The sequence below is a fragment of the Callospermophilus lateralis genome, unplaced genomic scaffold (assembly GCF_048772815.1).
Source record: "Callospermophilus lateralis isolate mCalLat2 unplaced genomic scaffold, mCalLat2.hap1 Scaffold_309, whole genome shotgun sequence".
Classification (NCBI taxonomy): Eukaryota; Metazoa; Chordata; class Mammalia; order Rodentia; family Sciuridae; genus Callospermophilus; species Callospermophilus lateralis.
Window position 1 is genome coordinate 458,351 of NW_027513711.1, and position 130,396 is coordinate 588,746.

The following is a 130,396-nucleotide window of genomic DNA, read 5'->3' on the forward strand; positions in this document are numbered from 1 at the left end:
TTCTTCAGATTCTAAGGCATTAGTTCCCTAAGAAGTTCCCTTTATTTCTTAAGAAGAAAATAAAGAGATGACATAGGCTGAGGGGGATCTGAGCAGATGGTGTGCAAGATACCCTACCTGGGTTAGATATTTTGATAAAAGAATACTTCCTGGGCAAGGCAAACCAATTCATTGTGGAGCAAGTGGAAAGAATTGCACAACTGATGCTTCTGAAGATTCAGAATTTATTATGCATTTTTCTAAAATCAACCTCAGTATGTGTGAAATCTATCTCAGTATGGCTTCTCAAAACAAGAAAACTTGTCTAGTCTGAAAAGAAAAGAAAGCTAAAATGAGAGGTACAGCCAATATTAGGGGAACAAAAATTCATAGTACAAGGTTAACTTCCTAGAAGTTTTCAGAGACTCTTGAGTCTTGCTGAAGCATTGGAGGGGTTGCACAGGGAAATTGTACTCTAAAATATGTGCTGTGGATACATCTTCCTTATGTACATTTGGCCACCTGAGTTCACTAGCACCTAAAGAAAGCACTTTGTGTGCACACAGCTGTCTACCTCCAGGTGACCTATCTCTCTTTGTCTGGAAGCTTGTCCAGAGCCCTGGATAGGCTAGAGGGGGTGTAGTTAATATGCCAGGGCAACTCCTGACTGATGGGAGATGGGACTCCAAAAATAAATGTGCAGCCTCCCCAGCCTCCAGGGCACTTTTGTTAGTCATATTTTCATCACTGTGATTGGAATAACTGGAAATAACAACTTAGAAAAGGAAAAGTTTATTTTGGCTCATGGTTTCAGAGGATTCAGTTCATGGTTCATTGACCCCATTGCTCTGGGCTTGAGGTAGGCAGAACATCATGGTGGAAAGGCAGAGCGCAAAAAAGCTACTCAGATAATGGTGGTTAGGAAACAGGTGGGCGGGGGGCAGAAAAAGGAGAATTTTAAAAAAAGAAAGAGGAGGAAGAGGAAGGGGAGAAGGAGGAGGAGGAGCTGCTGCTGCTGATGGGGGAACAAGGTATTATCCCCAAGGATATGCTCCCAATGACCCACCTTCTCCAGCCATGCCCCACCAGTCTACCTGCAAGTAGCACCCACCATAATAGTTCTTTTAAAGTATAAATCCATCAAATGATCAAATGAATTATTCCACTGATTAGGTTACTCCTCTCCTAATCTAATAATTTCAATTACTGCATTACATAGGAATTTTGGGGGGGCCCCTCATATCCAAACCATAATAAGCCTGGTTTACATCGTATCTCAGAAGATCCCTATAGGATGAACTCCCAGTTGCCCACAGCCATGAACTGTTCATTAATGGGTTCTTTGTCAGTTTTCTCCCATTCTTGTATCACTTTCTCCTTTTCTTCACTTGTGCTTCTTGAGCCCACTTCCCAAATAATCTACCAAATGATCTATTCTCTCATGCTAGAGCATTGCCATGCTGAGAAGGTCCTATCTTAGGAGGTGCATGGAAGAAGCAGCGTTCGTCACTAGGCCTGCTTGGCCATAGACTTCAGAAGTTTTAGAAAACAGCTGCAGTGCAGAAGTTGGGTGGTAGTAACAAGGGCAATGGGAGCAATCAGTGTCCAGAGAACAAAAACAAACAACTCAATGTCTAGAGGGAGTTTCCACTTCCTGCAGGTTTAGAGGAACAAATAGGGTAAAAGCAGCCACTGAAATGATGATGTTCTGAACTGTTGCAAACTGGAGAAGGGGACTGTCACTGTGCCTATATTGTGCAACTAGGCAACAATCTCTATGTTTGTCTGGGAAATTAAATGAGACACACAGATGAAGTTTTCCTTACACATTTGATAAAACATATTGCTGTAATGTACCTTTTAATAGGTGTCCATCTCAATGTATTTTATTGCGTCTGAAAAACTCACAGAGACTATGAGGCAGAGTTCAAGACATAGCCAGCAGACACTCTCAAATCCTCCCTTGTATGGAGAACTGCTTGGGATGTGACTGAACAGAATAAAATTCAGGATATATTTGAATTTTTTTGTACTTGACTTTTGGGACTAACTCACAAGGGCAATCCCTTAGGTTTTAATTTCTTTGAATTTATTTTGAGTTGTAAAAGGATAAACTCTGTTGCTTAATCCTTGTTAGTCTGCTTTCTCCCTGCAAATGTCCTAAGGAATTATATTAAAGTTGAGAAATCTTATACTGGCATTTTTACTACTGGAACATTCATAAATTTTATTCTTGCACTATCCCAAGGTGACTTGAATTCATTATATCACCTCTTGTTGCCTACATCGGCTATCATGTTGTGACATAATACAAATGCAAAATTGAAACTTATAATTCCAGTTTTCAATTCCAATTCCAATTCCTTGACCCTAGATGAAAAATTGAGCTTTGAATTTGAAGGCACAAAAATAAAAATAAAAATAAAACTCTGTGATTGTGAAACACAACAAAAAGCCTGCTAGCCAAGTGTTTTAGTCAGCCTTTTGGTTACTGTAACCAAAAAATCTGACAAGAACAATTTTAGAGGAGGAAAAGTTGATTTGGGCATACATGGTTTCAGATTTCAGAGATCTTGGGCCATTCCTTGGGACTGGAGGTGGGTCAGAACATCATGGCAGAAGAATGTGGTGGAGGGAAGTGTCTCACACGATGACCAGAAAACAGAGAGAGAGAGAAAGAGAGAGAGAGAAAGAGAGAGAGAGAAAGAGAGTGAGAGAGAGAGAGAGAGAGAGAGAGAGAGAGAGAGAGAGAGATTCCACTCACCAGACACAAAATATATACACCAAACTCACACTCCCAGTGCCCATCTCCTCCAGCCACACTCTACCTACCTTCAGCCACCACTCAGGTAATCCCATCAGGGGATTAACTCTCTAATGGGGTTAAGGCTCTCATAACCCAATCACTTCTCCTTTCAATGTACTTGCATGGTCTTACACATGAGTTTTGGGGGCACACCTCACATCCAAACCATACACTCAGATTATACGGTGGCTTTTTAAAAGAATTAAGAAAAACTGGAACAATTTGTGAGTATTGTGTCCTATTGAGCAGAGTAGACACACTGTCTTAGGAATGTGGCATCATACAAGTTAGGGACAGATTGAGGGAAAATTACAATTGTTAAAACTCTAGGATTTTCAGATTTTTATAGATATTTCCATATAATCAAGAAATGTGCACCATCATGTTTTGTAATTCAGTACCTCACATCTGTAAGTAACTAAAAGATAGGACAAGAGAAAAATTATTTTGGGGATACTGGTGGGATGGAAACACAAGGAGAGAGAACAGCTCTGTAACTGTAACATCTGTGGGTATTTTTTTTCTCTTAACCTATTGGATTTGATCTTTAGGCTAATGATCAATCAAGGGCAGGACTTTTCTTTTAGAAGGAATCTGCATTCTATCAGGGCTAACAGCATGAACCTTTAGAAGCCAACTTCACCAAAACAAATACTACATTTTTTCAATTACTTTCTATGACTATTAGCAAGCAGTTTATATTTTTCCTCCCAGGAAGCCATGAGATAGAATAGATAGAAACCAAAAAGTGAGTTTCAAGCTGACAAAGTAGTGCCCCAACTCAGAGACGTATGTTCCAGAACTAAGGAGCTGAGTATTTCTCTAAGAAAGCACCAAGTGCCATCCGAATGCTTGGGGATATGCTGATCTACCTACCCTGTAACTATTTAAATAACTCGTTAGGTAGACTAGGAATTCTTTAGCATGAAATACTTTTGGTTAAATTCATCTGTCCCATCAAAAGCCATGAAATTCAGACCAACATTGATTCATTAGTTGTAAACATGCCCCCATACATTAGTTTTAAACATGCCCCTTGAACTACAATGGAGTTATGTCCCAAGAAACCCACTGTGAATTGGAAAATCTGAAGTTTAAAGTGCATTTAATACACCCAACCAACATCACGGTGTAGCAGCATGGTATGCCAGAGACTATTGATGGTTTACTCTCAAAAATGGCTGAGTGAGATGCATGGCTTGCTGTCTCAGAACAGCAATGAGAGAATAACATATTGTGAGCTCATGAAAAGATCAAAACTCAACATTCCAGGTACAGTTTCTACTGAAGATCTATCACTTCCACTCCACTGTAAAATTGAAAAACCATAAGTGAAACCATTGTAAGTCGGGGACTATCTGTATAATTTTGTCTCAATCATAAAAATCTAGAAATAAAGGTAATGGAAACAAAGAACAGTTGAATAGGCATTGGCAAGCATGATACACCTCTTCCAGATCCCCATGGAGGCAGAAGGCCTGGGGTGGCTGCCAACAGCAGGAGTTTACAGTGGATGGACCCAAGTGTCACTCAGCCTAAATCATCCTTTTGCTGGTTACCCAATAGGCCAAACTGGCAGCTTCTCCTGAATATTCTTTTGCTCCAGGTATCTGCAAACTATGAGTCTAGAGTACTATTATTATAGTAGTAGTATATTTGTAGTTTATAAACGTTTGAGGCTATACTTTTCTTTCTTCTGGGATTCTTCATGGTTTCTTCTCCTTTAGGTTTTGGCACTTAATGCATATGATATTCATTATATGTATTATAATAAGCTTGGTTCAAACCCTAAATATACATCTTGTGAAAAACTAAAAGGCATCCCCTAGATTTCTAGGAACAACTAACATGGTCATTGCCATAGTTATCTTGTTTTTAAACTACTACTTCTAAAAAAGTACTACAAATAATAAATGGCACTGTTACAAACCTTGTTAACTCTCATTGAACTCAAAACTTTTGAGTTTACACACTACAGTACTCACAGAAGATCTCTGAAGGCATAGCTGACTTTACCTTTATTCTGTACATATGACCTAGACTGATATTGCTGCAAAATACATAATTTGAAATTGAATATTAAACACTATCCTTTTTGTTTTGTACCTCAAATAAGTCAGTCTTGAGCCATATCCAAAACAAACACTACATTTTTCTTGCTCCCCTTTATATTTTAGCCTCTGTATTTGTTTTCTTTCTCAAGGTCCCATTCATTTCTATGAAGACCTAATGCATTTTGATTTTCCTAGTTTTCTGCTAATTATTGCCCTCTAGTGGTGGTAAATAAACATCTACCTTACAAAAACTCCATTGTTAGCTTTTAAGGTTTTAAGATTAGTTTCTTTCTTTTCTTTTCTTTTCTTTTTTAACTTCATTAGCAATAGACTGAAGTAATTTTCAGCACAATTTTATGATTACTTCATTTAGAAACTCATCTAAATTCTTGAGGAGAATGTTAAGAATTTTTACATATTATGCAAAACCATGGATTTTCTGAAAAGAAATCATTGATCAATGAATAATATCAAATAAGTGTATTTTCCAATATATTGATTAACTTGGACAAATTTCATAGTAGTTTACCCTGCTTTTGTGTAATAGAAGAAATAATTTAAATCAGAAAGTTTAAAGGAGCCATTCTGAGTTATTTTATTTATTTTGTTTTGTTTCATTTAATGGTATTGAAAACTGACTTTAATAACCTATTTGTAAAATTCTGTGAGCCAAAATAATATCTTCCATTCACAGTGATAAGATATCAGCTAAATACTTATACAAACACAAGTATGTGATTTAAAAATGTCTCTAAAAAAAGCTGTTAAATGCCACTCCTGCTATACATCTCAGGAGGGGTTCCCTGCCTGAGAGCAATCTAGGGAGTGCTCATTTCTTGAAGCAGAGTATGGACTTGACTTTTCCCCCTCTGTTCTCCAAAATAATCAACAGTATCAAATATGTCCAGCTAAGGTACATTATTGTAATGACCTTAACCTAACTAAGTAACTCCTAAGTAACTCCATTTTTAAAATAAACCTGCAGTTCCACAAGACATAGCCTACAGAGTCCTCCAATAGGAATCAGGCATAGCCTGATTAAGACAAGTCACTTTCCACAATCCTCATAAAACTCAGAGTGAAGTTACTGTCATTTGCCTTTGCCCTGATGAGAGTTAGAGATGAGAGATCAGGGTGGAAACCACCAAATCAGACATCCTGACCTGAGAATGTAAGATGTCACTAAGAAAACCAACAGCTGATAGGGACTTAAGGGGTGAGCAGAAGCCCCCAAATTTAATATAAATGATGGAACAAATGTAGGACATTCAGCCAGCCAACACTTATGCCCACATGCCTGATAACCTGATGAGGACCTGGACAGACATCCCATCTCTTCTCATCATCTGCTTGATCCTCTGCATCATCCTCACTACTCTCAAACTCTACAGACACATCTTGACCTTGATGAGAAAGGCGACTTCTCCATAGGACCTTCTCCTCAACTGGCCTTCAGCTCTACCCCTGGAGAGACCTCCATCAATTCCAGACCTGATCACTGCAGTCTGAGTGAGTGTGCATCTGCTGGACTTCAACCCTAAGATTTTAGACTCTAGACCTGGCACTTAAGCCTAGCATGCAGAAGGAATGTCTTTCATGAGCCTGTCATGATTAGGTGTGTTGCAGTGCTTAGAATTAACTTAGAATTGTTCGTTTTGAATTGATTGTGTCTATTGCAGTGCCCAGCATGAAGGATTGTCATTTTCTTAAGAACCTATAAAGTGAAATTGTATTGAGTGATTTGAGTGAATAAAGTATTGAAAAAGGCAGAAGCACATGGACATTCTTTATTTCTCCCCTGGACTCCATATGTTGCACCTTTGTCCATCACGACAATTTTAGGGACTGGCATTCAGGGCAAGCCCAGGGATGGAATATGGACACTGGTGTGATTCACAGAGATAATGGAAGAGTTCTAGTTTTGACATAGAAAGTAGGGAGAGAAGAGCAGAGGGTCAAGAAGAATTTTTGAGCAGTCCTTAATGCTTTGATTCTATGCCTTTACTAGAAGTTAAATGTCTATATCTTCTGGAATTAGGTCAGTAGAAGTTTGACTTTGCTTATATATAATTTATATAACTTATATATTGCTTTCTCTGTAACCACTTGTATATAACTAATAGACAATATATAATTAACTGATAATTGCTTTCTATGAATATAAAAATTCAAACAAAAAATCCTCCACATAATAATTAGCTGGAATAATAGCCAAACCCTGTTTTTAAGGTTATTTACACACCCTCCTCCAAAGCACCTATGTTTGAAACCCAAGAAGAGTACTATTGTCCAGAAGTAGCATTTAGTTTGTCTTTTGTTATGGTTTGGAAGTGAGGTATCCCCCAAAAGCTCATGTGTTAAGCAATGCAAGAATATTCAGAGGCGAAATGATTGGATTATGAGAACCTTAACCCCTTCAGTGGTTTAATCCCCTGATAGGTATTAACTGAGTGGTAACTGAAGGCAAGCAAGGTGTGACCAGAAGAGGTGGGTCACTAGAGGCATGCCTTTGGGGTATATATTTGGTGAGCTGAACTGAGTCCCTCTCTGCTTCCTGGTCATCCTATAGCTGCTTCCCTCCACCACACTCTTCTGCCATGATGTTCTGCTTTACCTAAAGCCCAGAGGAATGGAGCTGGCTGTCTATGGACTGAGACCTGTAAAGCTATGAGCCCCCAAATAAACTTTTCCTCCTCTAAATTTGTTCTTTTCAGATCTTTTAATCATGGCAACAAAAAAGCTGACTAAAACACATTTACAGTGCTAATGATTGGAATTATTTCTGTAGGTTTCCTTTGACATCTGCTAAGAAATATTGATGATTTTGTGCAATGATTCTATATTCATAACTGCTATTTGTCTTCCCCCCCCCCAAAATGCAGGAATTCAGTACTAAAACACTTTAAAAATATGTTTTTCTTTTTTCTATTTCTCATTGCAAAAATAATTTTTGTAAGGTATTTTAGGCATTGTTATATTCAAGGTTGAAAAGGGCATGACAAGTCAAAATATTAACCTTAACTTTATGGAGAAGAATGTAGAATTAAATGATCTATTTATTGAGCACTTGAAAGAACTAAACCTGTTCCTACCTCCTAGCATGCAATCTGGGATACAAGGACAGTGGCCTCATGTTTATAAGAGGAATTTTAACTCACTCTTCCTGCTATGTCACTTTGTAGCACTCTATCCCTTACAATCTTAATAAACTAGTACAATAATGGGTAAGCAATAGGTATATTTGTCTTCTCAAAATCACATTTTTTCCCATAGGACAAGAAATATTCAGGTTCACCCTTGGCTAGGTAAGTTGAATTTGAGGATTATATCAATTATCTGACTCAATGCATAAACATAGGCACAAAGATTTGGAAAACTGAGAGTACTCATATTATACTCTCATGTTAATATTGAAAACTACTAAACTATGCTGTAGTGTTAAGTGTCAAGTGTTTATATTGAGAGAATGCCTGTCTATTTTCCATGCACCTTCTCATGATTGCAGATAGCACTCTTGAAATAAATGTGATGTATTAACATTGTTTCATAGTTCAGAGGAAAAAATGATATATACAAAGCATATGCAGGTATATAGAATAATCTTAATTACTTTAACCTCAACTTGTGAAAAAGCTATAAATTCCCACTTCGCATATGAAATGGCATAATTTTCATTGGTCCACAATTCTGTATTAAATATGGATTGGACATAGATTTCAGACATTTGTTTTTTGAAGAAATATTAGATGTTCTATTACATATGGAATTAAAAACAACTAGCATAAGGCAATTTCTGAAAATTTTCTAAGTAAAAATAAAATTCAACTTAAATTCATGTTATTGCAATCCAATAATTTTTCATTGCACATTTACGTATTCAATATTAATAAACAAAACTGTTTCAGGTTAGCAGTAAGAGGAATCCATACTGTTTACTTGATTGGAAGGTACTAGATCTCCTTCAGAAAATACAGTGACAGAACAGATGAGCTTTCTTTCAGGATATAAGGTGGCCATAAAGAGAAAATATTGGCATAAATGTGATTTTTAAAAATAAGCTTTCTTTTTCTATTTTAAATTAATTGTCTCCTAGCATGTATTTAAATATTTTTACTGGTAAAAAAAATAACACAAATGACATAAAATATCAGTAATCTAAATGTTTTGGGGGGTCATTTGAAAACAAAATCAATGTTTTGTATGGTATCTTTCCCCATCTGCTTGCTTTGATTTCCTTTTTTTTGCATCTCATGAATAAAAAGTATTTAGTTAATGACCTCCCATCCTTTTAAGAAAATGACTATAATAAATTTGCCTCACTCAGCCTCTAAGATAATCAATGGTAGAAATGGAAGAAAATAAAATTTACAACAGCCGCAGTGGTAAACTTTTCTGAATCTGAGAAAATGCTCTATAAACTGCAGGCTGATGGAAATAAGAAACCAATCAGTTCAGCTGTAGAAAGCAATAAGCTGTCCCCTTATGATCCTTTGCTCTTGTCTTCCTGTTTTAGGATTTCAAAATCTTTATCAACTTGACAGCCATTCTTCTATTTCTTAGATTCAACTTCATCATATCAGCATCTACATGTCAACTCAACATCTTCTATATTGAGTTAGAGACCGTTTGTGTTCATCAGCTTTCCATTACTATAACAAATAGCTGGGATGGTCAACTTTCAAATACACATTGTTTATTTTGGCTATCAATTTTAGAGGCTCCAGTCCACGATCAGTTGGGTCTTTTGTTTTTAAGGCGGTGATGAAACAGTACATCGTGACAGAAGATTGTGGCAACACAAAGGGGCTCCCTCTTGGCTAAGAAGCAAAAGAGAGAAAGGGAACAGAGCCTGGGAGTCTCACTTCCCTTTCAAGGACAATCCTCTGGTGACCTAATGACCTCTCACTAGGCCATAGTGCTTGAAGTTTCTATTACCTCTGAGTAGTGCCAACTGCAGACCATGATTCTAACACATGGGCCTTGGGAGGACTTTTGAGTGATAAGAATTTAGGTGTAGCATCTATATTCCCATAAAACAAGTGGGAGAGAGCCAGAGGGCACTGGGGGAAAAATGTTAGCTTACTTTTTTTTAAAATTAAGATGTAATGACTATAAATTGAGTATTAGAAACAGCGGTGGGGTCAGACCACCAGTCATGGTGCACAGTGGGATTTTTACAGATTCATATGCGCTTTTCACTCAGAATGTTAAAAACTCCAGTGGTATAGAGGGTAAATGAAGAAAGGGCACCTCTTGTCACTGTAGGACCCAAATTGAGAAACTTCTTCTAGTTAATGAAGGAGCACATGAAATCAGCACACACTCCTGCCAGTATTCATGTTCAAGAAAAGAATAGGACCTGCACTCAGGGTGGTACATAATGGTTATAACCATTTCTTATTCCATGTGATTTGCTGAGCACTGAAGTCTGGGGAGAATTCTCCTCATTTCGTAATGAGGGACTTTTAATAGAGAGAATATTAAAATGCATGATAAAGAAACAAAATCATCATGAAGTTTCAGAGAAGTGAAGACTCTCAAAATTTTATATTGTAATAAACATTTATGACCATTTTTTACTATTCTTTTCAGAACACAAGATGTTTCAGCATTAATTAAAAATGGGCAGAAGACCACAAGGAAGGAACAAGTTCCGATGAAAATGTGTAAGGTGTGGTAAGTAGAGAGATGGACAAATAAAGTGATTTTATGTATTCTATAAGTTAAAATAAAAACATAACTTGGAAGAAGAGTGGAGAACATTTCAGGAAAAATCAATGAGAATAAATTCACACCTTAAAGATTCTATAAATGAGAAAACATGAACACCTTGAATATATGTCCAGATTTTTAAAATTGGAATTATAAAGCAAGAACTTCTAAAAATATAAAGTAGAGGTTTGCTTGCAGAGAATAAAAGAATGTTCATACTGGCTTCAGAAATCATCTTTGCAAAAATTTTTCCAGATATATTCATGGGCAAATTGTTTTTCACCAGTAACAGTTAATTTATTTTTTTTTAAACTAAAAGCTTTCAGTTACATAACTAATACATAAATTCTAGTTCTTTTCAAACCTTTAAAAATTTTTAAAAATTACAAAAATATCAAAGTACAGAAGAAAAATAACAGGTTTTTAAAAATATTCTCTAATCTCTTCATAACTCATTTGAACAAAAATAGCCACTTTCAAATAATTTCCTACAAGCAACAAAAGAACTCATCGTTCTAAATCCATTAACTTCTCCAAATGCATGTCATTATATAATTCATTAGCAATCAGCAATTTGCACAAAGGTATCTAGTATGGCATTATCTACAAAAGTAAAAAACTACTCGAATTTCTGACAGCAATGTTCTGAAGCAATTTTATGAAACGTGTATGTCTTTAACCTGCATCATCTCAAAGTTTAAAACATGATCATTTCAACTCTAAACATCTCTATCTTGGTCTTGCCTATGAATATTAATGGAAAAACAGGTGTCAGTGCATAAAGAGTGAGTTTTTAGAAATTGAAATAAGAAGAGGTTGTAGTTTTTATTAATGTGGAAAGATCTATGATGGCAATGGAAATGAATGTATGAGAAAGGTCAAGAGCTTGGCTCCTTGGAGAAGTATTTAGGGACTAAGGTACCAGTGATTTGTACTAATCATTTAGTACATGGGTATACATGGGTATACCATGGGTATACCATGGTAAATGGGTAGACATTTACATCACAGAAGTTTTTTAGAAGAGTGCTAAAAAAGAAACTGGCAGTGAGCCAGAGTTATATTCAAGACAAAAGAACTATGAAAAAACACAATACAATGAAGGCATAGCTGGTGATATATTACAATGTCAGAAAGAAGTGGGTAGGATATGAGAATGTTGATGTTGAACCAAGAGGCAACTACCTGTCTTTAGGTAGAAGGGTGAGGAGGGTGCAAGAGAAAATTGCTACCCCTTGAGAGTGCTACAAGGCAACCAGTGTCCTCAGGAGAAAATATGGATTCAGTTATACTAGGAAGGTAAAGGAACAAATTTAGAATATGAGGCATCTAGCTGTAAAATGACTGTGACTTCCAGAAACAGAGTGAGAAGATCTAGAAATTAAGAAAGGAGTAAAGATCAGAGTAGACATGTTCTCATGCCTCATGGTGCCCAGTCTGAGAAATGAGGGATAATCTGTTGTGCTTTAGGAATATTTGCAGCAAATTAAGGTAATACCATATAAAGTTGATATTAAGGGTCTCAAAGGAAATAGGGAACAACTTTGAGTACAAGAGCTAGAGGAGGCATAGATGCCAGAATAAGGGACAGCTTGTCAATACATAGATGGCTGGCCCTTTGGTTGAGACCTCCAAACAATCTATTCTATGGAGGAAGGGTTGAGTTCTCAAACTTCCACTTCTTCTTTAATAGTTTTAGGAACTCTTTGGGAACCTTGTGCGGCTTATATATTTAGAATTGGAAAGCCCAAGAGAGCTAGGCCGGATCCCTGAAACAGGGACTATGAATAAATGGGGAGAGAAGACATGGTCCTCCTGAATACAACAAAAGAAAATAAAATGTGTTTCACCATTTAGTGAAATAAAACGTGTTTTGTAAATCTTGACCAGAGAAGATCAAACCAGGTTTGAAAATTTCTAGAACATGTGGCTTGTGATAGGCAGCGTATATGCATGAGGGAAGACGACCAAGAGAGAGCCACACACAGAGCCAACTTGGAGAGAAAACCAAAAGTCAATGAGAAGTAGAATATGCAAATTCTTAGAGCAGCTTTAATGTAAATCATTTCCTATGCCTTTTTTAGACAAGGTTTTAAACATATCTGTTTATGGATGTAGCATATGATCAAATGGGCTTTTTTTTAATGTTTAAAATTAAATGAGAGGTTAAAACTTTAAAATTTACTTCTAGAGATTAAAGCTACATTATTTTATTCACTCTCTAACCATAAGGAGAAACATGTGCCCATGTAGATCTAAAACTCCCAGTGAACAGATATATTTCAAAAAGATTAAAGGCTTGTCGATTTGCAGAAATTCATTTAAATTTTTCAGGGAGCACATGGAAAATTATTTGAGTTGGTTAATGGAACATGACAAATCAATTCCATCTTTTCCATCTCACTGGCATATAAAAGCAAACAAAACCAAACTGATTTCATGAAAATTCTGAAAATTGTGATGGGCAGACATATAACATTGGTAAGGTTTAGAAGAGGATGAAAAGAAATTCTTTCCCCTCCCTCATCTACCTGAGTTCTGAAGATAAGAGAAATAGAACAGATGGAGGCCAAAATATAACAATTGCACTTGGGAAAACTTGGGAGAAAAACGAGGTTGAGATCAAATGGTTTCAAATGGTTTCTAATTATTGGACTCCAAAGTTTAAAATGCTTACTAACCCAGTAAAGATAGTGCTGGAAAGATCCTTGGTATTAGGAACAGAGAATACCTGACATGTGGAACCAAATCACCCCCAGAAGACCAAGGGAAAGAGAAGTGGGCTTTTTTTTTTCAACATAAAACACAGTCCCAACAGCCAGGGTTTGGGTTGTTCTACTTTAAAAACTTATTTAATTTTTATATTATAGTGTAGTCAATTATCCAAAACTTAGCAACTAGAAATAACATTTTGTTATATCTTGCAACACCTGCTCCCTTTGGTGCTGACTGGGGTCATGTGGGTGACATTCAATTGGTAGGATGATTAAAGGGTTCAAAATAGATTCACTCACATGCCTGACCTTAGCAGAAACTGTTGGAAAGTTGTGTTCATTATGACCTTTCCTCCCTCCATGCAGTCTCAAGGTTTCTGCACATGATTTATTCAGCAAGGTAATTGGAGTTCTCACATTGAGAATCAAGACTGTAAAGGCAAGAATTCCAAGACCCAGAAAATGCAAATGCTAGTCTCTTAAGGGATAGGACCAGAGATGGGCACAATATTGCTTTGATTCTACTCTGTTTGCCAAAGCAGTCAGAAGGCCATGCAGGTGCAAGGGGAGAAGTCATAGAATAGTGTAGATATGGTCTGTTTCCCAAAGTTTCATGTATGGAAAGCTTAGTCCTCAGTGTGGCGACATGACATCAAGGTGTAGAACTTATAAGAAGTAGGGCCTCATGGAAGGTAATTAGGTCATGAGTCCTTGATCCTCATTAATGTATTAATGCTTTTTGTCAGGTGGGTTAGGTCTCATTGACTGAACTAGTTCCTAAGGAATGAGTTATTATAAGGGATTGTGGCTCCATCCTTGAATCTCTTTCCCATATGGTAGCTCACTAGCTTTAACCTCTCCTGCCATTCTGATATCACCTGATCACCTACCATTAGGCCCTACCAGAGCTGAGAAGATAGCTGGCACCATTCTCCTGAAGCTCTACAACTATGAGCTAATTAAAACTTACCTTTATAATTTACCTGGCTTCAGGTATTTTTTTTGTATCAATAAATATGGATTAAGGTAATGCATATATGTCATTACTCCATGAGAGGAATGTAAAAAAAAAAAACAACTTATGGCCATCTTTACAAGGTCATAATTTGCCCACTGACCACACACAAAACACATTCACAACTTCTGTTCTTTGAAGTTCTCATTGCCTTATTGTTAGGTATGATGTGTAAATGCCACTAGGACTGGAATTTACAAATTTTTTTTTAAATTGAGAAATAGTCTGTGGGAAAACATTAAATTTACTTTTTATAAGAGCTATTAGGTAAACAATGAGAGTGAGAAAAAAAGGACAATTTAATAATTCACTATCCCTTTTTATTTATTTTTAATAATATATGCAAATAAGTTTTTCAAAACTATTTATCCTGTTTTATCCTTTTCACCTGATTAAAATACACTCAAAACTAGTATGGCTGATAGAAGTGTAAATTACTTTGTCACAAGAGGGCAGAATTTTCAAATGTATTAAAAATAAATGCCAGTGCTTCAAATAATTCTGAAGCTAGGTTAGCTTACATTAGAAATGAGAAAAAAAGAAAACCAAAGCAAAATTAACCCTTCAAAGTAATTATTTTGACAGGCTACTTTTAAATTATTGATAAGTGGATTTTGAATTTAAAATATTTTACATCAATAAAGTAAAATAAGCAGAAAACCAATTTTTAATCACAATAAAATTTTATTATTTTAAATGTTTTATGAAAATGCAAAATTCTGTGGAAATAGTATATTAGATTGTGAATCTAGAATAAGGAAAATGATGTAAAATTGTTTTAAAGCAAAGTAGTTCAATGAAATAGAATAAAAGATACAGAAAAATAAATTAGAACTTCTTATATAATAAAAGAGTCATTTTAATTATTTGGAGAATAAACAAGGCTAGATCCTTAACTTATGCCACACAATAATATTAATTCTAGGTAGATAATACATTTAAATGTTAAGATGAGAATTTGTGAATATTCACATAATAATTTAAAAGTTTCCTGAGTCTCTCACACAAGTCATTCATCAAGATGGAGGCAATGGTGACTTGGGCACATATTGCAAATTCTCCAGTTTGTTTGCAGTTACCTTTGCAAAACTGAAGGCAAAAGACAAAGAATCTATATTTTCAAGAATTATAAATGCCAATCATTACTGTTCCTTCCATATAAGTTCTTCTTAAAAATAATTAAGAAAACTATGAACATTCAACAGAAAAAAGTAGACAAAGAATACAATTCACCCAGACAAGGAAATTACCAATAAGCAAGAAAAAAGATTCCACATTCTTTCCTCAGAAATTTCATTTATAATAAAGTATATGAAAATTTAAACAACAACAAAATGGTTTTTTTTATTAGACTGGTGATTGGGAAATACTAAAGAAGCTAAATTTCTAGTGAGAGTTCTGTTGGAAAATGAGCTGTTTCATAAACAGCTGGTAGAAATCTAGTGCAAATATTCTCACTGTTCTGATTTTGTAGTAATCAGGACAGGCTAAACATGTGCTGTATTAGAACCATGCATTTGTCCTCAGACCTAGTTTATTCTTTAGATCTGGTTTTATAAATGCTGGTGATAAACCCTATCTGATTTATTATATGATGTTTTAGTGTGGCCACACAATGGCTATGATTGTAAGTTATCTTTGATCTACCTTAAGAAAAATAACAGAACAGCTAGTGTAATAACTTGCAAATAATCAGGCTAAGTTGCAGACTTATCTAAAGAACATGTAACCAAAATAGGGAAATTTTGCTACTACCAGTTGCCAGTACATGTATTGTAAAATTAGTGTTTTTATTTTGTAGGTGATTCTGATATCATTAGAAGCATGCCAAAACAGACTGGTAAAAAGTAAAACATGGAAAAATTTTCTTTGATAAAGCTTGGCAGAAATTGTTAAAAGAAAAGAAAAGAAAAGAAAAGAAAAAGAAAGAAAAGAATAGAAATCTAAATTACCACTCTTTTTCTGAAGAGAAAACCAGGACAAAGAATATTAAGCAACATACCATAAGTGACAGATAAGAAGTAATAGAAATCAGATTTTACTACAGAGATTGCTACCAGATGATCTATTATCTTTACTTTTTAAAAATGGGATTTAGGGATATATTATTTAGAATCTAAATCAAAGGCTTAAGCCATAATAGAGAATTAATGTAAAACTGCTGATTTTAGGAAAAATTTTGAACCAGGGTCTCGAATGCCTTATTGCTTTCTATGGTTTCTGCTTTCTCTCCATAATATATTTAGCTACCCACCATATCTAAATAGATATGTATAAACAGATATCTACATAATTTACATGTAAATTCATTCTGTAAAGAGCTTCAAGTATTTCACTTATCCACAACATGAAAAATACAGCTACTGAGAATGACTAAATCTGCATTTACTGTTTTTTTTTTTTTTAGAAGAATCAACCATTATTAGCCCTACTTGGACTGGTGCTAATTCTGTTACTGTTGGTCAAAAACAAGAGATGGCAGGAAAGATTGATTGGCTGGGATTCGGTCATGTACATTTAGTTCCTTCAAACATATGTAATCTAAGGAAGCTGTGCCATTATTAATAGTTAATATACTGTAGAATATGTTGAGGAGGATTGGTATTTATTTATTTATTTTTGTAGTACAAGGGTTGCCACTTTTTAATTTTTATTTTGAGATGGGGTCTCCCTAAACTGCCAACGTTTTCCTTCAACTAGAGATCCTCCTGTATCAGCCTCTTGAATGTCTAGGATTACAAGACATTATGCCTGACAGGAATTGGTTTTTAAGTGAGATTATTCAATGTGAGGCAATCCAAGGAAAGCATGCAGACATAATCAGGTTTCTGAATTTCAGAATTAAGGACCAGGTGCTGAACTATGCTGAATTCAATGATTCTACAATGTAAGGGCTTTTGAAAGCCAAGCTCTCTAGCCAACAACTCTGCCTTATATTGTATTTTTCTTTCAAGCTTCAATAAAGTCATGCTTCAATTTCAGATTTGTTTAAGCAAGAGACATAAAGCTTTAACTGGGCAAAACAAATAAGTGAATTGTTTTAAAGTAGTTAAGAATATGGCATTTCATTTTTTACTCATCTTAATAGGAAGTAGTTTTTTTAATTTAAAAATTTATTTAAATTCTGTTTGTTTTGTTTTTTGCTACTGATATCTGTCTTCTTAAAAAAAACCCCACTGCATTAGTTCTTTGCAAATATCTTGTCTATATTTTCTAAATAGTGCATACAATATGGAGAAAATACAACTGAATCTTGTGGAAATGTGGATCTGAAATAGAATGATTAGGCTATCAAAGAATAAAAAAGTAATTTTATCATATATAGCTGTTTCACACAGAATATTGTATGAAACCTCCATTTAACTTACCCAAATTTAATAGATTCGAAATTTGGACTAAATTACTGTACAGTCTTTGCATCGAGCCACATCTTTAGAAACGTTATGTTCAGATTTATACCAAGGAAGAATGATGATAAAATCAATTCCAAAAAATAGGTAATCATGATAATGGTTCAGCATATTTCCATTCAAAAGCACTGTCCCAGAATTGCAGACCCTGAAAGCAAATCTTTAGCACCAAACATATGGTATTATACTGAGGCACTGGAACAAGTTCCATGAGACTTATATTCTGACTCTTCTCTTTAGAAAAAGGCATGTGTCTTTGGACAAATGAACTTGGGCTTCCTCTTCTCTGTGGTATCATTCTGGAGACTAATGTCTGCCACATAATAGCCTGAATAGGTAGTAATTATGGTGATTATTAACCTTTTTCCGGGTCAGTCCTTTTGCTTCATTCTTTCATTCATCTATTCAGCTATTTATTAGTATCTACTCCTGACATTGGATAATGAACATTTCTGGTGATAAACAAAGAAAATTTGATTAATGTTCTTTTCCTATTATTGCTTAGTTCTTTGAAACAGTTCAGTGAATTTATTGCCAGTGTTCCTCAGAAAAGTACACTATGATATCCGGCACAAATTCTTTCATCTGGTTCCCAACTACTTCTGTGGTACAGTGTATCAGAATGATTGTCAAAATTATACTTTGATGGGGAAGGAGAGGGGTAGAAGCTGTTGTTTAGGTAACTGGGGGGTTTGTGGGAGGAAAGTGGTGAAGGGTATCAGTCCGTCAGAAATGTAGACCTAAGATTCCGTCACCTGTAGCTGCTTCTCCATTTTCATGTACAACACACAGTCTGATCTTCTGAGCTTTTATTTATTATATAAATATTATATATAATATAGTTAAAATATTTTTACACCTTTATGACTTACAAATAACAATTTGATACATGTATATGAGGTATAAGGATCAAATAAGAGTAATGAAAATTTTCATCTCATTAAATATTAATTATTTCTGTGGGTTGCAAACATTCTTATTGTTCTAGTTATTTTAAAGTCTATCAAAAATTGCTGTAACCAATCATTACCCTCCTTGGCTATAGAAAACCAGATATAATTACTTTTCTTTGAACTTTAGTGACTCTTATCTAATGTCTTCCCCCTCCTTCTCACTCTATTCCACTCTATCATTCTATGAGAGACATTTTAGTTTTTTTTAAGTGGGTTTAAACTCATGGTGTTTGTCTTTGTCTAGCTTATTTTATTTAACACAATGACCTCCAGTTCCATCCATGTTGCTATAAATGACAGGATTCAGCCTTTCTATGACTGAAAACATTCCATTGCATTTATTTGCCCCATGTGTCTTCTCCATTCATCTACTGATATATACCCTGATTGATTCTGGATCTTGACTATTGTAACTAGAACTACAAAGAATGTTTGGAATACAGGTATTTCTGATCTGATAATTTAGTTTTCTTTTTTAACATTCTTACTATGGAGATACCAATATTTTTATTTTCTGAATATGGTATTTATCTTAATCACTTTTACTACTGTGCATTTATTTTGAGGATGGAAGTTGGAGCAAATTACTCATTGATTTGTACTAAAATATCTTGTGACAGGGTCCTGACCTTTGCCACCATCTAGAAATGGACTTTTAAACACAATTAATTTTTTAAAAACTAAAATTATTATTTTAAGAATTTCTAGTTAATAGAACACACTTTTTTTTAGACCAAAGTATTGTATAGGTATTTGGATTTTTTTTTAAAGTACAGTACTTGTCTGGACTTAAAGGCTTGGGTTAGTTGAAGCAAAATGCCTTATCATAATAAATGTTGCTTAAGAGTTACTAAATTTTTACCAATTAGTAATTTTTTTTTCAAAATATAATGCCAGATTCTTTATATAAACAGGAAAGTTTATTTGTTATTAAAGGACCCAAAACACATCAAAATGGTATAAGGATTTTATTAAACCGAAAACATCTGAACAAACAGAAGCCACAGGAAGAAACTTTATCTCAATTTCCCTTTCCTGACATCCAAAACCACCCAAACTTACAGCTTCCATAAATCCCCCACTGAGGGAGGTTCCTGTTCAACTTTTAGACTGATCTCTATTACTGGATGTGAATAATCAGCTGCTATAGTTCATCCATTAGAGGAGTTCCTGGCCAGGAAGAAGGCTGCCAATCAGCACTGGTATGAAAAATTGTGTAAGTGAGCCCAGCAGCACTTCCAGACTTTCCCCCTGAAGCCCTTAACACCCTTTCCTTTGTTAAGTGGGTAGACAAGCACTTGCACCTGGCTGTTTGGGAAGCCACTCCTCACAGAGTACTGCACCTGTGTGAATTAAACTTTTATCCTGTATGACTGCTAATTTTTGTACCTTGACAGAGTCACCAGGTCAAACATAATTCTGAGTGTTTCTGTGGAGGTGTCTGAGATGAGCTTAACATTTTAGTTAATTGATTGAGTAGAGCAGATTGCTCTCCATAATGTGAGTAGGCCTCTTGCAGTCAGTTGGAGGCCTGAATGGAAAGAACTAATCCTGCCTGAAATATTAATTTTTCTGCTTGGCTGCCTTTATGCTGAAACAACAGTATCTTCAGGCCTTCGGACTAGAGCTACATTATTGACTTTCCTGGTTCTCAGGTCTTCAGACTGAGATCTCTTTTGACTGCCCTGAGTTTCTAGCTGGTCTATTGACAATCTTGAGACTCGTCAGTATTCATGATTGTGTGAGCTAACTCCTTATTATAACTCTCTTTACCCATAAAAGTGCACACTGATTCTCTGAAGAACTCTGATAAATCCTGCTAATCTATCTATTTATTGTCAATCAAATTGTGGACCCTGACCACCCAGAAGTGATTTAGCAGGGAAATATTTTCCCTCCAAATGTTTTGAGAACAAGGAAAGTTGTCAAAGTATGGTCAGGACTTCCTGCTTATTCTGGAGGCTGCAGATGAAATCTAGGGAACTCTGATAAAACTGAAAAAGCTAAGCTTTCTCACAGGTCATTCTGCTGGGTCTCTGCTCAGAATCTGGTGGAGCAAGGTAAAAACAATCTTTACTTGCCCTTTACAAAAGAGGAATTTCCAAAATTTAGATTTACAATTTTTTTATTGTTATTGTTTAGAACAAGTTCTTTGACTGTTCTGACTTGGTTTGATTAGTACTTCAGAGGCTTCCAAGAGATAGCCACTGTATCCATTTGTCTCTCTCTTGTGCTATTGTTCTGTCTTATACTAAGTGTACTTTGTTATAAAAAATGAGAATCAAAGGGTAAAACACAGTCAAAGGTACTATATGTATATTGTTTTAGTTGGCCTCACAGACACATTATCTAGAGGGAAAATACAGACCTATCCCATCAGTAGCCCCCAAACCTCTTTCTTGAGATGAAATTGAAGAACTGGTTTAATTATAGATTTCCTTTTACAACAGGGTGTTCTTATTCTCACCTTTTCACCCCACACTACTTCAGTCTTTTCAGTGAAGAAATAAAGGACATTGGATTCAGGAGGAAGTCAAATCTATTAATTTGTGCAAAAAGTATGAACCATAAACTCTTTCATGATCCCTCACTACTCCATGGTCTTTGCCATGGCCCTTACTTCAATCCAGCTCTCATTCCTCTTCAGTGATGGAGATCCCCAGTCTATTCCACATGATTGCCTTACATCTATAGAAGTGTGCTCAAAGCTGAAAAAATTATTCTCTCAGATACTTCCTTAGACTTAACCCTCTTCTTCAATATCCCTTGCAAATGAAATTTTTAGGGAAACACAATCTGCTGGCTGATTCATGGATCAACTTGTTTGGACCAAGAAACACCAAGATTGCTGCTAAAACATTATTTCTTAGTGTTGGTGAGACTGTTTCTAAAAGAAATAGCATTTTAATTGGTAGTCTGACAGAAGAAGATCGTCTTTGCTGATAGGGGTGAACATCATCCAATTTGTTGAGGGCCCGAATAGTATAAAAGGGTTGAAGAATGAATTTGCACCCTGTATAAATTAAGACATTCATATTCCCTGCTCACAGACACTGGAACTCTGGGTTTTCAGGCCTATGGACTTGAATTGGGATTGACACAACTGCATCCCCCACCCCCAACACACATTCATACACCATTTTCAAGCCTTTGGACTGGGACTTAGACTTAGATCCTTATCTCTCCTGGTTCTTGGGCCTTTAGACAGACTGAATTATACTGTTGGTTTCTTGGTTCTCCAGCTTGCAGATGGCAGATGATGGTGTCTCCGGCCTCTATAAACTTGAAAGCCAATTCCTATAATAAACACCTCTCTCTCTCTCTCTCTCTCTCTCTCTCTCTCTCTCTCTCACACACACACACACACACACACACACACTCACACACACACTTATACAGACATGGACTAAGTAACATATCCATCAGCAGTGAACCATATATAAGGCAACAGTCCCATAGGATTACAATGGAACTGAAAAATTTCTATTGCCTGCTGACATTGCAGCCATTGTAACATCATTGAGCAGACACACATGATGTATTACTTGTGTAAACAGACCTTCTGCCTTCCAATTGTATAAAGGCATAGCACACGACAATTATATACAATATAAAATATGTGTTAATGATAACAACGAGGTCACTGTCTTATGTATTCATTATTCTATGTTTTTATTGTTATTTTAGAGTGTACTTCCTCTATTTAAAGAAAATAGTTAACTGTATCTAACCTCAGGCAGGTCCTTTAGAAGGTATTCTAGAAGTCATTGCTATTATAAGAGGTGATAGCTTCATGCATGTAATCATCTCTGAAAACCTCCCATTGGTAGAAGAGATAGAGGTAGAAAGCAGTAATAGTGATGATCCTAACCCTGTGTCTGCCTAGGCTAATTCATATCTCAGTTTATAAACCAAAAAAAAAAATTAAAGCTTATTGAATATGACAAAAGAATATTTTTGTAAAGACGTGCATTGTTTTGTTTCATTACAAAAGTCAAAATTTGTAAGTTTAAAAAAGTAAAATATTTTGATAAACTAAGTTTAATTTATTTAGCATTAAAGAAAATTATTTAATACATTTACTGTAACTTCAATGTACATGGTTAACAAAGTCTACAGTAGTGTGATGGTTTGGAAGTGAGGTGTCCCTCTAAAAGCTCTTGTGTGAGACAAATCAAGGGTCAGAGGAAAAATGATTGGGTTATGAGAATACTAATATAATCAGTGAATAATTTCCCCTGATGGTATTAACTGAGCTGGGAAAACTGGGTGGTAACTGAAAGCATGTAGGTTGTGGCTGGACGAGTGGTCACTGGGGGCATATATTTTGTATCTGGTGAGTAGAATCTCTCTGCCTCCTGATCATCATATGAATTGTTTACCTCCACCACAGTCTTCTACCATGATTTTCTGCCTTATCTTGGGCCTAGAGGGATAGAGCCAGCTGTCTATGGACTGAGACCTCTGAAACCATGAACCCTTAAACAAACTTTTCCTCTTATAAAATTGTTCTTGTCAGGTCTTTTAGTCACAGCAGCAAAAAAAAAAAAAAAGAAAAAAAAGCTATCTAAAACAAGTAGTCAATGGTAACAGCCTAGGCCTTCACATTTACTCATGAACATAGTACTCACTGAGTCACCCAAAGCAAATTCCAATCCTATAAGCTGTATTCATTGTGTCTTAATAAATGTAGCCATTTTCATAATTTGTACCCTGCTTTTACTGTATCTTCTCTGTATAGACACAAAAATAACATTATGTTACAATTGTCTATAGCATTAGGTATTCAGCCTAGCATGCTGTACCAGTGTATAGCCTAGGAGCAACGGTCTATACCATATAGCCTAGCTATATAATAAGTTATTCCATGTATTTATTTGTACACATGCTCTGATATTTGCACAATAATAAAAAATGCCTAATTACAGTTTCCTCAGAATGGATCTCCATCATTAAATGACATATGACTATATATCTGTAGATAACATATATTCATACATTTAGCCACACATGTATCCTATTGGTTTTGTTTCTTCCGTGTACTCTAATGTATATAATAACTGGTTACACAATAGTTTTTTCACAAGAAACCCCTGAGGCATACTCTTTGCCTTCTCTAAGATCAGCTCATTGTCAAAATCCTAGTTTTACTAGCTCTTATACTTTGTCAAAGGAGAAAATAACCATATTTACTGATTCCAGACATAGTTTTGAAGTTTTGCATGTTATTGGGACAATTACAAGTCTTAGATTCTTGGCCTTTGCCAGCACTCCTATTGCTAGTGGACATAAATATGCTGACCTATGATAGACTGTTCATCTTCCTACTGAACTTGCTATTGTTCAGCACACACCAATAAAACTAATAATCTCTAAGAAGCAATGGGGCTAAAAAGCTGATGAAAGTATCCTGCATTTGTCTTTGATATTACTATCAGGCAAGTGTTGAACAACCTGAAAAAGACAAATGGCTATCAAAGGCTGCCAAACAATGATTAGATGTGTTTATTATACATTGGAACAAATGCACATGCTGTAGCTCCCTATCCTTTGACTTTTATCTCCCATCTAATAGGACATATGTAAAAAAGAGAGGAGGTCAGGAAACTTAATGAAAATTGGTTCTGTCCTAAAATCCCAAACATTCTGACCAAGCCACTTCCCAATGCATTGTTTGTTAATCTCAACAAGTTTCTGGAAGTTATCATCATATTTCATGGAATTATTTAAGACAGATTCTGCTCTTGGCAGTAGTCCAAGTATACTCTAAAAATTTATCTCCAGCCTTTGCATATTCTTACTCTTTGGTTATTGTCTGTCTGTTTGGTGGACTAACTGAAACTATCAAACCAGATATGCTGATTCTAAAATAGTGGTGAAAAAAATAAAAACTGAGGTTTTCCCTTATTTTGGCATTCCTTTATAGATCAAATCAGATCAAGCCATGTTACTGTAGAAATAATTTTGATGAAAAATACTAGGGTAGTCATTGAAATTTAATATCTCCTATCATTCTCAAACCTCAGAAGCAGAGAAGCATTACCTCTCTCCTCTTTCTCCTTTTATAAAAATCCAGTCCAACGCTGGGTGTGGTGGCACATCCCAGCAGCTCTTGAAGGTGAGGCAGGAAGAACCCAAGTTCAAAGTCAGCCTCAGCAACTTAGTGAGGCTGAAACAACTTAGCAAGATCTTGTCTCAAAATAATGAAAGAACTAGTGCCGCAGCCGGGCTGGCTGGGCAAAATAACCGGGGGGTGACGAATGACTTGTGTACGTTGATGCAGCAGGAATGGAAGCCCTTTATTGTAGGATAACAGAGGTATTTATACATTTTGCACAGCTTATCTAATTAGCATAAACTAGATACAGCAGTCAACCAATCAGGAATCTTCACACTTAATGGCTCGCTTTTGTTACTTTACAAACTATTCCCTCTGGCATTTTGCCAGGCGCCATCCAGACTTGTTTACAGACTCTAACAAACTAGGAATGTGGTTCAGTGGTTAAGTGCATGCCCCTGGGTTCAATCCCTGGTACACTCACACACATGCAAATCTAGACTACCCAAATAGGAGACATGGATTCACCCTGTTTGAATTAGCTTTTGGTTGTCCTATAGCCAGGCATCTCTAAGCCTCTCATTCCAGGATTAAGCAAGCATTATTGGATTTTCAATGAAGAGTTGTTATGATGTCTATTTATATACTATATATATATATATATATATATATATATATATATATATATATATATATGTATATATATGCTTGGAATGTATCATCAACAGGTATAAAAAGTGTGGCTTCTACCCACTGACAAATTCTGCCATCTTTTTCAATGAGGAGATAGAGTACATATCAAAGTTTCTATTTATTTATTTTAAATAAATGTTATAGTGTATATTTAAGGTATACAACAGAGGGCTATGGGACACATAGAAATGGTACAATAATTACTATAGTGAAGCAAATTACTGTGTTCATCATCTCATAGTTACCTTTGTGTGTGTGTGTGTGTGTGTGTGTATGTGTGTGTGTGTGTGTGTGTGTGTGTGTGTGTACGGCAAACTCTACTCATTTAGCAGAAATCCCTAATGCAATTCAATTTTTCCAACTATGGTTTCTCATGTCGTACACTAGTCTCTAGACTCGTGCATCCTAAATCTTTGTAATTTCTATCCCTTGACCTATATCCATTGTTCCATTTCCTCTGAATCCTAACCCAGGTAACTGTTCTCTAAACTCTGTATGTTTGACTTCTATTTTGGATCCCACAATCAGAGAGATTATGAAATATCTTTCTTTTTTGTCTGGCTTATTTCATTTAGCATAATGTTTTCTAGGTCAATTCATGTTGTGACAAATGTCAGAGTCTCCTTTTTAAGGCTCAATAATATTCCATATTAAACATACACACACCACAGTTTCTGTATCATTTGTCCACCGATAAACACTTAGATTGTTTGCATATCTTGGATATTGTGAATAATGCTGAAATGAACATGGGAGTACAGATATCGCATCAAGGTGCTAAATACATTTCCTGGGGGTGTATACCTAAAAGGACAATTGCTGATGCACATGATAGTTCAATTTTTAATTTCTTTAGGAATAATCGCCTACTTTTTTTTCCACAATAGCTGCATTAATCTACATTATCACCCACAGTGCGAAAGGGTTTTTTTTTTCTCCACATAGCTAATATTTGTTCTTTCCTGATGTTTTGGTACTAGCTATCCTACTGGCTGTGAGGTTATATCTGACAGTACTTTTGATTTGCATTTTTTTCATGAGTAATGTTAAGCACCTTTTCATTAACATCTGACTATGTTAGTGTCTTTTTAGATAAATGTGTATATTAAAATCCTTTCCCATAAGTTTTTTTTCTGTTATTGAATTGTATGTTTCCTTCTAAAATTTAGACATTAGCCCCTTTTTAGATATATGGTTGTAAAGAAATCTTTCCCAAATGGTAGATTACTATTTTATTTTATTGACCCTTTCCTTTGCTATGCAGAAGCATTTTAGCAGTACTGAGTATTGAACGCAGGGGTGCTCTCCCACTGAGCTGTATCTCCAGTACTTTAAAAAAAAAATTTAGATCTAGGTACTAAGAGTTGAACCCAGGAGCACTTTTTCCAGTCCTTTATTTTTTATTTTGGGGCATTGACCCACCAAATTTCCTAGGCTGGGCTTGAATTTGTGATCCTGCTACTTTGGCCTCCCAAGTCACTGAGATTACAGATGTGCTCCACCATCTCAGCATGGTCTACATTTCATTGAGGTAAAATTACTGGAAGGAAATTTCTTCCTTTGAATTGAAAACATAAATGGCATTGAACTGTTCTTAAGTAAAAAATACCAAATAAATACTATAATCATTCTCTATAATTTGACTGCAAAGTAGGTTTCTTTCAGTTCTCTAATAATATCACAGGGAAAGAGAATGACATTTAGATGGATATTTACTCAATCACAGGAAAATATTCCTGGGCTTAAGGATCTACCAAGGGAACATGGAATAGAGCTTACCTATTCTTATCTTTCCTGGTGACCAGAAATATAGATGAGTACATTTAAGATCTGGAGTATCCTGATTGGGTAATATTTCCTCTGTGGAGGCTAAGCTGAAGGTTTCCTCTACCTTCTATTTCTCAATTTGATTTTGCTATTGTAGCCTGATGGAGGTACAGGGAATACGGAAATATATAGATGTTAATACAGCTGATGATAAATGTCATAAGTCACCAGACCTCATCCTTGTGGGTCACAGATTCTAGCCTGACCTTGGTCATGTTCAACCTTGATCTCTTTATTTGTTATGACAATGAAGTATATAAAAGGTTATTACTCAAGTGGTCAGGGCAATGTAGACTCAGATACCTGGTGCCACTTTCTTCACCAGATATCCTGCCTTAAATGCCAAAGTGTGAGGTCCTTTGTACACAAACATCACAGTATAGATGTACCAAGTAAGTCATACTAGAAAACTCACTTTTGAACTGAAACATCAAGCTTCATTCAATAATGTGGATAGTTTTTCCAAATTGAGGACTTATGATTTAGAAAGAACAATTATAAGAATTTACAAAGCAATTATCTAGATACTTAATGTCTCTATGTGGTTCTTTGAAGCTTCCAGTTGTACTCTGAAATCATCCCATCTCAGATACACTGACTACCCAACAAGGAGAAGGTTGTGCAGTCTGCAGTGAACACTTCTGATTGTTTTTAAATCAGAATGGACAAGTAGCATCTGATTTACACCATTTCAAAGATGGTAATATTCTATATGACATTAAGGAGACATAGCCATTTAATTGCATTGACCCATTCCCAGAACTAGAAGACTGCTTCAATGGGGGTGGGGAAATGTGTTTAGATTTGTTCCTTCTTGCTTATTCATTCTTTTAATCTATATTATTATTTTTCTTTTCAGATATCATACAATATAAATATGAACTTGACTTTTCTTTCCATAGCAATTGGTTCAGCTCTTTGTGAAACTTCTTGTGAAGTTTCAAGTAGGGGAAATGAAGTAACCACCAACTCACCAGAATGGCATAAAAATGACTTTAAGTTGAAAACATATGAACAAACAACAGTCATTGAAAGAAACCTTTCCAAGCTTATCTTCATGGAGTTAACCAGAGCCTTCTGAATGCACAGCTGCCAAAAATCTCCCTCTTTGACTCTTAGCCCTGGAAGATGAGAGTTCACTTGCCATAAATCCTTCCCTGGTGAGCTCCCAGCCAGGAAGCAGACTGCCCATCAGCGTCTGGGTGTAAAATGGAAGGCTCCCAATGGAACCTGCCATATGTTACCACTGAAACCCCAAACTCATTGTCTTTAGTTAAGTTTATATATAAACCTTTACCCTGGCTGCCCTTGGAGCCACTTTTTATAGAGTTTTCTCATATGCTCTAAACTTTTCTGTTAATCTGTCTGTTTGGGACTGTGATCTAACTTTAATTGTAGGTAATTTTTCTGATTTTGCCACTTCCTCATGCATTAGATATTGATTTATAAAAATTAGAAAATATGAGAATATGCATACTGTCTAATTTTGTTCTCATATTTAAGATTCTTGCAGCATAGTAGAATGGATTCAGGCTTACTTAAAAGTGAACAGATTTTGAGAGTGAGAGATTAAAAATTGGAAAATAAAATCCCCAAAGTTAAATAATTTTAATAATTCTTAACTCAAATATACAGCATTGGGGAAAACTGATAACTCAAAATTTTATAGGATGGTGACAGCTATTTCCAGGCATATTTTATATTTTTTATATATGTATTTTTTTTAGTTGTTTAGATCTTTTATTTTATTTATTTATGTGCAGTGCTGAGGTGCGAACCCAGGGCCTCACACATGCCAGGGAAGTGCTCTACTGCTGAGCCACAACTCCAGCCCCTATTTTATATTTTTTAATAATGAAATACACCATGGTAAAGGTGACTTTTCTAGTCTTCCATGTGTTTCAAGTTGGTTGACTTGTTCAAGTTAATACTGAGATACTGTATTAGCTTTTCATTGCTGTGAAAAAAAGGTGCCTGACATGAATAACTTAGAGGAAGAAAGATTCATTTTGACTTATAGTTTCAGAGATTTCAGTCCATGGTCAGCTGGCTCCATTGCAATGGGCCTGAGATGAGGCAGATCATCATGAGAAAGGTCATGGTGGAGGACAGCTGGTCAACTCATGGCAGCAGAAGGAGGGGGAAGAGAGAAAAAGAGAGGAAAGGGAGAAATGGAAAGAGATAGGTAGAGGGGCAGAGAGAGACAGATAAACAGGTAGATAGAGACAGATAAAGGGTAGGATGGGGAGGGAGACAGAGAGAGAGAGAGAGAGAGAGAGAGAGAGAGAGAGAGAGAGAGAGAGAAACAGGGACAAGATAAAGTCCCCAAGAGTAAATCCCCAAGGATGCACTCATTTTTACTAGGTCCCACTTCCTACACTGTCCACTACCTCCCAATAGTCCATTCAAATCGTTAGTCTCTCACTTAACCCACAGATGACGGCAGAGACCTCATGATATATTCACATCCCAAGGATTCCCACTTTGGATACTGCTGCATTTGGGACCACATCTTCAAACACATGAGTCTTTGTGGGACCCAACATATCTAAGTCACAACGTGCACTTTCCTGTCTGTGATGGAAGAATTTAACAAAAATATCTTGCAGTTCTAACATTTTAATTAATGTAATAGTATTTCAAGATATATTTCTTACACAAAGCTATTCTGAATTGCTAAGAAACATTTTTTTATATACTTCCAATAATACCAATCACAACAAAATAATTTAGGTTTAAGGTAAGTTACAGAATTAAAGAAAAGATTGAGGTGAAGGTGAAGCTAAGCTTTTTAAAGATATGCTATTTCCTAATTATGCAGAAGCCATTTTTCCCTTTGGCTTGATTCTAAATTGAAAAAAAAAATGTGAATGTAAAACGAGAAGAGTATGTGTTTCAAAAGCCAAGAAAACATAGTTAAAACTACATAAAGCACAGGTCAGGTTTTCATATTGATCAGATTAAAGTAGATTAATGTTTGTTCTAAATTCTACTATACTTAGTTAAATTCAGTTACTCCTTTTGTTAAAAACAGATCTTTATTCTTTTAAACAGTAAGTATCTATAAAGTGCTATTCAACATGCAAAAGAAACATTTAAGCATGGCCCTTCCTACTAAATTTGGTGCTCTACTCACAAAGGAGTTGCATGATTCTTTCAATTAGCTTTAATAAATATAATTCTTATCATTCTAATTTATGGTGGGCTATAAAATTAACAAAAATGTTTTAAAAAACCCCAATTTGTTTAATGTGTATTCTATCTTCTAAAATAAATGAACCCAAAATAGAAACATTTTTTGGACAATTAAGTATTAGATATCAAACATTAATGAAATATCATTCTATTTACTTATTAATTATCAAGATTTAAATACATTAAACATATTCTCTCAAACCTGGCTGGCAAAAGAGGTAGATAATGTAATACTTACACAGCCAACTTAATGTTCATTATAAACAAGTAAGAAGTAAAGAGGCAGGAATCCCCATTGAACTCATATAACAAGTTAATGACTCAAAAGCCAATCCCATGATAATAATCTTTCCTTTGGTATCACTGTCATATGTCTTCATTTGATAAAATAAACCTGAAGAACATTAAGGCACAGAAAAAACTTGAGTGAATGTAAAAAATAAAATGTTATTAACAAAGGAAACAAAGTCTATTTATAACATATTCACTAGGAACCACATGCAACACTTAAATATTTGCATTACTTTCTTTTGGCAAATCTAATGTTCCTAATTACAGCCTAATTGTACTTGAATATTATATTAACAATATAGAGAAATCACAGTACCTTATCCACAAGTGTTCAGTAGCTGACTTTTAGTTAATAGTTTAATGAAATTTCATCATCAGTACTAAAATAAAATTATACAAAGTATATTTTTATTTGCAATGGGTCAAATATATTATGACATACAAAAGTAGTACATTATATTATTTTTAAAAGCTTTTATCATTTGAGGCAAAAATTGAATAGCAAATCAGATAAGTCATGTTTTCATATATTTCAAAAACGACAAGACACTCAAGAAATTGGTCAGTTTTCTTTAAACAGAATTGAGATCAATGAAGATATGTATTATCTGAAGGTAATACTAATATATTTTCTTTTTCTTACAATTTCGGAATTTTTGGCTGAATTCATTTCCTCTATTGTTTTCTGTGCTACTATCACTGTCACTGGTTTGCTTTTGCCTCTTTCGGGTATTCATCTCATAAAGGTCAGAGTCACTTGGTTGTTGGATAGTGCCGCAGTCTCTCGGCTGGGATGCCGCAGTCTCTCGGCTGGGCACAAATCACGAGTCTCCACACAGCTTGTAGATTCAAACAGCAATTCTTTATTCCCGAACTCACACCGGCCGTCTACAAACACGCTCTGGGGGAATCCATGTTCTCTGCTCAAATCCACACTCTGCCCTAATCCACTCTCTCCCAAATCCACTCTGCATGGGCTTCTGTCTCCCAAAATATACTGTCTGACCCTAAGCACTCAAGAGGAACTCAGCAGCAGGATACACCCTATTCCAAAAGAGGAACACCCTAATCTCCTATTACTAAACCGCCCTATTCTAAAGGGGAAACACCCTACTCTCCTATTATGCTAAACTGCCCTATTCTAAAGGGGGAACACCCTAAACACGGATCCTGCCCTGGTCCTTGAGCAAGGTCACCTTTCAGAAGTCCTTCCACTAGACAGCATGGGAGTAAGCTGGCAAGGAATTTGTCATACCTACTTGGCTGATGGCTCCCAGCATCTCCCCCCTTCTGATTAATTAAACAACAAGTAATGTGGCTTAAGGACCGTGCCTGGTAGGTTGTCCAGTTCAACATATGGCTCTTACCCGTCATCGGAAAACTGACCTTTAGGTAACTGACCTTTAGGCGTCAGCCTCCTGTCTTAGGTTGATACCGTTGCAACTGGATCATACCCGTCACTGACTGCCGGTCCAGCATATAGCCATTGGCCCCCAAATTTAGACCATCACTAGCAGAAGGGAGGAGGATACAGAAATGCCACGACACCAAGCCAATTGACAGTTCCTTTGGAAAAATTGCATCATTGGTGACACCATCAGCAAAGATCACTGGTGACACCATCAGCAAAGATATGCCAGCATTACCACAAATTGCTGCACTAAACGTAGTTACATAGTCCAGGCAAGTTCTGTAAGCAGTTCAAAGGGGAGAAATCTATCAATCTGTCCGTCTCCTCCCAAAGTCCGTTTCATCCCAAAGTAAGTTGACTCCTTGATTGAGCATACTTGTTGAGTTATATTCATTGGGATGAAGATAGGAATTCTGGCAATGATGGTAAAAAGACATTAACCTGAAAAGAATTATTAAATATAATGAAAAGGAAAGGTGAAAGTAAACAAACAGATCTGTTAACCTACTTAAAAAACAATCCTTAACAGCTGTTTACCTGATTTAAATTAGTAAACAAGCAGATATGTTAAGCACCTTTAAAAACAATCTTTAACAGCTGTTTACCTAATTTAAATTAAGCCATTTAAATCACGTGAATAAAAAAAAATAATAATAATTTGGATCCATTTTCTCATGAGTGCTCCTCATATATGAAATACGCACACACAGACATACAACACAAAACACAAATGTGCAAACAAACGTACAACACATAAGATAATAATAAAGGCCTTGTAGCTTTACCTAGGTGAAATCTCCATTGCAATGTTTAAAAACTCCACAGTCAAAAAATAAAACTGATCAGAAAAACATTAACCTAGGTTTGTATGAGCTCAAAAAATAAAAATAGAACCTTATGATGTGGGAAAAATGCAATAATAAAATAGATATTGAAAAAAGCATCCTTGTTAATCACTGTTGCAGATGTAAGAATGGCCAAGCTGGAGTTCTGGATATCAGCTGTTATGGATTTGAGTCAAATCATCTTCTTTTCGATCTGTAGAAATCGTTTTAGTTAGTCTTTCTGGAATCCAAATCGGCTGCTGTTCTCCCTGTGGAAACACACAAACAGAGCCCCGACTCCAGACAATCACTGGGTCTGGACCTTTCCATTGTCCTGTTAGAATATCTTTCCAAAGAACTTTAGGCTTATGCACATTTTTTAGATACATATGCCTTTCCGCAGCACTAAGTCCTGATGAATCCAAATTTAAAAAGTTTAGAGTAAAAAGTGTTATTTTAAGTTTATCTTTGGGGGATATATACCCCTTTCCAATTCCCTCTTTTTGTTTTAGTAAGTACGTTTTAATAGTTTGATGAGCTCTTTCAACTATGCCTTGTCCCTGTGGATTGTATGGAATTCCTGTTATATGAGTAATACCAAATGATGAGCAAAATTGTTTAAAAGAGGTAGAGGTATAGCCAGGACCGTTATCAGTTTTTAACTGTTTAGGAACGCCCACAGTGGCAAAATTTTGTAAGCAATGAGCTATAACGTCTTTAGTTTTTTCTCCGGCATGAAGGGAGCCCATCAAAAATCCGGAAGAAGTATCAACTGTAACATGTAAATATTTTAATTTTCCAAATTCTGGCAAGTGTGTGACGTCCATCTGCCAAATATGGTTAGGTATCAGTCCTCTAGGATTGACTCCAAGATTAACTTGTGGTAAAAGGTCACACAATTTTGACATTGTTTTATTATATGTCTGGCTTGTTCCTTAGTTATTTTAAAACGCTTTTGTAAAGTATTAGCATTAACATGGAATTTTTTATGAAAATTCGTAGCTTCTTCTAGTGTAGAGAAAATATGTATGTCATGTGTAGTTTTATCTGCTAAATCATTGCCCAAACTAAGGGCTCCAGGCAATCCTGTATGTGCTCTAATATGTCCTATAAAGAATGGATCTTTTCTGTCCCAGATTAGACTTTGTATAGTGGAAAACAAAGAGAAAACAGTAGAAGAAGGGGAAATCCTACCAGCATCTTCAAGAGATACTATAGCATTAACTACATACTGACTATCAGAAAATAAATTAAATACAGAATCTTTAAACATTAAAAAGGCTTGTAATACTGCATTAAGCTCTACCTTTTGAGCTGATTGTTTGGGTACTAAAAATGTAAAAGTTTGATCAGGGGTAACTACTGCTGCTGTACCATTATTTGACCCATCAGTGAATATATTTGGAGCATTCATGATAGGGGTTTTTCTTGTCATTTTTGGAAAAACTACAGGATGCTTAGACCAAAAAGACAACAAAGGATTAGATGGTAAGTGATTATCAAATGAAACATTAGATTTACACATGATTATTGCCCAAGTATTTAACTCATTAGGTAACTCATCAATTTGATCCATAGTATATGGAGTAATAATTTTATTGGGAGAAATTCCAAACACTCCCTTCGCTGCTTTTATTCCTTTGAGTATTAATTGTCCTACAGCCTCAGGATACCTAGTAAGAATAGTGTTAGGAGAATAAGATAAATGTATCCACAATAATGGACCTTCTTGCCAAAATACTCCTGTAGGAATATTTTTTGTTGGTAGTACAATAAATAATAAAGGCAAACTTATATCAATTCTATCCAAATGTATATTTTCCATATATGTTTCAATAATTTTCAATGCCTTTCTTGCTTCAGGAGTTAACATGCAAGGTGAGTTTGGATCTGATGGACCTTTTAGAATATCAAATAAAGGTCCCAACTCTCCTGTTGGTATGCCTAGATAAGGCCTTATCCAATTTATGTCTCCCAATAACTTTTGAAAGTCGTTAAGTGACTTGAGTTGATCTACTCGTATTTGAATTTTTGGTGGACGGACCATGGTTGAGGATAATAGAACTCCTAAATAATTAATTGGAAAATTTAATTGTACTTTATCTATTGCTATCTCTAGATTATAATTTTTTAATAAGTTTGTAAGTGTGGCATAACATTCCAGCAATATGTTTTTATCTTTATGTGCCAATAATACATCATCCATATAGTGAAATATTTGTAGTTCAGGATTTTGATTTCTAAGTGGCTGGATTGCTTTATTAACATATATTTGACACATAGTTGGACTGTTAGCCATCCCTTGAGGGAGTACTTTCCATTCATATCTCTGATCAGGACCTTCATGATTTAATGCAGGGATAGTAAATGCAAAACGTGGACTATCCTCGGGATGAATTGGAATTGAAAAAAAACAATCTTTAATATCTATGGCTAAAACATGCCAGGTTTTTGGCAAAGCAGACAATTGAGGAATCCCTGATTGAGCAGGTCCCATAATAACCATCTCATTATTAATGGCTCTTAAATCTTGCAATAATCTCCATTTACCAGATTTCTTTTTAATGACAAAAATGGGAGTATTATGGGGAGATATGGAAGGTTGTATATGTCCTTCCGCTAATTGTTGTTTGACCAGATCATGGGCTACTTGTATCTTTTCTTTAGTCAGGGGCCACTGAGGAACCCACACTGGTCTTTCTGATTTCCAAGTAATTTTGATTGTCTCAGTGGCCCTTTCTGAAAATCCAACCCATGTCTGTCTGTTCCTTGATCTATTTGAATTGGTGCTGCTATACCTTGTCCTTGTTTTCCTAATCTTTTTTCTTTCCTAAAACCTTGTCTAGCCCTAGTAGTGGGCGCATTAGGATTGATGTTATTTGTTAATGTCAAACCTAATTGATCTAGGACATCTCGTCCCCATAAATTTATAGGAAGATGATCCAATACATAGGGCTGTATAGTTCCCTCACAACCTTCAGGATCCTTCCAATCTAATATCATTGCACTTCTATGGGGATTAGTAGCCACTCCTAGGCCTCGAAGCGTTTGAGTGGCTTGTTGTAATGGCCAATGTTTTGGCCATTCCTTACTAGATATGATGCTAAGGTCTGCACCTGTGTCCAGTAGCCCATTAAAGTCGTGTCCTTGAATATTTAGTTTTAACATTGGGCGAGAATCTAAATTTAAAGACAACATAGCCCAATCTACACCTGTGGAGCCTAATCCCCTGGAACCTCTTTTTACACTATGACTAGGAAATTTATTATGTAGGCTGGGTATTATTAACAACTGTGCTATTCTGTCTCCAGGTGAAATTACTGATATACCTCTTGGAGAACTAGCTATAATTTTTATTTCACCTACACAATCGGGATCAATTACCCCGGGACTTATCATAAGTCCTTTTAATGTAGATGAACTACGTCCCAATAATAAGCCTACTGTCCCTTGGGGAAGAGGTCCTTTTACTCCTGTGGGAATGATTTGAACTCCCATCTCTGGAGTTAGTACTGCTCTGGCAGAGGCGCAGATGTCCAACCCTGCGCTCCCTCGGGTTTGTCTGATGAGGGATTTAATGGACAATGTGTCCTGGGCACTACTCTGATGGTGTTGCTGGGTTCCTCCACTGCCCCGTATATTTGTGGTTGTGGGCCCCGGAGCATTGGGCCCGACTGTCCGTTTTTTGGCAACGGAGCCTGATGCCTTTCTCCACGGTATCGTGGGTAAATACCTGGTCCTTTTCCGTTTTTTGGTAAGGGAGTACCCTCTATGGTAGTTTGAGAACGGCATTCATTAGCCCAATGTCTCCCTCTACGGCATCGTGGGCAAATACCCGGTATTCTATTTCTTTGATACCTAGTTTTGTTAAATCCTCCTCCTATGGGGCAACTCCTTTTAAAATGTCCTGTTTGTTCACAATCATAGCATGTTTTTGGCCTGGTATCTAAAGCCTGTTGTACTGCAGCTGCCAAGACTTGCCCTTGTTCATTAATATCTCTACATAATTTAATATATGTGTTTAAATCTTCATGTCTCCATGGTCTAATAACCTCTCTGCAGCAACGATTTGCTTGGTCATAAGCCAGTTGTTTTATTAATGGCATTGCTTGTTCCGTATCCCCAAAAATTTTGGCAGCCGTTTGAATTAGCCTATCTACAAAGTCAGCGTAAGGTTCATTAGCTCTCTGTATTACCTTAGATAGCTGACCTTGTAAATCTCCATGTCCTTGTAAAGTCTTCCATGCCCTAACTGCGTCTGCAGCAATTTGTGCATATATAGCAGGATCATATTCAATTTGTTGCCGCTGACCCTCATAAGGTCCTTTTCCTAGCAACATTTCTAAATTTCTTTGAGGGTAACCGGCTGCTGCATTTCTCCTAGCTGTCTCTGCACAAAATTCCTCATTGGCAACCTTCCATAACAAATATTGTCCTCCATTTAGCACAGATTTACACATGCTAGCCCAATCTGCAGGCGTCATGTCCAAGTTAGTAATGGACTCGACCATGCTCACCGTGAAGGGAGCTTGGGGACCATAGGTTGTTACAGCCTCTTTTAACTGCTTCACTGTTTTAAAATCTAAAGCACGGTGAATTCGCTGCCCTCCTACCTGTTCAAGTACAGGGCATGCTAATCTTTGAGGTCCTGTCTCAGGATTCCATTTATCAACTACGGGGTTTGAGGGCCACTCAGCTGTCTCTATCGGTGGGGCTGTTGGTTGAATTAAACCCTCTTGTGATAAAACGGAGTTAGTAACAGCCTCCTGTTGTGGCCTTTTTCCTAACAACCCCTTTTCCTTTAAATTTTCTTCCTCTGTCTGACTAGCTGGAGAGACCTTCTCTTTTGCTTGATCTAAAATGTCTTTCACCATGTTCTGAACCTCTAACAATTTACTTAACATCTTTTCAGTTTGTTTTAATCTACTATAAAGATAACACAACCCAATAAGATAACACAAAACAAAACCGAAACTGAATGAAGCAAAAACAGAATAAAAAATCGTTGTATCAATTTTCTCTTCCTCAGGGCCGACAAACTTCAAACCTTTAGTCAACCATTTTTTCCAGTTTGCCTGAGAAATTTCTAGGGATAGGCAGCTTGAAAGAAAAACAAAATAAATCAAAAGAAGAACACATTGTTTTCTGAAATGGTCACCCATTCTCTCGCCTTCCCTCAGGGGCGAGCAATTTCACTTACCTCCAAGTTTCAGACGTTCCCCGTACGGGCCACCAGATGCCGCAGTCTCTCGGCTGGGCACAAATCACGAGTCTCCACACAGCTTGTAGATTCAAACAGCAATTCTTTATTCCCGAACTCACACCGGCCGTCTACAAACACGCTCTGGGGGAATCCATGTTCTCTGCTCAAATCCACACTCTGCCCTAATCCACTCTCTCCCAAATCCACTCCGCATGGGCTTCTGTCTCCCAAAATATACTGTCTGACCCTAAGCACTCAAGAGGAACTCAGCAGCAGGATACGCCCTATTCCAAAAGAGGAACACCCTAATCTCCTATTACTAAACCGCCCTATTCTAAAGGGGAAACACCCTACTCTCCTATTATGCTAAACTGCCCTATTCTAAAGGGGGAACACCCTAAACACGGATCCTGCCCTGGTCCTTGAGCAAGGTCACCTTTCAGAAGTCCTTCCACTAGACAGCATGGGAGTAAGCTGGCAAGGAATTTGTCATACCTACTTGGCTGATGGCTCCCAGCATCTCCCCCCTTCTGATTAATTAAACAACAAGTAATGTGGCTTAAGGACCGTGCCTGGTAGGTTGTCCAGTTCAACATATGGCTCTTACCCGTCATCGGAAAACTGACCTTTAGGTAACTGACCTTTAGGCGTCAGCCTCCTGTCTTAGGTTGATACCGTTGCAACTGGATCATACCCGTCACTGACTGCCGGTCCAGCATATAGCCATTGGCCCCCAAATTTAGACCATCACTAGCAGAAGGGAGGAGGATACAGAAATGCCACGACACCAAGCCAATTGACAGTTCCTTTGGAAAAATTGCATCATTGGTGACACCATCAGCAAAGATCACTGGTGACACCATCAGCAAAGATATGCCAGCATTACCACAAATTGCTGCACTAAACGTAGTTACATAGTCCAGGCAAGTTCTGTAAGCAGTTCAAAGGGGAGAAATCTATCAATCTGTCCATCTCCTCCCAAAGTCCGTTTCCTCCCAAAGTAAGTTGACTCCTTGATTGAGCATACTTGTTGAGTTATATTCATTGGGATGAAGATAGGAATTCTGGCAATGATGGTAAAAAGACATTAACCTGAAAAGAATTATTAAATATAATGAAAAGGAAAGGTGAAAGTAAACAAACAGATCTGTTAACCTACTTAAAAAACAATCCTTAACAGCTGTTTACCTGATTTAAATTAGTAAACAAGCAGATATGTTAAGCACCTTTAAAAACAATCTTTAACAGCTGTTTACCTAATTTAAATTAAGCCATTTAAATCACGTGAATAAAAAAAAATAATAATAATTTGGATCCATTTTCTCATGAGCGCTCCTCATATATGAAATACGCACACACAGACATACAACACAAAACACAAATGTGCAAACAAACGTACAACACATAAGATAATAATAAAGGCCTTGTAGCTTTACCTAGGTGAAATCTCCATTGCAATGTTTAAAAACTCCACAGTCAAAAAATAAAACTGATCAGAAAAACATTAACCTAGGTTTGTATGAGCTCAAAAAATAAAAATAGAACCTTATGATGTGGGAAAAATGCAATAATAAAATAGATATTGAAAAAAGCATCCTTGTTAATCACTGTTGCAGATGTAAGAATGGCCAAGCTGGAGTTCTGGATATCAGCTGTTATGGATTTGAGTCAAATCATCTTCTTTTCGATCTGTAGAAATCGTTTTAGTTAGTCTTTCTGGAATCCAAATCGGCTGCTGTTCTCCCTGTGGAAACACACAAACAGAGCCCCGACTCCAGACAATCACTGGGTCTGGACCTTTCCATTGTCCTGTTAGAATATCTTTCCAAAGAACTTTAGGCTTATGCACATTTTTTAGATACATATGCCTTTCCGCAGCACTAAGTCCTGATGAATCCAAATTTAAAAAGTTTAGAGTAAAAAGTGTTATTTTAAGTTTATCTTTGGGGGATATATACCCCTTTCCAATTCCCTCTTTTTGTTTTAGTAAGTACGTTTTAATAGTTTGATGAGCTCTTTCAACTATGCCTTGTCCCTGTGGATTGTATGGAATTCCTGTTATATGAGTAATACCAAATGATGAGCAAAATTGTTTAAAAGAGGTAGAGGTATAGCCAGGACCGTTATCAGTTTTTAACTGTTTAGGAACGCCCACAGTGGCAAAATTTTGTAAGCAATGAGCTATAACATCTTTAGTTTTTTCTCCGGCATGAAGGGAGCCCATCAAAAATCCGGAAGAAGTATCAACTGTAACATGTAAATATTTTAATTTTCCAAATTCTGGCAAGTGTGTGACGTCCATCTGCCAAATATGGTTAGGTATCAGTCCTCTAGGATTGACTCCAAGATTAACTTGTGGTAAAAGGTCACACAATTTTGACATTGTTTTATTATATGTCTGGCTTGTTCCTTAGTTATTTTAAAACGCTTTTGTAAAGTATTAGCATTAACATGGAATTTTTTATGAAAATTCGTAGCTTCTTCTAGTGTAGAGAAAATATGTATGTCATGTGTAGTTTTATCTGCTAAATCATTGCCCAAACTAAGGGCTCCAGGCAATCCTGTATGTGCTCTAATATGTCCTATAAAGAATGGATCTTTTCTGTCCCAGATTAGACTTTGTATAGTGGAAAACAAAGAGAAAACAGTAGAAGAAGGGGAAATCCTACCAGCATCTTCAAGAGATACTATAGCATTAACTACATACTGACTATCAGAAAATAAATTAAATACAGAATCTTTAAACATTAAAAAGGCTTGTAATACTGCATTAAGCTCTACCTTTTGAGCTGATTGTTTGGGTACTAAAAATGTAAAAGTTTGATCAGGGGTAACTACTGCTGCTGTACCATTATTTGACCCATCAGTGAATATATTTGGAGCATTCATGATAGGGGTTTTTCTTGTCATTTTTGGAAAAACTACAGGATGCTTAGACCAAAAAGACAACAAAGGATTAGATGGTAAGTGATTATCAAATGAAACATTAGATTTACACATGATTATTGCCCAAGTATTTAACTCATTAGGTAACTCATCAATTTGATCCATAGTATATGGAGTAATAATTTTATTGGGAGAAATTCCAAACACTCCCTTCGCTGCTTTTATTCCTTTGAGTATTAATTGTCCTACAGCCTCAGGATACCTAGTAAGAATAGTGTTAGGAGAATAAGATAAATGTATCCACAATAATGGACCTTCTTGCCAAAATACTCCTGTAGGAATATTTTTTGTTGGTAGTACAATAAATAATAAAGGCAAACTTATATCAATTCTATCCAAATGTATATTTTCCATATATGTTTCAATAATTTTCAATGCCTTTCTTGCTTCAGGAGTTAACATGCAAGGTGAGTTTGGATCTGATGGACCTTTTAGAATATCAAATAAAGGTCCCAACTCTCCTGTTGGTATGCCTAGATAAGGCCTTATCCAATTTATGTCTCCCAATAACTTTTGAAAGTCGTTAAGTGACTTGAGTTGATCTACTCGTATTTGAATTTTTGGTGGACGGACCATGGTTGAGGATAATAGAACTCCTAAATAATTAATTGGAAAATTTAATTGTACTTTATCTATTGCTATCTCTAGATTATAATTTTTTAATAAGTTTGTAAGTGTGGCATAACATTCCAGCAATATGTTTTTATCTTTATGTGCCAATAATACATCATCCATATAGTGAAATATTTGTAGTTCAGGATTTTGATTTCTAAGTGGCTGGATTGCTTTATTAACATATATTTGACACATAGTTGGACTGTTAGCCATCCCTTGAGGGAGTACTTTCCATTCATATCTCTGATCAGGACCTTCATGATTTAATGCAGGGATAGTAAATGCAAAACGTGGACTATCCTCGGGATGAATTGGAATTGAAAAAAAACAATCTTTAATATCTATGGCTAAAACATGCCAGGTTTTTGGCAAAGCAGACAATTGAGGAATCCCTGATTGAGCAGGTCCCATAATAACCATCTCATTATTAATGGCTCTTAAATCTTGCAATAATCTCCATTTACCAGATTTCTTTTTAATGACAAAAATGGGAGTATTATGGGGAGATATGGAAGGTTGTATATGTCCTTCCGCTAATTGTTGTTTGACCAGATCATGGGCTACTTGTATCTTTTCTTTAGTCAGGGGCCACTGAGGAACCCACACTGGTCTTTCTGATTTCCAAGTAATTTTGATTGTCTCAGTGGCCCTTTCTGAAAATCCAACCCATGTCTGTCTGTTCCTTGATCTATTTGAATTGGTGCTGCTATACCTTGTCCTTGTTTTCCTAATCTTTTTTCTTTCCTAAAACCTTGTCTAGCCCTAGTAGTGGGCGCATTAGGATTGATGTTATTTGTTAATGTCAAACCTAATTGATCTAGGACATCTCGTCCCCATAAATTTATAGGAAGATGATCCAATACATAGGGCTGTATAGTTCCCTCACAACCTTCAGGATCCTTCCAATCTAATATCATTGCACTTCTATGGGGATTAGTAGCCACTCCTAGGCCTCGAAGCGTTTGAGTGGCTTGTTGTAATGGCCAATGTTTTGGCCATTCCTTACTAGATATGATGCTAAGGTCTGCACCTGTGTCCAGTAGCCCATTAAAGTCGTGTCCTTGAATATTTAGTTTTAACATTGGGCGAGAATCTAAATTTAAAGACAACATAGCCCAATCTACACCTGTGGAGCCTAATCCCCTGGAACCTCTTTTTACACTATGACTAGGAAATTTATTATGTAGGCTGGGTATTATTAACAACTGTGCTATTCTGTCTCCAGGTGAAATTACTGATATACCTCTTGGAGAACTAGCTATAATTTTTATTTCACCTACACAATCGGGATCAATTACCCCGGGACTTATCATAAGTCCTTTTAATGTAGATGAACTACGTCCCAATAATAAGCCTACTGTCCCTTGGGGAAGAGGTCCTTTTACTCCTGTGGGAATGATTTGAACTCCCATCTCTGGAGTTAGTACTGCTCTGGCAGAGGCGCAGATGTCCAACCCTGCGCTCCCTCGGGTTTGTCTGATGAGGGATTTAATGGACAATGTGTCCTGGGCACTACTCTGATGGTGTTGCTGGGTTCCTCCACTGCCCCGTATATTTGTGGTTGTGGGCCCCGGAGCATTGGGCCCGACTGTCCGTTTTTTGGCAACGGAGCCTGATGCCTTTCTCCACGGTATCGTGGGTAAATACCTGGTCCTTTTCCGTTTTTTGGTAAGGGAGTACCCTCTATGGTAGTTTGAGAACGGCATTCATTAGCCCAATGTCTCCCTCTACGGCATCGTGGGCAAATACCCGGTATTCTATTTCTTTGATACCTAGTTTTGTTAAATCCTCCTCCTATGGGGCAACTCCTTTTAAAATGTCCTGTTTGTTCACAATCATAGCATGTTTTTGGCCTGGTATCTAAAGCCTGTTGTACTGCAGCTGCCAAGACTTGCCCTTGTTCATTAATATCTCTACATAATTTAATATATGTGTTTAAATCTTCATGTCTCCATGGTCTAATAACCTCTCTGCAGCAACGATTTGCTTGGTCATAAGCCAGTTGTTTTATTAATGGCATTGCTTGTTCCGTATCCCCAAAAATTTTGGCAGCCGTTTGAATTAGCCTATCTACAAAGTCAGCGTAAGGTTCATTAGCTCTCTGTATTACCTTAGATAGCTGACCTTGTAAATCTCCATGTCCTTGTAAAGTCTTCCATGCCCTAACTGCGTCTGCAGCAATTTGTGCATATATAGCAGGATCATATTCAATTTGTTGCCGCTGACCCTCATAAGGTCCTTTTCCTAGCAACATTTCTAAATTTCTTTGAGGGTAACCGGCTGCTGCATTTCTCCTAGCTGTCTCTGCACAAAATTCCTCATTGGCAACCTTCCATAACAAATATTGTCCTCCATTTAGCACAGATTTACACATGCTAGCCCAATCTGCTGGCGTCATGTCCAAGTTAGTAATGGACTCGACCATGCTCACCGTGAAGGGAGCTTGGGGACCATAGGTTGTTACAGCCTCTTTTAACTGCTTCACTGTTTTAAAATCTAAAGCACGGTGAATTCGCTGCCCTCCTACCTGTTCAAGTACAGGGCATGCTAATCTTTGAGGTCCTGTCTCAGGATTCCATTTATCAACTACGGGGTTTGAGGGCCACTCAGCTGTCTCTATCGGTGGGGCTGTTGGTTGAATTAAACCCTCTTGTGATAAAACGGAGTTAGTAACAGCCTCCTGTTGTGGCCTTTTTCCTAACAACCCCTTTTCCTTTAAATTTTCTTCCTCTGTCTGACTAGCTGGAGAGACCTTCTCTTTTGCTTGATCTAAAATGTCTTTCACCATGTTCTGAACCTCTAACAATTTACTTAACATCTTTTCAGTTTGTTTTAATCTACTATAAAGATAACGCAACCCAATAAGATAACACAAAACAAAACCGAAACTGAATGAAGCAAAAACAGAATAAAAAATCGTTGTATCAATTTTCTCTTCCTCAGGGCCGACAAACTTCAAACCTTTAGTCAACCATTTTTTCCAGTTTGCCTGAGAAATTTCTAGGGATAGGCAGCTTGAAAGAAAAACAAAATAAATCAAAAGAAGAACACATTGTTTTCTGAAATGGTCACCCATTCTCTCGCCTTCCCTCAGGGGCGAGCAATTTCACTTACCTCCAAGTTTCAGACGTTCCCCGTACGGGCCACCAGATGCCGCAGTCTCTCGGCTGGGCACAAATCACGAGTCTCCACACAGCTTGTAGATTCAAACAGCAATTCTTTATTCCCGAACTCACACCGGCCGTCTACAAACACGCTCTGGGGGAATCCATGTTCTCTGCTCAAATCCACACTCTGCCCTAATCCACTCTCTCCCAAATCCACTCCGCATGGGCTTCTGTCTCCCAAAATATACTGTCTGACCCTAAGCACTCAAGAGGAACTCAGCAGCAGGATACGCCCTATTCCAAAAGAGGAACACCCTAATCTCCTATTACTAAACCGCCCTATTCTAAAGGGGAAACACCCTACTCTCCTATTATGCTAAACTGCCCTATTCTAAAGGGGGAACACCCTAAACACGGATCCTGCCCTGGTCCTTGAGCAAGGTCACCTTTCAGAAGTCCTTCCACTAGACAGCATGGGAGTAAGCTGGCAAGGAATTTGTCATACCTACTTGGCTGATGGCTCCCAGCAGGATAGTCCATTCATAGGAGCTAGGTCCAGCATCTAGATCTGGAACATGACTCAGTGAGGAAGACCCAGACGTGCTACTGGGAATTGGGCTGTCATCTCATAGAAAGGAAGCTGCAGCACTGGATTATGTGCATGCCGCTGCTGTGGGGGAAAAAAAAGTCAACTTATATACCAAAACAAATCCAAAATGCTAAGTTAAATGCACATTAAAAAGTCTAATGCATGTTAAAAGTAACATGAATTATGCAAATAGTCATGAGTAAATCAAATTGTATTTTGGTATAAGAAAGGCAGTGACTTCATAGTAGGAATGTGGGAGCTTCCTTAAATCCTTAACATAAACATTTAAAGGTTTATTAGTTTACTACAATATAGATTATCAAAGAAATATAATGCAAACCACATATGTAGTTTTAACTCTTCTAGGAGCCACAATATAAGAATAAAATGAAACAGATAAAATTTTTTACAAATGTATTAATCTCAATATATGATAGAGACATGATAACTAAAATTTCTAACTACTCACAGCAGATTAGAAATAAACTGTGATACCTTGAACTTGTCTTTCAACTCACTTCCATCTCTACCAGAGGGGGGGGAGAAAGAGAGAGACAGAGAGAGAGAGAGAGAGAGAGAGAGAGAGAGAGAGAGAGAGAGAGAAGAATAGAATGGAATATGTTGAGAAAAATACTTTCATAGTTTCAGGTAATGAGTGGTTGTTCATTAATATTATCTATATGAGCACCAAATACTATGAATGTTTTTCATGTTCTTCATAAATTTGTGTCATATATATGCTAAACTAAATGGGTATCAAACTTACCAATTTATGAAAGAAAAAATATTCTTGAGGTAAAGCAGTATTATTAATGGGAAAAAACTGCATGGGAAAGGAAGGTCTGCCCAAGATTTCTTCATTTCTTTTGAGAAATAAAATGGAAAGCAAAAAAAAATCCTTAAAATTCTTAGGTACAAATATTCTTTTCTCTTAACAACTTAATGAGGGTTGTCCATAATCAGAAACAGAGACAGAAAGATCTTCTCTGGTAGCAGTTAGAATTAAATATCTTTAACAAACACATGCAAATAATGTTATTATATTGATAATGTAGTGTCAAAACAATACATTAATTAATTATTTCATTATGAAATATTAAAATTTCAACATTCAGAGTCACATTTGGTTTTCTGATATGAAAATGTTAGACCAGCGCTTGTATTTATATAAAGACATACAACATTTAGATAGTAACAGAACAATAGCAAGTCATTAATCATCACTGGACATACAGTTCAATCTTCTACAGATATACAAACAAAGAGGGAGAAATTATCATCAATTTATTTTTAAAGTATCTTTACTATGTAAATATATAAACTGTACTCCTTCCTAAATGGACTACTAATGTTAACATAAACATGTTGACTGATATCTTTCAGGCATTAAGATAATCAAAACATCTCTAATTAAAAAACTGTGGTGTTCCCCAAATTTCATTTATACATGTGATCGTTGCTCTTATGGAGATGTTATAAATCCTGGCTAGGTTCTGCAGCTACTCTTCAATAGTCTACTAGCTCTACAGTATATCCTAATTTTAATGCTAACCACTAATCCTTAGGCTAGGAAGCATACTCTAAGGGAGGCTGAAATCAGCACTGGCAGATGGGAAGAAATGACAGAATGTAGTCAGATGGATGGGGGAGACTCCATTTATAAATACTGAGAGTAGTATCCCAGAAGTCAGTAGAAGTCAGAAGTCCATACTTCATTAAGAAAGAAATTAGAAAAATATAAGTTGTTCCATAGGGGTAAACTGAATAAACATTGAGGCTGCTGAATGGCTGATCAGAAAGTTCTCATCACCTTAAAAAGAGTAGCTCTCATATAACAGTGGGGTTAAAAAATGAACAGGAAGAAAGGATGTGAAAGATAAAAATATTTATTAGTGAGAGGAAGAAGAAAAATATGGGAGCCCAGTTAGGAGACAAGGTGAAAAGTGAAGGGAAATTACAGAGTAGGGAAGACTCCACAGCAGAGGTGAGATAAGCTGCATTATGAAAACAAGTGTCAATTGTCTAAAACCAGTATTTTTCCCACGTGAATCTTTGGACACATAGTTGTCTGCATGGAGGAATCACATGTAAATTAAAAACTGTTATGGATTGATACATTCTCTTCATTTTCAGTTAATGAAACCCTCAGTACCTTAGAATGTGGCCATATTTGAAAACAGGATCATTGCATATGTCATTGGTTAAGACATGTTAATACTGGAATAGGATGGATCCATAACCCTTTATGACTGGTATTCATATAAAAAAGGAATATTTGGAGATAAAAACAGAAGAACAACATGTGAAAATAAAGGCAGAAATGTGGGTAAAGCTTCTGTCATTCAAGGAATACCAAGCAATGCTATCAAAACAACAGAAGAATAGGGGAGAAGCATGGGATAGATTCTTCTTCATAGCTTAGAAGAAACCAGTGCTTCTAATATTTTGATCCTGGATGTCTAGCCTCTGAAATTTTAAGGCAATTAATTTCTGTTGTTTAGGCACTCTATAGTACGTTGTTACAGTGGCTCTAGCAAATTAAAAATTAGTTCAATTAAGAGCAAGGCATAAGAGGCAATAAGAAGTCAAAAAATCCATTTACAAGGAAGACTAATGAAGACTAGATTACATTTGCACATCACAACCAGGACATGATAACTCATTCTCATACTTCCTTTATGAAATACCAAATACTAGAAAAAAGTACTACCAATGAAATGTAGTGTCATGGGATATACATATGACTTTTTTGACATTATAGTCTAGACTCTGAGATGATTTACAAACTATGTATCAAACATAAGATAGTTATACTGCAATCTTCTATTGCCTATCTATTCTTTTAAACTCCAAATCCTACAAATATTTTGTTCTTTTCCCAAACCCAAAGAAAATGAAGTAGTTTTTTGCTCTTGGTATTAAAGAAGAGGGGAAGCTATTACATCACATATATGGCTCAATCCATAAGTCTATAATGATTCCCCTATCTTAGTAGTAATTTTCCTTTTGTTGAATACTTACAATATATTCAGTACTTTAAGTACCTTGTATTTATTATAAAATTTTATTCTCATAAAAACTTTTTAAGTATTATTTTAATTTTAGAGATAAGGATACAGAAAGGTAAAATAACCTCCTCAGAGTCACAGCATTAATAAAGTGGCACTGGCAGAATTCAAATCCAGGTAATCTGATTTTATTACCTACTTTATTAAGTTCTCTTTATTCTCCCCAATATAGAAATTCTGGGGAGAATAAAAGTATGGAGCACACTTATTTGGGGTTTAGTACTTCTGCCAAAGATAATTCTGGGAATTTGCCAGTCCCAAAAGGTCACTCTCCCATGCCTTAGGGGGCTGATACAGTTAACAAAGGATAGGATGTTTGGTTATTATTAGTTTATTTGAAAATATTCAGTTCTGCCAAAGACAACAAGAAAACAAACAGGATGGACAAAATTCTTAAAAATGCTTAGTGTAGATTGTAAGTAAGTTAGCAGTTTATTAGTAGCAACAGAACTGTGAGGGATAAAATAAGCAAGAAACCTAGGAAGCCAAGATAGAATTCATAATATATACTAATGGATAGTGAATGATTTAGATCTTATTAACACACAAGAGAGATGGATACCTACTCCTGATCATGCCTAACAGTTATAATATAAAGAATAGTAGTGTACAGTTTATCATATTTATTTTATCATTTATATTTATATTCTGTTGCATAAGTCTCTTAATAAGTGTTTGTTTATGTAGTACTTAACTTGGGCACTTTAAAAGTTAGGGAAATTTGAACTCTGGGCTCCTAACCTTATGTGTCATTTTAATGTCATAGTTTGTGATCATTTTCATATTGTAGTTTCACTATGAACTGTTGGGCAGACTTCCTGAGATTGTTTTGATTAAAGCTTTAGTCAGTTGCCTGAGTTTTTTAATTAGGAAAACTCAAAGAATATTACTCAAAATGTTTCTCCGTTGACAGTTTCATTCATGTATGATAATGATTAAAATTTAATAGAACCTTTATATATTAACAATAGCAAAAAGAAAATAAGGTAATCAAAAATTTTGGTGTGTCTTGAAATCATTTTTAACCCATGCAAACTCTTAAGATTTCTCTCATCTTCCTTGAATCTATACTTGATAAGGGAATTGTGTTGAATTTTCAGTAGATTATTTCACATGATTGTTTTATTCAAATCATCCCTGCTCTTCCTAAACCCCTAGATATTTACCTCTAGGATGGCATGCTTTGCTCTTGTTGACACGAGAAATCATTGATTACATCTGTCTTTTAAAAAGAAAAAAAAATCTGATAAGTGAAACTAGTCAGGTATTTTAAGAAAAATGAATATAATGGAAGTGGAGAGGTAACAATAAAAACAATATATAATTTATATGTCTCTCTGTGTATATTCTAATTATATGCATATATATTTGTAGTATAGTTGCTGACTCATACTACCTGTAAAACTGGCAGTTTTTGTTGTTGCTATTATTTCTGTCATTTAACAATATGAAAGCTATTCTTAGATTTCTGACAGTATTTGTCTCATAGGATATAGTTTTCCAAATCCTGTGTTCTAATATTCTGGCAAAGATGTAAAACATAGATCAATTCAGCTTTCTCATTTCATAGATGTGAAAACTGAAATATAGGAAGTTGAGTCATTTTCCTAAAAATCATGAAACTTGCATTTATGGTAAAGTACGCTTAGCAAACTTGGTAAAATGCAAATTCTCCTTCATGGGCTGGAGAGGAAGCCCCAGTTTCTGCATTGCTAATAAGCTGTTAGGTGATGCATGGGTATGGAAGCACACTTCAAGTAGCAAGGGAATAGCATAGCAAATCATGCAACCTTAATAGCCAGTATGTAGGACAGTGACTTTTCCAAGACCCATGGGATTCTGAGCTCATTGTCTCAAACAAAATTATTATTTTTGTCTAAATTGTACCAATACTCTTCTGATGTGTCCAGTAATTTATTACTGTTGACTTATGAAAATCAAGTGCATACAAATGACTAATTTACTGTACTAAAGTCACTTTAACACAAGGGTGTTGTGAAAGAACATGAAATGTGTAATTTTAAATTCATGTCCTGGTGGCTAGATATTAGGGCTAAGTGACTCAGCCTCCATGAACTTCAGTTTGCTCATTTTTAATTGAAAAGAATAGTTACAATACTACCTCATAGAATTGTGAAGCTCAAATGAGATAATGTAAATGTGTGATATGATAGATTGTAAAACAATAATCCACTGTTTTCCCTTTAAATGCATTTTCTTTTAATTCTGTTGAATAATTTCCAACTGTAGATCTTCTCCATGCAGTTTCATGGACTACTTGAATCTCCTAGGTTATACATTTAAAAATGCAAATCTACCTACCAATCAGAATCTCTGGAAATTGCCCCAGGAAACCACATTCTGAACAAACGTACCCAGTATTTTTTCACACAGTTTTTTAAACCTATGCTTGGGAAATCCTAGTTTGTTTTGCTTGTGTAGTCAGATTTCTTGTCAGTCATTGTCCACATATTTTTATAAATAAGTGATTGAATATCTTGATTTTGTATAACACATTGAATCAATATTTATTTAATGAATTTGCATTGGTGGCTCAGAACTAAAATTTAAAATACATTTTTGCCTTTACTTTTGCTTTTGGCCTCTATCCTTGAGGGATCTTAGAGTTTCACCTATACAATTTTGTTTTAACTGCTGCTATAACCACATAAACACCTGTCTTGGTGACACCAGTGGGTCAATTGTTTCAGGTTTGGGATTCTGCTGTCCCCAAAGGCTCTTTATTCTTGATACACACAAATAGGCAAATGGACTAGTGAACTTCTGATGGGGGTCTTATTTGTGTTGCTCAAATGTGTACAAAATAGCTTATACCATAAATATGTTGCTATGGCTTTTTGGATTTCACCTGAAAATGTTCTGTTGTTTCTTATTTTATGACCTTAGGTCATTTAATCTGATTAATCATCACTTTATTCATATGTAGAATATGTGAAGAGTAAGGAAATTTAAAACAACACAGGACTTGGCATGGAGTGAGTGCTAAATAATCATATGCCATATGATTATTGTTGATATGAATGCTGTTGATAACAAATCCATTTTGTTTTCAGAAATAGGGAAAGAGAAGGAAGGAGATTTTCGGGTACACTTTTTGGGATGAGATTGTGGTTTAAGGGGATTATCATAGATAATCCCCTTAAAGATTTGTAGGATTTGGAGAGATGGGGTAGTGTGTTCTAGGGTGAATGCAGTAAGTGGTAGATTCTCAGCAAATTTAAAGTCAGATACTGCATCCATTGTAGGGTATGAGAGAAAGAGCGTTAATGATGACTGGGATCCGCTGGCCCAAGGGACTGAAATAATGGGGGTTGCTTTTGCTGAAATTGTAGAAGATACAGGTTTGTAATGGCTGGGAGTGCAATGGAGAGCTCAATTTAAGAAATGTTTAATTTGAGTTCTTATTAGATAATTCTTGAGGATGTCGAGGGCCTGGATCCATCCACATTGACAACCACAGTTACCTCTTGAATTTTCGGTTATGGAAAGCAAAATATTGGTCCTACAGATTCTTTCTTGTGAATTCTGGATGTAAAACTCTGACAAAGTCTCCTTTTAGAAAGTAACGACATTTCTCCATTTTGAAGCCATCTGCCACTATTCCTCATCAGCCTCACTGACGATGATGTTGTCAAGAGCTCACTCTCTGGGTTGCATGTGACAGAAACACAACTTAGATTACTTCAAGAGGCTAATCAATGTTAACTTAAAAATGCTTTTAAAAAGCCCAAGTATTTGGATATCAAAAAAATTAAGTGTTTAATGGAAGCTACATTACTATCCTTGAGAATCCTTGTGTTATTTTACGTTAATCAGAAATATCACCTATGCTCTGTGCTGATATAAGCCTTGCATATAGAATTCCAGGATTCTGAGTAGATGATAGTCGCGCCTTGGAAGCAAGGTGGTAAAAGGCTGCAGTGTGTGTTCCGAATTTGCAATGTGCCGACAAGAAGAAGCTCATCCGATTAATGGTAGTACTTCCAGTTTGACCTAGGTTTTGAGGATTCATCCACTCAGCCAGCCTTTCCACAGATAATGAGTGCTAGGTTTGGACTGGTGAGTGAGTTTGGAAGGACTCTTTCTCTTCAAGGGTGACATATCAAAGGGGGAGAAAGAGAGCACGTAAAAAACAAATGCCATCTTAGTTCTTTATGCACCAGGGATACAGATCATTTTCTTCCTAGTAATATTCACAAGCGCATTACTATAATTCTTAAACAGGATTCAGAGCTGGACCCTGTCAAAGGTTAGGATGATTAGTAGGAATAGTTTTAAAAGAGTCAGTTTTACTTCTACTTTGGCACATGTTTGAACAATTGTTAACATAAAATTTAAAAATTAAATATGCCCAGGGGTTTTAATGATCTTTTATGGATTTCCCACACATTGTAGCAAACTTTTCCTTAATAACATCTGCAGGTCACCATGTAGAGTGTAGGCAAATTGAAGCACCAGGAGGGCATAATTTTGAAGAGATTTTATTCAGTTGTTGAAATTCCTATCAGAGGACTGATCTATCAGCACAGAAACCCTGTCTATCTGTGATTACCTTACCCAGCTCCTAAGCACAGAGCAAACTCAAAATAGATACTAGCACCACATGAGTCATGAATATTTTAATCATATGGTTAGAGGAGTGCTTAAGAGCATTTCTGGGTCTGTATGGCTGTCCTGCCACGTTCTCTGCTTTTTCTGTAAAGTCATCTAGCCCTATGTGCCACAGCCCTTTCATCTCTAGAGTGAGGATCCTCACCACTTCCAGGCCATGCAGTCGCTGTGAGAATTAAGAATCAATACAGGAAAAGTACTTGGAACTGTGACTGGAAATTTCTCACTAAGTATTAGTCATTCATAGTATAATTATCATTATCACTGTTACGGACAAATTTGTACTTTAAATTGGTTATTTATATGCTAAATCTAAATTATAAAAGGTTTTTTCCTTCTTCTTGCAATTTTACTTCATTCATTGTATGTTATTGTTACATTCTCACTAATTTATAATCCGCCTCTTCCTTTGTGAACTGTCTTCCCAATTCACTGTTTTTCACCAATTCCATCATGACATTAAACCATCTTGTGCGACCATATTTCCCAATGAGTAATCACATCGATTATCAAGTCTGAAGAAAGAGCTCAACAAAGCTGTCTGCATACATCTTCACAATCAGAATTTCAATATATAAATAATGGTATATTTATATGTTTTACTAATTCAGAACTGTTACTGGGAAAGACAAACATATTTAGTAAAAAGTTGTAAATACAGAACGTTTTCAGTGTACGTATTTCCAAGCCAATGTTCTCCTTTTTTCTAAGAGCAGCCACATGATATGCATGATATTGGTTAGCCTTCCCTCATGATCAGGCAAGGATAATGTTCAACTGCCATAGGAGCTGCTGCTTGTGAAGGTACTAAAATGTTTTGTTGCTAAACTTTTGCTCTGTGATATTCATTATGCTGGTAAGCTACCAGCCATGCTCTTTCCCCCCTTATACATAATGCAAAGATAAATGTGCAAACTTCCCTGATAAAATTGATGCTTATCAATTAACATCTAAAGCAGTAGGATTATGTTTATATATATTTTAAACTATCAATAACAATGCTGGCCCATTATATCCAACTTCATGTAATTAAAGTTGTTAGACATTTTAGCCAGTAAATGTATGCTTTCAGATAAATTTGGAAATAACATATGAATGCAGGAGTGGACTAATGAAATTGGTGACAAAACATAATCACTGCCTCACTCCTTTGTAAAATCAGTTAAGCAGATAAATTTACTAGAGTAAATTTTGAAAATTAAATTAAGGAAATGGTTTTCTGCAAGCAAAAATATTAATGTGCTAAAATCCCCTAATTTCTTCGCTCCCCTTTCTTATCACCTGTAGAACGAAAATAAGAAGGAACTGAACATGGATGGCTTGGCTCATGAATGCTCTCAGTCATTTTTGGCTATAAAAGAATAAACAGCACAACTCAGATGGGTGTGCTGTGATAGAGCAGCAATGAGACACCACGATCAGCTGGACATCATGAGAACATTTCAACTGAAATTTCCATGGGACACTCCAAAATGTAAACTGATGATTTCTCATAGGCTACTTAAATCATAACTGCTCACTACTGCAGGTGAGTTTTACCTGTGAACACACAGTCAACAGAAACTCAGCTTTGAAGGTGACACAGCTATCTCTGTTTCAGTTTTCAAAGTATCAATATCTACGTGTGCACCAGAATCTCCTGAGCATTACCTGTTAAAGTATATTGCCATCTTTTGAATAATGTGAGAAAGAAAATTAAAGAGCGAAAAAAATACCACTTCCAAGTCGTTGCTATTAAACTTATTTCTGCTTATCAATAACACCCAAGATTTGGGGGAACTAAAATTTAATGGAAATGAACTCATTGGAATGCATCCCATTTAAAAAGAACAGTGCACCATAAGATTTTTCAAAAGGTGCTTATTCATTTTCATATGGAGCCTCCATTTAAATATTTAGGGCTATCATGAAGACTAGACTATGTGGGGCTTGAGTAAGGGTTTGGACCAGGTTTATATCAGTCAGTGGGATTAATGACCTGACTAGTCCACTGAAAATGTTGAAGGATGCCATCATTTTTAATACAGACTATTTTCCTAGATATTCAAAAGGTGGGAAAATACATACGGGTTTTCTTGGTGGTCGCGTTAACTGTGGCACTGAAGGGGCCGGTGCCTGCACTGTTGTATGCCCGGACAGCCGCGTAATAGGCAAGGTTGCTCTTCAGTCCCCGGAGCCTGGCTGAGGTCTCGTTTCCGGCCACTCTCACCTTGCTTGAGGACTCCTGCTCTTCCCCACTGACCCAGTACCGCACCTGGTGAGGAAGATGCACCAGATGAGAAGGCTGGACCCAGCACCACCTTCCTCATTCTGTGGTTTTCATTAAAATGAGGACTGCGATTTACTTTCTTCTTTATTTGACAAATACTTCCAGAGGATCTACTGTGTGCCAGGTGCTGCATTAGGCTCTGTGGCACAGCAGTGTACACACAGGAAAGGAACCCTAGGAGGAGAATGAGGACAAACATGTACACAGACAGAGCAGATAAATTTAGAGTGTTGAGCATGATCAGACTATGATATCACAGTGGGAGAAGGAAGGGGAAATCTGCCTGCCTTCTCAACTCTTAACCAACTGAGCCCAAGGTCAAGTCCAAAACACTGGCAGAAAGGCACGAACTCTATGGACAGCTGAGGTTCCTTCCTGGAAGAAAGTGAACTGTCAGAGGAAAACATTATTAGATTGACTGTCCTGCAGTGCCAGCCACTGTCAGGTGACTAACAGTGCACAAAGAGCTGCACCAGAGGGAGTAAAAGCAGTTAAAAGGGCTGATTTTCAATAGGAATGGGCATTAAAATATTTTTCATATATTTCATTATCCTGGGCCACGCAAAGTGATCTTAGACATACCAGGACATATAAAAAACTCAAAATACTTAACACCAACCAACCAACCAATCAATAAATGGGCTAAGGACCTGAATAGACACTTCTCAGAAGAAGATATACATTCAATCAACAAATATAGGAAAAAATGTTCAACATGTCTTGTAATTAGAGAAATGCAAATCAAAACTACTCTAAGATTTCATCTTACTCCAGTCAGAATGGCAGCTATTAAGAATACAGAAAACAATAGTGTTGGCAAGGATGTGGGGGAAAAGGCACACTCATACATTGCTGGTGGGACTACAAGTTGGTGCAACCCATCTGGAAAGCAGTATGGAGATTCCTTAGAAAATGTGGAATGAAACCACCATTTGACCCAACTATCCCACTCCTTGGTTTATACCCAAAGGACTTAAAAACAGCATACTATAGGGACACAGCCATATCAATGTTTATAGCAGCACAATTCACAATAGCTAAATTGTGAAACCAAACCAGATTCCCTTCAATATATGAATGAATAAAGAAACTGTGGTATATATACCCAATGGAATATTACACAACATTAACAGAGAATAAAATTGTGGCATTTGCAGGTAACTGGATGGAGTTGGAGAATATCATGCTAAGTGAGGTAAGCCAATCCCCAAAAGCTAAGGGTAAATGTTCTAATAAGTGGATTCTGATCCATAACAGGGAGGGGGAGGCATGGGAAAAATGGAGGAACTTTGGTCCTGCAAAGGGGAGAGAGGGTAGGGATGGTGCATGGGGGCAGGAAAGATGGTGGAATGAGATGGACATCATTACCTTAGGTACATGTACGACTGCACATATGATGTGATGCTACATGGTGTACAACCAGAGAAATGAAAAGTTGTGCTGCAATTGTGAACAATGAATCAAAATGCCTTTTGCTGTCATTTATACCTGATTAAAATAAATTAATTAATTAAGAGAAAGATATACAAACATATGGTGAAAAAATATGAATATAAGAGAATATTTGCTGAAGGGAGGAAAAAGGTAGAGAATAAAATAAAAATACATTCTTCAGTACTTACAATTCACATTATAAAGTATTTTACTATAAAATTTTGTGTGCTTTCTTTTTTTGAACATACAGATTGTCTATAAGTAAACAAAGTAAATACAAAAATTTATGCAAATAAATGATTTAGGAAAGTTTACATATTCTTTGTGTAGATAAGACCTGGTATTACTATCTGCTGATCTAAAGCAGGGGCCACATAGTAAACACAACAGCAGATCTACTAGGTTCTCACAAGGGCTTAAGCATATTTCTTACTTTTATAAATATAGACAATCTCTGTTCACTCGTTCTTTCTTCTTCTCCTTCTCCTCCTCCTCCTCCTCCTCCTCCTCCTCCTCCTCCTCCTTCTTCTTCTTCTTTTTGGTGTTGGGAATTGAACTCAGGGACACTCAACCAGTGAGCCACATCCCAAGCCCTATTTTGTATTTTATTTAGAGACCGGGTCTCACTAAGTTGCTACGTGCCTTGTGGTCCCTAAGTCTGGCTCTGAACTGGCGATCCTCCTGCCTCAGCCTCCCGAGCTGCTGGGACTACAGGTGTGCCCACCATGCCCAGCTCTACTCTCTTCATTGCAGTATATGGCCACCTTGTTCTGGCCTTTATGTTTTACTGTTGAAGGCAAAATATAAAAATAGGAAATAATTATTATAACTTATACAACTAAAAAGCAATTTGAGCTCAATGAAACTGGCAATAATTGCTTCTGAGTGCACAGAATGTTGGAAACGGTAAAGGCTTGTGACCACAAGAAACAAAAACAAAAACTTAAAGACTAAGAACATAGCTCAGTGGCCAAAAAGGAAAAAAAGAAGAAAGAAAAAGAAAAGGAAAGAAGGCTTAAGGGACTGGGAAGCTGGACATAGGACAGAGCAGATTTTTAATAATGGAGCTACTCAGCTTTGCCTGATTGGAGGAGGATAGACTTTCTATTTAATTAATTAATTAATTAATTAATTAATTTTAAAAAGGAGAGTTCTAATTTTCATGTAAAATGTCCTAAATTTAGGGTTGACTCAAAACCAATACTGTGTTGATCAAACAAAATGTGCTTATGGGCCACAGCTGATTACAAGTGTCAATCCTCTGTACAAAACACACTACAACTTATTCTCTCTTGAAACACCACTGGGTGAGTGTTAAGGCCCTAAATGATAAGTGAAAGCAAATTATATATTGTGCTAGATCAAAATCTCCCTATGTATGTGCACATGGAAGGATATGTACCCTTATATTCACACAAAATTCTGATCTATGGATGCCTTTATGTGAATTTCTCTCAGAGAAGGGTTATTAGTTTTAATAAGAATCTCAAAGGGAGGATGTGAGCCCAAACAAGTAACATTGAAAAGGATACATGGTTTCTTTTCTAATGCCATAGCCAAATAGCCTGTTAATGGATACTAAAAACTTTTATATATGGTAGACTCACCAAGAGAAAACACTGTGTGTTGTTAGGTCTAGATGAGCCGTAAATGATAAGAAGATTTCCCTGCTCCTAAGAGCATTGTCTAGTTATTAACTAAGAATGATACAGATCAATAATTATAATAAAATGTACCAGACACAAAACCTGAAGCTTGGGATACAGCATAGACGGGGGTAGCATATAAATATGACTGTAAGACGGCAGCAGGGAGGATTCAGGTGGTAAAATCAGGACCGCCCAAGCTTCCCTCCCCTGTCAGGTTCCAGTGTCAGGGTTGTTCCTTTTCTGACATATCAAACTGGTTGAACACAAGTTGCCTAAGAAAATGTTCTTAGGAGGCTGATTTAAAGAAGACATAAATATAATTTATAATTGGTAATGTGGAATCTCTTTTTGTAAATCCGTTTATAGAAAGTACTTGAAAGTTCTTGATAGCGGCCTGTTTTAAAGTACTTTAACCAACCTCCACGCATCAGAAGGAGAGCTTTATTTTTAGATCTTAGTTGCTGAGAGGTATTAGAAACATTTAGACACAGAGAAAAATTGTGACAAAGTTGAACATGATACTAGTTAGTGACGACTGATTATATAATCTTTTTAAACAGCTTTCCTTAAAGAGCTGAATAAATATTCATGTAACTAAAACATAAGGAAACAGAGATGTGCCACTAATATTGCCAATTTTCTGAAAGAATTCCATTATGTTCCAAGAAATTTTGTTCAAAAATGCTTCTATAGGGCTAGATCATTTTTTTAATAAGGTGGAATAGTTAAGAAAGAAATAAGAAAGACAAATATCCCATTTTTCTCTCAGTTGTGTTCTGGATTTAAATAATAAAAGTACTCCAACTGAGAGAAGAGAATATTTCTTTGCTAATTTGGATTTTTATGGGCACAATCACAATACAGGGATGGGAAAGGAAAGATGTCTATGTTGGAGGAACAAACTTTGAAAATGTAATTGTGCAGAAAAGGGTGAATATAAAGTTGACAGAATATGAAGGTGGCATCTACAAAGGATGATCAGAGAGACGCACATTACCAAGACACACCCTGTTAATAAAACACAAGACACACCCTGTTAATAAAAAAGCCAGTGTAGATACGACTAGAGGCAGGGCAGCTAAATACACTGATGAGTAATGGATTATAAAATAACTATACCTAAAATGTCCAAGTCTGTTTGACAAGAGATTGAATCTATTATGTAAGAATAGGAGATAAAGAAAAAAGATCAGCCCAATTTGAAAAACAATAAGTAGGACTTGTAGACCTGAAAAAATGCAATGATTAAAAAATTAAGGAAATCAGTAATAAGAGTAAAGCTATAGACTAATAGTGGAAGGGTGAATTAATGAGCCCAGGACATAGCCTGAACAAAGAAATGAAAATTACCAAAGCAAAGCTGTGGCATTGAGAACAGAATGCAAAGTTCCAAACAGAGTTCCCAAAGGAGAGATAAAGGAAAAGGCAACGCTCAGAGGAAAAAATGGCTGAGATCTTTCCAGAGCTGAAGATATGAGCATTTTCATGGTGCAAACTCTGAATTTAGTGAGGGAACAATAAAAGGCACAGGAGAGGTTGGTTAAGACTGCCTTAGGTTCTCAACCATGCTTCATCCCTAAGAATCTAAGGGATCCAGTCTGCTCCTCTGAGCCGTTCCTGAGCCCCTGAGTTGGGGTTTACAGGTGAGGCTGGGGCCTGGGAGGGAAGGACCTCATTTCCTGACAGAGTAGACAGCAATAACGCAGGTCGTGATGGGCAGGGGCCTCTAGGTTCTGGTCATTACTGCTGACAGCGGACCTGTACACACAGCTGTCCCCCTGATCCATGGGTTTTCCCTCTGTGGTCTCAGCTGCTCTCTTTCAAAAACAGGCAAGAAGGGTAACAACATACACAAAGATACTTTGAGAGACTACTTTCATAAAATCTTTATTATAGTATATTGTTATAATTGTTCTATTTTATTATTAATTATTGCCATTAATCTCTTTATTGTGCCAAATTTACAAGTTGAACTTTACTGTTTGTGGTTTCAGGCAACCACTGGGGTTCCTGGACCATGTCTCCTATGGATGAATGGTGGCTAGGGATAGAACCCTCCATATTGTGGAATTACTAAATGACTTAAACGGCTTCACTCTTAACAGTTTAAAAATGTTTCCTTCCTCTGACCATGGAGATCTACCAAACTCAGTATTCAAGTTCTCAAATTTTCTGCATCTATAAACACTGGTAATTCAATTTTCTGATGAGATAATATGGTATTTTTTTTTCCTTCAGAAAAATAAAACCAGTTCACAAGTCAATATATTTTTATCTGGATAAATAAACAGAAACAAACTTGAAGAATGTCAAAACTAAAAATATAATTTCAGTTTCTGTGAGTAATTTGGTTATTCCCAAAACTAATGTTCCTGCTCCAAGTACTCCTTAATATCACTGCATCAGATCTTTCATTTAATTTAAACATAAAATGAAATATAGCTTATAAAACTAATGTATTTAAAAGTAGAACCTTTTTTAGGCTTGAAGGAAACAGGTGTTAAGTTGGAAAAACTCTTTTAATAGACTAAAATAATTTTATGTGTATTTACAGATTTCTAGAGAGATGAACACTTTAACTTAGCTGTTAGATTGGGCACATTTAAATCAGCAGAAGCCAGAGGAGGAAATGCATTTGAATGTCTTTTAGGGAGATAAGTCCAGGTCTGTCCTCCTCTGCTCTCAGCCCAGGGAGAGGTATTGTGTACGTCCTTGCCCTCTGACTTCTCTTTGGGTTTAATCAGCAGGACTCAGGAGAGACTGGGATGTTTACTCCCCACCATTTATAGTGCTGTGCCAGGGTTTAGTAGGGACCTTCTAACAAAGAACACAGCAGCACATGGGCAGTGAGGGTCATTCCCAGAATCCCCCACACAGAGTGAAGCCTGCTACACACTGGACCCTCTCCTCTCTGCTTGTCTCCATGGTATTGGAAACCACTCCTGCTGTATCACCGAGCCTCTGTCCCTCCCAAAGTCTGCCTTTTATTCACGTAAACACATTTTACTTTTTTGATATTGATGTAAGAATATCTCAACTGTCTGTACCCAATTTTCCTATGTAGATTCAACTCATGCCACAGTGAATTGAATTCACTGCAAGACAGCAGGAGATGAGACCCCGGGCACATAGCTTTTCTTCAAGTGGAATTTTCATATCCTCAAAAGAAAAAAAAAGGTACTCAAATATTTAACATCTTTTTCTATTCTGATTAAAATATCAGGCCCTGTGCACATTCCATACAGTTGTGGGAACAGGAGGCTGGAGGAAGGCATCTAGAAAGTTTGGTTTGGCATTCTGATATATTACATTTCTTAAGTTCCTCTGCCACACATAGAAAATAATCCTATGCGGTTCCCCCCAAATATGCAACTCTTATTATTTTGCAAATGTTGACTTGTTTCATTTGCTTATTAAATTTGTTCTTCCCAAGGTTTATTCTTTCTTAATGTTTACTTTTATTAACATGTAGTAATGTACATATTTAGGGAGTGCAGCGTAATACTCTAATGCCTGCGTGTACCTCACATAGATCAATCAGAGTAATTATCTTTTCCATCTTGTTATCATTTCTTTTTGTTTGGAACCTTGGAGTTCTTCATAGAAACAGTGAAGAGATTATTGTGAACTAGAGTTTATTTTTTCTAAGCACAAAAGGACTTTAAAGCCATGGTATATTCCAGGCAGGAACTCTAGCGCTCTCTCCTCTTGGTGCCCACTCTCCATGAACTTAATGGCTCTGGATCCTCTTTTGTGGGTCTGCCTCTCTTATTCCTATCCAGAAGGGCACCAGGAAAGATCTGAGCCTGAGTTTAAAGGCACAGCAGATGAAATAAATTGTAGTCTAGGGAAATGAGCTCAACTACTGGTTGGTCAAATCAGAAAGAAAATTAGTCTAGATGCTAATGATGATGTGTGCTCAGCATGTTGCGAGGCACACGATCAACTCACGCCAAGATGAGAGAAAGGTAGGAGATATTAACGATTTTAAAGCCAAACTGGGGAAACTGCAACCCACAAAGTTAGCCACAGGACTGATAATTAAATACTCTGCTAAGTCATTTATTTTTCTAGGTTAATTTTTAAATCATTACTGAAACGAACAAAAGACATATTTTTAACTTGGTGGAATTACATAAATTATTTGAGATTTTTTTCTAATTAGTACATCTTTCTCTTAGCTTGTCTTTCTCTTCATATATTCTACCAAGCACTTGGGGAAGAAATTTTTAATCCTTGTTTTTCCTTTCAATACAGTATACATGTTACATTTGAATATTTTGTCTGCTACTCTCTATACAAATAGATAAGATATGATGCATTTTTTTAAAAAAAGCATTTATTTTTTAGTTGTAGTTGGACTTAATAACTTTATTTCACTTATATATTTTTATGTGGTGCTGAGGGTGGAACCCAGGGTCTCCCATGTGCAAGGCGAGCGCTCTACTGCTGAGCCACAATCCCAGCCCCAAGATGCAATGCATTTTAACCCATAATTGATACCAAGAAAAGTTCCATTTCCTTCTCATCTTTTGCCTCTGACCCTAGTGGCAACAGGCATGAGAGTCACTCGGGGAGTGTATTTTCCTTGTGAAAAGTAGAAAGTATTCTTCTACTCTTTGCTGCTTTTCAGTTTTCTTTTTCTTTCAATGAAATCTCACCCTGAAGCCCAATATATAAACAGAAAAAAAGCAGAAGCTTCAAGTCTCTCAGGGTGGTTTTAACAATGGCTGTTTTATCTCTTGCAATTCTCAAATGATGCTATGAGTTATGGATGACTGTTACTCTATTCTAACTGAGCCTTGGAGAGCTTTAATGACTTGCTTAAGAACATGCAGCAGTGAGATAGCAAAGCCCAAACTGCATTTTTTCCATCAACACATAGTTTGTGCATGTCACCCATGTGCCCGATATTGCTCTGTGAGCTTGGGAGATATCATTAAACAAACACACAGAGTTCCTGTCCCTTGTGGAGCTTATACAGTAACCTACTAGTTTTGAAGGCAGAACTGTCTAATTCCAAAATGGTAGAGCCTTAACTAGAAAATATGAGTTTCCACTAGCATTACTTGATGTCCTTCAGTCAAATACTCTTTCCTGACATGGCTAAGAGATACCATTCCATTTTCATATAGAATATTTTTACCTGGATGAGTCCTTGTCAGTTTAAATTGATATGGAAAAAAATTAGCATCTCCTTGCCCTCATGCTCTCCATTAACTACCATCAACTTTCAAGACCCCTACAATGCTTATAAGCCCACAGTTCTCTTCTATGTAACCTCTCCTTCATTTGTCTCCAGTATTTCACAAGGTACAACCAGATTGGGGATATGATTCTGCCATTATGGCTCATACAGGGCAATTATCCATAGTGGGACTGTGTCTCAGTCCAACTCCTTCACTGAGGAGAGTCACATGTGTTCATTTCTTTAAATTCCCTTTTCTCTTTCACATGAGAGATCACATTGGACCCTTGACTTTCTAGGTCTGGCTGATTTCACTTCGCACGATATTCTCCAGTTCCATCCATCTACCAGAAAATGCTATAATTTCATTCTTCTTTAAGGCCGAGTACTCCATTGAATATGTATTCCACATTTTCCTTATCCATTCATTTGCTGATGGACACCTGGGATGCTGCCATTCTTGTCTGTTATGAATCAAACTGCTATAAACATTAATGTGGCTGTATCACTACAGTATACTGATTTTAGTTCTTTTGGATAAATACCAAGGAGTGGGATATCTGGGTCACATGATGGATCTATTCCTAGTTTATTGAGAAATCTCCATACTGCTTTCCAAATTGGTTAGTAGTAATTTGCAGTGCTACTGATGATATATGAGTGTACCTTTCCCCCACATCCTTGCCAGCATTTATTATTTGTATTCTTGATGATTGCCACTCTAACTGGAGTGAGATGAAATCTCAATGTAGTTTTGATTTTCATTTCTCTGCTTCTTAAGATGTTGAACATTCTTAATATTTTTCATATTGTTAGCCATTTGCATTTCTTCTGAGAAATGTCTGTTTAGTCAATTTTCCCATTTATTGATTTGGTCATTCCTTTTTTTTTCTGGTGTTAAGTTTATTGAGTTATTTATATATTCTTGTTATTAATCCCATGTTAGAGAAGTAGCTGGCAAAGACTTTCTCCCACCTCTCCATGTTTTTAGTTACTTCCTTTGCCATACAGAAGTCTATGTCTCATCCTGCACAAAAATCCACTCAAAGTGGAATAAAGACTTAGGAATAAGACCAGGAACATTGCAACTTCTAGAAGAAAACACACAGTCAACACTCTACAATATGTGTACAGGCATTCATTTTGTTAATAAGATTCCCAAATCTCAAGAAACAAAGCCAAGAACCAACAACTGGGAGCTCAATTTCAATTACAAATTCAGGTATTGCCCCTGAATGGCCTGTATGCAGAGCCTCACTGCTCCAGTGCTGTCTCTGTTTAATTTGATAATATTTATTCAGGCCAATGCTATGTGGTTATAGGGAACAGAAACTCTCTTGAAGCTGCTCAGATAGAAAGGGGGTTCACTGTCAAGAAGGACAAAGCACTATGAAAAAGGATGTAAGAAGTCCACTTGAGAATTGGGCAGTTGTCAAAGAGCTCTTCTATTTTACTCTTTTAAGGTTGTAGGGACCTTGTTTCTCTCCTTGTGAGGATGAAGTGGGGAGATATCTGCTCTATCTCATCTTTGCAGACATAATTTTTCCTACATGCCAATGGCCTAAGAAGTGTGAACTTGGCTACAAATATGACATATGACCACATGGCCCTCATTAACTATAACCTCTGTATTCCTTACTTAAATATCTCACATAAGAATCTGACTGGGTCAGCTCACTGTGCAGACCAGTTGACTTTGGTCACATGGTCACTGGGATACAACCACTGGAGACTGTATTGGGGAGTGGAGGGGTACGTGGCTGTGTCATGCTAATATGGCTATGTTAGTCTGACACTGAATCAGCAATTACACATGAGGGCAGTTTCCTAAGAAGCCAGCAGTGGGTGGTGGGGATGAAGTCACAACCATGACCTCTATAACAGCATTGCTAGATAAATCTTAAAATGTGTTTATCTCACCACTTCCTAATTCCACTGTTCCCTATGAAATATGGGGTACAGTTCACGTAGTTCCTCTTACATTCAAAGTCATCTGTGACCTGCTCTCCTATGCCTCGGTGGGCATCATCTTCAGTGTAACCTTGGTTTTGTACACAGCCTCTACTCCTTTACTCCTCCAAAATGCTGTGCTCAATCTGGAATGTTCTCAGTACCTCTACATTCATTTCCTTTCCCTCCAAAGTCCTGGTTAAACCTTCCTACCATCTGGAAGTCTGTAAAGCTGGGTCATCCTTCTTCCTCAAACACTTCTTGCTCAGGTGAACTATTCCTACTTCATTATATTAGGTCTTATGATGCCCTCTCTTTTGGATATTTCATCTTATTTCACCATACATCAAGGTCTCTGGAAACACAAATTATACTACGGGCAGCTGAATTCTCTAGAATTCAGGAGAGAATCTCACAACCAAGGACATAAGACCATAGCTGGAGGAAGGTGACTTTCTACTGACATAGCCATCCAATGATAGGACCACAGCCTTTCAATCTCACCCTCAGTTTTCAGTCAATCCATCATAAGATCTGGCTGACAGTGCCCATGACTGCCTTTCATATTCACTGTTTTGTTCCTTTTCCACCCCAACTAAGGTGGTACTCATGCCCCTGGCAGGGTTAAATTAGGTATGTACTAATAATCAGATGGCACAATGTGTGGGTAAGAAAAGAGCAACCCAGAACAGAATTCATATAAGTTGTCATTGTTCAGAAGAAGTTTTAGTGAAAGAAGCAAAGTAGCGTGGTAACATACAAACACAAGTTAGTTTACCTCATAGCCAAGCAAATGTCCATTGCTCAACTTCCAAGGAATGGTGTTCCACAAAACTTCAATTTCTGAAGAAGACAGGCTATGGGCAGAGACTTCAGTTGGGGCCATTGTAGGCTCTGTTTAGGAATAGAAATTGAAAACCAATGATCATTTCTGCAGTTGAATAAAACAATCCTTTGACATCCTTATTTTTGAGAAAGCATTTTAACATAAGTGGAACTTTTATAGTCATCCCATAAAAATATTTGAAAACAAGCACCATGTCTTGAAAACACAGACACTGATCTATTGCTGAGGACGAGGTGGCCACAGTGCCACAGGGGTTTTCCTTGCTCAGCGCCCACAGCAACCTGTGCCTTCCTCTCTTGCACCTCTTTCTCAGTATTTCCTTCTTCCCTCTGTTCTCTCTACCCCTTTTTCCCCTCTCTTTCACCCCACACCAGCTGCTTGGGAACTCCTATACTACTTTCTTATTTGGGTCAAACAAAGTCAAAGTCAAGTTCAAGTAAAGTTCATTTACTCAGCAAGCACTGAGTGCCTAATTTCACACAAGGGGCGGTGTGAATTTGGATACTGACTCTTTTGAAGGAGTAGGTAGACATGCCCATGTGATCTCCAGTAAGAACCCCTTTATAATGAACATTCTTGGGGATTCATGGGAATCTCATAAGGCTCAATGATAAAGTCTTCCTCTGATTCACTGAAATGTCTGAGTGTATTTCCAACAAGCCCCTCATTTTTTTCTTAGGCAACTAAATATCTTTCTTATGTGTGAACAGACAGCCCTTTGACCAACTCCTCAGAGTGATAAGGATGATTCAGGAGAAGGGAGGTGAGGGGCACAGGAATAGGCCAAAGGCTAAGTTTGTTCCCTACTTCCCACAGCCAGTTCTCAGGCCCTAGATGCTGAGGGCAGACAGTGTCTGATGTCCTCCTGCTGGCTAATTTCCATCACTTCCCAGACTCACAACCTGCCCTTGTAATTCCTGGAAGCTCTTGGAAATGGGGTCTGGTTATGAATGCAAGACTCTTTCTTTTGCAAAGATGCCTATAATACCTGTTTTTATCCTTTTCAGAACTCAATGGGAAATGAGAAGACAAGAATAAGGGTGGCCGTCCTCCGTCCTCAGAAATATGGAGTCTATTTTTAGGAATGATAACTGTGGACCTTTTTTTTTTCAATTTACTGCCAGTTCTGAGGTTAGGAGAGACACTGGGATATACTGCATGAGCTCAGAATGCTTAAGGCCAATGGCCCTGGGTTAAAATCCTGGCTCTTACTACAGGAGTTTTGGCAGATTTATTCATCTCTTTCATCAGGCTTTCATTTTCTAATTTGTAGATGGGAGACTTTTCATTTGAAAATTCTAATTAGGTAACTCCTGGCAGATGGCAACCATGCAATACAGGTTGGCCCCTAACATCTTTGTTAGGTGGAACCACATGAGGTGGCCAATATTCAGTTGCTGTTATCTATAAAAGAGTGATTTGCTATCATTTTCTAGAGTGATCTTGAGATGTCTCAGAATGTGGAGCAGATTTAAAAGGAGAGAATGACTCAATGGTTTTCTAGTGAAGTGTGTGTGTACACAGCAGAATGATGCAATGAGGCCAGAGTGACAGGTACTCATATCCCTCAAAGGTTCACATTGTACATCTCTTGGATGGCATCTTGGCCCTCGCTTTCTGTCTTGCTAGTGACCGTTTCTCAGTTGCAGAAACCACAACAGAACTTTGAACTAGGGTAGCTTCCAGGGACTATTTTATTCTTCAACCAAGAAGAACAGGGTTGCAACCAATTGTTAGATTCTCTGTCTCTCGAGTCTTACACTTCAAGTCAGTTATGGTTAATCTTTATGACCTGCCCTGGGGACATAACCACAAGTTTGATTACTGTTGACTTGAGGAAAAAAAATACCCCTAAAGCCACAGAGAATTTTCTAGTCAGGTTTGAGCACAACTAGCTTATCAATATACAAACTTGTTTCCCGCACCTTCTTCTGCAGAGAACACTGTTGTCACTGGGCTAAATGGGCCTTCACCTCTGTTATTATAGACACCCACTTTGACTTCATAGGGTGAAAATGGCATGATGCTTTCGTTCCTGAAGACGTATCTTGGGGTGTCAGGGGATGTCACCACTGTCTGGATCCAGTTGGTAACCCCAAGAGGGCAAAAAGCAACCACATACCCAAAACCTTCACCATTCTGCAGCTCTTCAGGGACTGGCTGTAAAGAAAAGGCACATTCTGTCTCCCTTAAAGACAAGGGCATAGCAAAGTGATGAGTCCTCATCCTTAGTGTTTCCTATGAATTATCAAATAATAACCTTCACCGTATCAAGTCGGAGATTTTAAAAAGAAGAGGAACAACAGGGGCACATTTAATTCAGCTGATTTTTAAGAGACATATAATACTTTTACCAGGCACCGAGGTACTGAGCTAGACTTCTCAGTGATTATTTGACATATGAGTGTCTTTAAGTCCATGTCTGGGTTTCTAATAACCCATACTCTGAGTCTAACATACTAGATATTTTAAGTCAAATAAAAATTATCAAATCCCTAGTGTTGGTTTTATGGAAAGAAATCATACCTTGATACAGTGATTAAGTACAAAGGAGCAAAAAAAAAAAAAAAAAAAAAAGAAGAAAGAAAGAAAAGAAAAGAAAAGAAAAAGAAAAGCAAAAGAAAGTAAATACAGCTTACTGAACTCAAGGATGCATGGACTCATGTGAAAAATTCTATTGGCATTTATCACAAGCTCATGATGCTTTATTTGTTTGTTAACATATTCAATTAATATAAATAAATTTAGTGCTAGCCCCCCCTATTTCTTACATGTTAATTACATTTTCCCCCTAACTTGACAAAAGCAAAGGATAAAAGATGATCAGGAAAGAAATATAGAACTCAAGCACCTGTGGGGATTGTGACATCATCAGCAGGACATTCCAGGAATGCAAGGAGAGCAGTGAGGAAACCTCAAGAGTCAGCAGCCAGGAGTTGACTCTCACCCTCTGTTTAGCAACCAGGTGTCCATGTGCAAATTACTATCTTTGTGCCTCAGTGTTTTAATATATAAATGTTCCAAGAATGAAATAAGAAAACTTTTGCAAAATGACAGGAACAGTGATTAGCACTGAAATATTTGCTACCGGTGCTACCAGCAGTGGCAACAGCGGTACCATTATCAGCAGCAATAGCAACGCCAGCATCAGAACCCACACCACAAGCACCACTGATAGTACCACCAGTACCACCAACACAGGCACCACAATTCCCAGCACCAGTGTCACCAGCACTGGAGACATGAGAACCAGTAGCACCTGTTCCATCAATAGTACCACCACCAAAACAATGACCCACACCACCAGTACCAACACCTCCAGCAGCGGCACCTGTGCCACCAGCTGTATCACCAGCACAATGAAAATGAGCACACACACCATCAGCACCATCAGCACCAACACCAGAATAACTACATCTGCACACCAGTGACACCATGAATACCTGTGTTCCCAGCACCACTACTAGCACCTGTGCCACAAAACCCACCACCAAAAAAACCAGTACCAATTGCACCACTACTACAACCACTACCACCACCAGCCCCCACATCACCAGTCCATCCCCAGCACCACTGTCACCAACCCGACGACTCGCAGCAGCATTAGCAGCACCGCCTCCATAAGCACCAACAAAAGCGCCAGGCCCACCAGCAGCAGCAGCAGGGTAGGAGCCAGCAGCAGCCAAAGCTATCTCATTCATAGCAGGACCACCAGCATCAGCATCACCATAGCACCAGCACCAGAAGCAACACCACCTGTGCCACCTCCAACACGGGTGTTATTGGTAGATCCAGTACCAGCACTAGAACCAGTACCAGAACCACCAGCACCCCCAGCAACTGCACAGACTCAATGTGCAGTACCCAGTTCATTCCCCCAGCAACATCTCCATTAGCATCACCAGCACCACCGCTATGACCGCCACCAGCCCTAGTGCCATCAGTACTATTACAAGAGCACCGTGAGCACCAGCACCACCAGGACCATTCCTCCAGCATTACTAGTGCCACCAGCTCAAGGACCAGCACTACCATGGCAACAACATCACGTTCAGTACCACCAACAGCGCTGACACCATTACTAGTATCAGCAGCACCAGAATCTGCACCACCGGTATCAGTACACTGTTCGAATCAGGAACATCACTATAAGCACCATCACCAGCGTCACCAGCATCACCAGCATCGCCAACATCGCCAGCACCATCACCAATATTACTACTAGGACTAGCACCAGTACCATTACCACCAGAACCACCAGTGCTACCAGCACTAGCGTCAACTATAGCATCCTTAGAAGGAGCACCATCAGTACCAGCCCTGCAGCATCACTAACAGCATGGACACCACCCAGGAGGCCATAAGGATCATGAAAATAGGAGCACTCTCATGAGGGAAGTGCTGCCTGGACACTTACATCCCAGGTGATCTCCAGTTCAGACCGGCTTCCGCCTCCTCCACTGACTTCAGAGGGAGGCACTTCAGGAACTGCATGGGTCAGAGAGAAAGAGATGAAACCCTATTTGCATGTAGCAATATTTATCCAAAAGAAGACTCATTGTTGCTTTTAAAATACATGAAGGAGCTTCATCATTGACACATTACACACACACACACACACACACACACACACACACATTCACAGATGCCTTAGGTAACGACCTAATGTACACACACACACACACACACACGTGCGTGTATATATCCCATATGTATACATTCACAGATGCCTTAGGTAACAATGTAATGTATATTGCATGAAATTATGAAATATTTTGGGTGAGATCATCAGATGATTTTATTTAACCTGAAATTATAAAACATTTAAAACCTCTCAAGAGGTAATACAAATGAAACTTATTTGAAAGGGACATTGTGACTGGTGTGAAGGCTAATAAAATATGGAAAATGGATTCACCAGGGACGCTGGGAAACCACTCCAGCATGAACCCTGAACTGTGGCTATTCCAAGCAGAGACATGAGTTTCAGAACAACAGTGGCTTTATGGAGGAAGGATACAGACTGGGACCCTCCCATCCTGGTAGGAGGTATTTATAAACCTCAGGCAGGCATCGACTTTCACACTTCTGCTGAGAACTTTCCTTTAGTAAACTCAATGACACAGCTAGCATATAAATTCTTTGAAGGTGGGTCTTTGTCATGCCCATAGCTGTATCTGCAAAGTCTGCAAAATGCTGAGCACACAGTAGACACTCCTGAATACGTGCCGTGTGAACAAATGAGCAGGCTGTAGGCAGGCACCGGCCCCCATGTCTCCTAGTACCTGCCACATGTACCACGTGCACTGTGCCAGTCAAACGGCATCACTAAAATGTGGAGACATATCCTTGGACTTTATTTTGACTTAGTTAGCTCCTAAAGTGACATGCTTGCTGTTTCAAATATTCTATTAGTTAATATTAATTAATATGCAGATTATGAAAAGGAAAGTTTACGTCCCCTCAGCTGTCTCAATAATGTGATACTGGGTATGCATTCCACTTCTAAGTCTTAAAATTAGGATAATTTTAGGATCATAAAGCCATTTATATTAATAGTTACCTTACATGGAAATTAATAACAATAATTCTTACTTAATTGAACAGTTGAGAAGCCAAAATTGTTTGAGCTCGTGTGTGTTCACTGAGCTCGGTGACAGAATGAGATTTCCTAGCAGCAAAAATTCCAAATGCCATTGTTTTGCCAATTTGTCAATGTTTGTTTTAAATGAAAACAGCTCTTTCCTACTAACAGGGTAACGATGTCAGATAGTAATTATAACCTTAAATGACAAAAATGTATTCACTCAACATGCACTAATGATGGTCTAGGAGGGATTGAACTCCTGGAAATGTCATACAACATCAGAGTCACTTACATGGGTTGACTAAAGCCATATGGCAGATTTCATTAGAAAAGTCAGATAATTGTGACACTGCATTATGGATATGGAGTTCCCACTGGGCCTGGAGACCAGGGCCAAGGGAACTGGAGATGCACACCCAGGGACATCTCTTCACCCATTACTCAGAAAACAGAAACACTAACCTGCCTCTTCAGTTCTTACTTTTTCTGAGGGTAAACTGGGTTCTCCACCTCCGATTTTGTTACTGGCTACAACCCAAAATTTGTATTCCACCCAGGGGTTTAACTCCACTACGGTAGCTGTGTGTGTTTTCCCATCGATGACCTCAGGCACTACAAAGGAACAGTTCAGAGTTGTCAGAGTCTGTGGTGCCCAGCAAGGCCTTGAAATCCTTTCCTAAGCAGGGACAGTGGCTGCCTCTCCCCTTACCTGTTGTAACAGTTTGCCAGCCCACAGAGAAAGGTGTCCTTGCTTGGATAGCGTAGGAGATAACCGGACTGTGGTTGTCTGTGCCTTCTTTCCAAGACAGCTGGGCTGTGGTGTCTGTGATTTCTTCAACCTTCACATATCCTGGTGGTCCAGGTGAACCTAAAGAATGTGAGTACGCATACCACTGTCACCCACTTCCACCAAAGTGAAGAGTATGTCCCGTGACCACTTCAGTACCTCCATGAGGTCCCCGTTTAGAAAGTGCTTAGTGACAAAGGCCAGGTACCTAGTAATAATATCCCCTGACACATATTTCCATTGTTAGATCTTAAATCTGGATAGAAGGCCATAATCCCCCATGCTCCCTTGTGACTGTATGTAGGATTCCTGTTCCTTCCAAATGCAGTGCCCCTGGCTTTGGATACACTGACTTTCCCTTAAACCCAGTGGTTTACCTCTGTAGTTCTCAGCTTGTTATCTAGTGATGTTTTAATTCATGATTCACTCTGGTCATTTTCCATCCCAATAGCAACAGTACTCTGGACAGTAGCTTAGGTTGGCAAATTTTCTCAGGAATCCTGAATAAATAATCCTGATTCTTTTAGAAGGACATACACACACTTGCACGCGCACACACACCATATTCTCTCGCGTGCACGCACACACACACACACACACACCCCATATTCTCTCTCCTATTTAATCCATATGCTGATTGATGATTGATGGCATGCTCAAGAACATATCAGCTTGGCAGCCATCCCCGTCACAGTGAGAGCTATTTGAAGGGCAGAGTCAAGAATCTTGTTTCTCTGAATTGACACTCATCTGAATTGTTGTATTTGCTGGCAAGAGGAGGACTCAAATCAACACTATAATTTGCATGTTCACATTCCCTCTCATCACGGCTCTCCCTCCAGTAAGGAATGATCAGCTAAGATGTGAAGGTAGGAAATCCAGGAGGCATTCCTGTTACCTCTCACTATGAGCTCGGCGGCAGAGGAGACACTGTCCACTCCCGTGTGCACCATGCAGACGTACTTCCCGCTGTGCGTCAGCTGGATGTTTCTGATCATTAGATCACCTGAGGAACTCTGTTGGGAAAACCGGTAATGGACACACCGTTATTTTTAAAACACAAAGAATTTTGGAGACTATGGCCCAGAAACACATGGCGACGGAATCTGTATTTAGAGTAAAAACTAAAGTGGGACTAGACAGAGGATGCAAGAAGGGAATGAACGGAAATAACACCAAGTTAAAAACCATACATGACTGCAGATAAATATTTCTGCAGACAAATAAATGACTAGCTCTCCCCAGGGGCATTTATGGTTTCAAAAATAAATGAGGGCAGAGATTATAGTCTCAGAGTCTATTTACTTCCACCAGGGTGACACTTCTTTTATATCCACCGCTCAGCATCAGCTCAACTGTTTTCTCTGGTTCCAACCCCACTGCAATTATCTGCCTGAGAAGAAGCAGAAACCATTTAGGTATCTAGTGGGAAATAAATGCAGCGCGACACAGGGATTACCACAGTTGAACACTGTTCTAAACACATTGGAGGTCCATTCCAATGATTCATACAGAAACTTTTACAGCAGGAGAAAAATTCCTAAGTGATACAAATTTGAGTTCCTTCTTAAAAGCACTACCTTTTTAAAAATAAGATAATTCATTCAAAAACTATTTATTAAGCAACTACTACACTTCAGTTGCTGGGTATACAATGATGAGGGGAGAAAACAACAGTCCTTATATTCACTGAGCTAACAGCTGAGAGAGGCAGTCATCAAACAATGACATAAAACAATGTCAAATTACAGTGTAACTTAAGATCAGAGAACACAGAAGAGTCTATGGTTTTCGAGGGTTTCAGTGAATGAACCGACGGGCCCAGGCATGCGATGTAATCAGAAGTCTTGAAAAAAGAGGGTGAAGTGGTCTACACGGGCACATATCTACATGCAAAGCACTTGAGGACACAATCAATTTGTTTGACTCAAGAAGGGTAGGGTAGTGGCACACACCTGTAATCCCAGAGGCCCAGGAGGCAGAGGCAGGAGGATCATAAATTGGAGGCCAGCCTCAGTGACTCAGTGAGAAACTAAGGAACTTAGTGAAACTTTGTCTCAAAATTTAACAAGTGTTTGTGTGTGGAGTGGAGCATTGCAGATGAAATTCTGTGGTTCAGCACCACTGGGTTCAATCCCCATTACCAGGGGGAACAGGGGGGTTGCTAAAAGGGTTTCAGGAATAGGGATGTCAGGAATGTAGTTAATCTACAAACTCTTTATCTGTCCCCCAAAATTAAAAGTTCACTATAGTCAACATCAAATGCATAGTTACATCAAAATGATCGTATTTTTTTTCCTTTTTGGGCTAATTTTATAATTTCTAAGTTTGGCTAGAACCATTTACCCCTTTTTTCATGCTGGGGATTGAACCCAGAGCCTTAAACACACTAAGCACACACTCTACCACTGGGCCACATGCCCAAGCCCTAGAATCACTTTCTTATTGAAGTATTTGTTCACCTAGACATACACATTTCTTTTAGGAAAAAAAATACACATTTTTGAAACATGCTACAGGTACAAGCAGCAAACAGATTTATAAGCCAAATCATCTTTGACATGAATGTTAAGGGAAAATGTAGCGTGTACTGAATTAAACAGAAGAGGATCTTATTAACTTTTCCCCTGTATTTTCTGAGGTGATGACACTAATGAAATTTGGGATGCAATTTAAAAGCCACTCTGCACTGAAAGGCAAGCAGTATGTGATGTGATAACCCATGCCAGGAGAAAGTAAATGAACAGCGGATCATCACTAATTACAGGTGGGCTCGAAGCACACTGTGGTGTCTGCCATGTGCTAAGAACCGAGGTGCAGTGCAAACTTCAGAATCGGGGAGCGTCTTCCATGTTGCAAACAGAGCCTCAACTTTGAGTGAAACAGATTATCACAAATACTAATTCCTTAGTAAGCACTCTGGATATAAATGCTGCCACTGGACTGCCAAGAAGCATAATTTCCCAGTATAAGGGAAAAAAATACATTTTGATGGCTATTTGGAAGGCAAGGTTGACTAGGCGGGCCTCCTCCTTTTTATCACTTTATGCAGTCTGTGACTGCAGAGCCACCCAAATTAATCATCGGTCCCTTCACAGGCCTGCTTTCCAAACTCTGACACCGCATGTAAATCACACCCAGGTGCCTTGAAAGCAATCAACCTATAGGTTCCTCCTGGAATCTGGTTGGTGCTTTCCTTTGTGAAGGTCCCCAAAGGAACTGATGGTGACATGACTCGCCTCTGCATTTATGATCAAGCAAATTAAACCTTGCCCCCACTCGCCCTGGACAGCCTCCTCAGGGTCACCTTCCTTACACACATACTCTGCTCAGGCAAGGAATAGAAAACGTAGGCAGCTACTGAAGATGGAAACAGGACCAAGCTGGGACATTGTGCTAATTTTTCTTACTAACAGTGGTTACAGTCACTTGGTTGTCTGAACAGGTGATATTTAAGGCAGGTAAATGTCATCTGTTCATATCAGAATTTGCTTGACTTTCTTTTTTTTTTTTTTTTGGCGGGGGGAGGTACTGGGGATTGAACTCAGGGGCACTTGACCACTGAGCCACATCCCCAGCTTTATTTTGTATTTTATTTACAGACAGGGTCTTTCTGACTTGCTTAATGCCTGGGATTTTGCTGAGGCTGGCTTTGAATTCACAATCCTTGGGTCTCCAAAGTGCTGGGATTATAGGTGTGCCCCACTGAGCTGGGCTAAGAATTTGCTCAACTTTCTTTGGGAGGGGATGTCCTAGTGTGCCTCACTAGAAGTTGGTGATGTCAAGATGCTTTTACCAGAGACTTCAACTCAGTGTTTTCTACACTTTGGTCACTACAGTTAAATTTACAGCTTTATATGACACATCCTATGAATGGAAGTTCTGTTATTCACTTGATGTTTTCTTAAACTGGTTAGCTTTCTTTAATTAATATGGAAACAGATAGGGAAAATGTATATTTTTGACCTAAATGGGAGTTTGCTCACCAAAATAAGTTAATGGCAGAAATGAACACAGTGAGTAGAAAAAAAATATGAATGGACACTGTCCAAGATAATGCATATGGACAGCAGCTGAATGGTGTTAAAGTCCCTGAGCCAGAGACCTTTGCTCTGCTAATTTAAAAAGGAGATTGGCAAGTGTTAGACACTGTTATCAACAAATTCAACACTATAGTTAGCCACTATTCTGAACTTAAACTCATGATTGAAAAAAAAAATTGAAAATGGATGGTTTCTATGTCCTATTATTTAGAGCTGCATATCTAGGACCTAAATCCTATCATTCTCAATGCTGGTTGTGCTATAAATTTACCTGAGGAATCTTTAAAAAGTACCAGAAAAGCCTAGGCCACATCCCAGGATAATGAAGTCAGAATGAACTGGAGACAGGAAACCCTCTAGGTGACTCTAATAAGCCATTAGGGTGCAAAGCTCATTAAACCTCCTGGAATTTGACGTTCCTAATCTTCATTCCTCTTGGAAACAGAAGGCTTACAATAACCACTCTGATGTCCCTCAACTCTGAAATGCTATAATAAATAAATTAATAAAATAATTATTAGGCTGGGCTGGACATTGCTGGACACAGGCTGACAACAGCACTCCTATACAGAGGGTCCTCCTGGGAGGGAGGCATGAAAACTAGCGTTCGTGAAGCCAGCAGAGTGTGTCAGGTTGGGGCCAACTCCCTTGATGTTGCCTTGTTTGCTGTGCTCATTGTAATTTAGAAATAGTCACCCAAGTCACTCAACAGTGATAAATTTCTATAAATGCACATGGAAACTTACTATTACTCAACCTGTACCACTCTAGGATTTCTGTTGATGGATGTGATGATTCTGGCATATTCCAAGTCAAGGAGCTTATCCTGGAGAGTAAATTAACTCAGGGATCAAATCTCACTGTTTTGTTTTTCCCTATAGTGAATGAACAAAGTGCACTGAAAGCAGATCTGTCCCTTGTAGAATGGTATGGCTGTGTGGAAGAAAGGGTCCACTGATGCAAAGGAATAAAAAGCTATTTTCTCATGGCCACATTAACAAATTCTGCTGAGTTCCTTAGGTTTACTTCTGGCACCAATTCATTTTGCTATGTAATCGTTTACCCCCAAATTTAGTAGCTTAAATTAAAAAAACACTTATTGTGCTCAGGAAACAGCAGAGAAGAGTGGAGCCAGCTCCTTAGTGCTGCATAGCTTCTTGGGGAGATGTACCTGGGGACTGGCAAGCTCATCCACAAGACGGGCAACTTGGGGTTGGCCATTGGCTGGGACTTCAGTGGGACTGATGGCTGGGCACCCTGGTTCCTCTTAAAGTGAATCCCTGCACACTCTACTTTGGCTTCCTCATAGTCTAGTGGCTCAGTTTCAGAGCCATTGTGCTAATGGAACCAGGTAGAAGAGCATGTGTTTTGGGGAGTTAGCCTCAGGAATCCGATGGCACTGTTCCTGGGGTTCTTTATTAGTCAGGGAAGTCACAAAGGTCTTCTGGGTTTCAACAGGGGAGGAATGGCTTTATTGCAGGTGGACAGGTGTTTGTCAAAGTCATGCTATAAGGAGAACTCATTGTATAAAGCAGGCTGTGGCCACCATCTTTGGAAAACACAATCTGCCTCACCACAGGTTTCTTCCACACCTGCCGTACAGCCAGTGCTTGGGACGGATGACCCACAGGGACCACAGAAACAGGTTTCCATACCTTCCACTATAGCTTTGGGGTCTCTCACATGGAGATCTGAGGGGGAGAAAGTTGTAACTTGTGGCTATGTACTTGCCAAGAGTCACCCTTGTGGGCTGGCCTTAACTGAATGTGCCAAGAACCTAGAATAGGTTAAAAAAAAAAAGAAAAGAAAAAAACAACAAAGAAATAAAAGCAAAACCCTAGACTAGACACCCTTTCTTTTAAGTCAGAAGCCTGTATATGGACCAGATAAAGAACTCCCAAGGGCTCAAAAAGTATAAAATTATACCCTCTCCCAGGAGAGTTGCTCCCAAAGAGATCACAGTGTTTTCCTTACAATTGCAGTCGATTATATTCCAGCCATTTTCCAGATATTTCAGAAGTATAGATTTTTCATCTCCAAGTCATATTGAAAAAGATAAAATAGGAAAGACTAGGTTTGATATTAAATGTGACTATCAATAGACTTTTTTTATGATAAAGAACATGTTCTAAAATTTTAAGGTTGGTATAAGAAAAAGGGATTTAAAAAATCAGAGTGTTTCTATAATAATAATTTTTTTGTTGTTAAAAACCAACCACTTAAAATTTCTGGTGTTGGAGTCTAAATTTTTAAATCACCCCAACTGATCTATTCATTCTTTACTTGCATGTCTATGTTCTAATCAATTAAATGGGTATAATTAAATATCACATCTTATACAGTACAATGATTTTCTAAATTAGAACATAAAATATAAGCCAGCCTGATTAGAAAATTGGCCAGTTGCTCTGACTTCTGGTATCCAGTCACCACATAAGGAATTTAGAAGTTGCCACTCTGTCTTAACAACAGGTAAAAATCTAAACACACTTAAAAAAATTAATTCTTCTTAGCTACAGCAAGGAAATATGGTCACAGGGCAGACTGTGTCCCTCAACACTGGAGATGTAACTGGGCAGATGCAGAGATCCACATGTAGAAGGCTCCCTGGAAACCTCTGCTGGAGTAGGAAACCTGGCTGTTACTGACAACCTGCAGGACAGGCTGAGGGGATAGCTCTGGGGACCCAGTCATAGAGGGGTCCCCACAACCTCAGCGTTACTTCCAAGTCTACTAAGTCCTTGTAGAAAATACTGGAGAAAAATTCCACACAGTTCTGGCAGAAGCAGGGGAAAGGAACATCCCAGACTGTTTTACTCTCCCTTAAAAGGTCTGCCTTCAGGAGCAAGTAGCCAGCTTGGTCTGATCAGAGCCTAACCTACTAGGGGGAGGAAATATCAAACTCCACCTCCTCCAGCCATCCTGTCCCATGTTAAGAGGGCGGGGGGAAATGGAAAAGAACAAGAGAAGTTTAGAGTCTAGGGGTGCGGGCTCACTTAAAAGATGGAGCCCTCCCTCCCATATACCTCGTCCATCGGTCTCTTATTCAAGGCCTATTGATCTCATTGCCATTTTCTAGTACATCATATGTGCCTTTCACCAAAGTTACAGGCACATAAAAAGGCAAAAATCCAACCAAACAACAAAATAAGGTTTGAACAGGCAAAACAATCAGGGTAGGAGTGATGGTATGATCAGACTAGGAATTGAAAACCATGATGAATACTAAGTGCTCCAGTGGGGAAAAAATAACCACAGGTGAACACAGGAATGCTGCAAGCAAACCAATGGAGATCTCCGGAAAAAATTAGAAAGAAGAAGATGCCAGATGAGATTATTGAGAACACAGACAATGACAAGAGCTGGCGAGGATGAGGGGAAAAGCACACTCAGATTGTTGGCGGGACGGCAAGTTAGTGCCATCGCTTTGCAAAGTAGTATGGAGATTCCTCCAAAGACTAGAAATGGACCACCATGTGGCCCAACTGCCAAGGAATGAAACCACTGTGTGACCCAGCTGCCCCACTCCTTGGTGTTTATCCAAAAGATCTCAAACCAGACACTGCAGTGATACTGCCATTTCAAAGTTCACAGTGGCACAATTCACAGTAGCCGAGTTATTGAATCAGCCAGATTAATGGGTCAAGAAAATATAATATATACACACACACACACACACACACACACACACACACAATGAAGTTGTATTTAGCCTTGAAGAAGAATGAAATTATGGCATTTCCTGGTAAATGGATGAAAATAGAAACATCATGCTAAGTGAAATAAACCAGATTCAGAAAGTCAAAGTTTGAATACTTTTCTGTAGGTGTGGAAGCAAGAGCAAAATAAAGGGGGAAAAAAGATGAAGGTGGATCTCATAAAAGCAGCGGGAAGATCAGCAGAGTAGAGGAAGGAGATTGAGGGGGAAGAAGGAGGAGGGATAGGAAAGGGAGGAAATGTGGAATGAAACTGACCAAATGATGATGTGTGCATGTACGAATACAGCACAGTGATTTCTACTTCTATGTATATCTATAAAGCACCAATTAAGAAACATAAAAAAATAACTAGAAGGACCTGTAGAGTGTAGCAAGGGAAATGGGGAGGCAGGAACAGAGGGGCAGAGTAAGCCCTGGGCACTGAAATGGAGCCAATTATATTCCATACATGAATGTTTATGTGGAAATGGTCCCCAATATTATGTGCAACTATAAAGCACTAATATAAATATTATGTAAAAAAAGAATCTCCAGAGACTAAAACACTGTAACAGAAGTGGAGAAACCTTTTAATGGGCTCATTAAAGGAGAAACCAAGCTGAGCAAAAACCTCTAAGTCCGAGGACATGACAATAGGAGTTTAAAATCACAAATGGACTGAAAGGAAACAGAACCATTTCCAAAGACTGTGGCACAATTACCACAGGTGCAGAGTATGTGGGATGGAAACAGCAGAAGGAGAAAAATGTGTGAAGGAACAGAAAAAAAATACGTGTTTGATATGAGAATTTCCTCAAATAAATTTCAGACACCAAATCGCAGATGCTTTGTAAAGGCCAGCCCCAAGCAGGACAAATGCAAAAACCCAAACACACCAAAGTATGACTGGGCATATCCCATCCCAATGTTAGAAACCACAAATGGAGAAGAGCTCGTTATCTAAAGCACTGAGAGAGAAGCACTGCTCTTCAGAAGTACTCCTGCAGCTAGTGAAATAATTCTTCAGAAATGAAGGAGCAAAGACTCTTGGGACAGAAAAAAAAGGAGACCTGGGCATGGTGGCGCACGCCTGCAATCCCAGTGGCTCAGGAAGCTGAGGCAGGAGGATTGAGAATTCAAAGCCAACCTCAGCAACTCAGTGAGGCACTAAGCGACTCAGTGATACCCTGTCTCTAAATAAAATACAAAATAGGGATGTGGCTCAGTGGTTGAGTGTCCCTGGGTTCAATCCCTGGTACCCCCTACCCCTGAAAAGAAATTGGAGAATAGGGCTTCAGGAGACTGGCCTTGCAACAAAGAATAGAAGTTCTTGACAGGGAAGGAGAAATGTATATCAGTCAGAATTCTGAATGTACAAAAAGACAGGAAGAGTGCCAGAGAAGGGGTCAGTGGAGGCAATACAAACCCTTATTTTCTTCTTCTTATTAATTTATTAACAAATAATACTTTGCACAAACTGACAGAGACCATGTATTAGATTTGGTGTGTCTGTGTGTGTGTGTGTGTGTGTGTGTGTGTGTGTGTGTGTGTGTGTTTGTGCGCACACACACACAGTGGTGCTTATATGTGCTCCTGTGTAAGTAAAATGAATGGCAATGACACAGAAAAAGAAAGGGAAAAAACTAGTTTTTTTTTTTTAATCATATGGTACTTGTGTTATTAGATTTTATTATGAGGTACCTTTATTATAAGCACTACCTATGAAATGAACTTGAAAATGATCTCAAAGCACTCTGGAAATGGACTTGGATTAGTTATGTCTGTACATTGCAAACTTTAGATCTACCACTTAGAAAAAAGATGCAGCATAATTGATATGTTGTTATGGGTCCTAGTCTGCCTGGGTTTATTTCTGAAGATCTGAAGACTATGAAATTCAAGGTCAGGGTGTCTGGAGAGCACTTTTTTTCAGATTCTTTGATGGTGCCTCTCTATATCCTCCAGTGGTAGAAGAAACCAGGGGTGTCTCTTGGGCATTAACCTCATCCCACTCAGGAGGGCTCTGTTCCCGTAATCTCACCACCTCCTCACCTGCCAGACCACCACTGTAGGAGTTAGAGGTTTCAACACAAAAATTTCAGAGGAGAAAACAAATATTTGTCCCTTTAGCAACATGTTAAGATATTAGGAAAGTGGAATCCTAAAGAATGCTCAATTAAGACCATGAAATTCTTATAATGTCTAGAAAACTAAAAAAAAAAGAACAACAACAACTAACAAAATAGTGAGAAGTATGGTAGATATTAATTCAGCTATGTGAGTAAGGACTTTGAACAGCATAGTCTAAATGCATTAATTAGAAGACAGAGATTTTCAGAGTAGCTAAAAGCTAGACCCAACTGTATATTCTCTACTAGGAAATATACCTTCAATATAAAGATACATAGAAATTAAAAGGAAATCATGAAATATATGTTGTGTTAATGGTGATGAAAGAATAAAATAGTCACTACAGTAAATTCAGTCAGAGCAGAAGAGAAATCCCAGGGAATGTTATCAGTGCTGACATGGACCACTACTTAATGATAAAGGGCCCAGAGTGTAAGCAAATACAGTAACCCCCAATGTATGTGTGCCTAACAAAAAATATGTAGCAAAAACTGAGAGAACATTTGGGCAAAAGAGATAAATATGCCAGGATCCAGCAGGCAGAAGTTCAGAAGGACGTGGTTGAACTACAAAGCAGTACCAATTGAATGGATATAATGGCATCTAGATGCTACCTCACCCATCAACAGCAGATAATACCTTCTATTCCAGTTCAAATGTAATATTCACCAGGAAAGATCATATCTGGGTCTTCAAACATACCCCACTAATGTTAAGAGCATAGAAAACAGACAACATTTGCTTTCAGACTATAATGTAATTAAACTAGAAAGCAATAATGGAAAGATCCCCAATTCTTGTAGATAAAATTACACACTTCTACTCAACAAATGGGTTAATGTAAAAAAAAAAACTCAAGAGAAATTATTAAAAAATATTCTGAACTAAATGCAAAAGAAAATAGAACTTATCAAAATTTGTGGGATGTAGTGAGTACCTTGCTTTGAGGGAAATTGATAGCACTGACTGCGTATGTCAGAAAAGAAGAAAGATCTACGATCAATAATGTAAGCTTCCACCTTAGAAAACTAGAAAATGAAGAGCAAATTAAATCCAAAGCAAGCAGAATAAAAGAAACAAACATAAGAGCAAAAACCAGTGAAATTGAAAACAGGAAGTCAGTGGAGAAAATCAACAAAACCAAAAGTTGGTTCTTGGAAAAGATCAATAAAATCAATAAGCCTCTAGTCAGCCTAACTATGAAAAAAAAAGAAAAGAGGAAATACACAAATTATTACTATCATGTATGAAAGAGAGGCCATCACTAAAAACATCATGGACATAAAAGGATAATAAAATAATATTACAAACAATTCTTGTCTATCAATTTGATACTTTAGATGAAATAGACCAATTCTTTGAAAAACGTGACCTGCCAAAATTTACCCAGGAATAAACATACAATCTGAATAGGTATACATCTATTTACAAAATCAAATCAATAATTAACAATCTTACCAAACTGAAAATGTCAGGTGCAAATAGGTTCATTGACAAATTTTAACAAACATTTAATTAAGAAAGTGTAGCAATTCTCTACAATCTCTTCCAAAAGATCCAGGAAGAAGACATACTTCCTAACACATTCTAGGAGGTCAGAATTACCCTAATAACAACCAGACAAACATATTAAAATAAAACTGCATAACACCAATATTCTTTATGAACTTAGATACAAAATCCCTTATGCTGGGAGCCACAGCCAATTAATATGATGCATGGCATTTTTGATTGAAAGGTGATGCCAGCTAGCCATTGAGATGATATGATTATGTTAAAAATTACATTCATATGGATACCGGACTCCTGCTGCAGGACTCCTGGAGAGTTCCCATTGGTTGGGAAAGTGCAGTAGGAGGGAATTCCGGAGGAGGCGCTTGCGCTGGAGTTCCGGGAAGGAACCGGCAGAACGCCGCGTGGGTGGATCGGGAAGCTTCCCGGGCATGGACGTGGTGTTGGCGGTTTTTTCAAATAAAGTTTGTTCCTGTTTGAGTGGCTCGTGATCTTGTGCCCAGCCAGACAGCGGCACCCTTAGTATCAGCAAATAGAATTAAACAATGAATTTAAAGATTGTACACCATTACCAAGTGGACTTTGTGTCAAATACACAAGACTGGTTTAACATTTAAAAATCTATTTATGGGTAATCCATCCAGTAGTGAAATGAAGAGGAAAACAACAGATGTAAACAGAAAAAGCGTTTGACAAAAATCTGGCACCTCTTCATGATTATAATCATCAATAAATTAGGGATACAGGAGAATCTCTACACCTTGATAAAGAATATCCACAAACAACCCACAACTTAAAATGCTTTATGACAAAAAACTCCAAGTTCTGAGACCAGGAACAAAGCAAGACTGGCTCTTTTTCAACATCATATTGAAAGCCCTAACTAATAAAGTAAGAGAAGAAATGGAAATTAAAAAATATACAGACAGAGAAGTAGAAAATGCAAATTTGTTTATGTGATCATCTCTGTATGAGATCTGAAAGAATCAAAAGGAAATCAGAACTAACAAGTAACATAGGAGGTAAGGTTGATATTCAAAGTCCAGTTGTTTTCCCAAATACCAGCAATGTACAAATGGGATTTGAAATGAAAACATACTACCATTTACACCAGCACCCAAAATACTGAAATACTTATGTTAAAATCTAACAAAATATGTGCAAAATCTAGGTGGGAAACTGCAAGTCTGATGGAAGAAACAAAAGAACCTAATAAGCTGAGAGAGATTCTATGTTCATGGATAGGAAGACTTGAAAAATATACACATTTGTGGAGAGTTGAAATCCTGGTTCTAAAATTCCTATGTCAAGACAAAAACCCAGAACACCCCACTCAATACTGAAGAGAAACAAAGCTGGAACATGGGAACACCTAAATTCAATACTAATATTAAGGCTACAGAAATCAAGAAAGGATGGTCATGGTGAAAAGGACCGACAAAATGGTGCAACAGATGAGAGAACCCAGAAATAACCCACAAATTCAGTCAACTGATATTTGACAAAGGAGCAAATGACAGCCTCTTCACAATACGGTCCTAGAAAAACTGGATGTTCACATGAAAACAGTGAATCCAGACACAGACTCTGTACTCTGCACAAAAATGAAATCAACAGGAGTTGCACTCTTAAATGTAAAATGAAAATCTTATTATAAAAGTCCTAGACTGTCATACAGGGGAGAAACCTAGATGACCCTGTGTATGGTAAAGGTTTTATAGACACAATACCACAAGGCCAATCCATGAAAGAAGTAACCGACAAGCTAGGCTTCATTAAAATGAAAAAAACTTCTGCTCTCTGCATGATATCAAAAAATGAGAAGGCAAGTCACAGACTGGGAAAAAGGTCTCACCAAAGACACTTCTAATGAAGGACCTCTATACAAAATGTACAAAGAACCCTGAAAACTCAACAATAAGAAAATGAATAATGCAATTAAAAAGTGGACAAAAGACCTAAACAGACATTCCACTAAATATATTCAAATAGCAAGCAAATATACGAGCATATGTGCAATATCCATTCCTCATTAGGGAATTGTGAATTGAAACATCAGCAAAGTATCACTACAATTCAGAAAACTAACACCAAATACAGGAGAAGGCACTCAGTAGCAGGAATCCCCACTCACTGATAATGGGAATGCAAAATGGAACAGCCATTCGGAAGGCATTTTACCTATTCCTTATAAACCTATTCTTATCATAGGATCCAGCATTTGCACTTCTTGGTATTTACCCAAATAAATTGAAAACTTATGTCCTTGCAAGGTAAAGGAAGAGTACAGGGGACGGAGATGGAGAAAACTATGTTATATACATTTATGAATATGGCAAATGAACCCAACTGTTTTGCATCACTACCAAACATTAAAGAACAAAAATAAATCTTTAAAAAACCCCACACATGGATATTTATAGCTGCTTTATTCAGATTTGCCAAAACTCAGAAGCAATGAAGATATTCTTCAGCAGATGAGTGGATAAATAACTGGGGTACACCTGGAGAATGAGAAATTATTTTGCACTAAGAAGAAATGAGCTGGCAAGCCATGAAGGACAAGGCATGGAGGAATCTTAAATGCCTGTAATTAAGTGAAGGATGCCAATCTGAAAAGACTAGATAGTACATGATTCCAACTGCATGATGTAGTTGCCAGGGGTTAGAGGGATGAACAGGCAATTTTGTGAGGCAGGAAATGATCAGTACATATTGGAATTGGTGTGTAAATAAAAGATTTCCTGCTGTGCTCCGAAAAGAAAGCTGTCCAATGGATGTCTGAAACAGATGAGATGGAAATCTGATCTACGCAAATGTAAGATTCATTACTTGGTCTTTAGGAAAAACAAAAACATACCAAAAAATTTTATCCCCCCCCAAAAAAAAAACCCAACAAAATAAATTTCTGTGTCGCTAAGGTTGTTTTAATGCAATAGGTATTTTGCTTTTGTAACTTTTGAAAGTAATTCTCTATTTCTAGATTTTTAAAAATCAGCTACCTATACAATCAGGCAATTCTGTGTGTGTGTATGTGTGTGTGTGTGCGTGCATGTACATGAGAGTACATATGTGAATCTCTCTCTTTGGGGGGAAAAAGCTATTTTTTTCTTTCTTCTGTCTGAAAAAGGAATCTTACATTTCATTAGAGGTAGTATTAACTGTAGCATTTGGAGGACTCAGTTATAATGCTAAATACTCCCCTAGTATCCAAATCACTAATAAGCAACTAGGGAGATTTTTGATCTCTGAGAAATGAGAAGTTGGTGATAAGGTATTGTTTTTCAACCATCTGTCTAGTAAAACTTTAAAAAGAAAAATCAAGGAAAAACCCCTGTGCAGAAAAGAACACTGGGGAGCCACCACTCATGGGAGCAGGAATTGCAGAAGCTTTTCTGGAGAACAATTCAAAGCAGTCCTACCATCCTAACAATAGGAGCTAACCTGCACTGTTCTTAGAACCTTCTATATACCTCTGAATAAAACAGTATTATCTCCTCAGTTTCACAGATGAGAAATCTGAGCCAACAGAATTGATGATCAATAGCATATAGGAGAATGAAATAGCTTCCAAAAGCTGGCTCTCCAGCTTTAACAAGGAGTCTATTTGCATGTAACTCTAATCTGGCCCAGCAATTCTCTCCCTGAGTAGACACCTCCAGAACCCCAGAACTATCTACAAGGGTCAATAACCTTCTTTCAAATACTATTAACTATTTTATCCTCATTTCTTATTCTAAAAATCCTCAGAATAATTTAAATTGAAATAAGATTGGTTCATTTACTTAACCTGAGATCAGATTTAAAACCACAGAGAAATCAGAGAAAAATTGAAATCTGACAATATATACCTGTTTTGTTTAATCTAAGAATCTTGAAATTTTAATGCTTCCTTTCCTGTTTCTCGTTAATCATTTACTTGTATTAAGAAAGTATTGTAGTTTATTTAGGCCTCATCAACTTCTTGTGTAAATGATTAACAGTCATATTATTTCTCTTTTGAGGGAAGTTTTTATCCTCCCTATCATGCTTTCTAATGGGTTGCTGTTGATACATAAATAAATAAACTATTACATTTTGCATAGTTACTTTGTACTGAACATGGCAGATAACTGAATTTTGATTAGTTTTTTAAATGTTATAGTTGATACTATTGGGTATGATACTAATATCATTATGTCCTCAAATAATTGTAATTTTGTTTCCTTATTTCAAAGGCTACCTTTTATTTATATTTACACCTTATTAAATTCATGTAGACATCTCTAAATGACTTTATTCATGACATTGTAAAAATCCCTGTTTTATTGCTGAGTTAAGTAAAAGTATTTCTAATATTTTCCCTTAAAGATAATTTTGAAATAGAGAGAAAAGAATCTTCTTATACCTATTTTAACATGAACTTAAATCTCAGTAATTGTTATTAATTTTACTGAATATCTGATAAGAAAATCATGAACTATTTTATGAGATATATCAATATAGACATATGTATATTTCCTGGGACAACTAGTAGCTTATGAAGGCCCTGTTCCTTTAATATAATGTTTTTCTGAACTGGTAAAATTTCACTTAGGTTTTCATAATATATTCATGGAATTTTTTACATTTACTGATTTATTTACTATCTTCCCAGGATATGTTCTCAAGAATATGCTAGCCTTACAAAGTCCATGGAAAAAAAATTACCTTTAACTTTTTTATGTTGTCAAAAAGTACACAATATAAACATTTGTCTGTTTCTTTAAAAGTTAAAAAAAGAATCAGTAAAATTATCTAGCTCTAGTGAATATGTAATTTTAATTTTTAATTTTTTTATTTTTTTTATTTACATATGACAGCAGAATGCATTACAATTCATATTACACATATAGAGCACAATTGTTCATATCTCTGGCTGTATACAAAGTATATTCACACCAATTCACATCTTCATAAATGCACTTTGGATAATGATGTCCATTTCAGTCCACCATCATTTTTAACCCCATGCCTCCTCCCTTCCCCTCCCATCCCTCTGCCCTATCTAGAGTTCATCTATTCCTCCTCTGCTACCCCTCCCTATCCCACCATGAATCAGTCTCTTTATATCAGAGAGAACATTAAGCATTTATTTTTTGGGGATTAGCTAACTTAGCATTATCTTCTCTAAGTCCATCCATTTACCTGCAAATGCCATGATTTTATTTTCTTTTATTGCTGAGTAATATTCCATAGTGTATATATGCCACATTTTTTTAAATCCATTCATCTACTGAAGAGCATATAAATTGGTTCCACAGTTTAGCTATTGTGAATCGTGTTGCTATAAACATTGATGTGGCTGTGTCCCTGTAGTATGCTGTTTCTAAATCCTTTGGGTATAGACTGAGGAGAGGGATAACTGGGTCAAATCGTGGTTCCATTACCAGTTTTTATAAATGGGATGGATTCAAACTAAAAAGTTTCTTCTCAGCAAAAGAAACAATTTGTGAAGTGAATAGAGAGCCTACATCTTGGGAGCAAATCTTTACCCCTTGCACATCAGACAGAGCACTAATCTCTAGGGTATATAAAGAACTCAAAAAGCTAAACACCCCGAAATCATTCAATCAATGAATGGGCCAAGGACCCAAATATACAACTCTCAGAAGATGATATACAATCAATCAACAAATATATGAAAAAAAAATGCTCATCATCTCTAGCAATTAGAGAAATACAAATCAAAACTACTCTAAGGTTTCATCTCACTCCAGTCAAAATGGCAGCTGTTAAGAACACAAAGAACAGTAAGTGTTGGTGAGGATGTGGGGGGAAATGTAAACTTATACACTGCTGGTGGGATTGCAAACTGGTGCAGCTACTCTGGAACGCAATTTGGAGATTATAATTTTAATTTTTAATAAACATTTATATTTTGATAATTTATATTTTCCCAGAAATTCTCCAACTAATTGCATTGTCACATATGAAACTTAAAACAGAAAATCCTCTGATCTAATGTTTCTTTCTTGTCTGTTATATTCTCTTTCTCACACCTAACTTTACTATTTTTCTTTGATTTTCCAAGATGTTATCTTGTGCTTTTTGAGATCATATCAATTCCATCTCCTTTCCATGCATTTGTTTCTTAATTTCTGTTACTTAAATTTTACAAAGGTGTAAAAAAATGAAAATGAATGTACATTGTCCTTTGGAAGGAAAAGTTGTTCATGTGTATCTGTTGCTTCAATTAATGGTAGCATCAAATTGTCCTTTTTTAACATTGGGCCAATTGATCTTCTGGTGTTTGAAAGAAAAGCTCTCAAAATGTACACAAGAGTATTGTCTCTCATTATTTCTTCCCTTTGATCTTATCTACTTTAATGGTATATTATTTATGGCATTGTGGTTTCTGATTATTATAACTTCATGGTATGGAAAAATATTTTCAAAATACATTTATTCTCTTTCTGCCCTTTAGGTTTGCCATGCATTGTTCTTTGTTTGAAATTAGCATTCGTTTCTCTCTTTTGTTGCATTTGCCTGATAAATATTTGCACATCTCTTCATTTACAGTTTTCCCTTGATAGTCTGATTTTTATTGTAACTCTGCTGTTTTTATGGGTCTTAGTATAATACGTTACACAGTGCTTGGTTTGTCTCTTGCTTATCTTGTTGTAAATTCAAATTTGTTTTACAGGGTTTCCACTGGGGGTGGATATGGACCATTCATCTTAATAAATACCATACATGAGAAACATAGTCCTGGGAAAACAACTCAAAGCAGGGACTGAGTCTCTGCATATGTGGTTGAGAAAATGCTGAGATAGGAAAGTGTTTTTACATTTGCTGTTTCTGCCTGGAATTGGGGAACCCTGATCTTCACCCTGAGAAGCAGTATGGGAGGTAATGTGCTTTGTGGAAGTGTCTGCAACATGAATAATAACAGCATCTCTGGTAAATCCAATTTTGTGGGCTGATTACTGGGAACATTTTCTTAACGATCTTTCTAGATCAGCTAACACCTTTAACTTGGACAAGATATAAAACTTACAGTATGACTAAGGAATATATTGAAAAACTCAAAGTGACACAAAAGTGCCACAGATGCATATTTAAAATCTATAAGTGATCTTTTACCTGGTTTTGTATAGTAAAGAATGGCTGGTTTTAAAATTTAAGTTCTTGCACACAAACATTTCAAGCCAAAGTGACCATATTGTATTATCACACACCATTTATCATCTTCAAAGATATTCCTCTCTACAACTGAGAGCTAGGAAATACTTCAAGCATCAAGCTTGCGGGTAGCTGCTATAACTGGAGTGAGACTGTGTTGCCTGTGGAAATCAATCAAATTGAAGTGAGCCAGTTAAGTGAATGGCAGATTGTCACTGCTAAAATTCTTACTACTTCCAGTGACTTCTTTCCACACACATTCTAATTCATCACAGAACCAATCCCACAAATGTTGGGAAAAGCACACAGCATGGATTCTGACATTCTTCATTGCTAAAGCACCTACACAATCCAAGGATTCTCAGAGCATACACAGTGAACTCCTCGTGTGATTGGGTTTGAATGCTTTTATCCCACAGTGAGCTCCTATCACAAAAAGAATCTTATACCTAGAATTTAGCTGATTAAGCACATCAAAAATATCTTTGAATATCCCTAAATTCAGACTTCAATTGCCAGGTCCCAGGTGTTTAGATACCAGCCAATGATGCTCTTCTATTTCTCTTAAACTTTGGACAATTATTTCCCTTTTCCTACTTGTGGAAAATAAGCTCTATTTAAAGTAGGAAAAGAAAGATGTTACATAGGTGTAAATAACAGAATCTCTTTTTCTCCCCCGACCCCCTGCAGACTGAGTGCATACAATGGCTGGTTAAATATAGGATATCACCAAATCCGTATTGCTTGACCTGAGTCTCTTATTCCACTTTGCAAATGGCAGACCAACTGCACATGTACTAATATATACATTCTCTGCCTAGAGAATGCAATAGGGACATATGTAGATATTGACAAACAGGAGAGAAAGTTACATTCCAGAGACCAGTGTGTACCGGATCTCAGAAAGGAGAGAGCAAGGCAAATGCAAACACTAATGTGAAGAGAGATCAGATAGTAAGGAACATAGACTCAGGAGATCCGCTCACCCACAGGCATCTTTGAGTGGGCTACAGTGCTCTAGAACTCTGGTGCCTCTGAACACGAATCCCACTTCTTGAATCACCCACACCACACCTTTAAAGACACACTTAGCACACAGTCCCCCTTAAGTGAAAGCCTTTGGCTGCTGATTTAATTAAAGGACTTCAGCATGTCCCATGGGCACAGTCTGAAGCACTTCTTTGGACATAGACTTCTCCTTTGTGCCAATTTTCTACAGATACTTGGTTTAATAAGCTTTTCTGAATATATAATTCTGACCTTGCAGAAACCTGTGACCAGTATTGTCAAACTCCTTTGGCACAAAGCACAAGCCTAACTAATACATCTGGTCTAAATTATTGGAGCTTTATGAATTTATGAATTATTTTCTCTAGAAGATATGTGCTTCCAAAAATGAATAAGTAATGAATACCTAGTATAGTCCCAAAGACAACTGACTGAATTGGTTCAAAGTGGGGGATTTTCTATAACCTAAACCACTCCTCCATTTCAAAAAATTGGCTCTTACTATCCACCTGTCTGGGTAACTTCTTCACTCAACAGCTTCTTTGATCACATTTTACTATTTTGGAAAACAAGGAATATATCTATGAACATACTGGGAAATAATGGCAAGCAGACTATCTAGGGATTAATGTGCACGCTGCAATGAATACAGAATCAGAGGGCGAGAGCTGTTATATAATTCCCTTCTCATGCAATAGAAAACAGATTTACTTAATTGCTTGTGCTTAAGGGCAATGTCATCTTGCATGGCTTACTGTTTTATACTGATGGGAGAATATTAAGTTACTAATGGCACAAGTCTATAAAAAAAATTCATAGGCCATGAACTAGCATGTTAGAGAAGGAACAGAATTGGCAAGCAATGGCACTAATTTATGAAATTCCACGTTTCGAATGCTTGACTCTTCACAGAGATGATTTTATGCTTTCTGCGAAGCCCATCAGTGCCATGTAAATCAGGAGAGTTAAATTACATTATCAACCCCAATGTTCTTAACTACAAGTTCCTCTTCTAGAGAGCAACTATCGAGTTCAGCCTTTGAGCCTCTCTTTGTGGCTGTGGGGTGCATGTTACAGACAAACTGCTTGGGATATTCAGTCTTGCAATACACATTTATTCAGCATTAAATAAGACAGAGAGTGCCATATTGGTTGGAATATTACCAACAGCTTAGAATCCAGCTGATAAATCTAAAGCATAATCATCTACATTAAATGGCAAAATTAATTAATATTTCAAACTGAATTTTTTTAAAAAGAATTAGCTATTGATGGACACAATACCTTTATTTTATTTATTTATTTTTATGCAGTGCTGAGGATCAAACCCAGGGCCTCACATATGCCAGGCAAGGGCTCCACCACTGAGCCACACCCTTGGCCCCTCAAACTGAATTCTTGATTTAAGAATTAAGTTAGGAGAACAGCTGGGCTAGAGAAGAAGCCTTTCCCACCCTGAGTAAAGGACCCTCAGGGGAGTGACATGTGAACTTTTTACCCCTCCCACACCTTCCATCCAAGAAGGAGAAATTGCAAAAGACTCTATGGAGCAGCAAGTCAGCTGAAAATATTGGCACAAGCCTTTTCCTGTTGTGATAAAAAAAACCAGTCACAATTTTTAAAAGTGGGAGGCACTTAAACTTATAGTAAAAGAAAGGCTAAGGGACTATACCAATTAAGAATGTTCTCCAAAGCTTTGATTCAGTGATAACAATTAGAAAACTAATACTTATAAAACCAAATAAAGAAAAAAAAAGAAAAAGAAAACAAAAATGGTACTGCAATTGTACATAATTCTAGGTAAATATTTAATATCTCAGTTTTCCATTTTCTTTTAAAAATTTTCTCTTTTTCATACTGATATCCAGGAATTGCCTTAGCAAAACCCCAAAGTGGATGGCTTAAAGCAACAGATTATATCGTCTCATGGTCGTGGCAGCCAGAGGTCTGAAATGTGGGTGCTGGTATGGCCCTGCTCCCTCCAGAACCTGTAATTCTGATTTCTTCCTTGCCTGTTCTGGCTTCTGGTGCCCCAGGTACTTCTGGGTCTGTGCAGAATAACTACACTTCTGACTCCTCCATGTTCTTATGACCTTCTTTCCCCTGTGTGTCTGCATCTCTCTGTGCCTCTGTCTACAGAGCCTTCATTTTATAAGGACACCAGTTACTCAGGAAGATCTCAGATTGATTTTACTAAATTATTTTTGCAATAATCTCTTATTCCCAAATAAGGGTCATATTATGAGGCATTGGGCATTAGGAGTTTAAAACATATGAGAGAGGACACCCTCAAATTCCTAGCATTATCGTTAAAACTGTGTAAGATCCTGATACGTTAATATACCTGTATAGGCATATACATATATTTAATAAGGTGTTGCCACATGAATGTATTTGAATTGACCCTGATATGGCTTTCTGCTTCAGGGGATGCCTACACGGTAAATGCATAAGGACAAACCCAGGCTTGACATCTCCATACAGTAGGAAGTTTCCGAGTCAAGGCACTAAGATGGCAGGTTGGCTGGCCCTGCTATCCTAAAGTTACACACATGCAACCAGTCGATGGTCAGCCTTGGAGGCTCACCAACACTGAGCCATTATCCAAGTGTCAATTTTTCCTTGAGATCTGTGACTTTTATTCATTTATTTATTTTTAACATGGAACCCTCACCAATGAGGAGGCACAATGGAATGGAACCCTGAAGAAGACCCACAGATTTGGGCTTGAAGTTCCACCAGTAACCAGATAAGGGACTCTAACAAAGTTTTTGTACTTTTCAAGTCCTCAATTTGTACACCTGTACAATGAAGAGTGTTATGCTGTTGTCCAGAACAGCTACCAGGAACACTGGGGTGAGGCACTCAGATAAAATACTTATCAAATGTAACTTACCCCCAGTCCATCATAATATGACCTGTTCAAAGTAAACACCTGTTTGAGAGTAATTTCCATGTCCTGGGATACTAACCACAACCTCTCATGAAGAATAGCATTTAGTATAAGTGCGACATGCATCAGTTTTAATTAAAATTACAGGTTAAAGTAAATGTGCTCAATTTCTGGTAATTACACAAACAAAATTAGATCAAAACAGAATTGAGACACCAGATTCACTCATTTAATATGCATTTCTAGAGCATCACCTATGGGCCTGATGGTTTTTTTTAAAGGCCAGGTGTTACAGACTTGAGCAATAGGAAAAAGGATGACAAAAATATCATGACTTACCCCACTGACTTTCTCAAAGTAAAATCCATCTTTCTTAAAATTCATGAGGGCCCCATTGAAATACCAAGTGAACATAATGTCTAACAGCGGATCGTGTTGTGCCTGGCAGGGCAAAATGACGCTTTCACCCACAGAAACGTCCATGTTAGATGGCACCAGCGTTATCCTAGTTGGTTCTATTAGGGAGATAATTCATAAGTAAAACTTTAGCATTTCTGTTGTGATGAAATCAATTTGCACAGGCAAATTCTTCATCCACCCTAGAGTGTGTGAGCTTTTATATGCTTAGGTATACACACACATCTATGCAATGAAAAGTCTCCATGGTTAAAATAGATGTTTTAATGCAGTCCTATAATACATTTCATGGGATTCACCAAATTTTGTGAAAATAATTAGCATATCTGAGTCAACAGGTTACAAAAGTTTAAGATGAAAGTCACCAGTAAGCAAGAGTTATAATAAGACTGAAAAATCCATTTCAACTTAGTTTTATGGTTTTGTGAAATATAGTGGGAGAAACAGAAACTACTGTGTTTTCACCAACTTTCAATGACTAAAAAACACATTAACATCAAAATTCAAATAGACTCAAACCTTTGATGTGTACGTGGATTTGAAAAGCTCAGAATAAGCTCAGAGATGCTTAGAATAAGCGCAATGGGAGGGCACTCTGCTAAAATGTTAACTGATGTCGTTTTTTTTTCCCCAGTGGAAATGTCTGTGGCACATTCTGCCTGCCCTTACCATGAACCTTCTATCTTTTCTGAATTAAATTTCCTTGCTCCAATTTTCCCAGTGCCATTCCCCTTGATGTTACACCATGTGGCAGAAAATGTCTTCAAAAGTCACTTGCATATGTGGTCTGTACTTGCTTGATTAAATAGCCTCTTTAACCCAGTAGTTGGGCATAGGTCTCCCTGACTAACCTGTTCTCATCAAGGTCCCCTGCTATGAGACCCAATGATAAAGTCTTGGTCTCATTCTTTGAGCCTCTAAGCTCTGTCACACTTGATCACTGGTTCTCCCTCGTACTCTTTCCTCAGCTGGTTTTTGGGACATCATGCTCCTGCAGTATTATTTACTGTCCTGGTCACTCCTTTTCTGTATCTCTCTTTAAAGTCTCACTTCTGCTACTATATTTCTTAATGTACAATGAATGTGTCAAGCTCAGTCCTTTTTAAAATTCTTTTTAAGGTGATCTAAGATGGTGTCTTGGCTTCAAGTCCTCATCTATATGCCAACAACTGTGAAAGGTATCTCTTCATCTTTGATTTACACAAGTCCAAGGTCATCTATCCAACCACCTACTCACTGTCTCCACTTAGGTGTTAGTCACCATTAGTTCCCATAAAGTACATTGTAGGATTAAATTCTTAACTCTTTTGAATTAAGGCAGAGCAGAGTACAATGCTTTGGCTGATGAAATGTATGTAAGAGTTACATGTAGCAGCGACAGGCAGAATTCTGCAGGAACTAATAGATAATGTGATGTGCCTCCTTCCTGTTCTGTGGTGACGTGCACTGTTCAAGATGGTGGAGACACTGGGGGTCTTTGTTCCTGAATGAGGAAGCAAAGATGACTCACTGAGGACTTGCAGTATGCATAAAAAGTGAAGCCAGGCTATTTTAATCCACTGAGATTTTGGCAAATCTCTGATCTGCTTTACAGGGAAAGATCCTAACAATATTCTAAATATCCAAACTATGCTTATGCTCTTCTTTCACCCCAAAGCTTTGAAACCCACAGCCTGAGCAATCTCAGCTGTTCTGCCATTTTTTCCATTTGTTCACCACACACCCTGCAGTCCCTCCTGACTCCTTTCTGAGACCTCAAATCCAATTTGTAAACACCTTATCCTTCAGAATATATGCAGAATCTTATCCCATCCCATCAGCTCCTCAGCTGCCAATCTCACTTGGATCGTCATCACTTCCTGTTGGTTAACAGTCATGGGCTCCTGAGACTTTGAAAAACAGCTAGAGTCACCCTTTCACATCATCTTATTTCTCTGCTGAAAACCTTGCAGTAGTTCCACTTTTCAATTCAAGTGAAAACTGAAGTCTTAGCAAGATCTACAATTGGTCCATATAACTGCACCCTAGAAATCTCCTGGTAAACTCCTTTATCTCCCTGGAGTCTTTGTACCAAAATTTCCATCTCACTTATCTTGATTCATACTCTAACTCATCTTTCTTCATATAGTCTCTTTACTTTCTCAATTGTTTGCAATATACTTCCTTCTAATGATCTCCTTATTTCTTCTTCCTAATTTTCATTTCTCTATCTTGGGCAGAATGTAAGAAGAATGACTACAGATTCTGTTTCAATGTTTCCACTGATCCAGCTCAAACAATGGGTACATAATAGGTGCTCGGTTTTTTTTTTCCTGAATGGATAAATGAACAAAATTAACACAAAACTTAAATCTTATAGATATCAACAGTTATTTGATGAGCTTGAACATCTCCAGAAAAGACCAATTTTAATGAAAAAGAGAGCACACTTAGAAGATCTGACCCAATAGGAGAACATAAAATAAAAGATTATCAGCATATGCCATTTTCCCATCATCCCAGCACAGTAGTAGCCAAGTACCCCACCATGTCCACTGTGCTGTGCTATAGAAGTATACAGTGTCATGTTCTTGACCATCACTTGTTAGAAACACAAGCGCAAACACATTTTTTACCTTCACAATGTACCACATTTTGTGGAAAACACATGCCCAGTTTCTTTAACCATAATAATAATATATGTCATGAAACGCATCTCTGATAAACCCATCGTGACGAAACACACGCACCTGTGACTACCAAGTGTGTTGTCCCGTTGGCTTTCCCAAACTGGTTTTCTGCTGTGCAGGTATAGGTTCCTGAGTCAGCCTTTGTCACATTGTCTATTTTGAGTCCTCCATCTTTTAAAAAAGAAAATCTAAATGAAAAGTACATTTTATCAATAAATGTGTAATAGTAACTTTTTTTTTCAAAAAATAAATAGCAATTTTTTTTTCAGAATTTATTATCTTATGCCAATACTGTTAAGGTCTGATAAACTAAGCCATGGCCTTTTAGGAATAAAGAAAATGAAAAGAAAACATGCATGAGTTACATGAAAACTATAAATACTTTTACTTCAGTTCAGGAGAGGTTTTGCTGTCAAATGAGTTAGACATAAACCTTGTCTTCACTTTGGATTTTGGAGTTGTGGACCTTTATTATGATCTTTTTTTTTTTTTTTAAGAAACCCAGTTTTACCAAGCTCAATGGTACACACCTATAATCCTATCAGTTCAGGATGCTGAGGCAAGATTGCAAGTTCAAAGGCTGGGGTTATGGCTCGGTGGTTGAGTGCTTGCTTTTTTCTTTCTTTCTTTTTTTTTTTTTAATACTGGGAATTGAACTCAGGGGTGCTTGACCACTGAACCACATCCCCAGCCCTATTTTGTATTTTATTTAGAGACAGAGTCTCACTGAATTGCTTAGGGCCTTGCTAAATTGCTGAGTTGGCTATGAACTTGCTATCGTCTTACTCAGCCTCCCAAGCCACTGGTATTTACAAGTGTGCGCCACCATGCCTGGCTTAAATTTGATTTAGTATTCAACAGTCTTGCTGGATATGTGTATGTGCATGTGCTGTGTGTGTGTGTGTTGTTGAGGATTGAACCCAGGGCCTCATGCATATTAGGCAAGCACTCTTCTATTGAGCTACATTCCTAGCCCAGAAGTATTGTTTTATATAAATCATTACAATTTACTTATTTATTCTGTCAATGAAAAAGTTTTTTATAATTATGAAAAATAATTGCTTTAAACATTTGAGTAGATAAAAATTTGAGTACATCTCTCAGATAGTTATCTAGGAGAGGAATTACCAGGTCATAAGAGATGTATCTTTTTGCCTTTAGAAGATATGACCATTTTCCCTAAGTTGTTGTCCAGTTTCATACTCAGCAGTAGAATGTAAGTAGTTCCATATTTCTCCAACGCTTGGTATTTCTAATTTTTAAATTGTAGCCATTCTGTCTATCAGTTAATCTTTGTTCAGGTTATGAATGGAACATGTGTTATTTCCCCTTGTGTAGGCATTTGCCCAGCCTGGATGGTGCTTAGCCTCTTGGTTTATTTAATTCTATTAGCCAATAAGTTTCTGACCTGATTATAATATATGGTAGTTGACATCTAGAAAGATATTCACTCACTTGAATCAGATTTATTAAATTCCTACCAAACTTCCTGGTGCCAATGTCAGAACCAGGACACTGAACAAAATAATAGATTGAATATAGGTTCTCAGCAATCAGAGATTAGTTTCCAAATCTATCAAACAACCCACCCCCCTACTAATAACATTGTGCATATTGAAAGTATGCACAAAATTAAAAATATATATAAAATAAATAATATTTTGAAATGTTTTGCTTATTTTCACAGGAGCATATTATCATTAATATATAAAAAGTTTAACATATATTGTAGGTAAGACTCTGTGATAGCAAACAAATCTAACATCTCAGTGGTTTACAAAAACAAATATTTTCATTTTGTTCATTTTGTAAGTCTATTATGAGTTGGTAATGGCTTTGCCCAATATTGTCATCACATTGCTTTCATCTGGACTATGTGATGGAGTGGCCTCTATTTGGAATTATTTTAATATAATTTTTTAAATTGTTGATGGACCTTTATTTAATGTATTTATTTATATGTAGTAATGAGAATTGAACCCAGTGCCTCACACATGCTAGGGAAGTGCTCTACCACTGAGCTATATAACCCCAGCCCAGGGATGTTTTTAAGTGGAAAAGAGAGCACAGCCAACCATACCCTAATTATTACAACTTCTGCTTGGAAGAAGTATTATCTATTATTTCCATTCATATTATATGAGCCACAGCAAGTCATATAATTCTTCCCTAGAACAGGTAAGAATAAAAAATGTGTGTGTGTGTGTGTGTGTGTGTGTGTGTGTGTATCAGCTTTATTGAGAAAGAATTCAGTTGTGCAGTTCATCCTTTTTTTTTAAATTGTTTTTTTAGTTGTAGATGGACACAATATTATTCTATTTATCTATTTTTATGTGGTGCTGAGGCTTGAACCTAGTGCCTCACACATGACAGATGAGTATTCTATCACTGAGCCTCAACCCCAGCTGCAGTTCATCCTTTTAAAATGTGTAGTTAGTGTATTCAGTTGTGCCACCCATTCCTGCTATCAATTTTAGAACATTTTTATCACCCATAAAAGAAACCCATTAGCAGTCACATTCCTAATTTTCCACCAGTCTACCCAGTTCTGGGCAGCTACTGAATTACTTTCTTACCTACTCTTATCACTTAATATAAATGGAATCATTATTGTCTTTTGTGACTGGCTTCTTTTACTTAGCATACTGATTTTAAGTTCATCTGTGTTGTAGCATATATCAATGCTTCATTCCTTTTAATTGCTGAAAAATATACCATTGTATGCATATACTTATGGATGTATCATTTTATTAATCTGTCCATTAGCTAAGATAATTTTTGTTGCTTAGAATTGCTGGTTCTTATGAATAGTGCTGCATGAACAATTCATGTGCAAGTTTTTAAGTGAACATGTTTTCAGTTAACTCATGTATAAATCCAGGAATGGGCATTGGTCACTCAGTTTTTAACATTTTCAAAGGAACTTCAAAACTGTTTTCTGAAGTGGATCCACATTTTGCATTTTTAGCAGCAACGTATGAGACTTCCAGTTTCTCTACATCTTTGCTAACGTGGTATTTTTTTTTAATATTTATTTTTTAGTTTTAGGTGGACACAATACCTTTTTTTTGAGGGAGAGAGAGAGAGAATTTCAATATTTATTTTTCAGTTTTTGGCGGACACAACATCTTTGTTTGTATGTGGTGCTGAGGATCGAACCCGGGCCGCATGCATGCCAGGCGAGCGCGCTACTGCTTGAGCCATATCCCCAGCCTGCTAACGTGGTATTTACCTGTCTTAACTTTTTAGCCATCCTAGTCAGGTGGTAGAAGATATTTTTGGATAACAAATAGAATGTACAACACTCAACTTGTCGGCCCATACCTACATAATAATGTATTAAAAATGTTTTTGTTGTTGTTGTTTTTGGTGCTAGGGATTGAACGTAGGAGTGTTTTACCTCTGACCTACCTCACCAGCCTTTTATTTATTTATTTTTAATTTTATTTTGGAAGAGGGTCTCACTAAGTTGTCCTGGCTGGCTTTGAACTTGCAGTCCTCCTACCTCAGCCTCCCAAATCACTGGGATTATAGGCCTATACCACTATATCCAGCAAAAACATTTTTTAAAATCAAATATTTTTCTCTTCAGAGTGGTAGTTCTTTGATGGATGAGACCAGCTCACTCATCAGTTTCAATTTAGGGCCAAATGAATGAATGAATGAATGAATGTTAAAGACATGTTAAATGATATAGAGACATAACAAAAGAACTTTGTGAGGGTTTACCATGAGAAACAGTAATTTCACATCTGGAGCTCAACCATTTTAAAAGAGTTTTGAATGGCATATTAATCTGTTTTATGAATAGTGGAGTTAACTAAATCTCACATTAGTGCCACTTTTGAGGTTAAGGAAATTATTTAAGTTGTCTATAATCTTCATAGTGTGCACACTGAGCTCTATCCCCAGCTCTTTTTAATATTTATTTTTATATTTGTAGTTGAACACAATAACTGTTTATTTATATGTGGTGCTGAGGATCAAACCCAGGACCTTGCACATGCAAGGCGAGCACTCTACCCCTGAGCCATAACCCTAGCCCCTCCCCAGCTCTTTTGATTTTATTTTAAAATTGGGGCTGGCCTTGAAGTTGTGATCCTCCTGTCTCAGGCTCCTGTGTACCTGGGGATATAGGTATATACCATAGTGCCAAGCACAGAACATGTGTTCTTAATTCAACATTAAAAAAATTGTAATGTGTTGGGGGTGGGATTGTGGCTTAGTGGTAGAGCACTTGTCTAGCATGTATGAGGCACTGAGTTTGATTCTCAGCACCACATATAAATAAAAAATAAGTAAATAAATAAAGGTCTACCAATAACTAAATTTTTTAAAAAAATTGTAATGTCTTATTTTAAAATAATATATTTGAAATCTGTGAAGACTATCATAATTTCTACTGAGAATTTGAGAAAAATCCTCTGTTAAGTTAATTTAGTGAGGAAGAACTTGGTGAAATTTCATAGCATAAGAGTTCTAGAAACTGTTGAGTTCCACATTCAGAGAAAAAATAATGTCATATGCTCTTTACCAAATAAAGCAGATAGTGTCCCTTTTTACTATGGAAGAGGGAATTGAGGGATGAGTAGGGAAAGAGAGGTTAAAAAAAATTATTGTTTTTGAATGCTGTAGAATCAGAAATCTACAGCAAAAATATTTGAAATAACTTTAATTCTAGAGAAAAATGTAAAATCAGGTGTTAGAGAAGGTAACCTAAAAACTTCCATTTGGGAACTGAGTAACCTGATGACTTTACTTAAAAACAAACCCCCAATAATTTTGATAACTTAGGGTTAGTTAATAAATGCTATGAAACAGTGTTCCCTTGGCAATGTTGTACTTAAAATCTGATGGATTTCTATTTTTAGCCTGTTTCATTATGCCGTTGGATAGAAAAGAAAAATGCTTTTCATATATGAAATGAGAATGCTTTGTATCCCTGCTTGGCCGGGCAGTATTTAACTCATGCTTATAAGTTAAAGTGGTCCAGCATTTATTCATTTTTGAATCTTATTGGTAAAGGAAAGTGTAGCCAATAGAGGAGACTTGGCCTGGACAGGAAGGTGGAGCTTTTCAGCCAGGAGAGTTTCTGGTGAGGATGGAAGGAGCTGTGTATGGTGTTTGAGAAATATACATCAAACATGTGTGTGTGTGTGTGTGTTTATATGTCTCACACATATTGAAGTAGTGCCCTTAATGAAAACATTCTGCCTCCAGCAATTAATGAAAATAAAAAGAAAGAAAGAAAGAAAAAAACCAACTCAACTCTGCTTGTTTTTCCACATGACTGCTGAACAATTGCAGCTTCTACTAGGAGCCCTTCTCCTGTTCCTGGGAAAATACTCAGGCTGCTGGCATTTGCATAATCGTCTTTAGGGCTATTGTGGGCGGGCTTGGGCTGCTGACACAGAGCTGCAGACTGGCCACCTGTCCAAAACAAATGAACTCAGCCTTTGTGCAGTATTATCTGGTTCTCCACAGTGTCATTTCTGAGTAATGAATAATTTGATTAAAATATTATGAAACTATTATTTAGGAAATGTTTGTGTTGAATTTAAATCCTCCATTTTGAAAAGAGAGAAATTTCCTCTTTCTTGAACTGGCATAACTGTTTTCATGCTCTTCTGGCATAGTTTGTAATTGCTTTTGTGAAATTATCCTCATGAATATTAATTAGGGCTGTGAGAATTTTAAAAGAAACTTTGAAGATGATTTGTATTTATCCTTATATAAATTATAAATTAAATGTTGTCTAATGTTTTCTAGCAGAGCATTTCACTCATGTGGAATAATGAATTAAACATTTAAAGTAAACAAAGAAAGAAGAAATATCTAAGGTCCTGAAATAGTAACCAATTCATCATTCTTTTTCACTGATAATCAATCCAATAACTCATACATGAATTTAGGAAGATTTTGTCCTCACAGCATACACATTACTATGTTAACTAGTTTTATTAATCATCTGCATTTAGCTTGTTATTACACATATACATTGAGATTATTTTTAATTACATATGATAGACTTACATGTGACACACTGTTGACGTTTATTGTACATAATGATCAACTGAAGTGAATTTATATGTTAGAATTGTAATTGTTGTAGTCATATATAACAAAATTTAAATGTCAAATAAGTGCTCAGTGAGTTAGTAAACACACTTTAATAATTACTTGCTTGAGTTTGTTTTGCTTATCATAGTAATCACTTCTCCTAGTTTTCATTAAATATTTATTGAATGTGAATGAAAGATCCAGTGCCACTAAGAGATATTGTCAACAACCTGTAGTAGTAAATACATGTGATATATATTAATGTTTTTATTAATGCATAATAATTATACATAATAATGTGTTACATTCATTTTGACATAATCATACATGCGTGGAATTAATTTGTTCCATTTTAGGCTCTAGTAGTTCCTCTTTTCTTATCATCCTCTCTAACCCTGCTCCCCTTTCTCTACTGGTCTTCCCTCTATTTATTATTTTTTAATTGAATATATATATATATATATATATATATACACACACACACATAATGGTAGAATTCAGTGCACTGAATTCTATAGAATATGTGCACTATAATTTGGTCATCTTCATTCCACAGTTCTTCCTTTTCCTGTCTCTCCTCAGTCTTCCTCAGTTTCCTTTCTCTACTCCACTGATCTCCCTTCTAATATCATGGGAACCCCCCTCCTTATTTTGTTCTAGCTTCCACATATGAGAGAAAACATTCATCTCTTGACTTTCTGAGTGGCTTATTTCACTTAGTGTTACATTCCCCAGTTCCATCCATTTTCCATTAAATGCTATGATTTCATTCTTTTTTATTGCTGAGTAAAACTCCATTGTGTATAAATACTGCCTTTCCTTTTCCATTCCTCTGTTGATAAGGCATTGGGGCCAGATCCATAATTATTGATTTTTTTACAATAGCTGTTATGGTTTGCATCTGGAATGCCCCAATAAAAGTCTCATATGTTAAAGGCTTAGCCCCCAGTGCAACAGTGTTCAGAGGTGGAAAAGTGATTAGGTCATGAGGGCTCTGACCTAATTGGTGAATTAATCCATTGATAGCTGAGTGGACTACTGAGAGATGATGTAAACTATGTAAGAGGTAAGTCTAGTTGGAGGAAATAAGTCCCTGGGTCTCTGCCCTGGAAGAGTTTTATCTTGTTCCTGGCCCCTTCCTTACTTGCCTGTGTTCTCTTTCTCTCCCCCAATCTCTGATTTCTGGCTGCCACACTTTTCTGTCATCACATTCTGCTTTGCTTTAGGCCCAAAGTGATAGAGCCAGTTGACCATGGGCTGAAGCCTGCGGAAATCAGGAGCAAAAATAAATCTTTCCTCCTTTAGGTTGTTTGTTAGGTATTTTGGTCACAGCAATGGAAAGCTAACTAACCCAACATGTTTTGAGATATATTGGAATTGTCCTTGTTATATAATAAGACTAATTTTCAAGAGTAGTTTTAGTTTCATAAATAAATTGAGCAGAAAGTTATAGAAGTGGGCTCATATACTCTTGTTCCATTCAGGCACAGTTTTCTTCTCTGTCAACATCCCACTCCTGTGGTATATTTGTTACTGTCAATGAGCCTGACACACATTATCACCCTGAGACCATGATTAGAGTTCACTCTTAATATTGTACATTCTGTGGATTTTGATAAATGTAAAAGGACTTCTGTCCTCCATTATAGTGATACATAATACTTACACATAGTAATTTTACTGCCCTAAGAACTATCCTCTGTGCTATTTGTTCCTCTTTTCCTTGAACCCCTCACAATCACTGATCTTTTTACTGTCTCCAGTTTTGCCTTTTCTATAATGTTATATAATTGGAATTATATAGTATGTAGCTATTTTAGATTGACTTCTTTCACTTAGTAATATGCATTTAAGGTTCTTACATGTCTTTTCAGGACTTGACGCTAATTTCTTTTTAGTGATGAATAATCTCCGAAGTCTGGATGTACCATGGTTTATCCTTTATTTACTGAAATTCTGTCCATATTTTATGACTAATGATACTGAATCTGAGATCTAGTAAATTGCCCAGATTCATATATATAATTCATATGAAGTTGAGAATAAAATCCATCATCTAAATCTAAAAGTAGAAAGTTCACACATATTTGGTGAGTAAAAGATGATTTTATATACATGAATTGGTTTTTAGCAGCACCTGCCCTTTTGTTTGCCTTTGTGTATTGACGTATATAAAAGTGTTCATGTGACTATGTGGATTTATGATGATACTTTGAAGTTTAATTTTTTTTGCAAACTGCGCAAATAGCTGTAGATTATTCCTGGAAAAATAATAAAGAATATATTGAAAATAATTCTGATAATGCAAGCACAAGCAAACAGAGCAGAGAAAAGAGCAGAGATGAGGCTTCTTTCCAAAAAGCTCATGAGCTTAATTTTAATGTAAAAACAAAGATAGCCCAAACAGACCTGAAATGGGTAAGGCAAAAATAAGTTGTAAGACCACTCAAAAATAGATTTATATATAGCTACTTTTGTACTGATGAACTGTATCCTATAGTCTCTTGAGAGAGTAACCATCAATATGTAATATATGAACCTTTACAATTAGAAAGACATTGGAAAAATTGTTTTATATTTATCTTATTCTTTTAAGTTATATTTTATGATCTAAAATAAATACACAAAGTATCTGGATATGTTTTATAGCTAAATATACTTGTTTATTTATTTTAGGAGCATGTATCCAAAAGTTGTTTTTACTAATAAATTATATAGTCACAAGGATTTGGAGATCTATATTCTAAACTGTATTAGTACTGTTTTGAAAAGTTTCATGCCAACTTAACTGAGTTATTTCAATGTTGTATCTTTCCTTTCCCTTTTACATTTATGTAGATATATGTTACCTTCCCTTCCTTTAGTGAAAGACTCATTCATCTTTCTAACTAAGACCAGGCCTTCTGCCTTTGTGATTTTGACCCTAACACTTTCCAGTTTTGTTGACTTTGTTTTTATTACTCTCACCCATTTTCTTCTGGATTTCAGTCCCTCTTTTGCCACTAGCTTCTCCTCAGCCAATAAGTTTTTCTTCCATTTTTTAAATTAACCAATAAATGCTTTCCTTAAACATATCTCTTTTAAATCTTCTGCCTTCCCTTATTTTATTTCCACTTGAAAATTTATACTCAGGGCTCAGTGGTAGCGCACTTGTCTGGCATGTGTGAGGCACTGGGTTCGATTCTCAGCACCGTGTATAAATAAATAAAATAAAGGTCTATCAACAACTAAAAAAAAATTCTATACTCACTGAACTTTTTGAGGGCTGACAATACACAAGAATCACCTCTGTTCTTTCCAGAGTTCAGTAGGTTCTGTGGTATGGGGTAAATATTTTCTAAATGTTTACCTAATGATGAATATTACATTATGAGTAACTCACAGTTCTAGTCACAAAGTCTCAGACCTGGCCCTGCAGAAAGTTAGGCTCCATTAGGGAGGTAAGACCTGCTTATGAGGAATCAGCAGGAGACCAAGTCCAAGTAAAGGAGTTATTTCTTCCCAGTGAGCCAGCTGCAAACTAGATTGTGAGAAATAGATAGGATTTGGAGAAGAATGGTATTACAGCTTGAAAGTGATTGTGGATTAAAAATAAAGTGTTTCTGAAATTATTATGAGGACAGATAACGTTGGAAAGAAGTAAGAAGATCCATTTGGGATATGTCAAGTTGATATAACTTGATAGAGGTAATGAGGTGAGTATTATTTTTGGTACTGGGAATTGAACCCAGGACGACTTAACCACTGAGCCATATCCCCAGCCCTTTTTTGTATTTTATTAGAGATAGAGTCTCTCTGAGTTGCTTTGGGCCTTGCTAAGTTGTTGAGGCTGGCTTTGAACTCATGATCCTCCTGTCTCAGCCTCCCCAGCCACTGGGTTTACAGGTATGCACCACCATGCCCTGCAAGCCAAAAAAATTATGTGTTGGAAAAAGAACTTTGAAGTAGAAGTCATTGTCATAATGTATACGAGTGCTGTCCCTCTTCCTTAGTAGTGGTCTTGTGTAAGTAATTTGTTTCCTTAGTCCAAGAAAGTTCAACTGGATAAATTCTAAGTCCCTTTTAGAATCAGTCATCAAAATTTCTTTGTGATACATGGTATTGTATATGATGTTTCACCTGGAAAGGTGACTGTCACTATTTCTGAGGGTCTGCACTGTGCATAACAAGTTTTGTAAAGCTAGAAGGAAATTAGGACTCATATTCAGAATATAAATTCTAATTGATAAGATAGATATACATAATAGTTAAAAATTATATAATGTCATTAGAGCTAATCAGATTTATATAACTAAATGCCACATTCACGACATAATGTGTAAGGGCCCTAAATTTGTAGGAAGATATGAAATGTGGAATTAGAATAGGTAGAAAACATAGGTATATTGAATAGATATGGAGTAGGAGTACATTCTTTTTGACCAGTGAAAGGATTTTATAAAAAATGCAGAGTTAAAAATTATAGCCAAAACTATGGAATAATTACAAAGTCAGTGGTTGCCAGGGGATAGGAGAAGAAGGAACAAGTGCATAGAGCATAGAGGACTTTTTTTTTAGGGCATTGGTAATACTCTGTATGATAATACATCTGTTTCCAGTTATGTTAATGTTTACCTTTAAAGCCTGCCCGTACTCAGTTCCAGGAAGCTTGGAAGACCCTTGTTTTGATCCCAGTTGTGCTCTTGGCTCACTTTCTTCCCTCTCCAAGCTGGTTCACTGTTAGCCTTTGGTTTCTTCATCTAAGTCAGCGACACTGAAGTAGATAATATTGTTGCCTTTATTTTTGTGATAAAGAAATGCAAGATAAAGGCAAGCAAATTAACTTACTAAGGTCCAGGAATTAAACTCAAGTATGTGTTCTTCACCACTGTACCAGTGATTTCTCAATAGTGCTTGCCCATCAAAATCACTTGTGAAGTATGTTAAAATAATAATGTCTTAACCCTATTTCTGGAGTCTCATTCAGCAGGTGACATTTATTCTTTGCGGCCCTGTGAAGTTATTTTTTAAATTTTGCTTCAAAAGTTCTTGTAGTACTTTGTACCCAAAGGATTTTCATTGGTATTTGTGTTGTCGACAGATCAGAAGTCTTGCTTGTTCTGATTTTCAGTCCTAGTGAATAGGTATTCTCTTTTGTTACTTAGAAGTTCTGTGTCAAAGTTTACCTGATCTTTGATAAATGAATTAAAATACTTAATTTTACTTGAAAATTTGCAAATAATTTATTTTTTTGCAAATCACTTTATTGAAGTTGAAAAGAAAGGAAAAACCTTGGCACTGTAAGGAATGTAGTATCAAAATAGTTGAAACTTACTTTGACCTTTTCATTGAGTGCAATTTATCCACCAATAGAGATTTTGTTTTTCTCCCCCTTTGTACTGGGATTGAACCCAGGGACTTGCATACAATAGCAGGTGTTCTACCACTGAACTACATCCACAGCCATTTTAAAATTTATATTTTAAGACAGGCTCTCACTGTGTTGTCCAGGGTGATTCTCCTAGGTGTCCTTGTGATTCTCCTGCCTCAGCCTCCTGACTGTAGGATGCTATGTTTTGTTGATGTAGTCCTAAATTGAGATTTTTAAGAGTAGGGAACTGTAAGCCTGTATCTTATTAATACAAGCTTAGCCTCTGGTACCTAATTTTAAGATTGGTAGTAGTTTTTGGAGGATACTCATTTATGCTATAAGCTTAGATAGCTGGAAATTACTTTAGGAAGAGTAATATTTGTATCTTTGGTGCCATTAAAGTCACCTTAGCTACTTGACAAATTTTAGCTTTGTGTTTTGAAGTAGGTACAGGCAGTTCTTAAAAGGCTTTAAAATTTTTTAGATTTAACTTATCTGTAAGTGTAGTTAAAGAAAACTTTAAAAGGAAGCAATAACTCTTTAAAAAGGCAAGATATTTGCTAATAATGATAAATTGGGTTTTTTTTGAAAAAATGTTTATTTTTTGGTTATAAATGGACACAATACCTTAAATAGAGTATTTTATGTGGTGCTGAGGATTGAATCCAGGGCCTCAGACGTGCTAGGCAAGTGCTCTCCAACTGAGTCACAACCCCAGCCCCTGATAATTGCTTTTTTAATTTCAGTTATTTCTATTTTTTGCAATAGTTATATGCAGGAGCATCACAAGTTTGCAACCAGCTTCAGCAAATTAATGAGACAGTGTCTCAAGATAAGAAGTAAAAAAGGGCTGGGGATATAGCACCCTGAATGGGAGAGCATCCCTCAGTTTAATTCCCAGTACTATAAAAATAAAAAAAAAATAAATGACTAACAGTGCTGAATGTTCATGTCATAAGCAGTGCTCAACATTATGTGTAAACCTGTGTACTCTTTTTTCAGTCTGATCACTAAAGACTCCTTCACCTTAATTAATGAGAGCTTCTATGTTAAAAAAAAGATGTAAAATGAAAACTTCTGCCAAGAGGAAGATACTGTTTAAGTATGAAAAAAGCCCACAGACGGAGAAAATATTTGCAAATATGTATCTGATAAATTTATATCACCAAAAATAAAGAAGTCTTAAAAATCACCAGTGACAAAACAAACAACCCAATTTAAAAGTGGGTAAAGACCTGAACAAACAGCAAAGATACACAGATGACAAAAAAGCATTTGAAAGATGCTGGGTATCATCTTACGAAATTGACGGTGAGATACCAGTACATACCTGTTTGAATGGCTAGATTTCAAAATAATGACACCACCAATATAAGCTAGAATATTGAACAACAAGATGTCTTCATTGCTAGTAGAAATGCAAAATGACACAGCCATTTTTGGAAGCTAAACACATTCTTATCATATGATCAAGCAGTTGTGTTCCTGGACATTTACCCAAATGTGTTAAAAACTTATGTTCACACAAAAATCTGCCCACAAATGTTTGTAAGCCACTTTATTCCTAATTACCAAAACATGGACACAACCAAAATGTCCTTTAGTAGGGTGAATGGCAGATAATGTATCAAGCCACTAAAAAGAAATAAAGGGACCTTAAAATGCATATTACCAAGTGAGAAAAGCCAATATGAAAAGACTATATACTGTATGATTCCAAATATGTGTGGGAAAAAGCAGAACTATAGAGATAGTGAAAATATCAGTGATTATCAGAGATTGTGGGGAGGAGGTAGAGAAGGAAAGGTTGAGTATATGGAATATTGGAGAATTTCAGTACAGTGATATGTTATAATAACTCAATGGTGAGTTATTATAACATATCATTGAGCATTTGTCAAAACTTATAAAACAGGGATGGGGTTGTAGCTCAGTGGTAGAGGACTTGCCTAGCATATGTGAGGCAATGGGTTCAATTCTCAGCACTGCAAATAAATAAATAAATAAATAAATAAATAAATAAATAAATAAATAGATGTCCATCAATAACTAAAAAAATATATATTAGAAAAACCTTATAGAACAGTACAGAATGAATCTTAATGTGCCAATTAACAATGTGCCAATATTTTTTCATCAATTGTAACAAACATATCACACTAATTATAATAAATGTATCATACTAGTAAAAAATATTAGTATTTAGGGAAACTGGTAGGAGGGACTAGTCAACTGTATTGTGTAATTGTTACATACGATAGTGTATTGTATAATTGTTCACCGAAATGGAAAATGGGTCAGCTCAGCAATTATTTACTAAATACTGAAATGGGAAATGGGTCAGTTTAGCAATTATTTACTAAACAAAGACTGTGAACGACTAGGTTTTTATAGCCCCATTCTTTAAAGAACTTATAGACAGCTTTTTAAAAAAGTTTTTTTTTAGTTGTAGATTAACATAATACCCTTATTTTATTTTAATGTAGTGCTGAGGATTGAACCCAATGCCTTACATGTGCTAGGCAAGCACTCTACCACTGAGCCACTGGGGTTGTGGCTCAGTAGTAGAGTGCTTATACACAGCTCTTAGTCAAAACAAATAGTGATTTGAGATAGCATATAATTATATCTGAGTAAGTTGAGTGGTCTGAAATTATTTTAATCTTTGAAAGACCTGGGATTTAGATGTAGGCTTAACTAGTTAGGTGATCTTATTCCAGTTACTTAACCTTTCAAAATTTCCTGTGTATCTGCTATATAACGTGGTAGTCATAAAAAGTTCATTAAGAAATGTGAACCATCTGATACAAAGTAAGCACTCAAATATTATTTTCAATGATTAGTTATATATTTTTTTCATCTGAATGTTTACCTTGAATGTTCAATCCCATTTTGGCTATTTTTTTCCTGGATTTCCACCTCCACTTCCAGATCACTACAGTCAAGCATGTGGGATTATTATTTGCTTGCTGATTTAATGCATTCTAGTTTCTACATTGGAGAAGGAATTGCTTTTACAGCTGTCTTCAGATCAAGCAGGCAGCCCAATTATGATAATATAACACTTTTTTAAAAAATAATTTTAAAACAACAGAAACCAGCTCATGCCCATAAAAATGTACATGTCAGGGACCTGAAGAATAGGTCTCAGATAATCTTTTCCTTGAAATATAAGTTAAATGAAAAAACTTTTTTCAAAAATTACAATTTTAAGGATGTTTTCTGACTCATTAATGTTCTAAATAAACCAAAACTATGGATATTTTACTCTAAAAATCCAGAAGTTATTTTTCTGTTTTCTAATATTGTAATAGACTCCCCTAAATTCAGTCTTTAACACCTAATAATTTGATTATTTATAGAAAGATGACTGTAACTGTGTATCTTTTTCTTTTTCCCAAAATATGGGGAGAAGGAAACAAGAAATAGTTACAAAAGTGTAACTATCACTTTTAGGTTAGACAATCTACAGAAAAATAGAAAACAAATTTAAAATTATTGAAATTGTAGAATGAGGCTAAGTCAGTACATTCTATTTTGTCTCTAACGGGAAATTGCTTTAAGAATAAATGGAGGAACTCTACAGGACAAAAAAATTTTTTTTTTCCCCCTGGGGGAGATGGTTTAAAAACTTTAAAATAAACCAAGTATTTATTATTTAACATTGGGTAGATTTGGCCTTGCTCCTCCTTAAAAGAAGAATACCCTTTTTTTAATATTTATTTTATAGTTGTAGTTGTCAATACCATTATTTTATTTATTTATTTATTTTTGAGGTGCTGAGGATCTAACCCAGGGCCTTGCACATGCTAAGCAAGCTCTCTACGGCTGAGCCACAACCCCAGCCCCCACCCCAGGAGGACACCTTTTATTAAATAAATTTCCAAGTTCTATACTCATATTGATAGCAGCATTATGTAAACAGGACAGTTAACATGTTCTCAGACTGATGCCAATGTAACCCGTTTATTTATGTATGTATGTATTTATGTATGTATGTATGTGGTGCTGGGGATTGAACCCAACATTTTGTGCATGTGAGGCAAGCACTCTACCAACTGAGCTATATCCCCAGCCCTAACATATACTTTCATGAAGTTGTCAGAATGATACCAGCATTCAGTAAAGCTGAGCATATGTTAGACAGATGACTTCTGTGTCTTTTCTGTATATTAAAGGCAACACTATGAGTTTTGCGTAAACAGAGTAAGTTGAGATGATACATCTGAGTTATTATTAGAACTGTAACTTTCTGAGGAAATGTCTTCTAAAATTTTTTTATGATTCTACTTTAAAAATGATAATAGTAATGTTGCTGTTAATCTGAATTCAATAAAAGAAAGACATTAGGCTTTTTAAAATTAAAAAAAAAACAATTTTTATGGAAAACTACTTTAATGACAGAGATTTCCTGGGCACTAAAGAAGAATTCATTATGTAAGTAAGAAAAGCCTCAAAGAACAAATTGGATGTGTACAAGTTAAAATTTGTTCCAATAACTCAATCCCACTTTCTCCTATTTTTTTATATCACCATTTTTTTCAGTTATGCCAAATTATTACTCAAATAAGTACTTGATTCTTTTTTTAAGAAAAATCTTTTTATTTTTATAGATGGACACAATATATTTATTTTGTTTTATTTTTATGTGGTGCTGAGGATCGAACCCAGTGCCTCACATGTGCGAGATAAACACTCTGCCACTGAGCCACAACCCCAACCCATGCACTTATTTCTGAACATCCTAATCTTGAATGTCCAGCTCCCAAAAGGAGCAAAAACTAAAGAGAGAAAAAGGGAACTGGTCCATTGAGCACCTTGGAAATGACTCCAGCCTGAGCCTGATGTGCTTGAAACAGTTGGGGGAGAGGTGCAAAAATGGCTTCCTACTTTATGTCTGTGCCTTCATGATCATAATGAGTAATCAGTGATCGTAGCACAACATAGGATACTGTTTGCTCACTCTGGTTCTCCCTAACTGTATGGAAACGTTACAAGAGCGTATGTATGACTACTTGCTACTGGGCTGGGGATAGAAAATGAATAGCCACTCCTAAGCTAAGACTGCAGTTGACCAAAATTGTCCACCATTTACTGTTCAGATCTTCTGTGGAAGTTGGAAACTGTGTTAGTCAGCTTTTCATTGCTGTGACCAAAGTACCTGGCAAGCACAAACTAGAGGAGGAAAAGTTTATTTTGGCTCACAGTTTCAGACCATGGTTGGCCAACTTCATTGCTCTGGGTCAGAGGTGAGGCTGACTATCTTGGTGGGAGGGCATGGCAAAGGAAAACTACTCAGCTCATTTGGCAGTCAGGAAAGAGTGGGGAGAAAGGGCTTTGAGAAGTTAAACCCTTCCAGGACATGCCCCCAGTGATCTGTTTCCTCAAACTAGATCCCACCTCCCAGCAAATTAATCAGTGGATTAATTCACTAATGAAATCAGAATCCTCATCCTTAAAAGCCCCACCTCTGAATTTTGCTGCATTGGGGACCATGCTTTTAATACTTGACCTTTTGAGGGGACATTCATATCCAAACCCTGACAGAAGCCTTCAGTAGTCTTCAAAGTTCCAAAATAATTGCATCTGACACATTCTGCCAGTGTCTGTATTGGGAGACCTACTGTGTCTTCTATTCTGCTTGTTTCCCCAAATCCTCTCCTGTGATGTTCTAAGTGGTTTCTATAATTTTTGCTTAATCCCAATTTTGATTTCCACTTAACTATGAAAATGATGTTTCAAAAATACAAATTGAAGGGGCTAGGTATATAGATAAAGTAGATAAAAGTGCATGCCTTGCAATGCACAAGGCCCGGCACCATACACACAAACAAAAACTGATTTCTAGCCTCTTATATACATACCTGTAATCCTAATAGTTCTCGAGGCTGAGAGAGGAGGATTATGAATTCAGAGCCATCCTCAGCAACTTAATGAGGCTCTATCTCAAAATATAAAAAGGGCTGGGATGTGGCTCAGTGATTAAGCACCCCTGTGTTCAATCCTAGCAATCAGAGAAATGCAAATCAAAACTACTCTAAGATATCATCTCACTCCAGTCAGAATGGCAGCTACTATGAAGACAAACAGCAATAAGTGTTGGCAAGGATGTGATGAGTCCCACTCATACATTGCTGATGGGGCTGCAAATTGGTACAGCCAATTTGGAAAGCTGTATAGAGATTCCTTGGAAAAGTGGGAATGGAACCACCATTTGATCCAGCTATTCCTCTCCTCAGACTATACCCAAAGGACTTAAAAGCAGCATTCTACAGGGACACAGCCACATCAATGTTCATAGCAGCACAATTCACAATAGCTATACTGCGGAGCCAACCTAGATATCCTTCAGTGGATGAATGGATAAAAAAAATGTGACATATATACACAATGGAATTACTCAGCATTAAAAAAGAACAAAATCATTGTATTTGCAGGTAAATGGATGGCATTGGAGAAGATAATGCTAAATGAAGTCAGCCAATCCCCCAAAAAACAAATGCTGAATGTTTTCTCTGATATAAGGAGGTTGACTCATAGTAGGGTAGGGAGGGAGAGCATGGGATAGATGAATTCTAGATAGGGAAGAGGGGTGGGAAGAAAAGGGAGGGGACAGGGGATTAGCAAGGATGGCAGAATGTGATGGACATCATTATACAAAGTACAAGTATGAAGACTTGAATTGGGTGTCAGCATACTTTATATACAAACAGAGATACAAAAATTGTGGTATATATGTGTATTAAGAATTGTAATGCAAAAAAAAAAAAAAAACAACCCCAAAACAAAAACAACAAAGTACATATATAAAGGCATAAAAAATAATTAGCATGATGAGTTACTCTATAAATAATGTAATAATTTGTGCCAAAAAATTAAATAATGGTTTCTATGAAAATAAAAATAAATTATCTCTAGATTACTCAAAAACAAAAACAAACCCAAACAAACAAAAGACCTTTTAATAGCATTCTGTTGTTTTTAGTATATCCTCTTATACTTGAGGTGTCTGTTATAATTTAGACATGAGGTGTCCTCCAAAAGCTCATGTGTGAGGCAATACAAGAAAGTTTAGAGGTGAAATGATTGGGTTATGAGAGCCTTAACCTAGTAAGTGCATTAATCCACTGATGTGGATTAACTGAGTACTAACTGTAGGCAGATAGTGTGTGGCTGGAGGAAGAAGGCCGCTGGGGGCTTGTCTATATTATTTTGTCTCTGGTGAGAGCAACTCTTCTCTCTTCCTGTCTCCTGTTCCCTCCCCCTTCCTTCTTGGTAGCTTTGTTATGAGCTGCTTTCCTCCATCACATTCTACCAGGAAGTTCTGCCTTCACCTTGGGCCCAGAGCACTGGAGCCAGCCATCTGTGGACTGAGACTTCTGAAACCATGAGCCCCAATAAACTTTTCCTCTTTTTCGTTGCTGTTGTTGGTTGTTTGGGTACAGTGTTCTTCCTGGTGTTCCTAGTTTATCACTTGACTGACTCTCTACTTTTATTGCTGCATGCCCTGCTTCTCTTAGCCAGTTAACTCTGATCTGTCTTTTTGATCTTTAATTATGTACACATTTGTCAACTAAGTCTCTCTGGATATGCAACCCATTTCCCCTTACTCATAGGTCCTTTTTTCATTCTTTCTTAGAGCACTGCATATCTACTTTTCATATGACTCTGCACTATTGTTGTATTTATCTATTTGATTTTTTTTTTAGTGAGAACACAGCTTGTAGAATGATTTTGAGACAGCTGAAGATTGTTACTCAATTGGTATATCATTTAGCAGAACACATTTAGATGTGGTCTGGGACTATTTAGCTTTTTAAAAAATTCTTAATTGTAAGGATATACTGATAGAGATAAACTTTAATCACAATAAAAATTATAATTCTGTAAACTAATTCCAGATGATCTGTGTTTGATTCTTAAGTATTATTTATTGAAATTATTATCTAAACAAAACCAAATATGTTGCCAGGTGCAGTAGTGCATGCTTGTAATCCCAGAGACTCAGGAGGCTGAGGCCGGAGGATTGCCAGTTCAAAGCCAGCCTCAAGCAATGTTGAGGCCCTAAGCAACTCAGACCCTGTCTCCAAATAAAATACAAAATAGTGTTGGGGATGTGGCTCAGTGGCCGAGTGTCACTGAGTTCAATCCCTGATACCCCCCAATGCTCCCCATAACAACCAAAAACTAAATATGTTACCTTGTTAACCATTGCCTCCAAGCACTGCACATGTAAATATTTATTTTTCTTTCTTTAAATTTTTATACATTTAAAATTTTTTATTAGAAAAGGGGGCAAAAATCCTGCTTAGCCTATCAATGTGTCTTAAAGTACATTTAAAAAATATGGTAGCTATTAAATTCAGTTTGCCTTTTTACTTAGTAGCAGTAAATCTGCACGTATCCATATGTTTTGAAGTTTTCTCATATTGTTTAAAGTCAACAAAAATTACAAAATATTTTCCTAAGTGTTAAATTAGAAAATTCTAAAATAAGATTCAAAAACTGTTTTATTTCCATTTTTTAAGAATAGCTTTTAATTTACAGACAAATTGCAAAGATAATCCAGCGTTCCCATATGTCCCTCTCCTGATTTCCCTTATTACTATTACTATATTAACATCATTTTAGTGCATTTCTCACAACCAAGGTATTAACATTGGTACATTTCTATTAATGAACATGTGTACTTTTTTTACTTGAATTTCACTAGTTTTCCCCTCTGTCTTCCCTTTCTCCTTCCCTGATTATCTAGTATACCACATTATATTTAGTTCTTGGTCTCCTTAGGTTCTACTAGTCTGTGATCATCTTTTTTTTTTTTGGACCAGAGATTAAAACCAAGAGCACTTAACCACTGAGTGACGTCCCCAGCCCTTTTTATTTTTTTTATTTTGAGATAGGGTCTTGCTAAGTTGCTGACACTGGCTTTGAACTTGTGATCCTCCTGCCTCTGTCTCCTGAGCCACTGGGATTACAGCCTGCACCACCACACCTGGCTGTCTGTGATCATCTTGTTTTTGATGATCATGATAATTTTGAGGGGGTGTCAGTCAGGTTTTTTTTTTTTTTTTGTACAGTGTTCCTCAACTTACATCTTTCTTAGGTTTTTTTCATGATTACATTATAATTATAGGTTTTAGGGAAGAATACATCAGAGGTGAAGTACCATTTTAAACATATTACTTGAAGGGTACATGCTGTTATGGAGATTACTCAGAAAACTTGGAATGGAACCACCATTTGACCCAGCTATCCCATACCTTGGTTTATACATCAAAATCAGCATACTACAGTGATGCAGCTACATTGATTTTTATGAAAGCTCAATTCACAACAACTAAACTATGGAACCAACCTAGATTCTTTCAACAGATGAATAGATAAAGAAAATGTGGCACACACACACACAATAAATATTACTCAGCCTTAAAGAACAATGAAATTATGGCATTTGCAGGTAAATGGATGGAACTAGAGAATATCAGGCTAAGCAAAATAAGCCACTGCTAAAAAAACCAAAATCCAAATGCTTTCTCTGATACAAGGAGCTGTGGTGATGCGAAGGATGGTAGAATGAGACAGACATTATTACCCTATATACATGTATGATTTTACTAGTGGAGTGACTCTGAATCATGTACAACCAGAAGAATGAGAAGTTATGCTCCATTTGTGTACAAAGTGTCAAAGAGCATTCTACTGACATGTATAATTAATTAGAACAAATTTAAAACTTTTTTTTAGAAAGGGTACATGTTGTCAGTATGATTTATTACCGATGATTTATTATTATTTATAACTTTTATCACTTGGCCAAAGTAGTATTTGACAAGTTTCTAAGTTACTTTCTTTCCTCCTTATTAATGTACTCAGTGAAGCCATCTTCAGGGGGTGGGGATTTAAGCTCTATTTCTTTGAGTGGCAAATGTCTATTCAAGTTATTTGGAATTCTATATGGGAGATTTGTCTCTTTTCCCCTTTTATTTACTCAATCATTTTTTAATATGAGAATGAACTTGTGAGTATTCATTTCATACTTTTTAAATATTTTTTTAGTTGTAGATGAACACAATATCTTTATTTTTATTTATTTGTTTTTATGTGGTGCTGAGGATCGAACCCAGGTCCTTGTGCATGCAAGGCAAGCACTCTACGACTGAGCCATAACCCCAGCCCTCATTTCATACTTTAGGTTGATCATAATCCTATACTACTTTAATTTGTGGTTTAAATTGTTCCATTTTTGGCCTTTGGGAGATCTTTTAGGTTGATTTCTGGATCCCTTTTACAGGGTCCCCATTTGCAGGGAGGGTACACTTTCTTACCTTCTGGCATATTCCCTACCCTAGCCCTTGAATCAGACTTTTCTGTAAGGAATCTTGCTTCCTTTTAGTAGAGAATGGAATTTGACACCAAGATCTGGGCACTACTTTGGGTAGTGCAGTTTTGTGGGATTTTTGACAAATGCAGTCATGTATCCTCAACTGCAATACCATATAAATAAAAAATTGGAAACAACTGACAGTAATATGAAGTCTTCCAGCCCGTTAACATCATATCTCTCTGTTCATTTTTGATTTCTTAACTGTATTTTGGAGATTTCCACATACATATCATGTACATATTTGTCAAATTATACCTGAAATATAATGATCATAATTTTTAAAAAATACCAATTTCTCACTGCAATTATATAGGAGAGCAGTTAATTTTGGTATAATGACTTTGTATCTTGCAATCTTGCAAATAACTCAGTTATTAGTACCAGGAGTTTTTTTAAGATAAAAAATCATGCTATGTGAAAAATTATAGCTTTATAGCTTTATTTCTTCCTTTTAAATCTGTAAGTCTTTTATTTCTTTTTCTTGCCTTATCATACTAGGTAAATAGGACTTCCGGGAAAATGTCAAAAAGAATTAGTAAGAGAGGACATCTATACCTTATTCCGAAAGTATGTTAGCAGCAGAGTTTTGGTGGATTTTTAAATTTAGATTAAGGAGGTTTCCATCCACTTGAAGTTTTTTGAGTTTTTATTATAAATTAGAGTTAAATTTCATACATTTCTTATTCTATATTTGATCTTTAAATCAAGACAAGTTATTTAAAATGTCTATAGCTCTTATTTTTTTACATAATTAAATAAAATTAATGTTTATTTTTCATGAAAGCAAAAAAACTAAAATATATATTTAGTGTTTAAGCACATAACAACATTAGATTAATATTTCATTTCATCATGAAATTAATAGAAAAGTAATTAAAGGTAATTTATTATGTTATTTAAAAGATATACTGCTTAACTTTTTTTTTCCCAATTATGTATTATACAAAACCATGAAAGATATTTCATAACTTAAGGAATAAAGTTCTTAATCTTTTACTGTAAATGTGATTTAATAATATAGCAAAGACAATTATTTGATCATTCCATCAGTTTGAAAGAATTTAGCTTATGTAGTGAACCTAATTTTTAAATGATACTTTGCCTGATGTTGGGAAATTCATGATTAAAAAAGTGTAGTATGGGGCTGGGGATGTGGCTCAAGCAGTAACACGCTTGTCTGGCATGCGCGGGGCGCTGGGTTCGATCCTCAGCACACATAAAAAAAAATAAAATAAGATGTTGTGTCCACCAAAAACTAAAAAATAAATATTAAAAAAATTCTCTCTCTCTCTCTCTCTCTCTCTCTCTCTCTCTCTCTCTCTCTCTTAAAAAAAGTGTAGTATGTCAAGACTATGGTTCCTAATATTCCTAAACATAGTATTAAAGAATATGGTTTCCTAATATTTTAAAGAGTCATATGATGGTAAAACTTTATTTTAAGTTTTATTTAAAACATTAAGTTTCAGTATATGCTGGGTCAAGAACAGTATACAAAACAACCTGTGCCAGAGCCATGGAGGATCCTCCTGCTTAGCTTGCTGTGGTGAATGGGCCAAAGGTTAAACCATCAGTCCATTTCCCAGTGTCTACTCAACAGTGGCTTTCTTTGTATTTCTTCATTTGTTAAAGCAATACAGCAAGAGTTATTGAGAGGTAAAACAAAGCAAGTCTCACATCAGACACTGATGGCTTTTTAAAAAGTTGGAATTGGATGTCACTGAATGTTCTAAAGGGCATATTGATAGAACTACATCTTTATGGAAGTCACTGCTCCAGAATGAACTATAGTAGAAATCAACATTATGCATCAGTGATACTCCTGTCAATATAAATAAACGTACGTCTAGTGGACAAATTTCAGAGAGTAATGCTATAGGCTGGGAGAGTGAATTTTATTTTTTATTGTAAGCCATAGTTTATTTTCCTTAGCAAATTAATTAGGGTAGATAATTTTCTATATAAATAAACCTTTCATTCATCACATGTAACTTTAAGCATGATGTAAGAGAAAAACTAGTTAATTTAAGTGTAGAATGCTACTAGAGGCATGAAATATTGTTTAGGGCCTTTCCTGTAGTGGCCCCAGTGTATTTCTTAGCTTCCATGCAGATTAGGTTTTGAACAGCTGCGCAGAGCACACAGAAATTGTGATTCCTGCCTCTGTGAACTAACTTGAATAAAGTCTTTCATCTAGAGATCGCACTGTTTTTGTCTGATTCATGAATCCCTCATCTCATCTTTGAAGGGCCCATTCAGTTTAATACAGTTCAACTTTGTGGTTTAGAGTTCTAGAAACTGATGTTGTAATTTATAATGCACAAAAAATTTTAACATAATTTCATGCTTTTTTGAAAATTAGATAAAATCCACTTTAAAATTATGTCTTTTGTAAAGACTTTTTGATAACTTGCAATTCTAGCTTAAACTTAACTAGGCGCCATCTTTATGACTTTAAGAATCTTAGCAAATGTCCTATTTTTCTGTATTTATAACAAGGTAAAAGAAATGTGTGAAAGGACTTGGTAATTTAGTTCATTTGTTCTGTATGGAGAGTACTGTCACTCTGCACAGTGTTCTGGTCCTGCTCATGAGTGAGAAGAGGTCCATGTCACATCTATGTTCTGTGTGAAGTGTTCTGCAAATACCTAAAGAGCCATTTGATAGTTGTTCAAGACCTAATCTGCTAAATAATTTGTTAGCAGCAATCAAACAGAAAATGTAACTTATATGTAATTTGTAAAGAAAATGCCACCTGATCTTTTCCTTATTTGGGTACTTTACCACATTGTACCACTTATGTGGTAGTAACCAAGCCTAACATTTTATTTTGTATACTTATTCCTCTCTAACAGATGAGTTCTTGTAATGAATTCTTGTTATTCAGGGAGCTTGACTTATTTCAGCTTTCATAAAAATTAACATGTGATACCTTCTCGGCATACGTGTGGAACATACTGTGGATATTTCATTTCAATAGTGATAATGGTCAAATTTGATTATAATTTTATTGATCAATTTATTTATTATATTAAGGCACCTACTCATAATTTCAAAAATCTAGTGCAGCATGTTTTTTCCTTTGAGTATACAGAAATTAAGAATCAGAGAAGTTTTTTGTTTTTTGTTTTGGCAGTACAGGGGATTTCACCCAGGGGTACACAACCACTGAGCTACATCCTCAGTCATTTTTATTTTTTGTTTTGAGACAGGGTCTCATTAAGTTGCTACAGCTGGTCTTGAACTTGCAATCCTCTGGCCTTAGTCTCCCGAGTCCCTGGAATTACAGACAGGCACCACTGTATCCAGCAGGAACCAGAAAAGTTTTAATCAAGTATTTCTAACTCAGAATGTCAAAAATGCAAAAGGAGATTACTGTTATATATTAGAAACAGTAATGTAGGAGGCATTAATTTATACAATCAGTGAATGTTATTAGTAATTAAATGCTAGTCTCTGTACCATAACCTACGGCTATAGTGATTTAAATAAATAAGAGAAAATCTTTACCCGATGGAGCTTGTAATCAACCAGACAACTATAATTTAATCAGATACTAACCATCTATAAGAATTATGAATGAGAAGTGTTGTATGAGAGAAAATAACTGGATAGAGGGTGAACTATTTTATGTAGAGTGGTTAGAAAAGTCATTTTAGAGAAAGATACAAAAACCTGAAGTATGAAAGTGTGCCTGGATTGTGTGCTCTAAATATGGTTTCTTACTGAAAGGAGTCAGGTATTACAGAGAGAAGCAGGTCTGTGAAAGGATCTGTTAGAGAAAACAAAGAAGCAAACAAATTCTTGGGGTACAATATAGAAGCCAACTTGAAAGGCACAATTTGAGGACAATTTGAGCATCTAAAGAAAAATAACTGCAATTAATTGGAACATATCATTGTTTAAAATACATGAGTTTACATGAGTTTAAAATGTTACTTTTAAAATTCATTACTCATCTGTGGAACAAAATTGAACAATCAAATATTTATCCCATCTTTTCTCGCATCTTTTCTCTTAAGAACTGCACCTCAAAGCAATAAAATAGTTCAGGGATGGATATTCTTTGTAGAATTATAGCTAATAAATGCAGGAAGAATGATAAATTGTTACGCTGGATTGAAATGAAATTAAATACCTATGCAATGAAACTTTTCACATTTTACTGTATGTACTTTTGAGTGTTTTGTGTTAGGAAATATATGTATCAGTTTAAAAAGCAGTGAGACAGAGTTCAGCAAGTAGGAATGGGAGTGATGAGAAGATATTTCATGCCATGGGAATTGTAGGAATAAGGTACAGAAGTGACAAAATACTGCATATATTCAGGGAAACCTTAGTAATTGGGTTTCCCAAAGTATGAGATAGGTTAAGTGAAAGTATTATATATTGTAGAATACAATTCCTGGAAATAGTGGAACCAAACTATTGCCAAGTTCAGGAGGAACTTGAGATTCTAAGATGCATCAGTTCCTGCTACACTTTGGAATAAAATGATGCTATTTCAACAAAGGCTCTCAATAATGAATTTAATTAAGCCAAATTGATTTGCCAGCAGATCTTATTAGAAAGTTACCTTGTATAGAGTGAAACATTGATTTTTTAGTTGAACAACGTTTGCTTAAAGTAGATGGTCTATGAATTTCTGTGATTGTTCTTCATTTCAGCATAGTATTCTTCTTCTTATTTTTTTTACACCTACAGGGTAGAAGTCAATATCCCAAAATTAATGATTTCTTTAAAAATCCAATTATGTTGGCCCTGCTATAATATTAGAGGACCATGGCTGTTATTATCTAAAAGTAATATGTTACATAATTGGAATGAGTATTTTAACTTCATTTCTCAACAAAAAAATCTTCAAGAGTCCCATCGCTCCTCCATATTATAGATATTGTTTTGTCCAGATTTATATTACATAGATAATAGTAAGTGGGTTTATTTTTTGGTAGAACTAATTTATTTGATTTGAAATGATTTGTGTTATTATTTTTTGTTTTGTTTTTTGTTTTTTAAAGAAAAAAAATCTCGAATCTGTCTGGAGAATTACTAGTATGATACACCACCAAAGTCTACTCATTAATCCTTAAGCCATTGTTTGTCTGTTTGCTCCAAATTAAATGCAGTCTTCTTTCTCTTGAATGTGAGAATTTGTTGCTAGCACTTAGAAATGTGCCCACACCTCAGCTAAGGAATGGTGGGAAACTGAGATGTCAAACTGTGTGATCCAAGCTCTGGAGTTGGACAACTGTGTTCCCTGTTTCATACCAGAGATAGTTTGTTCTATGGTTAGTCAAATGGTCTGGTGAAGTGAAATGCATATCACTTAAGTTTCAGTGTCTTCATCCTCAGGCTCATCTTTTTCCTAAAAATGGAGACGAGAGGACTGGACAATAACGAGAGAAGTTTGTGATGTTATGTCATTGGCTCTTTACTTCTGAATTAAATTTTCATTTGGAACAATGGGATTTTCTAAATAATATGTTTTAATGGAAAGAGCTTCCTTTATGACACAATACTTATTTTAGAAAAAAAAATATTTTTTTTAACAGGGTATCCAGAAGTTGGCTAGTCAGTACCTGAAGAGAGATTGGCCTGGAATAAAAGCTGATGATCAGAATGATTACAGGTAACTTAACTAAGTGGTTTTTTCTTGTTTTCTTTAAAAATGGTTTTACTCAGAGCCTTATTACATACAGCTAACATAACAGTCTAATTTTTGAAAGAATTGTTTCTTTGCTATGTTTTTAGACACAATTTCAGAATTATAAATTTTTTTATTTTCATTTTTTACATTTTTAACATATGTAGATACTCTGTATAAATTAGGTCATTTTCCTATGTCTTACACTGAGGTTGCATATAATTTTTTTAATATTCACATATGAGATATAAAGAATCTAGATGGCAGTGGAACACAAATTTGTTTTCTTGCTGACCTATGATAAAACATATTATTGCAACAATAATGAGGCAGATTGTACTATACTGTGATGATCATGGATTGTTTATTTCTGAAGTAAATTCTGAATTTGGAAAGATGAGATTTTGTGGTACTAGGGGGAAAAAATTTCTAATATGTTTTAAGGGAAAGAGCTTCCTTTGTATAACACAATACTTATTTTAGAAATGTGTGTATGTGTATATAAACAGGGTATCCAGAACCTGGCTTGGTAATATCCTATATAATTAATAATAATATTAATTAATTATTTTAAAGAAGATATGTTGTGATGGGATATAAATTGTCCTTAGTAACCTATTAATATTGAATGTGTAATTTTGTTTAGAATTCGATGTCTTTTGGGGGGTTAATTTGGTAGTATGTGTTGCTTTTTGTGCTCAAGGCTGTTCTTAATATTGGAGGACCCAGAAGTCAAAGATCTTAGAACTGGCTATATGGTTGGAATTAAGAAACAATAATAGAGAACCCGTGGTAATGAAGAACTCAGTATTGAAGTGTATGGTTTAGAGTCTGAATGTGAAATCAAGCTTTTGAATTGTCAGTAAAGACTGGCAACTATCAGAATTTCTGAAGTATGTGATAATGGGGCTAGAAAGCTCAAGCATATACAAGAAACCCTAATAGTTCCTCCCAGTGACTAACTTAAAAAGTAGCATGATAGCTTTAAATAATAGAATGGTATAATTCCAACTTAGAGTATTAAAACGGAAAATAAAATTCTAGGCAAAAAAGACAATTAGAACAAAATCTTGATGTGAGGCTGAGCATGCTTAGAATTACTGATATGAAGAATTCATCCTGACCCAGAAAAGGATTGCTTGTTAGGGAATAAAGGAGTCCAACTTACAGATGAGCTATATTCCAACTTAGTTTGAAATTCAGTATTAAAGTTACCAAAGAAATAGGGAATTAAGGTGGTAACTCAGTGGTAGAGCACTTTTCCTAGTATGTGTGAGGCCCTTGATTTGATCTCCAAACCACACAAACACACACACACACACACACACACACACACACACCAAAAGAGAGAGAGAGAGAGAGAGAGAGAGAGAGAGAGAGAGAGAGAGAGAGAGAGAAAAGCTGTACTTAAGGCAAGCTTAAGCAAACATTTATTAAATATTCAGTATACATCAGACACTGCTAGGACCTTTCACTTGTGTCCCATGATTATTAAAATAACCTTGAGGCAGATTTAATTATCCTTGTTTTATACACTAGGACCCTGGGTCTTGGGTTATATACCTTACTCAAGGTCTATTAAAACGGACTCTTTATACACTCATGCATTCATTCTTTTTTTTTCTTTAATTCAAGATGTACATATGTAATACCTACTAATGTCAGCTACTAAAGGAGATTTCAGGATTAGAGACACTAAAAGATATGATGTTTGTCCTTTAAGAGCTTACAGGAGTTAGCCACTATAAATGGTTGTCCTATCAGGTCGCAGTAGTAGAGGTGTATTGAGACCATCAAGGAAAACTTAAGCTTGAATAGTTTAGTCTTGAGCTCTGGCAAGAGTTTACCAGTTTGGTAAATGAAATTCTAAGTAGAAGTAACATCTTTAAGGCATAGAATATGGGAAAATATGAATATTAGGTAGCAGTGAGCAGTTCAGTATGTGAAGTATACAGCTTGGGGGATAGACAGAGTGGTGGATATGGAGAACATCTAAGGTGGCATCATAAAGGACTTTGTGTATTATATTATGGAGTGTCTCTTTTTATTCAAAAGATAATGATGACACTGAAAAATTTCTACAACAGGAATGATTTGATCAACTTCCGTTAATCACAGTATGAAGGTGGATTAGAGGGGTGTGTAAGGAATTCAGGGAGCATAGACTCAAATGAATTTAATCCCTTCTCATCTCTTATTTAAACTATGGAAATAATAGTAAAAATTAGAATGTGGGGGGGATTTCAGAGTTATTTTAGGAGACTAACGCTAGAGGACTTGCAGTTGATTTGGCAGTTTTTTTTTTTTAAGTTCGTTAAATTTGTTCTGGGACAAACTATAAACAGTTGTCTTTGTATCTAAAATAACTCTTGGCATATAAAAGGCACTTGATAAATATTTGCTGACTGGCTGACTGAAAAGAAGTAAGTGGAGGGGAGGAAGGGATTGTACAATGACTCCCAGGTTTTTTAATTGTAATCATTACATATTTAGGCATCTGGGTTCTGAAAAAAAAGACAATAGAAAGATCAGTACTGAGTGTGAGCATGGGAAGTGTGGTGTTCTTCATAGTTTTTGGGGGGATGTGGGGCTCTTCATAGTTTACATGGTTTTAGTCATTTTAAATTGTTGAATTTTTAAGTTTATATTTGTGTTGGCAGTTTAAAAATTCTTATCCAAGTTATTCATGCTTTTCATTAAGGAGGTAAATAGTACAAAACAGTTGTGTGGCATCTCCTTTCCCAAGCCTCTCTATTCTCATTCCTACTCCATGGAGTTATTGCTATAAAAAGCCTATGGTATTTTCTTTCCCTTAATTATTTTCTGTGTGATTTATTCATGAACATACACAGTTTTGCCCTTTTTGACAGAACTGGAATTATTGTGTGCATATGTTTCTGTAAACAGTGTTTCAGAGAAACACCCTTTCATAGCAGTACGTTTTGATGTCACGTTATGGATGAGTTATAGTTTCGTATCCATTTCCCTATTTGGTAGTTACTTAGTTTATGACTATTACAAATAATGCTGCAGTGAATAATTTCCTTTTGCACATATCTTCATACACTGTGAAAGTATATTCTTAGGGTAAATTCTTAGAGAGGACACTTTAGGTGAAGGGTTTATATGTTCAAAATCTTGATTGTAGAAATTGTCCTGAATTTTAATATATTTTACATTTCTTCTAATACTATTTAAAAATCATCCAATTTATTTACTTACCAACAGTACATGTGATCAGTCTTTTATTTTGTTTGCCAATCTGTTGATACATGTATTATTTAATGCCATGAAATCCCATTTTCCTGGAAACTAGACTTTAATGACACTAGTTTCTCTCCCCCTTGCTTTTTCCTTAAATGTTTGAGAAAATATTTTCAGACTTTTCTCTGTAAATGTTTCTAAAAGTTCCCTTAGCTCTCTAGTGACTCTTCTCAGTAATCTTATCTATATTCCTGGCTTTAACTATTGTCTATAAACTGACAATGATCATATACTTTTATTGACTTTCAGCTTAGACAATAAAAAATCAAGTGCCTGCAACTTGACCTTCTTTCTAGATCTCATCTTCTCCTATCTGGAATGCTAAGTAGCTGTTGCTCTGTCTGGGATCTTTCCTTTTCACATTTTTGTTGTTGTTATTGTTTGTTTGTTTGCTACAAGGTAATAAACTGTCTTTGACTTTTATCATAATTGTCTGTATGTGTTTGTAAAATTGGCCTCCTCCCACTCCCCTGGTTGAAAATCTTGTTTCTTCTTGCCAATCGGGTGAAGTTTAAATTTCTTTTTGTGATTTTCAAATCCATGAAAAATCTGTCTCTCCTTATCTCTGGGCATTTCTTCTCCTTGATCCTCAGTCCTCCTGCCTTTGGCAATAGTTTACAGGTATAAGTGGGTGAATGTATTTATATTTTACTAGTTATAACTTAATTATAGCAAATATTGTTTTTCAGTTGTAAAAAGTGATATAAAAGTGTAACGTATATATTTTAGTTTAAAAGGTAAAGTCAGTTACAAAAAAGATGAGTAATTATGCAGAAGGTATGCACCCAAAATAGTGTAGGACATATGCAAAAGATTTCAGACACATAGATCTCAGTATAGCTTCATTGGAATGAAAAGGTCCTCTTTAATATTAGCCTTGTTACTAAGATTAAAGAGTCTTATGTCAGCAGAATAGTGAGGTTTGGGAGTCAGACAAATGTGGGTTTTAATCTAGGACCCTTCATTCCCTCCTCTCCTCCTCCAGTGACTGCAACACCATACCCATTTTAGGTGCTGAGAATATAAAGGTGACTTAAACAACCCTTCTGCCAGCTGGAGCCCATGTTCTAGTGAGGGAAGACAATAAAACAAGTGTATAATTAAATACATATATCAGTTGGTGATAAGGACGTACGTTTAGTGAGGTGGATAGAGTGCCAGGGAGCTGTGGCTCTGCAGTCACTGCACTGTGTAGAACACTGGTGGTTAGGGGAGGGGGCAGAGGCAAAAACTGCTGCAGTAATCCATGCACAAAATGATGGTGACTTGAGGATGGTCACAGTGGAAGAGATAAACTGTAATTAATTTCTATTATGTTTTGTGAGTCTAAGCAAACAAAATTTCTTGATGGAAGCAGATGTGCAATGC

The 130,396-nt window shown here is 36.6% G+C and overlaps 1 protein-coding gene, 1 non-coding gene and 1 pseudogene across 2 annotated transcripts; 1 reads left to right on the plus strand and 2 right to left on the minus strand.

The window, feature by feature from the left end:
* The first annotated feature begins 15,722 nt into the window (after nucleotides 1-15,722).
* On the plus strand, nucleotides 15,723-15,854 carry LOC143640487 (small nucleolar RNA SNORA72). Its single transcript, XR_013154955.1, has one exon. It is a non-coding gene; the product is annotated as a small nucleolar RNA SNORA72 (small nucleolar RNA).
* Nucleotides 15,855-31,327: 15,473 nt separating this feature from the next.
* Nucleotides 31,328-53,554, minus strand: LOC143388735 (splicing regulator RBM11-like; annotated as a pseudogene).
* An 800-nt stretch (nucleotides 53,555-54,354) lies between these two features.
* LOC143390081 (contactin-3-like) lies at nucleotides 54,355-105,640 on the minus strand. Its single transcript, XM_076842686.2, has 12 exons — nucleotides 105,535-105,640; nucleotides 103,591-103,756; nucleotides 98,387-98,514; nucleotides 95,580-95,755; nucleotides 73,712-73,829; nucleotides 72,736-72,894; nucleotides 72,489-72,638; nucleotides 70,857-70,927; nucleotides 68,365-68,599; nucleotides 66,371-66,486; nucleotides 55,170-55,356; nucleotides 54,355-54,383 (listed from the first exon to the last, which is right to left on the minus strand). Exons 1-12 carry the CDS (start codon nucleotides 105,638-105,640, stop codon nucleotides 54,355-54,357), a joined length of 1,641 nt encoding a protein of 546 aa, XP_076698801.2.
* Nucleotides 105,641-130,396: the final 24,756 nt, after the last annotated feature.

Coding starts and splice junctions, on each gene's coding strand:
- LOC143390081 (XM_076842686.2), bottom strand. CDS start 105,640: ATGGTCAACTGGCTCTATCACTTTGGGCCTAAAGCAAAGCAGAATGTG. Junction 73,830..95,579: donor ACTTTGAGAAAGTCAGTGGG/GTAAGTCATGAT, acceptor TTTTCCCAACAG/AGTTCCTCAGGTGATCTAAT. Junction 66,487..68,364: donor AGTGTTCTCTGCAGAAGAAG/GTGCGGGAAACA, acceptor ATTCCTAAACAG/AGCCTACAATGGCCCCAACT.